The sequence below is a fragment of the Varanus komodoensis genome, unplaced genomic scaffold, assembly GCF_004798865.1.
Source record: "Varanus komodoensis strain SLA01 unplaced genomic scaffold, ASM479886v1 scaffold33, whole genome shotgun sequence".
Lineage (NCBI taxonomy): Eukaryota > Metazoa > Chordata > Lepidosauria > Squamata > Varanidae > Varanus > Varanus komodoensis.
The window spans coordinates 292,761-432,454 of record NW_025335817.1 but is presented as its reverse complement, the minus strand read 5'-3'; the positions used below and the strand labels follow the sequence as shown (position 1 = coordinate 432,454).

At 48.0% G+C, this 139,694-nt stretch overlaps 7 protein-coding genes across 19 annotated transcripts in view; 3 read left to right on the top strand and 4 right to left on the bottom strand.

Moving 5' to 3' along the window:
• Nucleotides 1–3,545, bottom strand: part of CIB2 (calcium and integrin binding family member 2) — a 21,409-nt gene extending 17,864 nt beyond the window's left edge. The window contains exon 1 of the mRNA XM_044438866.1: nt 3,444–3,545. Coding sequence (XP_044294801.1) covers nt 3,444–3,494 — 51 coding nt within the window. The 5' untranslated portion in view covers nt 3,495–3,545. The remainder of the gene's footprint in view (nt 1–3,443) is intronic.
• Nucleotides 3,546–6,773: 3,228 nt separating this feature from the next.
• IDH3A (isocitrate dehydrogenase (NAD(+)) 3 catalytic subunit alpha) lies at nt 6,774–19,792 on the top strand. Of its 4 annotated transcripts, none has more exons than XM_044438926.1 (11): nt 6,774–6,832; nt 9,117–9,179; nt 10,193–10,276; nt 12,769–12,883; nt 13,856–14,043; nt 14,268–14,401; nt 15,579–15,681; nt 15,769–15,833; nt 16,005–16,089; nt 17,051–17,203; nt 17,873–19,792. In XM_044438926.1, exons 1-11 carry the CDS (start codon nt 6,806–6,808, stop codon nt 17,954–17,956), a joined length of 1,101 nt encoding a protein of 366 aa, XP_044294861.1. In that variant the 5' UTR covers nt 6,774–6,805; the 3' UTR covers nt 17,957–19,792. The 4 variants fall into 4 exon arrangements, with proteins under 4 accessions (XP_044294861.1, XP_044294863.1, XP_044294860.1 ...); XM_044438928.1 differs by having other exon boundaries at nt 6,791–6,832; nt 9,117–9,155; XM_044438925.1 differs by lacking the exon at nt 6,774–6,832 and having other exon boundaries at nt 8,955–9,155.
• Nucleotides 19,793–20,594: 802 nt separating this feature from the next.
• On the bottom strand, nt 20,595–36,800 carry ACSBG1 (acyl-CoA synthetase bubblegum family member 1). Of its 3 annotated transcripts, none has more exons than XM_044439000.1 (13): nt 36,553–36,800; nt 34,710–35,355; nt 34,107–34,195; nt 33,547–33,667; nt 32,155–32,235; nt 29,356–29,505; nt 26,212–26,388; nt 25,643–25,824; nt 24,422–24,652; nt 23,271–23,488; nt 22,469–22,611; nt 21,801–22,047; nt 20,595–20,981 (listed from the first exon to the last, which is right to left on the bottom strand). In XM_044439000.1, the coding sequence occupies exons 2-13, from the start codon at nt 35,145–35,147 to the stop codon at nt 20,905–20,907; spliced, it is 2,154 nt and encodes a 717-aa protein (XP_044294935.1). In that variant the 5' UTR covers nt 35,148–35,355; nt 36,553–36,800; the 3' UTR covers nt 20,595–20,904. The 3 variants fall into 3 exon arrangements, with proteins under 3 accessions (XP_044294935.1, XP_044294936.1, XP_044294937.1); XM_044439001.1 differs by having other exon boundaries at nt 34,710–34,927; nt 36,553–36,597; XM_044439002.1 differs by lacking the exons at nt 20,595–20,981; nt 21,801–22,047; nt 22,469–22,611 and having other exon boundaries at nt 23,412–23,861.
• Nucleotides 36,801–43,975: 7,175 nt separating this feature from the next.
• On the top strand, nt 43,976–55,502 carry DNAJA4 (DnaJ heat shock protein family (Hsp40) member A4). Of its 3 annotated transcripts, none has more exons than XM_044438790.1 (8): nt 43,976–44,114; nt 46,126–46,263; nt 49,985–50,165; nt 51,338–51,442; nt 52,295–52,522; nt 53,257–53,487; nt 54,123–54,223; nt 54,936–55,502. In XM_044438790.1, the coding sequence occupies exons 2-8, from the start codon at nt 46,132–46,134 to the stop codon at nt 55,149–55,151; spliced, it is 1,194 nt and encodes a 397-aa protein (XP_044294725.1). In that variant the 5' UTR covers nt 43,976–44,114; nt 46,126–46,131; the 3' UTR covers nt 55,152–55,502. The 3 variants fall into 3 exon arrangements, with proteins under 3 accessions (XP_044294725.1, XP_044294727.1, XP_044294724.1); XM_044438792.1 differs by lacking the exon at nt 43,976–44,114 and adding an exon at nt 44,309–45,152; XM_044438789.1 differs by lacking the exon at nt 43,976–44,114 and having other exon boundaries at nt 44,309–46,263.
• Nucleotides 55,503–56,760: 1,258 nt separating this feature from the next.
• WDR61 (WD repeat domain 61) lies at nt 56,761–62,066 on the bottom strand. Of its 2 annotated transcripts, XM_044438793.1 has the most exons (11): nt 61,974–62,066; nt 61,637–61,697; nt 61,522–61,549; nt 60,878–60,983; nt 60,081–60,253; nt 59,586–59,734; nt 58,656–58,749; nt 58,335–58,428; nt 58,143–58,235; nt 57,153–57,231; nt 56,761–57,060 (listed from the first exon to the last, which is right to left on the bottom strand). In XM_044438793.1, exons 2-11 carry the CDS (start codon nt 61,646–61,648, stop codon nt 56,971–56,973), a joined length of 918 nt encoding a protein of 305 aa, XP_044294728.1. In that variant the 5' UTR covers nt 61,649–61,697; nt 61,974–62,066; the 3' UTR covers nt 56,761–56,970. The 2 variants fall into 2 exon arrangements, with proteins under 2 accessions (XP_044294728.1, XP_044294729.1); XM_044438794.1 differs by lacking the exon at nt 58,143–58,235.
• A 12,117-nt stretch (nt 62,067–74,183) lies between these two features.
• On the top strand, nt 74,184–81,465 carry CRABP1 (cellular retinoic acid binding protein 1). The gene is made up of 4 exons (XM_044438874.1): nt 74,184–74,253; nt 75,032–75,210; nt 79,821–79,934; nt 81,345–81,465. Exons 1-4 carry the CDS (start codon nt 74,184–74,186, stop codon nt 81,393–81,395), a joined length of 414 nt encoding a protein of 137 aa, XP_044294809.1. The 3' UTR covers nt 81,396–81,465.
• A 6,371-nt stretch (nt 81,466–87,836) lies between these two features.
• On the bottom strand, nt 87,837–128,495 carry SIN3A (SIN3 transcription regulator family member A). 5 transcript variants are annotated; one of them, XM_044438716.1, is made up of 22 exons: nt 128,139–128,495; nt 125,295–125,346; nt 115,239–115,460; nt 113,954–114,130; nt 111,227–111,333; nt 109,326–109,608; nt 107,732–107,980; nt 107,098–107,250; nt 106,174–106,332; nt 104,787–104,870; nt 103,499–103,617; nt 102,869–103,079; nt 101,521–101,637; nt 100,764–101,002; nt 100,237–100,420; nt 99,128–99,689; nt 97,196–97,365; nt 96,068–96,241; nt 94,589–94,681; nt 93,238–93,332; nt 91,443–91,668; nt 87,837–90,885 (listed from the first exon to the last, which is right to left on the bottom strand). In XM_044438716.1, exons 3-22 carry the CDS (start codon nt 115,425–115,427, stop codon nt 90,655–90,657), a joined length of 3,822 nt encoding a protein of 1,273 aa, XP_044294651.1. In that variant the 5' UTR covers nt 115,428–115,460; nt 125,295–125,346; nt 128,139–128,495; the 3' UTR covers nt 87,837–90,654. The 5 variants fall into 5 exon arrangements, with proteins under 5 accessions (XP_044294651.1, XP_044294649.1, XP_044294654.1 ...); XM_044438714.1 differs by lacking the exon at nt 125,295–125,346; XM_044438719.1 differs by lacking the exon at nt 125,295–125,346 and having other exon boundaries at nt 91,443–91,650.
• Nucleotides 128,496–139,694: the final 11,199 nt, after the last annotated feature.

The window sequence follows — 139,694 nt, the reverse complement described above, 5'->3', positions numbered from 1 at the left end:
TAAGGGCAGGGAAGGGTGTGGAGGCCAGCCTGCAGAAGGCCGCTGCATGTTGCTGAGACAGTGATTCATCCCAGGCCTGTTTTCCCCATGTTCTGTCCAGGGTCCTGAAAGGCCCAGAGGAAGTGCCTCCCCTAACCAAACGTGACCACCTCCCTGGACCTTGCCCCAGAGGTGATCCAGCCCACAGCACCGCAGCTTCCCAGCCTCCCCTGGGAGCTCCATGTCGAACCTGGGCAGGACACCCACCAAAAAGGTCCTAAGCCAGGACCAGCCCTACTTAAATTGTGAACCCCAAGGGCTGGTCCATCGGAACCGGTTTGGGTTTCAAGTCCTCTGCCATGCCTACTTAAGCATCAATTATTAAGCCCTCTTCCTTCTCCACCTACGAAGTGATGGGAGTGAGGCGCTTCTCCTTGGGCGTATTGTGTGGCCGAATAGGATTACAGAGGCGCGATGGGAGGGGAGACCGGGAGACGTGGCCATGATGTCACATTGCCTGAACCTGCACAAAGGGAAATAGGAGCCAGGCGGTTGAGCCTGCATTCATTCCCGAACGAGCAAACACCTCACTTTTTGAAGCTATCACTTCAGGGTGCTCTGTTTACCAGCAAGAGCCCGGTGTGGGGCAACAAAGAGAAGTGGGTTAACGCTTGCCGTGTAACTATACCAGCCCGGAGAAGCAGCCAATTCGAAAGCTGATGACACAGCCTGGGAGGAAGATGTACTCAAACTTCCAAGTTAGGGTTGTCAGAAAAGCAGACCGTCTAGCCCAGTGTTTTGCTTCCAATGGTGGTCAGCCGGATGCCTCTGAGCCTTCATGGACAAGGCATGGAACAAAGGGCTGGTCTGAAGGAGCTACAGTGCCTCTGAAGAAGGAAGCTGATTTGAGCAACTTTCTTTAAAAGCAAGGCCCAAATAGCTAAATAAATGTTGTTGGTGGTGGTATTATTATTATTACACTGCATTTGTGTCCTGCCATTTTCCTCTTGTGAAGAACCCGAGGTGCCTCACTTAGCTCTATTTTATCCTCTCCACAACCCTGCGAGGTTGGTTGGGCTGGGAGTGAGCCACTGGCCCAAAGTCACCCAGGAGGTTCATGGCTAAGTGGGGACCAGAGCCCAGATCTCCTGGGTCCCCAATAAAACACTCTCGCCCCCACTCCACTCAAGGCCATCTATCGTGGGCTGATACTTCTAGAGCAGGGGGTTGAATCCCTCTCAGTGGGAGGACCCCGTTCAGCTTGGGAGAAGCTCTCAGGGGGCTACAGACCCATGGTGAGCAGGGCCCAATGCAAAAGAGGGGGCCAGAATACTGAAGAGGCCTCCATGCTGTCTCTTGGAGTTGTTCCCCCCACCCCCCAGCAGTACTTCCTTCTTGTGTGGGGTGAAAGTATTGTGGTTCACAGCCAAGGGTATTCACCGTAGGGACCGCAGAAAGAGAGGGACAGGTAGCTAGAAACGGGTGCGGAAACTCCTTCAGTCAGGGGCCAAATTCCAGTTCAGTCAAGAGGATCCTTAAGGAACAGGAACAGGGAAATAGTCTTCTGCTCAAGACCTTCGTGTGCCCATACCAGTCAAAGTGGGACACAGTGGGGAACACGGAATGATGGTTAGCTCAGGAAGCAGCGGGACCGCGTGGTCAGAAATAACAAATTTGTCCTTTAGGAGGGTCACAGGTTCCATTCCTGACATCTCTGGACAAAGGGACTCCAAGAACTGGACTGAAAGACATCAAGAAGTCTGGTGGTGCTCGGCACAGAGTCTGGTGTCCTCCAGGTGTGTTTTACTACAACCCCCATCATCCACAGCCAGCAGGGTCAATTGCCATGAACAGCCCTTACCAGTTTGTTCTCCTGTGCTGCAGTATCCACAGCTATGCTATTCCTGAACAGGGAGGTTCCACCGACCCCTTGTGGCCACCGGACATCCTTGAGCGGGGGGGGGGGGGGCATTCCAGCACTGGGTGGGGCTGAAGGTTGCTGGGGACGGAGTCTGAAAACCACCCAAAATGCCACCATAACTAAGCCTTAGAAGTGGCAATTCAAGCTTTTAAAATGTGGGGAAGCTGCACGAAGTTGGAGGTTGGGGGAAAGGAAGAGTGGTCAGGGAAAGGGGGCAGGGTGAGATGAGGGTACCAGGCAGGCCAGGTTTGGCCCCTGGTGCTGAGATTCTGCCTTCCCCAGCAGGAACATCTGCACCGGCAGGAGAAGCTTTCTGCCAGGCCAGGGTCCATCGCACCCAGTTTACAGCCTCCAAGAGTGGATGGCCGGTTCTGGAACAATAGCCCCACACCCCAGGACACTTTGACAGCCTAGTTACAAATTAAGATCCCTGCTCTCCCCCAGGGCCTCCGGGGGAGATGTTTCCCCATTGGCAGGAAAGGGATGAAACACAGACACTTGCCTCCAAACCGATGAGGTCTAAAATGGCAAAGATCTTTTTATTCTTACTTGCTTAGCAATCCCAGGATGGAGCAGCTTTAGGCAGCTGCTTCGCCATCCTTTTGGGTTGGGTCAGCCCTACCAAGCACAGTTACGGCCATATAAATCCGACTGATCTTGGAGAAATTCTTCTACGCGCTCCCAAGTCTTTTGCCTACTTTTCCCATTAAGTCGTTCTGTTTCTGGTTTGGTTGCTGGTTTCCACTGAAGATACGCTAGAATCATCTCTTTTCGAAAGCTGGGAGTCTTTCTGCTCACTCAGCTGGAATCCTTCCCATATATTCCCTTTCCCTAGGGAGTTAATCTCAGACACGTCTCTCTTCTTTGAAAAAAGTGGGTGGCCGTGGTTTGATGGGAGGGAGAGTTTGGGAATGGCTGGAACAGGACTGGATGAATTAAATGAACCACCCCCCCCCCGACTATCCGGACCTCATTCCAAGAAAGGGGCGGTTCTGCTCACCCCGAGCTGATGGATGCGGGAAGTGGTCATAAAAAGTGTCTGCAGTGGATTCATCCCTCCGGACCAGACCCATATTCAACTCCCGAAATGCAGCCTCTCCCATCAAGCACCCTCCAGATGCACTGGGCTACCAGCCCCGCTGGGGATGATGGGGGCTGTAATCCACCCCTCTGCAAAGCACTGGAGGTGGGGGAGGCTGCCTCAGGCTCAGGCAGGGGTCTTTCCTAGGGTTTCCTAGGGCGTGAAACAGCCACGGCTCGGGCCTCCTGAGGAACCAGTGGCTCTCTTGACTCGCAGGGTTTTAAAGGATCCCCCGAACCTAATGCCAGCTCCTTCGGAAGCAGGACGAGGGCTTCCGGGGCTGGGGTCTTCCGTGAAATGGCACCAACTGGTAAAATCCCCTGGTTTGCTTCCTCCACCCGGAGGAAGGGGTGGCCTGCCTGCCTCTGCCACTCCGCTGCCGCAGGCCACATGGGCCCGGCGGCACGACTGCCCCCGTTGGCCTGCCCGGCCCTCACCTTCCCCTCTCCCCCTCCCACTCACCTGGTAGGCGTCGAGCTGCTCATCTGTAAATATCGTCTGCTTATTCCCCATCTTAAGCGAGGGATCCTCCCGGGGAGCAAAGGCATCCCATGGCAAGCTTCAGGAGTTCTCCATCCGCAGGCACCGGGAGCAGGCATGCGACCTGGCCGAGCCGCAGGGCGAGCGCATCGGGAGCGGCCGCCGCTGCCCCGCTGCAGCCGAGCCGCGGGGCCGGATCCCCGCACGAAGCCCGAGCCAGGAACCGGCGCCTTTTACCTCCCGGCGTGTCCCTTGCATGTGCCGGCGGGGTCCCTCGGAAAGCAGGAAATCTGGCGAGAGGCTCACGGAGCGCACATACCCATCTTCTCTCTCGTGACCCTCCTCTTTGCGCCGTCCGCGATGCGACGGCGGGCCGCAGCCGCGAGGGGGCGCTGCGCTTTCATTTCCCTTTTCCAGCGGATGGGGAAGAATCTTAGCCGTATATTAAACTTTTCTTTACTGGGACAAACTGTGATCAAACAGCAAGCTCACCATCCAGCAATAGCTTTTGGGAAATGCACCAAATTCTTTTTTTTTTTTAATTTAAAGTTAGCAAAAGAAAAGCGCGTGGGGGGGGGGGAGGAGAAATGGAGGAAAAATGTCGCCTTAACGGACATGGTGTTTGGTGTCCTATGAGAATGCAGGAAGCTTTCTGCATTCTCGATGAAGCTAGTTTATGCCCTGCACGAAATATTAATCTGACATTCCTCCATTCTGCTATTTTAGCTGACGTGCGTGTGACACTAAGAGAACAAACAAGGCCTTTAAGCTAATTTGGTAGCAGTGTGAAGTTTGTTTCGAGCTTCCTTCCTGCCTCCCACAAGTTCAGATAACAGAAAAACAATGACGGAAGTTTACAAAAGCAAATCCATTCCTTCTGTACATTCTTAGTCTACAGAATTATGTTCTAGGGCATTGGATTCCTTTCAGCTTCTGATTACCTGTCAGATAAAAAGCTTGTGTCATTGAAAATAATGTCATGTCCTCATTTGCTCCTATGATTAAACACGGAAACAGTCCAGCCTAGACAGTCAGGGCTTCCTGGTTCCTTACGAATGCCAAAGGAAGTACAAGGATCGTTGTGTGATATCAAGGTGGGTGATGAATATTTCCAAAAATAAGATAGTCTGCCTCAGACCCAGGCTCAAATTCAGCCCAATGGTCTTGACCCCTTCCTCTGGCCCCTTTTCCTTCTGCCCTCCTGTCGTATGATGGCTTCCTAGCTTTTCTGCAACTTCCTTCCCATTCAAAAGGCACAATCCTATTCATGTTTAATCAGGAAAATAGTCCTAGTGTATCCAAACCAGCCATGTTTCCTTCTCCTCTGAAAGTCCAATCCTAGACATTTTATTCAGAAGCAAGTCCCACTAATCGCACCCTTATTCCCAGGTAGGTGCATCAAAGGCTACAGCTAGAGAGGACCAAAGGCTATTCAACTGGCCATTCTGACAGTTCTCCGTTATGTTTTTGAAACAACATAAATTATCTGTATTAAGCCAGCCAAATTATGGGTGCAGAGGTTCCGGTCAGCCACAGCTTATCAGTCTGGCCCTTTCATCCCATGTGCCATTTCACCTCACTGCATTTTGAATTGTTTGCAGAAGCTCCAATCGATTGCCTGTACCTTGTTTGTAGATTACATGGCCAGATAAAAAGAGTGCCAATGGGAAATCAAACCTCTTTTTCACAAATAATGTCTTGGAGAAGCATTGCTGAAACATACAGAAATGACAACCCATCTGGTCTGCTGGGTGTACTGTCCGTATTCCTTTGTTTACATATTGCTATGGTGTGGAGGTGAAGAGCATGGAATTGGGACTCAGAGGATCCAGGTTCGAGTCCCCGCTCAGCCATGGAGCCAACTGGGTGACTTTGGGCCAGTCACAGACTCTCGGTCCAACCTACCTCACAGGGTTGTTGCTGTGGGGAGAAGATGGAGGAGGAGAATGATGTCAGCTGCCTTGAGCCCTCTGTGGGAAAAAGGCAGGATATAAATCGGGAAATAAATAAATAAATGGTGCTCCCCCCAGATGTCTATGAAAAAAAACTACCCGTGCAGGTTACCTGGGATACTACCTGGCCAACTGGCCTCTTAGGACACAGCAAATCAACTGAAATCCTGGCAATATGTTACCACTTGAGAACTAAACAGCCCATTGCAGGATCTTTGAAAAAAAAGCCTTGCATTTCTTTCCAGTACCTCCACAGAGAGGAAAGCAGAGGCCTCAAGGGTGCGCCTGTGTGCTAGGCTGATATGCTTGCAGATACCTGGCTTGGTGCCCACTAAATGTCCTGTCCCTCCCAATTTTATTGAAGATTTTCCAAGATTTGTTTTCGAACTGTGAAGCGGGCATGCCCTCTCTCATGCCGTTTAACCGGGGTTCAGGAGAGTGGCTTTGTTTATTCTAGCCTGTATTTTCCCTTCAAGGAACCTGAGGTGGCTTACAGAATCCTGCTCCTCGCCAGTTTGTCCTCACGACAACCCTGAAAGGTAGGCTAGGCTGAGAGCCCATGGCTGCCCAAAGTCACCTAGTGAGCTTAGCACCTGGATCTCCTTCTCCCCGTGCGACGTGTTAAGCTGCACGTCCCGGCAGTCCTGTGCTCGGAGCTCAAACGCCGCATCGGCGCTGCACTTCGGGGCTTGAGCGAGTTATTTTCCTGCCGGCCTCGCTCGCTTGCCTTCGCGGCTGGCCGTGCCCACGACGGCGGTCATTTCCTGAATGGGCAAGCGCCCGTTCTCACGGCAACCATTTCGCAGGAGCGAGGCGCTTGCCCACGATGCCAGATGCGTCCGGCCACCCACACTGCTGGCAAGCCCAGGGCGAGCTGCCTGCGGCGGAAGCGCCTCGGGGCGCGTGGAAGGGCCTCGCATCCGACGCCCGGGGACGATTCCCGGCGCCCTCGGTCTCCCGCAGCCGGGCTCTGTCACGCGCTTCAGCGGCTGAGGCTCTCGGCGGGCAGCCGGGCGCCCCGCTTCCTCCGGGGTCGCGCAGGCCGCCTGCAGACGCGCAGGATCGCGCCCCTCCGTTGCGCGCCGCGCAGGATCCCCGGGGTGGCGCTCCCTCGTCGGCCCCGCCCGGAGCCGGCTGTCACCGGGGGGGGCGTGGCCCGCGGCTCCCGCCAATCCGCTCCCGGTGCGGGTCGAGCCGCCCGCTCCGATTGGCCGAGGCGGGGCCAGCGCCAGCGCTGCAGGCGGAGGCGGTGGCAGCGAGGAGGCCGCGGCCTGTCCCAGCGGGCCATCCATCCAGCCGGTCGCCGGTCGCCGGTCGCCCCGCCCGCCAGCCCGCCAGCGCCCGCCGCCGGGAGGGAAGGAGCGAGCGGCGCGCGAGGCGCCGCGCCCCGCCATGGCTTCGTCTCGGTGGGCGCCCAAGGTGAGCGCTGAGGTGACCTTGGCCGCGGCGGCCTCGCCCTCGCCGTCTCCCCGCGCGGGCTCCCTTAGGAGGGCTCAGCCCGCGCCCGCGCCGCCGAGGTCTCGCGAGGGTTCGCTCCGCTCGGCCAGCCTGGCCCCCCTCCCCCCCGCGCTCATGACCGCCCTGCGAGGTGGGCCACGCGCGTGGGGCGGGGCGGGGCGCTCGCGGAGGATGCGCCCGCTCGCCGCCGCTCCCTGGCGCCGGAGCCCCCGGGCCCCTCCAGCGCCGCCTGACCCGCACAACCGCCCTGCGAGGTCAGCCGCGCCGGGGGGCGCCACGGCACCCCGCAGCAGGGCTTACCGGGCGGAGTCGCCGCGTGGCCGGGGCCGCAGGGCGCCGTTCTGGCCCCCGCGCGCTGCGGCATCCGCAGGAAGCGGCTGGAGAGGTCCTCGGGGGGGGGGGCGGCCGCCCCCCACCTTGCACCCAGGCCGGCTGCGGCGGCGGCGGGGCTGAACCAGCGCCTGAGCGTGGCGACGGGCGGACGAGGGCCAGCAAGCCAGAGCCGAATCCAGGCAGGGCAGAGGTGCTGCTGATGCGTCGCCGGCTCCCCTGTCCCGGTGGGGTATCGCCCCGTCCTGGACGGGGCTGCACTCCCCCTCCTGCTTGGGGTGCTTCCGAGCCGCCCCTGGAGCACCGGGTGGGCTCTGGGCCAGGAGAGCCTTCGATCCGCTCCGGTGAATTCGGCAGCTTTGACCTTGCCTTGCCAACAGAACCTGGCAGCAGGAATCCCTGCCCTGGCAGCCCCTCGGCTGGACTACTCTAATGCGCTTTATATGGGGCTGCCCCTGAGAACTTCAGCTGATGAAAAGTAGAGCAGCCAGATTGCCACCAAGGAGTAGGGGCAGTAAACAAAGAGCAGCAGTTGTATGCAGTCAGCTGAGTGCAGCCTGCGAAAATAACTACTGTGTAGTTAAACAACAAACAAACAAACAAACTCCATTGTGTCCCTCGCAGGTCCTATGGTTGATCTCTATCTTTTATACATTTACAGAGTTAGCCAGTTGGAAGCATATTAGAACAGCGAATATTCTACTTTGCTGACTATATAAGAGCCTGGCATATGCAAGATCCAAACCCTTTAAAAGCAAGCATGGAAAATAGCTAAACTGCAAAATGCCTTTCTAATACCTTTCATTGGGTTCTAAGTTACCTTCCACGTGGCAGACAGAATTTTCAGGCATTGTTTGGAGCAGTGTTTGATTTCTTAAGGTGATATGTTGTTATGAAACAACAATATATTTATATATTGCTGTCTGACGCTAACCCAGCAATAACATATAGTGTCGCTAAATTCTTTGCGGCCACGATGGGTGTCCGAAGACAGATCATGGGGGATTGTGGCTCTGCCTAGCTGGACAAGGAAAAAGTCTGGGATCATTACCGATTTAAGATGACTGATGTTGTGTTGAAGTATTTATTAATCCACGTGGGGTTTTAATATAGATAATGTTTTATATATTTACTTTTTAAAATCTATATATTTATTGAATGGAGCTGGGCTTTGACCGCAATAAAGCTTATCTATCTGTCTAAGGTGATATGGCAAGCACACTAGCTTAGGATAATTAAAACTCTAGTACGATACTTTATCATTTTAGTTGCAAGGACATTAATGGTTAAAAGATGAGTGTCGAAATACAACTGCTATGAGGCAAGGGGCTGTTGCAGGCCTGGGCCCAATCTCACTCCGGCTTGGTGCCGTTATGCTAATTTGGCCGAGGTATGCTCCCGGGCCTACGCAAAATCAAACCTACCTTATAGTGCAAGATTCCCTGTGGAGAATCTGCCCCAGGATAAGGAGGAGGCCCACTGATCGCAGCCCAGTTCGCTTCTGCCAATAATGAGGCTGTCAGAAGTCCATAGACACATCCTGAAAGACAAAATACTTCAGTTGATAAACATTATAAACATGGCAGCATCAAGCCAGGAAAACCTTGTACATGCACACAAGGGATCCTAAAGAAACAGTTCTCCCATTTTAATTCCAAACCTCTTGTTAAAACTCTGAGTTTTAAATAGCAGGTTATAGTTCTTCTCATTTCACCTTCCTGTGACTTCATTCGTAGGCCATAACACAATTGATACTTTGAAAATATGTATGTACACAACACAAACATGTTTTGGAAAGTGTGAGCTGTTGCATATACAGACTTGGCAGGAGTCTTTAGTAGACAGGAGTCTTCCTTTCCTATTGTTCTGGTTGTCTAAAAAAAATCATATTTCTGTGTTTGTTACCTTTCCACAGGTCTTTCGTTTACTAGGGGGGTTCAAAAGCCAAAAACAGGTGACCAGAAGTTTTGGTAGTGCTGTGAGTATACTAGTATAATTTTTTCTTTAAGAAGCTTCTCAAGAAAGTGCTGCCTTTACCCTTGTTTAGCATAATTGTGCTGAAAATAATCTGTTACGTTACCACACACTAAAAGATGACCTACTAGTGTCATTCATAAACTTCAGTAGAAAGATCTCTGTGTGGTTGCAGTCTTGGGGAAAATTCTATTCACCCCTGTTTAAAGTAGGCAATAAAAGCTTTTGGAGGCACTTTTTTCTATTTCTTTTCAAAACCTAATTCTACGGAAAAAAAATTCTCTGATCATATTTGCACATCATTTGAATAGTTTGCATTAGCCAGTTGATGGTTGGAAAATTTCAAAGGGAAAAAATGTTGAGAACCTTCTTATCTTCTACACCAATGTTTTGGATGCTTCCTTTTACATAATAGCATTATTTTTGCTATTTAGAATAGATTCCTCCGCTTCTTAGATCCGATCCTTGATTTATTTTAGTTCGTTTTTTTAGAGCTATCCATCAACAGCCATTTTGAGTACTGAAGTACTCCACACATGGTCTTCTTAGCACAGCTAGCATTGTATTCCTTGACATGTTTTGGGTTATAGCTCCTGTTGGCTCCAGCCAGCGTAGGCCCTCTGAAATGGAGCATGGTTTACCCCTTCGGAAGGGAAAACCATCCTAAAATGTAGGATGGATCATGGATCCAACCCAGCTTCTAAACACTGCACCACATGAGCTCTTGTCCTTACTGGGACTACTTTAGACTGTGGGGTAGAGGACCATATGTTTAAATGTTCCCCCTGCTTAAACGATTCCCTGTATACAGAACCTGCTTCTTTAGAGGGGGTGCAAGTTACTCATCCTGAAAAGGCAGACTCCATTATTACAGTGCTTGCTGATGGCATGTTTGTTTTCATTTAATTTCTGGGCAACGGTCACCATAAAGTACCTGTTCACCATGCCAGTGACCTGCAAATTTCTGTAAATCTTTGTGTAATCCTTGTATCTGGTGGACTATTATTTTACATCTAGAATCAGACGGTAACTTTGATCCCAGGAGATGGCATTGGACCAGAAATTTCTGCTGCTGTCGTGGAGATTTTTGGAGCTGCTAAGGTAAGCTGCTCTGATGGATGCGTGTGTTGCTTTAGTTCCTTCTGACTCTGTTGGATTTGTTCGTTTATGGGACAAGTTAGCGATCGGTCTCTCTTCACTTTGAGGAAGAGCCAGTGTGTGAAGGAACAGTTTACTCCTTATTAGGGGAAAGCAGTGGCTTTTGGGGCTCAAGATACCTTGACTATGACAGTGCATAATCTTCAGGTGATGTGTTAAAAGTCCTGAACTTTGTGTCAGAGCTTTGGCAATTAATGGCATTGTACTGTGCATTTTGTCTGTGCATTGATCATCAGGGAAAAATGCCCCGCAGGTGCTTAGATGTAATACATGTTTGTCGTTGCTGCTGCATGTTTTTTGGTGTTCTGTGCTGCAGGATGTTGGGGATGTGGGAAAAAGACCGTGATGTATAGAGAGCCTTGGATTTGGGTACTTTCTGCCCTCTTCCTCCCAATATTTTATAACCACTAAGGTCGGAAGCCTATAGCTGTTCCATAAAACGAGCCAAACGACTGGCGTGTCCAGAATTGTTGTTCAGGGCATTTGTCTTCCACGCCTCCATCATTATGAAACATAGCCTCACCACAAACCTTTTGACACATCTCAGTCTCGTCTTGATAATCAAGAAGGAATGGAATGGACCAGTGTACAGTGTAGCCCCTGAGAGTGCACTGATTTCAGGTTTGGTGTCGATTCAGTGGTTCAGTAAGTAACGGTATGTGCTTGACATGAATGCGATCCTTTAACTTCATAGCATTACTTACGTGCATGGCACTTCACAGCACTTACTAGATGCAGAAGAGGCCCGTACAATGAAGGGATTTCTGCGGATTGATATTTAAATTTATCTGCAGGATTCATGGGAGATCACCTGGGCACTCTGGCTAGGTGCTGACAGACCCAAACAGGCTGTGCTTGGGCTAGGTTTCTGGCTTGTGAGTTTCCACACAGTTGCCCTTCCCCCTAAATTTAGATATGGGGTGCAACCGAGGCAGCAAAAAGGCAGAGATAGCTAAATACGGATGTGGGCAATATGTCAGCATCTTTGCAATCCTTCCCAGGGTGAAAGCCCAGCTACACGAGCTGTTTTAAAAAGGGATATTCCCCAGGTGACTCTCTGTGAAGGAAGCTGGGAAAGACCTGCCAACTGGGTTACTTTTAAATTTAGAGAAGGGGTGCAAGTGAATCTGCTCCTCTCCATCAGGAGTCTTGGATCAATTCCAAACCCCTGTGAATATTGCAGGAAAAAGTCTCCTTAGGAGAGTTTCACAGCAGACCTGGAACGATTTCTGTTGACTTCAATCTATAGAGATCCGATTTGGCATGTTTACTTGAGTTGTACTTAGTTAAACAGAAGTAAAGGAAAGCATACTACATGCAGTATTATCTCGTAATTTTTTTCCATCAGGCAAAGTAGTTGAACTAAAACATTTGATTAATCAAATGTACTTGATGTGGTATCAGTGTTATAATCAACTTCAAAGCTTTACTTAGGCCTTTTTTTTTCTGGAATTCAAGTAAACTGTTAACATACTAATTTTAGCATGACTCCTAGGGATAGTCCCCTGAAAAAACTGAGTTGCAACCTTAATTTTAATCTTGCTAGTATTGTATCAGTTCCAGTTACACAACTGTTTTAATTCATCCTAGTACTATTGTGAAAAAATGCATTCTAGAAAATGGAAACTCTTCCACCTCAGGGCACTGGTTCTGAGATGAACCTGCTTTAGCCAGACGGGCATTTTATCATGCTTTGTTGTTGTGAGTCGCGAAGTCGTGTCCGACCCCTCGCGACCCCATGGACAACATTCCTCCAGGCCCTCCTGTCCTCCACCGTCCCCCGGAGTCCACCCAAGCCCACCCCCACTGCTGCACTGGCCCCATCCAGCCACCTCATCCTCTGCCGTCCCCTTCTTCTTTTGCCATCTATTGTTCCCAGCATTGGGCTCTTCTCCAGGGAGTCCTTCCTTCTCATTAGGTGGCCAAAGTCATGCTAAGCGGTAGCATTTAAAGCTTTCTGGTTACACCTTGCATTACTTTTTCCGGCTTTCCATAGCTACCCCTCCTAATTTGTGACAGGGCTCACAAAGTCAAGGGAGGTAAAGAAGCCATTCTAGCTTATTTTCCTGCCTCATGAAAGCCATTTACCCTTGCCGTGCAAACCCGTTCTGTGAACTTAGAACATGCCCTGGAGGTCATTTGTAAACCCACTGGCCCCAACTCTTATCAGGTTCAGATGACATAACCAACCACGCCTGGTAAGAATTACCGTAGTTGGCAACATACAGTCGGCACAGATGGGACACGAAAATAAGCCACGGTGGCTAATTTTCCTTCCCTGATCCTACAGAGCACCCTCCGTTTCTGTGTAACATCACCCATTAGTCTTCCAACGCAAGGTAAGGGATTCCAAGGCCGTGGACAAAATGCCTTCGACCATCACTTGTCGTTTTTCCAAACTAGCTCAGAAGATAATTTGAATCCATTATGTTTAGGCACCTGTTCAGTTCGAAGAGAGAAATGTGACGGCAATCCAAGGGCCAGGAGGAAAGTGGACAATCCCCCACGATGCCAAAGAATCTATGGACAAGAACAAGATCGGGCTGAAAGGTAGACGCTTCATCTTCTCGTGCATATAGCAGTTTTGCGTTGCTTGGTAGCTGCGTTGAGCCTGCAAAACAGCCTGAACGTCCCAGGTTTACAAGTCACCTTAGAGTCTGTTCCATTCTGCTTTTACACCCACATTTTAGAAATGCAGGGTGGGCAGAGGGGAGAGCAGGAAATCCTAACTGAACCCGCTGCCCATTCCCTCTTGCTTCTCCACAACAAACAGACATTCTTATCCACTTCCCCCCGACATTGTTTCTCCCTAGACTCAACTGCGGTGGTGGATTTGCCTAGCCTAGTCTTCCCCATCCTGCTCTGATGAGCTGGAGAGACAACAGCTCAGAAACGGAGCACCTGTTGTAGCTGCAGAGGGTTGTGGACTCGGTCTTTGGCAGCACTGGTAGGAAAGATCGAGTCACATGTGATGGGAAAGCCCTCCTCCTGAACCCCCGGAGACCTACTGCAGTCAGAGTAGCCATACGCTATGTAAGACGGGCAAGTAGTGGGAGCTTGTGTAAGGCAGCTTCCTGCATTCCTAGTCCGTCCCAGCTTGTCGGCTTCTCTTGCACACTTCCTCTTTTACTAGCTTCCAGAAACCACTGACAAAGATCCCAGAGTGGAAAAAGTCTGAACACCACAGGGAATAAATATAAGCCAATGAGCCTTTCCACAGAACTATTCTAAACCTTCCTCTCCTGTTAAAATGCTACAGTCGAGGTTGGGGAACATTTTCCCAGAATGAATCCCCATTGTAAGATAACTTCACAGTGCAAGCCGTACTCCGCAGGAAGTTGCAACAATCTCCTTAGAACTGAACCAGTATCAATAAGGCATGAGAACGGCCTTTTCTCCAGCTTCAGACCCAAAGATTTAACTTGGGAGTGGCAGAAAAAAATGCTTTTGCTATGACATAAGAAGGATCTAACGTTTGTGCTCTGAACTGGAATTTGCCCACCTGTTCTGAATCTGTTTCAGGTCCTTTGAAAACTCCCATAGCAGCTGGCCACCCGTCAATGAATCTGCTGCTTCGTAAAACATTTGACCTTTACGCCAATGTCCGCCCTTGTGTGTCGATCGAAGGCTACAAAACCCCTTACACAGATGTTGACATTGTCACAATACGAGAGAACACGGAAGGCGAATACAGCGGAATTGAGCATGTGGTACGTTCAGAGAGCAGAAGCAGATCTCACCCTTCCAGATAACACAAATGGCCTGAAGTAGGAAGTACTTAAACAAATTAACTCTTAATCACAGCAGATACATTTAACTTTGAATAATACAGTGTCCTGCAGGCTTGATGATTCATCAAACCCTTCTGGAGCTATCCAGAGTCTTTTAATAACTTGGCTTTTTACTACCCACATAACTCTTGTATGTCTTTCAGATTGTTGATGGCGTCGTGCAGAGTATCAAACTCATCACAGAAGATGCAAGCAAACGTATTGCTGACTTTGCTTTTGAGTATGCCAGAAACAATCAAAGAAGCAAAGTTACGGCTGTGCATAAAGCAAACATTATGTACGTGATTTTAACAGAGTAACCTAGTGCTAATGTTTGCAATCCTTACTTCTCTGGCTGTTTAATGGAGAAACGTGTACTGATCCGCTGCCACATTGCACTGCCAGCAGTGGAAGCAATATATTTCATGCACCCTACTTTTCATCACTGGACTTTGCTTGAAGCTTAAACTCTGTGCCTTAAAGAAGTTTAAGACAGTTCGACATGTTAATGGTGCAAGGGCTGGCTGGGGCATGCCGGTTGTGGCAGGACGTTTTTTTCTGTCCAGATCTGTCACTAAAACATGATTGCTCTCAGCTGTATGAAGTTAACATTTCTGTTTGGAAACTTTGGAGAGTTAGTTGGCTAGGTAGGTGGTTATCTTGCGTCAGTTTTAGGGCAGTACTCTGCTCTCAAAAGTGTCCTGGAAGGTCAGAGCCCTTCCATGGGAGCATTTGAACTCCATTGCACACTCCTTCTGGCTTGTCCTTGCTTTTACTTTATTATTCCATTTATATCCCACCTTTCTTCCTCTTACAGGGAATCCAAGGCAGCTTACATAATCCTCTTCCTCTCCATTTTATCCTCATAACAACCCTGTGAGGTAGGTTAGGCTGAGAGCCGGTGACTGGCCCAAAGTCACCCAGTCAGTTTCCTAGCTGTGTGGAGATCAAAACCAACTTCCCAAAGCCCCCAGCACTCTAAGCACGATGCCACTCTGGCTGTCATGAATGCTAAGAGACCAGCTTCTGATGTAACCTGGAAACCTTTTCTCCTGTGATCAGATCTCTTTTGACTTTTAATTGCCTTCACTGGCCTTTTTACTGCAAAATGTTTTGAGCAGAGGCTGTAGGAATTAGATGCGAGGAATTCTGGCCATGCAGGATTCTGAGCTCTCTGTGTGTGATTTTTATTTTAAATATACTTCACAGCTTGGAAGAACAGTATGGAAAAACTGACACTATATTACTGGTAAGACCACTTGTCCCTAAGGGTAGAAAGCACAAAAATATCTTGATTTGTCTGCACCCTGTTCCTTTAGATGACTACTATAAAGGTTAATACCTTGCTTAATATAAAGGCTATATTTGAGGTACAGAAGTACCCTAAAGTGGAAGCATTCCTGGAGGAAGTATTAATCCAGGAGGTTCATCCAGGTGGCTCCTAACCTGTTGCTATCTTTCTTGTTAATCTGCAGGCGAATGTCTGACGGACTGTTCCTGAAAAAATGCAGGGAAGCAGCAGAAAACTGTAAAGATATCAAGTTTAACGAAATGTATCTCGACACTGTGTGTCTGAATGTGAGTATGCAGCAAACTTTGTGGTCGGGTTTAATAGTTGCGGTTTCAAGTCATCTTAAAACCAGAGGCCTCTCTGTTATCCCTTAGATGGTGCAGGATCCGTCACAGTTCGATGTCCTTGTCATGCCAAACTTGTACGGCGACATCCTTAGGTAAGTCGGCTGGAGCCGGAGCAAGTCTCCGGCCCAGTCCATTTCCCCTCAGCGATGCTTGTTGGCTCATCCTTTCAGAGCCCCTGCCACCCTCGCTGGCACGCCGGTTTTTGGGAATACTGAAGGGCCTAACGCATGGGCCTGTTTCTGATCTTTGCATTTGCCTTCCAGTGATCTGTGTGCAGGGTTGATTGGGGGCCTCGGAGTAACGCCAAGCGGGAACATTGGCGCTAACGGAGTGGCGATCTTTGAATCGGTAAGGTCTCTCCTGTGAAATGAAATTCTGGAGCAAGGCCCTTACTGGAGCCTCCCAGCCCTGTGAATCCGCTATAATTCGCTGCTCTTGCAGGTGCCTCCAGCCTTCAGGGTTTAATCCGTGCATTTCAGGGCTGTTCAAATCCCTGTAATCAATGGATGTACATATTGCTGAAAGTAGCTCATTATCAAGGGCAGGATTGTCAAGGGCACCTTTAGTCTCCTAAATGGGATATATTTTCATTTTTGAAAGAAACTTACCATTAGCAGATTACTAGCTCTTCTTGTATAGAAAGACTCTACAGGACATTGCTAAGCATATTATTCATGTGAACAAGAGCCTTATTATTTTATTATTATTCCATTGCATTTATATCCCACTTTTTTTTTCTCTCTTGTGAGAAGCCCAGGGAAGGTTACGTAACTCCATTTTATCCTAACATCCCTATGATGTAGCTCAGGCTGGCCCTAAGTCTCACTGCATGGCCAAATGGGGACAAACCCGCATCTCCCAGGTCCCCAGCCCAACACTGTCTGCCACAGCACACTCGCTCTCGATAGCTTTGTGCTGGCATCTTCCGTCCTTGGAAAGAGTATCTTGGTCACACTTGGCATGACCAAGAGATGGGGTAGGTGAAGGCTTCTCACTTTCTCAGCCGGTCTTGCAGCCCTCCCTCGTTTCTTCAGCAGCAGGGGAGTAGCCATCACGCACAGCGTCTTACCGCCTTCGGGAAGCCTGCTCAGAAGGAAAACCCCACCTCTTGTTGCACGTGAAGCCTTTTGGCTGACACTTAGTAGGCTTTGAAGGAAAGCGAAAAAGGATGCATCGACCCCCAGAGCTGAACCGCTGGTGCCGGATGAACAGCTCTTTATCGAGAGAAACACATCATTGCGCTTCAGCCTTTTGACTAAGATCAAGGGCACAGATTAGTCAGCGTGACAGACATTCCTCCTTTTCGTAGGTTCACGGGACAGCTCCGGACATAGCTGGGAAAGACTTGGCGAATCCAACGGCGCTTCTCTTGAGTGCGGTGATGATGCTGCGTCACATGGGGATGCAGGAATATGCCACCAAAATAGAAGATGCATGCTTCGCCACGATCAAAGATGGGAAGGTATACCTTGTGATGTGATTCCTGCAGTAGGTGTGATCCCGATAGAACCAGAGCACGCACAGTAACCTTTGTGGAGAATTCCTTGGAAGGCTTCTTGTTGTCCAGCGCCCTTTGCTTTGGACTTGTTTCCAACTTCTTCTAGGTCTAAACCCCCAGACCCTCCCCTTAAATTAACTGGGTTGTGGCAAGTCTCCAATGTTCGTTGTTTTTGGCAGTTTCTAGTATGCAATTTTGCTGCTAGCAAGATCTGTTAATTGGGAGGTTACCAGGGCAGTAAGGCAGATAAAATCCATGTTTTGAGGTCAAGACACAAAGACCTCCAATTTTTCATGGGTGCCCTTCAAGGGACGGGGGCAGAATAAGGTTTTACCTCTTGCAGAAGGCGTCAAACTCCAGACAAGTGGGTTTTGTGGCCACACAGTGGACTGATGCATGGATCCAGATTTAGCCAACATTAGAGTAGCCCCACTGAAATCAACCTGAAGTGATCCATGACTAATCTAAATCGGGTTGCTTTGAATGGGTCCGTCTAAAGATGGCCGAGCCTGGTTCCAGTGTTCTGAATTCAAGTCGGGACGTGGCTGTGGGGTTGTAGCAAGGCAGTTCAGCTCTTCAGTTTAATGATGTGCAATTTCTCCTTTTCCCCACTCTGTATCTCTGCTATTTTAGGTCTTGACCAAGGATTTGGGAGGCAATGCAAAGTGCTCGGAGTTCACAGCAGAAATCTGCCGCAGAGTGAGGGACACGCAATAAGGTGTCTTCCTATCTTACTGGTTTCGGTTGTTCCTGATGGATGCTGTTAAAGTGCTTTAGCCGTCTGCAGTTTTTATCCATTCCCTAGAGGAAAGCAAACTTTTAGGCAGGGGGCATCCTGGTTAATAAATCCAGCGCAAATGGATGCAATTATTCCTGTGCCTGCTTTTGGTGGACTTTTTCCAAGTGCTTGCTCTGTTTATTTATTACATTGCACAATTTTTTGCAGAAATAAATTCCTTTTAACAGATGATGGTCAACCATCATCCATTATGAGCCATCCTACTTTCTGGAAACATTTGATTTTAACTTTCCCAGATGTATGGTTTTTATCACAACAACTTTAAAAAGGAGGCTCTCTATTCTAGCTTTCTGTTACCTATAAGGAACGCAGAAGCTTTTCTACGTTCAGAAAGCACAAGATATTTTTGTAAAGCAAAAAGACTTCTATTAAACTGGCTAGACAATTTGCCACAAGGAAGTTCTTTTCCTCTGCTCCTGGCACCTGAAACTTGTCCTTCAAAAGCTTGAATAAATACTTGAAACTGTGGAAAAACTTTAAAAAGTTTCAATTATTGTCTATAAATTGCAAGATGTACTATCTTTGGGGGTTGAAGGGACACTATTAAAACTTGGCCACACATCCGAATAAACCACGGTTTGTCTACACATCACCTTTCACCTCCTCTGGCTTCTTCAATGAAAGTTAGTTGATGCAAATTGATTTTTGTCTTCTGCAGATTTGGACGCAGCTTATCTGTTTATTAGATAGACATCAAATATATAATTTGCCATTACTGCTGTATCGGAAGGCCTTTTCTATTATGCTCAAGTTTATGTAATATAATAATCTTTAGTTTCTGTTTAAATATTGCTATTCGGTAATTAATGGATCTCCAGCCATTCAAATGGAAGGTGAATGAGATTGTGTTGGCAACTCAGGCCAGATGTGATGAGAGGCTCTCGACTCCCGCTGAAACCAGCAGTCTTGCGTCTCTTTCTCTCCCAGTGACCTTGTGTAATACCAAACACAAACCTTGTGTAATACTTGTTTGTGTATTACACAAACCTTGTGTAAAACCAAACACCATCCATCTGCTACTCCTCAAGCAGCACTGGATGAAGCAGAAGCAGGGACAGGGTAGTACACAACACACCCTGTGCGTTGTGTTAGTTGGTGTCACTGGGTAGGAACGGAGGGAAGCGAGAGATGCTGTTGGAGGCACCGGAATATCCCCCATCCTGTCTACTTGCAGCCCTTAATAACAGGAAATGTTGGGATGTCGAGGCTTTACCAGAAAGGCGCTGAAAGCCACGATTTTTCCCCACTCTGATGTTTTAGGCATACGAGGCACAAGCTTCCTGAACTTCTTGGGAAAATTCCACACCTAGATTCTCTCCATGGCGAGGGATAAACTCCTGACCCACACGCAAGGGCCGATAGGAGCAGCATGCCTGGCCCTGCCCGTCTCGCTTACCGTTTCAGACACAGCAAGTCTAAGTCTTTCGGGAGAGCTTCGACTTGCCCCTACGGTTCCCCATTCATTGTGCAAGCCACTAGAAGCAGTGGCGCGGCAACGACATTTGGGCAGCTAAGTCTTTTGTTTGTGTTCGCTTCTGCACTCAGAGGCATTTCGTACTGTAAGGGTAACTCTCATATGCCAAAATAGGGGCTTCTTGGCGAACTTGGGAACAGTGCTCTCGCTTAACGTAACGTTTTGGTTTTTGTTTTATTTACTGCTGCTGCTGCTTCTGTCTGTGTCTTGGATTGTACTTAAGCAAACAGAGGTACCGTTTGTGCAAAAAGCAAGGACGAATAAAGATCTGCCAAAGGCACTCGGCTTTCGTTTTTGTGCTTACAGCAGAATGCTAGGCCTGATCCAGCTTATAAGGGGAGTCCTACAGCCAAGGCGGAGCCTGGGTCTAGCGTGCTTTCCTGCAGGCAGATTTGGCCTGGAAAACGCAGCTAAGGCCTGGAAGCCTAACCGTTCTCCTGGTTGAGCTTTGCTAGAAACATGCCACCTTTGCTCATCTGAAAATCCTGCACTTAAATAGTGCTGGGAAGGGGGAAATATATTGCATTATCCTACAGCGTTAAGGAATACAGGCACCCTGGCCCAGTTACACTGCGTAAAATATATGGACAACCTGCTCTTGGCCCCAGGTTCTGCAATCAAACCATCCCGAACTCAAAAGTATACCTTGCATCATGAAGCAAGGCTTTATTTTTCCGGGGAGGCCCACGGTTCAGGGATGGAACAACACGCTTTGCATCTGGAACACCTCAGGTTAAAATCTGCAGCTAAAAGAACCTTGGATAGCAGGACTAGAAAGGAGCTTAACATGCAGCCTGCTGCAGGCTGGAATAATAAACATGGGCCTGGAAGGCCCCATGCGTTCAACTCCGTTTATGGCAGCTGTTTTTCATCCCACACCTGGTTTTCATCCTGCCTGCCCTACAAAATTTGAGTCGTCTTCCCATGGCGTGATTCACCTTTTTCATTTGTTGGTTACTGCCTAAAAGCAGCCTGTATCTATGGCATAAAAACCCCCTGTATATTTGGTACAAATAAATACGTTTGGTTTCATTTGCCAGAAGAGAGAAGCTTTTAAACCTTGTAACAAGTGCTACTTCCCGCAGAGTTAAGACTATTTTCATTCTGTTTCCAGCATTTATGCACCAAATGAGCATCAACATTGACTAGAAAGCGTATTGGGGCTGGCAGCAGCTCTCTCGAGCGGCAAACGTCAAATTGACCACATTCAGAAGAAAGGCACTTAAGTGAGGTGAACGACATCCTTCTAGCCTGTTAAAACATGGCAGTATCTAATGCTTCTCTTCCAAATGACAGTTGCGTAAACAAGCGAAGGAAGCTCTTGCATAGCACACAGTGGAGGTTTATTAGATGCTGCAGCGGAGTCTGGGCAGCTGTCCTGTGCTGCCAACTTCAGTTTTTGTAAAAGGAATCGATTTCATCTTTGTACTTCTCAACAACAGCTTGCCGCTTTAATTTCATGGTTGGACCTAAAAAGGAAGGGAACTACCATCAGCAGGTTGATGTAGGGGAGATGTTTATGGAATGGGTGGATTTAAAAAAATCTTCCGCTTGGACCATCACCTTCCAGACCTGCTTCTAAGAGATGCTTGTAGCACCTCTCTGCTGGACTCCATCCCAGAATGTGTCCTTCCACTTTATTGGATGCATATATCAGAGCAGAAAGCTTCCAGAGACATGTTTCTGCTATTTTGCAAGCACGACAACAGGTAATTTCCTGTTCCCTTGTCTCTTTTTTCAAGTTAAAGCAAGTGTAAATGAAAAGAAACATACAAAATGCAAAAATCCCCACATGATTTCTTGTTTGTTCTGTTGTGCAAATTTACTACTGTTTTCCTAAAGATGGAAATAGAGGGATATTTTTATTCCCCCTCAACAAGAAAAGGTAATCTGCAATCTGATCCAGACGTATATTACGACAGCCTTTACCAGCAGATGCTCTCAGATTCCGTTTGCCACGTGTGAGTCCAGCTTTTTGGCAACAGTCCCTGGCAATTCCATATTGGGTGGAGGGGGAGAGACCCCTCCTGAACTCCGAGCGCCTCTGCTGGCCAGTAGTCAGCAGTTCTGGACTCGATGGGCGAGTGGTCCACACAGTATGAGGAAGCTTGCTAGGTCCCTCAATGGAGTAAATGCCCAATGCAGATTCATAGAATCCTCCAAGAGGAGCTTGGCTTAAGCCACCACTGGCTCATGGCCATTCCGTGACATGCAACCTCAGCCAAAGACGGCAAGCTATTCTCTTCCTGCACAAATCTGGAGGGTCGCCCAGCAATAGGAAGACTTACCGAATTCTCCACCGGAAATGGAAAAATCCTTTCCGAGGACTGCCCACTTCTGGATGCGCTGAACATTGGCGACTGCGCGCGCATTAACGCGGTCTAGGCCATTCTGGATGGCCTGGTAGACAGCGCGATCTTTCAGCCGTATAATTTCGGACACTTGAGTGGCTTTGCTGCCAACTTTCTGGCAAAAGTCTCTGGCTTCTTGGGTCAGGCAGTCCGTCGGCTCCGATGTATCAGGATCCAGCGTGCACTGGAAGAAAACGCAGAGCCTTTTCGTATTTACGAGCCTGATGGGATAAATGAAGTTTGCACGTGTATTCGTGCTACAACAGCCTTCCACAACCTGGTGCCTTCCAGATGTGTTGGACTGCAAAGCCCATCATCCCCAAGGAGGAAATGCACTATGGACGCATGCACTGGCCAAAGCAATGAGAGTTACCAATTGCTTGGGAAGCAAAAACTCCAAGAAGTAACAATTGTTCTGACCGAAACAGATTGCAAATGCCCAACTGTAGTCATTGTTCTGTTTCTGTTCTGGCCCTGAACAGCTGATCTCCGCTGCCTTTCCTTTGTTGATCCTGCTGTCAGTTACTTTGGGGGACTACTCTTAACTAAAATGCTGCAAATGTACAAGCCAGTTTTATAAATACAAGCATGTTTGTTCCCTGTACCTTTAAAGTCAGCAACATGGACAAGAACTTCTTGTGGTCTCCAATCAGCATCGCATTGCTAATAAGTGCCGGCAGCTCCTTCTTCACGGCATCTTCGAGGGGGACCGGAGGGATATTCTCCCCCCCGGCGGTAATGATGAGCTCTAGGAACATGAACCAACTTACTGCAGACCACACACAAAGAAGAAGCAGTTCTCCAAAAGGGCCAAGCCGGAGCATGTTCTGTTGTTACGCGCAGAAAACAGGCTAAGCAGCCTGCGAGACAAACTAGACCGGAGGTTAGAAGGATCTCTGCAATTGCTGTGGAAATGAGCCTATTGGCAGCGGGAGCTATTCATGATCAAGCACCACAGCCAGTCGCACTGGGGAGTCAGACCTTGTCCTGGCAAGACGTGGACATTCGTCTGTCTAACGGCTCTGCCTAGTCCGGCCTTGGCAGTCCAAGACCTTAGGCGAAGGAGCATCTGCCTCGCCACCTGCCAAGTGGTCTTTTTATCTGGCAGTGCCCAGGGCTGAACTGGGGAGAGTGGGACTACGGACGAAGCGGCCCTCTGCTGGCTGAGGAAGGCCGCTTCCCCACACGGCGGGCGAGTTGGTCTCACGAACGTTGCACGGATTTCTGTAGCGAAGTGCCATCTGCAAAACCACCAAAAGGGGTCAGGCCAGGACAATCCAAAGGACAATTTGGCAAGGGTGGCCGAGGAGCTGACCGCCAAACAGAAAAGCAAAGAAGGGCCACAAGGAGAGGAAATTAGCATAAAACAAATGCCTCATGTAGAAGCATAATGAAGTAGTATATCACCTTTAATTCTTCCAGTAACATAAACAAACCCATCCTGATCGATCTTTCCAAGGTCTCCGGAATGCAGCCAGCCGTGCTCGTCGATCGCTTCTCGGGTCTTGTCCTCCATGTTCAAATAACCCATGAACACGGTCCGTCCCCAGAAGCAAATCTCCCCATTACCATCTTCATCCTCATTGACTAGCTTCACTTTGCAACCAGGGACTGCCTTCCCACAACTGAAAAGGAAAGGATCAAGAGAGGAGAATCCCACTGCAGCAGCACCAACAGCATCAAAAATCCAAAGAGCAGGCATTGGCATCAATGCAGTGCCTACACGCATCCCGGAGCCAAGTCTGCATCACCCCAAGGTATGTCTAGGGCCCAAACAGCCTTGCTATCCCCCATTTTAAGGAATTTAAAAATAATTCTGTTAAATTATAAAATAAAATAAAAGGGTTCTTGACACCAGTGTGGACGTGCCCCAGTATCCTCGAAGCTTTAGAGCATTGCGGGGAAGGGGCTTGAAGAAAGATGAGTCCTGCCAGATAGAAAACAGTAGCCAGCTGTTTTTCGTGCGCCATGCTCCAGAATTTCTCAGCTTCCAGGGCACTGGAGAGGAAAGTCAACATAGCAAGAAAACCTTTGAAGGTACACAATTGGTATTTTCAAATGTTAAAAGTTAATATATTGGATGGGCTCTACCAAAAGAACAAAAGCTCAACAAATAGAATAGTGAACTTTGTACTCTCCAAAGGAAGGAGCTTTATGAGTCGTGCCAAGGCATTAGAGCCTTCAGCCTGCTAGGAAGAGCACCAGAAATAATAGCCTTAGACAAGTGCTGCTTTTGCTGTGAGAACCCAAACTTTGCTTTACTGAAGCAGCTTCACCCCCTTGCCTTCCAGAAAAATGGGTGAGGGAGAGCTAACCTGCGGCTTACTGACAGCCTCTGCAACAGGAGGAAAAATAGACTTCTATCAAATCCTTCAGGGAATGGCACGTGTGAGCCTATGGGGGTGTCAGGGGGTGAGTTGGAACCCAAGAATGCTGACCTTTGGCACCAGCCCTGGAATACTATGTTAGCAACTCTGCCATGCAGTGGCTTGTTTGCCAGCCTTCACAGCAAGATCGTTTTGGCCACCCTGCTGGAACAAACCTTGCTAAGCTTTTACCTGTAATGTCGGTAAACGTGTGGCCCAGACATGCAATGGGGACCGGTGGTCTCGCTCATCCCGTAAGCTTCATACAGGGGGATGTTCAGGCCAAGGAAGAACTGCAGCACTTCCGTAGAAAGAGGTGCAGCCCCACAGAAGTGCTTCTGACAGTGGGAAAAGCCCAAGGCATGCCGTATTTTAGCAAGGACCAAGGCATCCGCCAGTCTCATTCGAAAGGGCTTGAGATCACTGAGGAACACAGGAGAGAAGGACGCACCAAGGAAGGAATGCAGAGGGAATAAGAGCAGTTTCTAAGATACAGAAAAAGAGGCAGGAAGGGCTACAATATGGATGGAGATGGCAAAAAGAGCGTGGTGCATAACCAGCACCAAGTTTCAGTGGAATCTGCCTGGAAAACTATTTGTCATCTAGCTCAGTGTTGTCAGCGATGACTGGCAGCAGCACTCCGGCAAGGGCCTTTCTCATCCCCTGCTGCTTGATCCCTCCATGTTGGCATGTTCCCCAGTCTCAATTCCACCCCCCTGTGGCTCACAGAGATGGAGAGAAGGCTTCATGCAGCAGTTCATCACCTGCTCTTCCAGGACCTTCCACACTGGACAGTATGGCTGTAACAGACCCTTCCGACCCCGAGGGTATTCCTCAGATTCCATGCCACAGCAGCCAATGGCTGAAGACCTGGACAATGGCTCTTGCCTACTTCTCAGACAGCTCCTCAGAGAGGGTGGAGTTACCAGCAGCTTCAGGCCTCTGTCTGTTACTGAGACAACGGCTCTTTGTGGTCAGTGATCTGTCCAGGATCCTGACAGGCCTGGCCTGACCTATGGAAACAGACTGCCTACCTAGATCTTGTTTCATCAAGCGTGGGCTTGCTGCACTGGACAAGATGCGCCCTTTCCAGCCAGTCTCCCCGTGACTTCTGTGCCAAGCTATGTCAGGACCACGCTAGCCCAGGTTCATCTGCCTACAGAGCAGGTGCTCCACCACTGAGTTCTGGCTGCTTCCTAACCCCAGCTTAACCCAACCGTGTTAAATGCACAGAGTCTGCTCCTGCTCACAGCTCCCCTTGGGTGGAGGAGGAGCCAGGGAATAATTCCCTGAAACTCCAATCAGGCCCAGTTTGGCTCACAGGAACAGAGAACATAATTCTGTTGCCCACGAGATTGCTTTGGAGGAGGGGTAACCTGGAAAAACCTTGCTTTTCCATCTGGCAACGCATACCTGTTTGAGCTGCTCAGGTTTTGCTCCAAGCTGACTGACATCGCCCAGGAGAGCATCTTCTTTTTCACATAACCGGACTGAGAAGAGACATCCTTGATCTTCTCCATGATCTTCTCCCACACCCGGGGGACTCCCATGTGTGAAGTGGGTAGGGCCTCTTTCAGGATGTCCACCAGGCCTCCCTACAAAGGCAAAGGAGGATCTGGGTTAGGCAAAATTCGGGTTAGGACTTCTTTGCATAGTGGCCAAATGGAACTTGCTGTCTCATGATGTGCTCTCAGCCACCAGCTTAGAGTATGGCGAAATGGGAACAGATACAGTCACAGAGGATACTGATATTAATCAGGCTAAATGGCTATTCATCGTGATAGCAATATCTTGCAAATTGGAGGCAAAACTCCTCCGAATAGGTGGAAAGAAGAGCTCTCACTGAGGATGGAGTAAGGGCCAATGCCAGGTTCTCATTTTCCCCGCTTTAAAACGGCTTCATCCCATTTCCACATCCACTTGAGACTGTGTTTGAAAAGCCTGCACCAAAATTGCTATGAATTCCAGCACGCATTTTGTACCTTCAAGGCATCCGGTTCTGCAAAATAAACCTTCTCTCCCCACTTGATTCCGGTCCAGAGATCGTATATTTGGGCAGCAATGTGGCTGAGCGGAAGGTAACTGACGATGGTCTCCTGCTGGATTTCGGCTGGCTGCATGTCCCCGGCTTGGCTGGCATGTGCTGATGTCCAAGTTATCTGCCCAAAGAAGCACAAACAAGTTAGGGACGACTTAGGTATTTTATTTTTGTTTCTAAGGTGTAATGTGTTATGGTTTTTATTATGTTTTATTGTGTTTTTCCAAGGGACTGCAGGTGGCGCAGTGGTTTAAACCGCTGTGCTGCTGGGCTGGTGGATCGAAAGGTCGCCGGTTCGAATCTGCACAACGGGGTGAGTTCCCGTTGCTCCGTCCCAGCTCCTGCCAACCTTGCAGTTCAAAGCATGCAAATGCAAGTAGATGAAAAGGTACCACTTCGGTGGGCAGGTCACAGCGTTCCGTGCATTTCGGTGTTTAGCCATGCCGGCCACGTGGCCACGGAGACTGTCTGGGGACAAATGCTGGCTCCCTCGGCCAGGAAACGGAGATGAGCACCACCCCCTAGAGTCAGGCATGACTGGATGTCACGTCAAGGGGAAACCTTTACCTTTACCTTTTATTGTGTTTTTATCTCATGTTGTGAGCCACTCAGAGCCGCTGTGGCACAACTGGGTGGCATACAAATGTTTTCAATCAATCAATCATATACATCTAATAAATATTCAAATCAGTATCCCTTTGGAGGCAGCATCTACATGCCCCCATCCAAATGTTGTAAGGCCCTCCATCCATTGCATTACAGAAGGGAAGCCTTTATCCTTCCAATAGCAGACTTTTATTATTTATTTATTTGTTTGTTTATTTAAAGCGTTTTTATGCCGCCCCCTTTGCAAAAAGCCTTGAGAGGTTCCCCAAATCCATTTACACTCAGTTGTTAATTTCCATGAAGCAGGTAAGTAATACCAAAAAGCATGTATGTCAGTAAATATCAAAGACGGTTCCAGTACAGACTTTATCTGTATACTATCCACTTCCCAAAGATAACTAATGGGTTGACATTGCTAAATCATATGCTTAAAAGCCTATTAGCTGCACTGCATTGCCAACAATAAACTGACTTAGACAATCCTTTCTTAAACAACAGACACAAAACAAGACTCCGGTTGCAGTGTTAAAGCAGCAAAGAAGCAAATTTAGAAGCCATTGTAAGGAGGATGGAATTTTCCCCGGCGTAGGAAGGACGGTGCCAAGTCCAGTGTGGTCAGAGGCTCTGTCACAGCCATCTCATCTGGCACCAGAACTCGTGTGTTTATACAACAAACATCAACCTGAACTCCTGTGATGTAAAGTACTGGGGAGCTCTGGACGTGTAATTAGATCCCAAGAATCGAGGGTGGTATATTAAGCTGCAGGTTTTGGCACTTTTGAAGTAAATGGACTTGGATGATCAAAACTAACCCGGGGGAGGGGCCTTGTGCTAAATTTGAAGAAGACCTGAAGCAGTCTGAATAATTCCAGAGCGGACCACTAATTAAAATGACTAGTAACCTATTTTCTGTTGATAGGCTGGTCTCTGTTGCCTGTGTAGGAGGACGTTGGCCATTTTTTCCTCTTCCTTTAATTTTTTTTTTTTTACATCAGTGCAGAAAGGTAAACGACATGAATAGGGATGATGTGAAAATGGGAAGCGTCGTGGTGTGTGAGACATGAAAGAATAGTCAGAAGTCGAGGTTAAGTGGGGAGAAGTGTCCGTGGAATGACGCTTCCTGCTAAACCTGAAACTTCCGTGTCTGCTGAGCATCTAAATATGATTCCATGCATCATCTGTCAAGCAGAGGGGTGGTTAAGAGCTGGGACGGATCAGAATTTGATCAGACAGAGGAGAACATCTTTTACTAAAGAGGGCCTTGATACAGATATGGGCAAAGGATATTTTCCAGGGTGAGGATGGAGTTAAAAATAGCCTCTTTGCAAACAGTAGTTGGGAAGAACTTGGCCAACCAGAACAGAAAGTACGCAAAGAAAGAGGCGTCACTAACGCTGCATCCATCTTCCATTATTAAGGAGACAGGAAGCGGTTTTCCTCTAGGGCAGATGGTCTGTCCATTTAGCCCAATATTGCCTGCTCTGGGCGGCAGATTCTCCCCCAGGGTCTCAGGCAGAGAAGGGTTTCCAACGTGGGCTATCCAGTCCTTCGAATTAGAAATACCAGAGACTGAATCTAGGACCCTCTGTGTATTACTGGCTTACTTGGCCTTAAATCCAGTATCTTTGAAGAAGCTTGGTGTGCAGGACTAGGGAATGTCTGAAATGTCTGGCCCAAAGTCACCAACTGGGTGACTCTGGGCCAGTCACAGACTCTCAGCCCAGCTGACCTCACAGGGTTGTTGTTGTGGGGAGAAGATGGAGGAGGAGAAGGATGTCAGCTGCCTTGAGCTCTTGCAGGAAAAAGGCAGGCTATAAATCAATCAATCAATCAATCAATCAATCAATCAATGTCTGAAATGGCAAACCTGGATGGTCCCCTCCCCTCTCCAACACATGTGCACACATGTATGCACTCATTACTGGCACGTCACTTCTCGGTAAATAAATATGAATAAATATAAAGACATTGATAAATAAATAGATACGTTTATGATCTGCTCCACCAACAATCCAGCAGAATTTGCAGCGCACATGTAAACAAACGAGCAGTGGCAATAAAAATAATAGAGGCAACATAATAATCAACCAGTGATAAACAAACACCATCATAAACACAAACCAAGCCAGTATATAATTTGACGTGCTGTGCCGTCTCCGAAGGATATTGAAGGCTGGAAGAGGAGCACCCAAAGGGGCAACCAAAATGATGAAGGGGCTAGAACAGAACCTCCACCTGGACCCAAACCCGTTGCCTTTGGTTCTGCCCACCAATGGAAGGGAGCCTGCAGGGTGGCTCCGAAACAGTTTCACTCCTGGCCAGAAAGAGGTGCAACGCCTCCCACCAATCCAAGACGGTCATCTCACGCCCTTGTTATAACTGTATACACCTTTTCACTAACACACACACAGGCACAGACGAAGTGGGCTGCACTGTGACTTCGTGGCACGTGCGTCCGGAAGGGCACGCCTAAAATACGTACGTTGTCGTGGCTCAGCATCACGCCTTTCGGCTTTCCAGTCGTCCCGGACGTGTATATCAGGACACAACACTGATTCGGCTCTTGGGCATTGATGACCGCATCCAGCTCTTCGTCCTGGACCGTGTTGCCCAGCTCCATAAAGTCATCCATCTACAGAGCAAAGGTGCACAGGAGAAACCTCCAGCTGACATCACGGACTTGGATGACATGCGAGGGAAAGAAGCCAAACCGGTCTCTTTTCCCCAGCCCACTCACGCACCACCTCCTTTCCAGAATCACCCCCACCAGGCGCAGCTTGTTGCTTTGTCTGAACCCAGCAAGGGTGGGCAGTGAGCAGGGCTTCCAAACCACCCCGAAACCCTAGAACAAGCCACGGTCTGGAACGCGATGGTGCAGTACTGGGATTCTCTTCATTCCCCTACTATGCCAGCCTGAACCTTGTAGAGTAACCTAGAGGAAGGCTGACTGGCAGTCCTCTTTGGAGGCGAGCGTGAACTGCACCACTTCCCTGCACTTCCTACTCATAAAAACAAAACAACGAATTATAATCCGCCAATGAAAAAAGACGAAAAACCGCTAAAGAGGCAGTACTATCCAGCAAATAGACCACAGGGCAAAAAATCACAAAAGCTTGCTAGAAGAAAACCAGGCAGTGACTGTCTTAAAAGAGGCAACGGAAGGACTAGATACAGCGAGGTGTTTCCAGGTGTTTATTCATTTATTGATTAAATTTGTATAAAAGCCGCCCGTGTTCTGGATGGATGCTCCCAGTGCAGGTGATCAGAGGGCACGGAGCAGGTGGAAGGGGCAGTAAGAACACACAGGAGGGTGGTCACAAGTAGAAGAGGACTGTACCAGCCCTCCTGTAAATACTGATGGAGAAGGAATCAAAAAAGTCCCACCTGGAAGCAACCCCGTTGCAGATTTGGAGTGTGATGACTCAAAGGGCCCAGTTTCTGGGACTCCCCGGCTAAATTTCTGAAGATGGAGGGTGCTGAAGGAGCCTGCAGAGGTGGCTCATTGCTTTCGCTTCCTCTGCCTTCCGTTGTGCAAACCAGACCACTGACCTAGCGCTGATGATCTAGTGCTCAGAAGCAGGTACCACTCGTTTCAATTGGTCTGATGCACTAATAAGTGTGAACCGCATTTCAGCCTCAGAGGGTTTAACTCATTGATTAATCAGATTAGTCAGCCAAAATGCTGATTCCTCGATCAACTTGGCCCTATAGCAATCAGAACTAGCACCTTTTGGCCTGGAAAGGGTCACTGTGATGCTGACTTAATCCACACCGTTTTAAAGTATTCTGGGGAGCTAGGTTTAAGGAAATTTGCACTAAGGATTCTCAAACGGTGTTCATTTTGAGGGTGGACGATATTGGTCTGCATAAGCTGGTGTCCTTCTCTGCTCACCGGAGACAGTTTCTCTGGTCATGCGTAAAGGATTTGCCCTCCAGTACGTTGACACTTTATACTGTATCACCCTGACCAAACCTCTCTGCCATTCTATGACGTGTTAATCCGTTTGCTCCCAGTTGCCTGGTTGCTGCTCTCTCGGCCAGCTTCTGCAGCAGAAGAAAGCTTCCAGTTCCCCTGACATGGAATGCCTCTATTCGAAAAGGCTGGCGCATGTCCAAAGAGCCAAGAGCGAAAGGAAAATATGACAGTGCTCTTCTGCAGAGGATTCCATGAAGAAGAGCCAGAGGCATGTATCCTTTTGCTGCTCTTGCACTTCCACGTAGCCAAGAGGCTACAGAAGCAGCAAAAAGCCACTGGATTTCACATCACTTTTTCCCGTGTAAAATTCCAGCACGGGGTGTTGAGTTTCTTTCCCCTGAGAGGTGAATTCCGGTTGAGAGAGGCTCTCAGGACCACGTTCCCAGGAGCAGGCCCCGAAATCGCAAAAATACCCACTCCTTTTGCTCAATGGTCCTGTTGCCAATAATTCAGCCTTAAGAGAAATGATTCGACTTGCTAGGAAGGGAAACCGCACACGGGCTGAGAAACCACCAAGTGAACGAGGCGGAGAGAAAGGGGCGCGCCAGGTTGTCCCCCACACCTGAGCCCGACCAGAGGTTCCTTGTTCCGCTGCGAAGTGTGAAGCGGCGCTCCCTGCGAAACATGTGGTTGCCAGTTTCATCCTGGTTTTACTCTGCACTGTTTTTATGTTGTGTTTTAATGTTTGCCTGTTTGATGCATCATGCGCCACCCAGAAAACTTCAGCTTTGGGGCACTCTTTTATTTATTTATACATGTTTTTATAGGTCACCTATAATGGCTGAGGCCTAATTTAAGCAGCTCTTTCTTTCTCCGGAGGGTTGGGGGGTCTTGTAATTGTTCAACATTTGGAAAGTAGAACATAAGACAATGCACTAGAAACCAGTGGGATCTTGACCAGCCTTCGGTTAGGTCCTGATGGAACGCATAGCTTCTTGTTTCTTAGATACCGTAAAAGTTCAACAAAAACAGAAAGTAGCTGGCTAGCATAAAAACTGTATCTACTGTAAGCCACTAAAACTTCCCACCTCGCTGTCTCCCTCTAGTCTCTCTCTCACTCACCCACTTTCTCCCTCAGCTTGTTTCTTTTTAATTGCCTCCCCTTGAAACTACTTTTATTTGCTTTCAGATGGTGAAAAGGGAATAGGAAGAAATGGATCAAATCAATAGCAACTGAAATAATTTGCATGGCTTTTGATTCCATTAATTCCTTGGCTTTTGTGTTGTAAGCTGCCCCGAGGCTTCGGCAAGGGGCGGCATAGAAATGTTCTAATAATAATAATAATAATAATTCCGGGTACATACCGTATACAAATTGGGACATTTCAAAAGCACAGGACCCTTGTACATCACAACCGCCTTCAAGTGTGGCAGGCGATCCCAGATCTGCATCATGTGTATGAAAAACAAACACACAAACACACTAACTCACTTTGAGATGCAGATAAAATACTTTACAAATCCAGTCGGTGTGGTTAACTGAGTGTCAGTAAGACTTTGGGTTTCCTGCCTATAAGCCTGGCAGGTGGGAGCAAAACATGAGACATTCATCTGGGGAACAAACGACTCCAGAAAGACAAAGCAAACTTGGGGAGCGAGACGATGACCTTTAGTGCTTTTAAGGCCCAGTTTGCACTACAAAATCTCCTGGGTATTATGTTACTGCCATATTCAGGTGTGAAAAGAAGACTCGGGGGAGATAGGATACCACCCTACAAGTTCTTGAAAGGGAATCACAAAGAGGAAGGCCATGATCTCTTTCAGATCATCCCAGAGAGCAGGACATGGGCTGAAGTCCCAGGAAGCCAAATTCCGGCGGAACATCAGAAGAAATTCCTGGCTGTGAGAGCAGTATGACAATGGAATTTTATTTTCCCATTATTTATTTTATTACTTCCCATTATTCCCATTCCCTTTTTATGTTCCCATTATTATTATGTTTAATAGGTTTTAATGTGGGTTTTATTATACTGGACACATTGGATGCTGTGTTCCATGCCATTTGTGTTGCTTTTATTGTAAAACCGTCCTGAGACGCTAGTAGTTGGATGGGATATAAAAGCTTTAAATAATAAACAAATAAATGGAATCAGTGACCCAGGGAAGTTGAGGGTTCTCCAACACTAGAGGCATTCCTGATGCAACTGGGCAGCCACCTGAGTGGGATGGTGTGGCTTGGTGTCCTGCAACAGCAGCGGGGTGGACTTGATGGCCTTCATGGCCCCTTCCAGCTCTTCTCTTCTAGAATTCTGCGAAAATTACACCAGCCCCATTTAAGAGGGAGCTCTTAGGAGGCCTGGGGAAGCCCTAAACCTTGGGGTTTTCCATCCAAAACTGTGATTGCTGCAATGGGATGGAAAATGGGGTGGGGGGAGGGAGAGAGGGGGAGGGGACTGCAGAACCCCAGAAGAGGGCACGGCGACCTGACTGGGACCACGGACAGGTGCCGGGAGCAACATCAGCAGCACGGGTGCTTCTGCACAGGGATCCGGGAGAGGCTGGTTGGAGAACATTGTGAACTTTCCCATCTGGCCCTCCTTATCAGATCTGGAGGCTGGGCAGAGCAGCGGCAGAGGAAGCAGCGGGACAACATGGGAGGGCGCCAAGTGGAAGCCCACATCTGGATCGCCTTACACTAGACCAGGCAGGGCAGCTGCACGAGCAAAGGTTCTTCCGGAAGAAGGCGGCCTCTCCTACCTGCATAATTTTGTCCAGTTGTCGCTGGTTCTCGACTACAATGATATTGGCTCTGCAGTCCTGGGCAATGTAGTGGCAGGCCTCTGGGGAACTGGTCGTGTAGATCCCAGTAACGATGCCACTGAGGGAAAGCAATGCTTCTTTTTTAGAAAGGAAAGCCAGGCGTTATAGGAGTGTTGCATGGTTCATCTCGTCAGGTCCACGCTTGCTAATGACTCTCAGCTCCAAGCAGTTGTTATGACAATGATAATTGCTCTCTCGATGTCTCTAATTATGGGGCCCTGCAAACTTCTGCACATTTACTCAGAAGTCATTCCTGATACATTCAGTGCTGCTTGCTCACGAGTAAATGTGTGTATACTAGATGTGCCACTTCCATTTAGCCCCCACATGCAAATGAAGTGGCTCACCAAAATCCAAGTCACAACCATCGAAATGGAAAAAGTGAATAATATATAATAAAAGGATATGTATATCCACTGTTGCAAAGAGGGCCAGGTAGATCCCTCAACAAACAACAGCTCTGGAAATATATGCTGCTCACGTCTTCAACACCTTACCCGGCAAAAACTGCTCCGACAGCCGAGATGAACCATTCCGCGGAATTGAACCCAAGGATCGCAACGCTGTGCAATCGTTCAAGGCCCAGCTTTAAAAAAAACAGATAAAAGAAATAGTTGTCTGAATGCAAAGGCGCCTTTCAACAATCAAGAGCAGACCTGGGGTTTCCTGCTGGGAGATGGACTCCGCTACCCACCCCACCATTGCCAAGGTGGACACATCACCGCCAGAAGGCACCCCCCCCCACCCCCCAAGTTTCAGACTGGATATTTGCTCGGGGGCTGGAGATGTTCCTGGAGCAGCATTGATGTTTGTCTGCTCAACGCTGATTGGATCCCCCTTGGGTGTTGGGTGTGTGTGCGTGTTACACCTTTCTTTGAACTTTGGGGTGGTGGGCAAACATATTAAGGAGCAGGGGGTCTCTACGCCTATTTATTTATTTCTCTTTCAATTCATATGCCCCCAAATCTGTCTCTAGATAGCTCAGCCCATTTCCCCAAGACGCAGCCTTTGCAAGCTTATTGGAAATGAACGGGAGCTGCATCATAAAAGAGCATTTAGGATTCCCCATCATCGGCACCCGGCCTTTGCCCCGCTTTAACCTTCAAAAAGCTTTTGGCTGCTTTGCGAGAGAGTTGGTAATACTCAGAAAAGGAGATCTTCTCCCATTTCCCATCTTTTTTGCTGGCCATTGCTTCGAGAGATGCATATTTCTCTAAAGATTCTTGGAACATCTGATGAACAGTCACGGGAGTCTGCAAGCACGTGGTGTCCATTCTCAGTTTAACCAGCCCATTGGAAGCCGTGGTCCAGAGAGATGCTGCAAATGAAGAAACGATGGTGGAGCATTTGGACCTCATCCACACCTGTGCGACGCTCAGATTGCCAAGGGGCCCGTCTCCTTCCGCAACCTTTTCCCACAGTGACCAACCCATCTGCAGGGATGCCTCAGCCAGGTGGGCATCCCCCCAGGTCCCACCGACATCCTCCAGCAGCAACGATTCAGGAACATGCAGGGTTAATAGACCCCGAAGCATCATTTTTGGGGTTATTCTAAAGAAACAGGCTTACAAATGGGGCAGTTTGGATGACCCCAGTGGCTTGGTGGAAAGGAGGGTGCTCACCCATTTGCACAAGACTTGCACCCACCGCAAATTCATGTTTGGTATTTAAAACTCTAGATTTCAAACTCTTTGGATCTTTGTCCTCTGTTTGAGATGGTGGATCTTCTGTATTTAATCTGGGTTCCTAATCTCAAAAAAAATTCAAACATCAATTATTTTATTTATTAAATTTCTGTAACACTGGGAATCTCCGGAGCCAAGCCCAGGGAATCTGAGGGAGGGAGGGAGGGAGGGGTGAACGGAGAAGTAGATGTATAAACATTCAGAAAAGTCCAAGACATCCAGTTGCTTGGACTTGCACAGAAATTGTGAGCATTTTATGGGATAAAACTGAGGAGGGGTTTCCTTTCTCCTCCCTGTCCCTTTTTCCTTTGGAATATCTTTCTGGACATCTGCGCCCAGGAGCTGAGAACTTCTTGTTTCTTGCTGACCAGCAAGCCACTCTGGGAGCTCTTCTGCCTGGCCAGTGCGTTATCAAGGCTTCAAGCAAGGAAGTCATGGTAAGTAGTACTCCAAAAAGTAGAAATTGCTTTCATTCCAACCCACAAAGGAAAGAAAAGGCCTGCTTGCACATCGGTCACGAGGTAAGGCCAAATTAGTCGGGAATGCTTTGCAAGCCAGTGAAGGGAACTGAGGCAAAGGTCAGTTCTCTGGCACCAAGAGAAAAAGCAAACAAACAAAGAAATCCCCCGAAGAAAGAAAGGCAGTGTTTGAATTTTGCTAGTAAGGAAAGGAGGTGGGGTGGGAGAAAGAGGTCAGTACGACTTTCCCCTGGCAGGCTGGTGCAGTTGTACTTCCAGCCCTTTCTGTCTTGCCCCCTGGAGGACAAACTGCCCTGCCAGAACTCGCTTTTCTGCATGACCCTGGAAGATACAGAAGCACCTGGTCTCCCTTCCACCTGGACACTACCTGTGAGAGCAACCCAAGCCCCCTTCTGCCATCCTAATGGAGAAGCGAACCCTGGCAGAATTCGCCTTCTCTGCGCACCGGCAGAAATACCTGACCTAAGGAAACGAAGCTAAATACTGTGCCCCCGAACAGGTTTTGGGTGCTGGACACTTGCTTGGTGACGACAAAGTAGGGATCGGGGGAAATGAGATGAGCAGAGCCTAGGCAAGGGATTTCCTTTTGCATTCTGACTTTGGCCACTTTGAGGACGCAGGGTTGGGCCACCTGTGGGACTGAAAAGAGGGCTTGGCATTTGCTCGCTCCGTCCTTCCCAGGCCCAGAATTTGGCCCCCCTCCATTTTCCCTGATTCCGCATCGCGGGGAAGCCCAAAGGAAGAAAAGCGCGCCGGGGCCCTTCCTGGCCTTTGCTCACCCAAGGAGTCCTCTGGAGCCGTTCCAGAGGCAGTCAAGATGCTCTGTGTCCCAGCTGAGTTTCTGTGGAAAGGAAGCAGTGTCTTTAAGAGCCTACAGAGAGTTCATTGTACAGAGACGGATTTCTCAAAGGAGGTGCAAGCGGGAGACAATTCGACACCAGAGAAAGAACAGCCATCAGCACCACCAATTTAATCATGGAGCCTGATTCCATCGGAAAATGCCACCTCTCCTCAATGTCAAGCTCCAGCGGTCAGGTGTGCCATCCTCTCTCTCTGCCTTTACTAGCGACACCCAGCCAACATCTGAGGCAGAGGCAGAGGCAGAGGCAGAGGCAGAGGCAGGGCCACAGTTATCCAAACAGCCTATGAGCCTTCGCTTAACCTCTTTGGGAAAAGACACCCAAGGGGGGGGGGATGAACTGCCCATTGCAAGGTGTTGTGCTGCTCCGGGGCAAGCCCTGAACAGGCCCTGCCTCTTGCAGAACCAGGCCCTGGGCGCTTTGCCCACCCCCAGATTTGGAGCTGGTCCTGAGGGCAGCCCCAGGAGAGGGGCATTGCGAAGGCTGACGCTGCAAGCCCCCAGCGCATGAACGACGGTTCTCACTGCCCCGGGGTGAACAGGTATGAAGGTGAGGGCTGATGCCAGAACGGGTGGGAGTCACTTTGAGGATGGGACTTAGATTCGCCCGTGCGCTCTCTTCATGCAGGTAGACACCATCAAGTGAGGACCAGTTGACTCAGGGGAACCAAAGGAGCAACCTCGTAAGGCATGCAAGGGGTTCGTTGCAAAGCCAAGTGGAAGGGAAATGATTAAAGTCAGGGACTTTCATCCCGTTTCTAGACTGCTCAATAGCTGAAGCTCTCTCAGAGGCTTACAGCAAGTCAAACCTTAAGAAAAGGCACACGGATACAAACAGCCACAAACAGAGGACACACGTCTTTCTAAAACAATTGTAAACAGTCCCCTAGAAGAAAAATCCATCACAAAAATCCACTGTGGGGGCCCATAGTTGAGAAAGGTGTAAGAGCAAAGCGGGGGCACTTTGGAAGAAACCCTGACCGCTGCCTGCCTCGGAGACCACGAAAAAGCCCCTCTGACATTTCTGAAGACTCCCTGCCATGTTTGTTTGTTTGTTTATTTATTTATTTATTTATTTTATTAAAACATTTCTATGCCGTCCCATTCGCCGAAGCCTCGGGGTGGCTCACAACATAAAATTAAAATACAAGAAATAAGAATATAAAATAAGTCACCCTGGCCAGATAAAATAAGCAAATAATATTAACAATTAAAATGACGCTTAAATAAACAGGTCTTCGCCTGTTCGTTTATGTACCTAAACCACTGATCGCCTGTCTTTCCTTTTTAAGAAACGCCCAAGTGGGTTACAAAGCCAGTCCGGCGCAAACACACACTGCACACAAAGAGTAACGGCTCCAACGCTTCAGCAGGGCTTTGCAGATGAAAATTGTGAGTGCACCCATGGCGCGCCATCTCTTCTTACCTGCATTTACTCGAAAACTTCTGTTCGAGTTCGTAAAGGTGAGACTGGCGTTACTGCGATGGCCAGCGTGGATGACCAGCAGTAGACAATCAATTCTGTATTTCGATTCTTCTCATTTGATCCACAGCCACGATAATGACCACAGCAGCGGGTCGTCATGTTGGGAGCAGTTTCCTTCCCTTTCCTTCCCTCCTTCATCCTTTTCTCCCGTTTGCTGCCGTGATTTTGGCTGCGCTCTTGACAAAGCTGCACTTGTTCCCCAAGTTCATATTCAGGTTCCCTCCCCCACCTTCTGCTCTCTGCCGCTTAAATTCCTGCATTTACTGGGCTGGAGTTGCATGCAGAAAAACTATGCTAGTAAATCCAGTGATTAAATTTTAGAAATGACAGCCACCAGGCACCGAGGAGACATTTTCAAAGGGCAAAATCTCCTTTTCCAAGTCAGTGTCAGCAAGGAAGACATGGTTCACTCTGAGAAGCAACTCGCTGCCCATTTCAGTGTGCTATATACAAAGGCCCATTTTAAAAGAGGCTGCGATTCGGACTGTGAGGGCGGACAAGAATGCGCCATTACTCAATGCTATTTACTTTTAAGTAAAAGTTTTCAGGAACAGTGTGTCAAGCACTCATTTTCCAGAGCAGAAACACAACCAGGTCTGTAGGCTCAGCAGAGCAAACCGGGGGATCTTATTCCTAGGCAATTATTATTAATTTACATTTTTATCTTGCTATTTTCAACTCACAGGTTACATGGTCTTCTATTTCACCTTCACAAGAATGCTGTGCTGGCCCTAAATCAGCTCGTAAGCTTCATAAACGAGTGAGGTCAGACCACCACAGTTTCTGAAACTACAGATTTCTCCAGAAATTATTTTACCTGGATTCCTTGTTTTCAGTCATCTTCTCCCTGCTTTGGGATGGAACAGACATCGGTTCTTTGGCAAACGAGCCAATGCAGTCTGGGTTGAACTATGCTTAAAAGTTGTGCAGTTGGGCATAAATAAGCTGGAGATCTGGCTTAAGAAGCTAAGGGCAAATGGACATTGGCTTTAGACCACGACGTAATCCAAGAGGTGGAGACTCCGAAAAGAGCTTTCTCACAGTGTTCAGCTCTGCTCAGAAAGCTTCAATGGCTGGATGGGGTTCAACAGCTAAAACTTTTCTTTCATTCAGCTTTCTTTAATTATCCATGGGAAGAATGTCAATGAGACCAAAACCCATTATGATGCAAATTCCCTTCTCTCTTTTTTGCTAGAATATGTGCTCCCACACCCACCTAATCTTCTGTTCAAATAATCTTACTTCTTTATTTAAATGCACAGCATTTGTAGGAAAGTCCATATAGGATTTCAGTCACTGTTCTGAGTGAGAGAGTACCTACATGCTTAAGGTACATCTGAAGCTGACAGTAAACTAAATTATTTTTATATTTATATCCTGTCATTCTTCCTCTTTAAGGAAGAACACTGCAATGTTTTCTCACAGGTTCCCTCGTAATGTTGATTGGAATTAATTTTTCCTCATATTGTTTACTCATTTTGCATTATGTCTTAAATTACTCATCTGTGTGTACAAGAGGGAAAATGAAAGAGAATTCAATTGTTCCCCTGCAGACTCTTACATGCGAGTCAAAGCTTTTCCACAGGATGTTTTGATTATGTACCTGTCATTCCTACTCATTATTATTGACAAGATTTTAAAATAAAATGATAATGCTCCAGTGATGCTTCCATTTCCAAACAGCAAAATTTAATTTTAAAGGCAGAGAAAACGGAGTATCGCTTATGAAAATGAGAGAAAAGGTATTTTCCACTTGTTTAATTGTGTTATTCCACTGTAGCACAACGCTACCTAGGGGTTATATAGTGGGAAAACAGGAAAGGAAACACACTTTGTGTAATGCACAAAGCTCAACACTGTGATGAAACTAAGTGTAGGAAAACATTCAGTGCCATAAATTGGCAGCTTCCCAAGCTTGACTTTGCAGCTTCTTGCACACTTCCAAGTTGTATCTCCCTTTCTGTAGCCCAAACTCTCTCTCCCTCTCTTGTGGGTGAAGCAGTTTAATAAATTGTGAACTGCTGTGTAAAATAAACTCCACTCTTTCAAAAGTTACATATGGGGATGCCTAGCCGAATTATTCAGGTTTTTTGCAAACTTTTATGAAGATGAGAAGAGGAAGGGGAGAGCAACTGTTCCTAGGCAACCGTGGAGATCAAAGGCAGAAACATTCCATTCACCCCATGTGACAGTTGGCCCGAGAAAAGGTGGGCAATTCTATCGGTCCACTTTCCCTGGAAGGCCGAGCTGTTTTCAGCTCCGCTTCTCCTGAAGCGCTCTGTACTATGCTCCTCCCGCTACTAAATCTTTCAAGTACATTTCTGGCCGAGATGTCTTGTCGCATCTCATCATTTAGATGAATTTGCATAGCAAGCACAGGTAAGTCTCGTGTACCCCTCCCTAATACTAGACAATAATTGCCATAATACCTATTATTCAATTAATATCATTAAACATTCGTCTTTTTAAAGACTTATTGAACTTTCCCACATATAATCCTGGCACAACTGCCGGCCTGAGTGCCCATAATGCCCCTCACATGGCGTCACTCTGGTGCATTGTGGGAAAGGTAAACGGCAGCTCTCCGGATCTAATCGCCCAGGAGAAATTAAAAAAAAAAAATCTAGGTCAAGTGTTAGCATTAGAAGTAATTCCCACTAAATCATGGGCTTTATACCCCAATAACTATGCACAGAATGTCAGATGTACAGCGTGATTTTGTGTATGTGGCCCAACAGCCATGCTCGCTTGGTTCAGTGGGATTTACCCTGAGATCGGACATAGGTTCACAGTCTTTCAGCATGGTTGCCTCTCATATGTACATTTCTTTGCATTTCATGGCATGAACTCAACTCTCTAGCAAATACCACCCAAGCATGTTTACTCAGAGAAGGTCCTTACCCAGCTCAAGGGACCTAACACCCGGGAAAGTCACACATACACATTTAACATGTGTAAGACCCTCTTATGGGATTCTGAATCCCTACTTGCCTTGGATTAATGGATCCGGGGTGGATTAATGGAGCCAGGGTGGAGATGGATTTTATCTGTATTATGTTTTATTTATGTAAGCCCTCCCGAGGCTATGCGATGGGACGCCATACAAATGCTCTAAATAAATAAATAAATAAATAAATAAATAAATAAATAAATAAATAAATATCTGAGCCAGAGGACAATTCCCAGTATACTCATATACCCCTAACCCAGAACCATCTACTCCTCCTCTTGAAATCACACTGGTCCAGTTACAACAGCTGCAGCCAAGTTCAAGTAACAAGGAGACTTGATCTTCCTTGTCTCTTTGCCCCCTTCTGCAAGATCTACATCCAAAATTGGATTGACTTAGAAAATAAGATTTTTCTATATTTTTCCTGAAGTGGATGGACTTATTTTTGAGCAATTTTCGGTGCTACACGAAGTGCCCTTTAATAACAGTACTACTTTGCCTTGTGTCTGATCATTTTTGAGTGTTTTCCTTGCTTTTATTCCGGAAACCTTAACAGAGATACCAGAAATGGAATCCAAAGACCAAAAAGTCAATGGGAAGCCCACAGAGGATAAAAAATCTAGTGGGAATTCCACAGAAGACAAAAAATCAAGCGGGAATTCCACAGAGGACAAACAGGCTGGGGGACAATCTACCGAGAACAAGCAGACCGACAGCAATGCGGTAAGCAGAGTTTGATTTATTTTGTGTATCTTGTCCTCTTTAATGTGAAAGGACCTCGAGGACCAGTCCTCTATCTGAAGGTCTCCTCTCTTCCTGTCCAAGCCCAGTTTAAAACATCAAGGGCCTTCAGAAGGAAGAGCTGGGCCCATCAATTGCATCAATCCTTATAAATGAACACAGGAACGTTTTATGCAAGCCTGCATCTCATTCTGTCTGCTCCTTGGGTGATGCAAACTGGTGCCCATTTTGAATCCAATATGGCGGCGCTATGACAGGGTGTTACTGGATATACAAATCATTACACAGGGAGAGTGTGTACCAGTTAAACTCCTTCCCAGCCTCATTTCCTTGATCTGCTTTAGCCTTTCCTTTTCTAAGCTTGCTATTTCATAAGGGGTTTCCAAGGAACAGGGAGAGAAAGGCAGTCTGGCTGAAGCCAAGCTGAACTCATCCTGATATATACACCCTATTCTTCTGTTCCAAAACACACCTTTAAATATATTTAAGCACTCCTCCGATATGTATAAATGTCGCCAGATGAATAGATGCCTGCAACCGAATTGCTAAAGGATCCCCCTGGAAATTCCACACTCCTTGCACAAGAGCTTGGGGGAAGAAACCTTCCATTGGCACATCAGTGGGGGGAAAATGCAAGCTGAACTGTCACGTGAGGGCAGGGGAAGTCTCAACATGGGGAGAGGGAGTTAACCTTTCTCTCCCCAGTTGCAATCTTCTTTGGAAGTCGCTTCCTACATGGCCATTAAACCGAGGAAAAGAAAACTCTCTCGTGGTACCAGTGGAGACTCAGGGCTCGGAGGAGCAGGTTCAGGGTCATGGGAAATGGATCCAGGACTGAGAGCAAACAGCCTGGGAGGCAGGGATGCTTGGCAAATCACATCTCCTCCCCTGGGATGCTCCCGGCAGTTTTCTTCTTCAGCACGAGTGCAGCCGCAAAGCCGCTCAGGTCCTTCTCTGCATGCAGGTATCGGCATCGCTGTGGCAAGCTGAGCCGCCCATGGAAGGAAGGGCGCATCACCGAGGGCGGGTGAGGTAGCACATGACGGAGGATTCCTGGAAGCAGTTCGTGCGCGGGTAGGCCGGCCAGGGCATGCTGCTAGCAGTGGGGCTTTTTCTGTCCACACATGCACCCTGGAAGCTGCATTTGTTCTGTGCCATGCCCGGATGTCCCTTGCTGAAAGGCAGGAGCCGAGTAGCCCCGTTTCAATAAAATGCTTACAAGGGCATGGTTGCGCAGCAGTAGTGAGGGATCCACGTTCTTGATTAAGAATTGGTTTCATGTGTGTTCCACCTTCACTTCCAAGTGCATCCCTGGTCGACTGGCCCCATTTTAGGCTCTCAGCAAGCCCTGGGTTGGGAGAATGCCCCAGTCCGGGTTAAATGCTGCATGTGAATCCCGTCCCACAGCTTGAGCCCAAGCAAGGTTATTCAAGAGGAGCTTATAGAACTGCATCGCGGGTTTAATGCCAAGGAGCCAAAGTGCACGTGGCCCAAAATCGTCTCCCACAAGGAAGGAAAGGAGGGAAAGAACAGTGTGCACGTCAAAGTAGGTGGCCCAGCAAGCTTTGTGGCCACGCCGCTTTCATGAGTATAACCACAGATTCACAAGATGCGTGTCTTGGAACTGGAGGGAGGGGCGGGGGAGGCGGCCTCCTCCGCAATTTTTTCAGCCCCGTGATTAGTTGTCTTGCGAAAAAACCGTATGCAGATTTGTTTTTAAGAGCCTGCACAACAGGTGAGGCTTCTCTCTCCCGGCACCCGCGCCCACGCTTTCAGACCGCAAGGCGGGCAGCTGAACTGCGAGCGTCGCAGGCCGTCCTCCGTCGGCGGCAGTTGCACGGGTTGCCTGGCAACCCGCGACAGCGGGCACGGGCCAGGAGGCGGCCGGCAACCCCCGCGGGAGCGGAGGAGGAGCCTCCCCAGCCCCGCCTTCGCCTCCCGTCGCGCGCGCCCATTGGCCGCGCCACCACGCCGTCCCCGTCGCCGGCCGGCCCGGGTGCGGAGCCGCCGTGACGTCACGGCGGTGGCGGTCCAGAACGTTCGCGGCGGCGTTCCAGAACGTTCGCGGCGGCCGCTATAAAAGGCGCCGCGCGGGTGGGCGGCGCGCTAAAGCGAGCGGGCGAGCGAGCGGGCGGGTGGCAGAGGCAGAGGCGCGTCTCCGCTCGCGGCCGAGGCGCTTCCGTTGGCGCGTCGCAGCCGGCTGGGCAGCAGGGTTCCCGGGGCGCGAGCGGGCCGCCCTCGCTAGTGAGGGCGCGCTGCCGCCGAAAGCCCCTCGGCAGAGTCGCCGGCGCCGCCGGGCCCGCAGGTGAGCGGGCGGGAGGCACGCGCGCCAGCAGGGCAAGTGCGGCGAGGCGGCGGCCGCCTCGGAGGAAGCGTCCCCGGCCAGCCGCGGGGCGCCGATCCGCCTCCCGCGTCCTCCGCGCGGGGCGGCAGGATGGTGGCCGCGGGGGCGCACGTCCCGCCCGGCGCTGGGTAAAGCGGCGAGGTCGATCCCTTGTCGGGCAGGAAATCGCGGCTGCTCGCAGCCATCAGCGAGCGGCTCATGGGACACGTGTGAATGGGGCCGCGAGCTCAGTTCCGTGTCGTAGGTGACCTTAGCGGCACAAGTGCCCATCAGGAGGGGCGTCTCCTTCCGAAGAGGGAAACCTCGGTTAGCGAGTTGCTTGACAGTGTTGAGAGCACCGGGGGCAGTTCAAGGCAGCTCTTGAAAGGTGGGCCGGAAAGGTGCGCGGCCGCAAGCGCCACCTCGGAGAACAGGTACAGGCGGGCATCGCGCGGCGTGGAGAGCGGACCTGTCAGCACGCGGTGCGTCCGCGTATCCTGGCAGCGCTCCTGCCCCCCATCCGGAGCCGGGCCGCCCAGATCTGCGGGGTGGGAAGAGCCGAGCTGTAACAGGTCCTTCCCTGCACCTCCTGACGCCTTGCCTGGGATCCCGGTGGGAAGCAGGGGCTTGAAAGAAGCACAGTCCAGGTTGGGTCGCTGCATTGGTTAACTTGGCGGCCACAAGGTCCATTAACTGTTTGGTCCATAGGCTGAGATGGATGGGTCTATTTCAAAGTCTTCCATTTGTTCCTTTGCAGTTTTTAGCTTGCAAGGTCATGTCCAAGGTACCAAGCGAGCCTTTGACTAGCTTGTTTAAGGCTGGTTCCAGGGCAGGCTGAGGCCTGGAGCGTAGGTGACTTTCATCCATCGCTGGTCCATCCAGCCACTGGAAGGTGCAGTCCTGAAACTGGTTAGACTGAAAAGGGCATATGACCCAGTATGACTAGCTGGGAATTATAGGCCTTTATTCTGTTGCAATGTGTACAGGACTGTGCCCTTCAATACTTGACTCAACAAACAGGTAATTCACATAAGGAAAGATGATCCTTCGTTTCATTAAGCAACGTCTTAAACACGTTTAAGGTGTTTATTTGCTCATTGTACATGTCAGTTTAATTAGCATGTGCCTTTCTTAGCTCATTTAGATTTTAAGAAGGGGCAGATATGAAGGGACCGAAATGTTTGTGAACGTGGAAAGATTTTCACAGAAAAAGGTAGCAATAGAAACATTTTTGCCCTGCATAATAGTAATAATATATAGATTATAGATGCTAATTGCATTGGAAGCAAAGACCATTCGAGCACCTCTGCCTTCTCACATCTCCATCATCTCTCTGGGTGCTGATCAAGTTCAGTTGAGCGCGGCTGCTACCTGAGAAGGTGAACAAATTGTTCACCTGACGTGATGAGAGCTGTCCAGGTCACTTTTTATGCCTGCTCTGTGTCATGAGGTGCACTCAGTAAAAGAAATGCTTGAATTTAAAATCATTCAGGGCTGTTTCTTGATTGACTAAAACTTCCTGCACTTGCATAACTGGAATAAAGCAGTAATTTGGAAGGAGAGAAAAAAGTTTTATATTTAGATAATGGAAGTAGGCATCAGGAAAGCACCGTGCTGGAGGCGTATGTGAGAGAGATGAAGGGGATGCCTCATCTCCTCTGCAGTTTTTACAATTATTTTATTCAAAATAATTTTAGAAATTATCTGACATTGGAGGTTATGTCTTCCATGAAAAGGTTTGGTTGGCTGAATGTTGCAACCTTGGGGATTTTAGTATGCGAAACTTAATTTCAGTATATATTTGGTAGGAAACTTCCAGCATGAGAGGGTAAGTTCTTTAGTTGCTGAAGGGGGTGGAAGGAGAAACATAGAAACAGAGCAAGTCAGAAGGGGTCTCCTGGGCCATCTAGTCTGACCCCCAAAGTATGATGAAGAAAAAGGTTGGTGTTATCCTCCGATCCATTTTGCTTTATTGCTCTTCTTATCCTTTCAGGCCACCATGGTGAAGGAAACGGCCTATTACGACACCCTGGGGGTGAAGCCCACAGCTTCCTCTGATGAAATCAAACGTGCCTACCGCAAGTTGGCTCTGAAGTACCACCCTGACAAGAACCCCAGCGAGGGCGAACGGGTATGGGCTGAGATGGGGGTGGCTGTCCGGGGGGACAACTGCATGTGAGGAGGGTACTGTGGGTCAGAGTGGGACCAGCAAAGAGCCACTGCTGGCCAGTTGTGCAAGCCTTCTGTCACTGTACACTTCTGGAAGTTGAGCAGTACACTGTCCCCCAAACCATGTGTTCTTTCAAGTGTATGTCCACAATGGCATTTATCAGACAAACCAGTCTAGGTGTGAATCAGACACACAACCCTAAGCACTTGTAGCTTAATATACATACTCATCTTTTGTTATATCTTTGACTGTACAGATGCCCAAAGTCAGCCTCCGAGTTAGAAGTTTTCCAAAGTGTAAGTTGCAGCGGCATTGCTATAACGGCAGGTGTAGTTTGTGTGAGTTTGGTTACTTTCCAGCACAGGCCAATGCGTAAGGAAGAACAGCATTTTGTAGAGCTGCATCATCCCAAACCTGGGGAATGAGCAATTAATGTTCTTGCTACACCCACAGCTTTCATCAGTCACCAACGCCTTTTTGAAAAGTTAGCTTGGTGTCAGGCAGGTGTAACCAATGAATATTATAGGTTTGTGTCTAGTGAGTAGTATAAAATGAGCAATAGATTATCCACTTCGTTTTAGAAGGGAGAATGATTTTGTGAAGCTTAACTGATACCGAGGTCTCTCCTGCTTTGGCATACCCATGAGGCCAACTAGCTATAAAGGGATTAATAGAAAAGCAGTACATAAATTTTGAGATGTAAATATAAAAGTCACAGTGTTTGTGCTTCACCAAAATGAAACCTGTAAAGTTCTGAATTCAAAGTTATGCACGAATCTGGCTTTTCTTTTTATAATTTAGGAGGCAGGCGTTCTGTTTGAGATGCTGAAGTAAAAGTCCAAAGCGCAACTTCCGTTAACAAAAACTGCATTTCCAACATTAGTTCACATCTGAATGAATGCCTTCAATTTTAAGTGCAGTAAAACCTGTGATAGTTTCATTTTAACACTGATTAAGGACAGATATTTCTCGTGCTACATTTATAGAATAGTTGGTCCATCCATGGTATTTTAGAAAGTGGTTTTGTCATTTGTCTTGGCTGTACTAATGACACAGGCAGAAAGACTTAATTTGACTCGGTTTGAGCACACCTTAAGTGGCTGCTTTTACGCTCCCGAACCTGAAAGGTCACAGGCATCCAATGCCTCCTCCACTCCCTTCGCCCTCAAAGATTCAGAGAGCCATTTTTGGCCACCCTAGTGTTTTTCCTCCTTTCATGAGGCGTAGCCCTAGCCCCAGCACCTGCCCCAAAGACAATCTTCTGCTTTCGGGGCCTCAGCCGGCATGGAAAGGATGTGCCGGCTGAGAGCTGTGGCAGTCCAAGGGCCCGGGCCCGCCGCAAGCCCAGAAGACGTGGTTGTGTGTGTGCACTGGCAAGAGCATCGTGCCCGCGTGTGCTCCTGCTCCAGTGTTGCAAACCGGAGAAGGGTGAATTTAACATGCCCAGATCTGTGGACAAAGGCAGAAGGCAGAGCTGTGGTATGGCGAAACAGATGGCCCCATCTACAGCAGTAGCTCCGGATTCAGTTATCAAGAAGGTCAGGCCCTGATTGCATTCAGTTTTAATGCCGATCCCCTGCTCCACTTCACCCAGGGGAATGTCATAGTTTTGAGTCTTTTTTTAATCCTCGGTTATTGCAACACCTCTGTGGTCCATATATTATTACACAGTGCAGGTAGTTGAATTTTTATTGCTTTTGCAAAATTAGTGATTCCAGATGTTTAGTGAGCACCCTTTGAACGGTTCATTTTCTCTGCCTCTTCCCTCAAATATTACTGAAGTAACCTGTGCTGCTCCTTTAGGAAAATTAGGTGTGGGGCGGTGTACACTTCCGTACATGAGTTTCTTTGTGTGCTTAATTTCTGAGACTCAAATTATACACACCAAAAATGAGGTCGCATTTGGATTTGTTCATACTAGGCAAGGTGTCAAAATTAACAGAATATTGTGTGATATCCTTACATGAGTTAAGGTAAATTAGTTAATGGAGAGCTTAAAATAGGCAGGCCCAAAGGTTCTGAGGGAACTGGATCAAAAAGAATGTTTTAAAGGAATGTGTGTAGATACAGATAAGCACGGTAAAAACACACCAAATCAAACTTGAGAGTAAAGCTGGGCCTAAAAAAGAAACATGCAAATAATGCCAGCTTTGGTTCTGGAAAGGGAAATGCCCATTTTCAGGACCACAACCAGTTCCTTAGATTTTCACATATACTTTACTTTGCTGGTTATTCTAACAACCCACAGGTTGCATTACCCACAGGTTGGCCTGAGGAGTCTTCAGTGGATCATATATTAAAAATCGGTTTTCGTCTTAAACGTATTAGGCCAATTGCAAATTTTTAGTGCGGTACATCATGTACTTGAAGGTTAGTTGTTTGCCTAATTGGAATCAGTAGGGTATTTTCGCTAGTCTGTTTGGTGTACTGTGTTCTGGGGGTCTCTAGTCATGTTGCACATCAGCTGTAGGAGCCCAGCTCTAGAGGAGATGCTATGAATGACAGAAGATCTAAAAGCACTGGCCAGTTTCACCAAGTCTGCTTAGTACTTGGGTATTTAAGATTATGGGCTGGAAAAGCAATTGGAAGTTTAAACATGAACAGATCACGGTTCTAAAATCACATAGGCTAAAAAGCAGTATTGTTCTATTCTGCATATCAATTCTCTAGAAAACTAGGAGAGAAAATAAGGCTTTTATGGTCTGTCAGTTGTAGAATGAAATCCCTTGTTTCTGCAAGAAATGACATGTTAAAAAAAAATGTGCTTCTAATGCAGTTACAAAGTTCAGTTTCTGGGTTTGTTTTATAAATGTGATGTGTTACATTATTGGGGGTAGAGAGAAAAATTGCCCTGGACATTCAAATCAGCAGATGCAGGAGGCAGGATTAGCTCTCGCCACCATGCCTGTGTATTTTTTCCCAAGTGGCTGCTCTCGTGGGTAGAAATAAAACGCTGTCTTCAAATACTGTTGCATTAGGGGCCCAGTCTTCCAAAATGTCTCAACACTTAGCTAAGAAATGTGTTTTGACTGCTTTTGCTACGACAGAGTGTGTGTCCACATGGCATACGCATGCATGAACATGGCACCTCCAAGATTTCCCTGCAAGATAGATGACTCTCCCACTTGCCAATCCTAATGCTTGATATTTTGTTAGTCCAGTCCTAGATTCCATCTCCTTAAAATCACCAGAAAGTGGTTACCCAGAAAGGGAAAATGCCAGGTCCTTTGTGGTTCCCACTCGGCTGTCAAGTTGGCAAGAGCTGTCAGGGGACAAGACAATCAGTTCTATTCCAAAGAAACCGAGACCCACAAAGAGCCAGCTAAATTTTCCACATTCAGTGTGAAATACTGAGCAAGCACCTTTATTTTGTCTCCCACAAGCAAACAGAAAAGGAAACTCCTTGCATTTGAAGGTAATCCCATGTAAGGCACCCTTGGTGGGTTGGCCTGTGTGAAAAGGGCCCTTACATGGACACATATTTTATGTTGCTGGTCACAGATACTATTCTGCAAAAGGCAAAACAAAATGAATTCTGCTGAGAGAAAGATACTGTTTGTTTTGTTGTAGTCCTGCACACATGGGTTTCTTAACTCAGGTTCAAAAGGTTTTGTAGCTGCTTATTTGAAACTTAATTATTACTTGCTAGAAAGTTATTTAGAGGGTCTCTTTCTTTTCTTAGTTTAAGCTCATATCCCAGGCTTATGAAGTTCTGTCAGACCCCAAGAAAAGGGACCTCTATGACCAGGGTGGGGAGCAAGCTATTAAAGAAGGAGGCTTAAGTGGCGGCAGTTTCTCTTCACCCATGGACATCTTTGACATGTTCTTTGGTGGTGGAGGCCGAATGAATAGAGAGAGAAGAGGTAGGCACGTGTCTTTTTTAAAATGTCGCAGCAATTAATTCTAGTGTTTGAGCTCAGAATGTGGAGTGGTATAATGCAGTGTTCAAAGCATGAAGTTTCTAGTCACCTGTAGAAGCTGAAATGAAAGACTTCAATCTAGTGTGGATTGAACTCTGCTTACTGCATGACCTCTTTCTTGGCCCTCATTTCCGTTGTGTTGCATGTACCCCTTCCATTGTGGGATTAGTATGGCAACAGTGTCACAAAACAATTACATAGTGGGACTCTTCACTAATGCTAAGATTCAGAAGTCAGATTGGGAGCCAAAAATAAACAATGAGGGCAGATAACAAATTAACAATGTTTATTTGAATGTGTATATCCTGAATTGTGGTACACTCCTGGCATCTTGCAACATGTAAAATTCCATAAAAAGCCACTATATTAAATAGTACTCCAGTTTCATTCAAATCTGATATCTTACTTTGAGAGTTGCTGGGGGGGAGGGGTTGGGTGTTTGTTTTTTTGAAGGGGGTGTAAAGTGTTTTCTAGTTAGATTAGAATTGTTTTTGAACTCTAGACACTAAATATGAATTTGAAAACTGGCTGGTCTTGGAGATCCTTTTAATTTCTGTATTGTACAGGATATTGGGGCTCACCATGTGAATGGATACAGAATAAGTTATTCAGGGTGCTAACCCATTCTAGCCCATAGCTTAACCTTAGGCTAATAAATCTGATTTGTGTATTAACTGGTTTACACAAGAAGGGGGCTATAATCAGGTCTCAAAAATAGCCTCACTCCACTATAAGCAAGTTGCTGCCCCCTGGTGAGCAAGAGCTGGGCTTGACCATGCTGGACTAAGGGGACTAGTGCTCTGACACAGAGCTTTCTGCATTTCTAATTGCCGTGCCACGCTGCTCTGCTCAGGAAATCATTACAGAATAAAATGAAATATGTCCCAAGTTTGTCATTTCCTCTGGGTCTGACATTGTAAGATTGGTAGCTGGAAAATTATCCATATTAAAGAAACTAAAGAGTTGCATTTCAGAAGCTGTTTTCTCTGAAAAACAATCACACACTAATCCAGGATGGAGTGTGGCTTGTTTGGTATAAAAGTAGGTAGAATTAAAAACTTCTAATGGCACTTGGAAGCTGCAGTCTTGTATTAAGCATCTTCCTTTTTATTAAGGTAAAAATGTGGTCCATCAGTTGAGCGTAACCCTCGAAGACCTGTACAACGGAGCCACAAGGAAGCTGGCCCTCCAGAAGAATGTGATTTGTGACAAGTGCAAAGGTAATTTGATCCTGAGCAGGACTCGACCGTAAGAGCTGGGTAGTGTTAAAGTCTTCTGTGGCCCACTTCTGCCACCTCTAGTGAAAATGCTGAGCATTTTATGCAAGGGTATTTTAAGGTACCAGCTGTCTTTTAATACATTAGTCAAGCAGATTAATTTTGTTGGTGTGACTCATCAGGAAGCATTCGCGCTGCTCACGGACCCATTCTTAAACTGACCTCAGGCAAAAGGCACAACTGTGCACCGTGCTACATTCGATTCCATCTGTGTTACCTGATACTGCATTGTGTACCAGAGGTTGTGGTGTCCTATGACTGACCTGGTTAAAGATGTTGTTCTCGTTCTGAGAGCTTTGCATAAAATACAATAGCCAAGAGCCAGCTTTAAAAGTTATTAACATAAACAATTTATTATAAATCCATCCTGGAAGTAGTTCATGATCCTTGTTTATTCTTGAAATCAGTGAAGTATTTCAACAGTGAATTGGTAATATTTTTACCTCACAGTCCTCTCATGAGAGGTTTCCCACTAATCGCCCACTCCAGGCACATGAAAAGCAAAGTTAAAAGATTATTTCTGTCTCTTTACAAATCCTGGAGTGAATGAGTTGGTACCTGAGAGGGTTTAAGCGAAGATCCTGCTCTTGGTCTTTCCCAAACTCACAACCTGACAAACAGTAAAGTTTGGCCCCTGATTGACGGATCAGAATGCTCATCACATGCTGCATTCTGAGGTGGCAGCCACACACGGACTGACGTTGGGATTAGTAATCGGCGCTTGGTGAGCTACTGTCCACCAACAGCAAGCATTATGAATTGACATATGTGCTTCTCTATGTGCTTCCTTCCAAGGCTATGGTGGAAAGAAAGGGGCTGTGGAAAAGTGCCCCTCATGCAAAGGACGAGGAGTTCAGGTGCTTGTCCAACAGATTGGGCCTGGCATGGTGCAGCAGATTCAGACTGTCTGTCCAGAATGTAAAGGCCAGGGTGAACGGATCAATCCCAAGGACAGGTGTCCCACTTGCAGTGGCAATAAGGTGATTCGAGAGAAGAAGATCATAGAAATCCACATCGACAAAGGTAAGAATTCCAGCCAGCTTGCTTACAATCCTCAGGCTGTGGGGGAATTGTCTTTCCCCAGACGATGCTCCTGGCAGGTCTTCATTGCCACAAGACACTTAAAAGTTTTTCCAATGATCCTCCAAGGCTGCTAATTGTTCTTCTGCTTAACTACATACCATTTTTATTTGGCTGTTGGCTATTCAGAGCACTTAGCCACTCTACAGTAAAGACATGTGAAATAAAGCTTCCAGGTTTGTCCAGATCTGGATTTTGGTTTGACACAGGATGTCCTGACCTGTGATGATCTAGAGAACTTCTAAAATGAATTCCGAGGCTAAAACGTGCCCAGTTGGCTACAACTTCCAGTTAGTTTGTAACTATCCTTGAAGCAACAGTAAGGTGCACTCTATACTTAATTCAGAAAATTCAGGGGAGTACTCTTAATGCATCAACTTGGCAACAGCACTAGAAAATTTAGAAAAGCAAAAGCAGGGAAAAGATTTTGGCCGAGGATTTTGGAACCATCCCCACTAAATATCCTAGGCTCAGAGTTACAAGATGTCTTTTGATTGGTGTTTGTCCCTTGCAATTTATGAGTATTAATTAGTTGCCTTTGACCAGGTTTTGGCACCAATAGTAACTTCAAGAGTTTTGTGTACAATACAGTGTGTGGCTCATGGGGTGCAATAATTGCAAGATACTCTCTCAATTTTGCCTGATCTATTTGGTCCTATAACTTACTGTCTTCATAGGCATGAAAGATGGTCAGAAATTAGTGTTTCATGGAGAAGGTGACCAAGAACCTGACTTAGAACCTGGAGATGTCATTATTGTGCTGGATCAGAAGGACCACCCAGTGTTTCAAAGAAGAGGCCATGACTTAATTATGAAAATGAAAATTCAGCTGACAGAGGCATTATGTGGGTTCAAAAAGACCATTGATACATTGGACGACAGAGTCCTTGTAATAACTTCAAAAACAGGTAGGTTTAGCACTGTTTGCCATTACAGTGGCAGAAGAAATGGAATGAATATGGTGGGGAAATGGGTTAGTTCATCATGCATTTGTTTACCAGTCTAACGCTGAAACATTACAGTGGCTGTGAGCCAGCCTCTGAAGTAAGTTTGATGGAATGCTTGTGGTGAATTTTGATGAGCAAAAGATACTGTGCCATCTCTTTTGGCTTCGAATGGGTATCAAAAGTCAGGAAACCAGTTTTAGTAACTAGCTCAAGAACAGGGAGCAGAGAATAGGAATTAATTTTTAAATGATAGACATTTATAAAAGCATGCATTGTGAATAAAAAAAAGCATTTTCCTTGCATAATATTATAACTTGGGATCTTTCAGATCTCTTATGTAGCAAGAGATTTAGGGAAGACAAACAACAGCAGAGGCTATGGGATTTGCTACCAAAAGTCACTGGCTTAGATGGCTTTAAAAAGGGATTAGGCATTCCTGGTAGAGAAAGCATAACAGTGGTTCTTATACTACTTTACGCTAGCTAGGGACCTCAGGCGTCACTTGCCGTCAAATAGGAGTTGCTGGGAATCGGCAGGAAAGGGGGTTAAGTTGCCATGAAGCACCCTCAAAGTGTGTGCAATCCCTTTTCAAACAGGTGAAGTGCTAAAGCATGGAGACATCAAGTGTGTCTTGAATGAAGGAATGCCAGTCTATAGATCTCCACTGGAAAAAGGGTCCTTAATCATACAGTTCTTGGTAAGTAAGCCGGTTACGCCGACAGCTTACGCCTGCAAGGAGTGCCTGATGTGCATCAATGCTCTTCAGAGTCCTGCCCAAGCATCTTGCAGTTGTGGGACCAGGTGGTGTTACTGCGTTTTGTGCTGACAACCCACACGAAGGAATGTGGCCTTCCCCAGGCCCGTTTGCCTGGTACACTTGACTGTTTAGAGTGCTAAGCAAGTTCAGCTTTTTCTTTCAGATTCATAAGGGATACCAAGATGCTTTTAGATTGGCTTGTCATTGGTTTCACCTGATGCCTCTGCATAGAATGTGCTGTCATACTGTGTGTGTGGCAGAAAGTATTTATTGTATGGCAACCTGAGGCGGTCTAGATTTTGGCCTTTATCTCCCATTCGCCACGGCCAGTGGTGACAGATGGCGAGAGCTGCAGGCAGAAACGCTTGGGCGGGCCACAGGTTGTCCTCTGCAGTTCTGTGCGGCAGGCCATCCTACTGGAAGGAAGACTCTGTGTGTCAGCTTGGAGGAATGTGGCTAAGGCACAAAACTGTACAAGAAAGCCAGATACTCTTGCGTGTGAATGCTGTGTTTGGCTCCTGCGCCTGTCAGCCCCTTACTCTTCATGTAAATTAAACCCTTGTGAAAGCGGAGAGAAAACAAGTGTGATAGACGCAACATTCAGCTGCGTTTCAGATGTGAGCTTGCCTGAGTTTGTGCCTTGCTCTCCCAGGTTGCATTCCCAGAGCACCACTGGCTGCCCAAGGACCAGCTCCCTCTCCTAGAAGCTCTGCTTCCACCACGGCAACAAGTCACCGTCACGGAAGACATGGATCAAGTCGACCTAGTTGAGTTCGATCCACGAGAGCGATCTTACCGTAATCAAGGGGAGGCCTATGAAGAGGACGACGAAGGGCCCAGAACTGGTGTGCAATGCCAGACATCTTGATCTCTCAGTTGCAATGGACTCGCACTATGACAACTTCAAGAATTATCTGCAAAGCGTTTAAAGCCACTTGCCATGTTGAGCACACTGAGTTGCTGTATTTTCAGTTTTGTAACTACTTCATATGTATCTATTTATGTAAACTTAGATCGCTGTACCTTAACTCAAGTGTGCTGTCGCTGAAGTGACAACACACGTTCAGTTACTTTTGAGACACAACTTTGAAGAAAGTAGAGAATGACTTTCTAGCCCTCATTACATGAAACAGCAGTACCATTTCAGCTTAATGAGGTGTTCTCTAAGCTTCTCATACTATGTAAAGAGGTGTTTCTTCGAATAAAGTAAGGACCATTCTGTGTAGTGTGAAGCTTTTCTAGTTAAAATAAGTCTGAAATTTTATTTAGTTATTTAATCCTAGAATGAAGTGGGGAACATGATGTTTTAAATCAAGGTCTTCGTATTGACTCAAAGGGGCTGTTGAACAGTAAAGCGAGGAACGTGTATTTGGGAATTAATTGCATAAGCTTTGGCTTGTGTAGGGCAATCCTGCTTCTGAAAAGCCAAACTGTCAAGATCTAAAAATTACATGTAGCTCACCTTTAAGAACAAGAATGAAGGGGGGGAAAAAAGGAAGATTCTGACTTTTTCCCACACCTGTTTAAATTTTGTTGGGAAAATACTCTCAAATAGCAAGCTGATGTTTCAGAAGAATGTTGCAGTGCCTAGATAGCAGCTTAAACCATCCCTCTAATAGCTCAAGGTGGTAGGGAAGGTTTGAATGTCTCAGGCTACGCCTAGCTGTCTCTGCCAGTTACAAGTCCTGGCAGAATTACAAGGAATCTTCAAAAAGTCCCTGCACTTTTTCAACTCTATTAAGAATTTCAAAAACAAATTACACAACTTTTCTGCATAGTCTCCTTCCTTTGCGATGCCTTTTACCCAGCATTGCACCGACCTTTTACTGCCATCAGCAAAAGATATATACAATATATTTATAAAATATAAAAGTGTGGAAACTTTCTAAGATCCCTCATATGTTTCCTTAATTTTTGGCAGGTATGGGGAACTGCAGGAGTATCTAATGCTATTGTACTAGTTGCGCCAGAATCCTTGCAAAGGGCTTTGTCACCCACGCTACAGAACAGTGGTGCGCCGTACTCCCTTTCAATGCTTCGGAGGGAGGGAGGGACGGAAAAATCCTGGAGCTTCTCCCATTATCCAAATGGACATGCTTGGGAGAAAGTGGGGGCTAGCCCTTTTCTTATATCTTTATGAATATTAAGGCCAATACCTAAGGGTGCAACTCTCACCATTTATATACAGGCTTATGAAGAATGATGGGGACTGCAAAATGGCCCCAGGGGGTTGGAAACGCATGAACTGGGTGTCAACTGAGCACAACACGGCCTTTCCCCATTGCAAGTTGCCCTGAAGACTTCCAAGCGTGACCCGTCACCTCTAAGCTTTCCCATTTCAATGTTCCTTAGCCGCCTTTCAGGGGGCAGCTTAACATGGACTGTATCTTGACAAATCTCACAGCTTCCCCACAGACACCTTCCTTCTTGGTAGTCATTTGCCAGCATTCCCCCGACATCACTCAAGGGAAAGGTACTCTACTGCCAAAGTAATTTATTCCATTTTAAAACACACATCTAGAAACATAAAATGGCAGAATATATATAAACGAAGGTACCATTCGATGATTCTGTTTTGTCAAAGCCTGAAGACCTCCTGACACAAAACTAATATCAAAGTGTAGAAACCTTTCGTGACAAGCTACGCGCATAGCCTTCCAAAGCAAAGCACGCTGAAGGAGAAGCATTTAAATGGGACAGTCATAAATATGGATTTCTTGGTCATCACCTACTGAGACAATTTTTGACCCATTTCCATTGTATTGCACACCCCAGACCTGCGGAAAACAAGAAAAACCCCAAGATAAAAATTAGAAGAACAGGAAGAGAGGTGTGCGCTGGAAAAACAGCCTCACAATCCTCACCCTACCTGGTCTTGATGATCAAAGAAGGTGTGAGCACAAGTCCTCGAAGGCACATCCCAAACTTTCACAGTTTTGTCTGATGAACTGGAGAACATGTTCAAACAGTATTACTATTTTTGTTCCATTCCTGAGAATGCCAAGGATACAGCAATATAAAGCAGTCTATGCGAAAAAAAAACCAGTGGCTTCTGCAAGTGGCCCCCTAACTCGGGCAGGGTAAACAGCAAATGACCGACTGGAACGCAGCCGCCCCCACTTGAGAAAATGAAACGAACAGGTTATGCCCCTTGGTGGTCTGACTATCCTGTCACAATTCATGGTTTGTGCACCTGCATTCAGTTCCCACAGGACCTCACCCAGACAGACCTGCTTTGTGTGTTATCACTAACCATGATTAAACCATGTTAAACCATGGCACAAACGGCACGATTTCCCCCCTTCTCCCCGCAACACAAACCTTTTACAAAGAAACTGTGCAGACTAAATTTGCAGACCTCTACAATGCTGAGCTGCATGGGCATTAAACAAAGATCGCCAGGGAAAATTTTCGGTAAAGCAAGGCAAACATGAAGAAAGAGCATACGCAAAAAATACGTATAGTTTAACACAGGAACTTCTGTCATATACCGAAATACTCAGACTCAGGCCAAGACTAATGTCCACCTGCTAAAGCCACTTAAAATATACAAAGTTTAAAGTCTGGCAGTCATACACGGTTATTCCACAAAGCTTGATTTATAAACTGCCTTCCTTCCTTTCCCCGATACTCATTCCAATAATAATACGGTAATACATCAACCAGTATAACGTAACGGTCAGATAAAAATCAGAAGTGCCAATTTCACACCGGGCCATCAGTAGCCAACGTAACTTACAGGGGAGTTATGGGAGTCAATGCTGGGGGTGGCATTGAAGAGAATAATCAATATACCTCGGAGAAGATGGGCTAAAAATGTTATATGAACAAAACCAGAGAATGTTAACATTCTACACACCTGGAAACGAAATGGGTGTCGTCGGGGCAAAATGCTACGTTTAACACCCAAGACGCATGGCCGCTGAGGGTGCCGGCCAGGTTTGCATGCTGTCTGTGGAATTCAAGAACAGGGCCGGTTTAGAAAAATGCCTGACTGCAGTCAGAGATCATGTTCTCTTTTTCGTTTTACAGAGAAAAGATTTGGACTCACACGTCATAGATCTTGATATAGCCATCATCAGAAGCCGTGACAAGCAGCTGGGAGTCCGGGGAAAATGTCAAGGACCGGATAGGCATGGCATGGCCTGAAAATTAAGAGATCACTGTTAACCTCGACTTCCACAATATAATCACGTTTCTATCGCCCCATACCTCCGCCAACCTGTTTGGCCGCTTTGCTCCGGAACTGTTTTGCTTGTGTGGATGAGCAAGACTCGCCTCGCTCTCTTCCACCTGAGGGAGCTGAGGGCCAGGCGAGCAGACAGAGTGGAGACAGGCCACAACATATCACAAACCCTCTGCGCCGTATTACCTTCCAACGTGTGGAGAAGTTTTCCCGTCGCAATGTCAAAAATGTTGATAATGCCATCTATAGCTCCGCTGGCTAGATACTTTCCATCTGGGCTCTGCAAACAGCACAAACAGGCCCTTAAAATCGCTCTCTTCCAGCACATGCCAAAGTACACGCTGTGGCAAAGAGGCCTCTGCATGAAGAAGGCAGCTCCAGACCTCTGGCCTGTGGGCTGCCTCCATTACCGGGGTGGTGTGCCTGCACACACCAGTTGCTGGGGAGCTTGGGTAGGTAGGACTCTGGCACCCATCCTGCTTAAAGGAGCCTGTGGGCCTCTGGTTTGCCACGGTGTGAACAGACGGCTGGCCTGGATGGCCCTCGGGTGGGATCCAGCATGACTTTTCCTGTGTTCTTATGATGGCAGGGGAGAATCCAGAAAACTTTTAATTATAGCTAAGGTCTTTGTGCATCAGCAGGCTTCCTTCTGGGAAGAGGAGAAAGCCGGCTGTCCTTGCATCCTGCATGGCTTTACTGCACAGGTGGGCAACCAAGGACCTTCCAGGTGTTTTGACCCACAACTCCCATAATCCCTCACCAGCGAATGCTGCTGGCTAGGGCCAACGGGATTTGTTGGCCAAAATGTCTGGAGGGCTACAAGCTGCCCATCCCTGCTAGGAGAGAAGCAAATCCACTGATGGAAATGCCCATAAATCCCATGAAAACATTTACTTTGAACTTCACTGTATCTGAAAGCCTCCTGACCTCCCTGCCGTTTACTTCCTCCACTCATGCCGCAGCGGAGTGGAAGTCTCAGGCCTGGCCAATGTTTCCCTTGGTGCGCATGCAAAAACCCAACGAACAAGCAAGCAGTTGTTACAATTCAGGGCAGAGTGGCTGGTGGCAGTGCTGGAAGAGACTGCACCAGGCATGTATTAAATACAGGAGACTTACATATGCAATACTCAGGATGAATTTGCCTCTAGTGTCCAGAGAATACTCTTTTTTGCCAGTCTCAACACCAAAAATGTTGACTTTCCCTATGTGACTTCCTGTTGCAACATACTGAGAATCTGGTGAAAAAGCCAGTGACCAGGCATCAACTGTGTGACAGGAAAGATGATAAAAATGTGAGATACCAATATACATTCACTTATTCATACAGTGCAATAGTAACGCATGGGAACTGTGCAAGATAGCAAATGAAGACTTGAACATATATCCTATCCAGAGCAACAAAATGTCCATAAGTTATTCACATTCAGACACAGCTTACTTTTTCAGAGTCCTCGTTCAGACTTGATCATCTAAGTTTTAATTCATCTCATGAATTAAACTCTTAGTGGAATAACACTGAAGTCATAGAGTTGTATTCAGTTAGTCTACTGATGAAGCCCCACATTCCAAAAATAAAGGCAGCATAATAAACAGAGAAATTTAAGATTTTACCTGGCCCTGCATCTATTGACTTGATCTGTTTGCCTGTGTCTAAGTCCCAGATTCGTATATGAGCATCTAAAGAACTGGATGCTGCAACAGTACCAGTGTGACTAATATCCACAGACACCACACCCAGCTGATGACCTTCTAAAGTCCACTTGAGGTCTAGCTTTTCCTCATTCCTTTGAAAAGTAAAAGGATAATATATTAATATTAAGAAGCATCCTCCACCTGCGATACCTATCACACAGAAATTCAGTTTCCTGTCTTTCTCCAGCTCTGGATTTTGCCCTCTCCTACATGAAAAGTTGCAGCAAAAACAGCTGAGATAATTACACACCAGCACATCCCACAAAGGACAGTGGGAAGGGCCTTTACTCAGCGGTTAAGACCTCGGGTTCAGGCCCTAGAATATCCAGGTAAGGCTAGAAAAGAACTCTGTCTGAGACCCAGGAGAAATGGGTATGATCCCCTCACTCAGTGTAAGATAGAAGTAATAGGGATGTCGAAAACTAAGCATATAATTGTCATCAGGACTGCCTTTAAAACCACAAGTCACCAACTAAGCCACGGAAATGAACATCTGCAACGGCTGCTTGGGTTAAAACCAAGCGATTAGCTATATCAGAGTTATGTTTATACAGTATACTCATACAATAAACCAAAACATATCATAACTTTTTAAAAGAGGATCAACTACTAGCTGTGGGGCCAAACAAACTGATACAAGTTTATTCTGCATTTCTGGAAAGTGCAGAATTCAAGCTAACCAAAATAAATTATATTTTTCTCCCCAAGGAACATACCATTTCCAGACTTTCACCAAGTCATCCAGAGATCCTGAGATTACGGTCTCTGAGCCATCATTTCTATTTTTCCCCCAAGCAACTGACCAGATGGCATCATCATGGGCTGAGAAAGAAAAGAAGTAAATTGGCAGTATCATCCCATACAGGCATACCCAGCAGGAAGTCCCATTGAGTTCAGTGGGGCTTCCACCCAGTCTGAAAAACACAGGTGCAGTTGTTGCTAATTGAGTCTTCCTGGGTTAAAACAAAACGTGCTCACCATGGTGTGCTTGGTGTCATAAGGCATACATTGTTTGTCTCCCAGACCAAAATAAACCCCACACAATTCCTAGAGGGAGGCATTTTTCCCTGTGTTTCAGCTAGCGGGCACAAGAGAGTCTGTCTAAATTGCATTAATGCAGAGTGCCGGGCTGTACATGTATGTGCGATTGGAAATTATGGCAAGTGAAGGAAGAAGAATTCACCCCTTCTTCACCCACATGTATGCTCTGACATGTTACCGTCTATGGCCATAGTTTCCCCTCTTGCTCTCCAAATATGCACACTGGAATTCACAGAGTTGCATTACAATCCTATCTAACACTTTTACACGCGATTTACTCACATAAAACACGCAGACTTAAGTAGTTCCAACTCCTTACCTTGTTCTTGCTTAAAGAGAATACTGTACTGAAAAGGAAAATAAACGACCACTTGTTAGAAAAGAGGAAAAACTGCAGCAGCAGCAAACTAAGTGGCAACGACTCCTGCGCTTACCTGAGTAGTCATTTCTTCACGCAAGCGGGACGCGGCAGCGCCGGGTCGGGGCTCGCATCGGCTGGGGAAGGAAGCGCGAGGGCTAAGCGACCGGCGGGGCGGGGCGGGGCGGGGCGCCTCCGCCGCTTGCCCGCGTCTCGCCGCCTCCTGCGCCGGGCCCAGGCCTGGCGCCGGGCAGGCAGGGGAGCCCCGGAGGGAGGCGCTGTTGCCACGGAAACGAGGCCTAGCGAGCTGGCCGAGCCTCCGCCCGCGCGGGTGGGCAGGAGGGCCGGACTCCCCCTCCCCTCCCCACCCCACCCCACCCCACCCCACGGCCGGGGAGCCGCCCCGCACCAACCTCTCCGGCGCGCCCCGCGTTCCCCGCTCAGCTCTCCGCCGGCGCCCACACTCGCTCCCGCCGCGCTTCCGGCCCTTCCCGATGACGACGCGCCCCACCACCGAGGCGGAGGCCAGAGCGCCCCCGCGGCGCTCCGGCGGGCGGAGGAAGGCGCGCTCGGGGCAGCGGCCGCGCGAGCGCCCCCGGCGGCGAGGAGGGGGACTGCAGGCGGCGCCGCCTCGCCCGCCGGGCCTCTACGCGGCGCGCCGCCGGCCCGCATAGCAACGCGGCGGCGCTGCTCCGGAGGCGGGTGTTTACTCTCGATGTCGCCTCCGGGCAAGCCGCTCTCGAGGGTGCACGGGCGCCTCCGCGCTGCGCTCCCCGGCGCCCCACGGATCGGGGTCCGTGCGCGCAGAGGGGCTCCCGCGCCTCCCCCGGGGCGGCGCACATGCCCCCGGCAGCAGCTCCGGCAGCAGCACCGGGCAGGACTCGGCCCGGTGCTGGCCAGGCCCGGGGTTCCAGTGCGCCGGCGGGACGGAGCGGGCCGGGCGGGCCTGCAGAGCCCCGTGGGTGGCGGCCGGGCTGCTCCAGCCGCTCCGAGCCGAAGGGCCTGCGCAACATGCGCCGCCGCGGGGGTCCGACGTGTTGGCCCGCCCTGAGCAGCGGCCCGACCGGCAGGCGCAAGCGACGGAGCCTTCTTGGTAGCGGCCCCTGCCGCCGTGCACTCCCTCCTGGGGATACACGTTCGCCCAGCTGGGGTCCTCTTTTGAGCGACCCCTTAAGGCCTTTGTCAAGTTCAGGCTGCCTGCGGTTAGGAGAGTGGCTGTTCCTTCCTGCAGCTATTTCGCCTTCGAACGTGCTTGCTTTTGAGCTGCTGCTTGAAAAGGTGGTTGTCTGGGAATGTCCTCATGGGAATGTCAGAGCTGCGCTGTTGCATGCTTTCAGTTCTGTAAGGAACTTGCAGGGGTGAGGATCCATCAGCAGCATCACTGAAAAATTAAAAACAACCATAATAAAATTAGGTTGAAGCAGATTCTGTTACATTATGCCCACTGGAGTCAACTGGGCATCAATAAAGCGGTAAATGGGGGGATCCACGAGAGGCAGAGGACCGAGAAGCCTATCTCCTGTTTCGGATTGCAGCTGGAGCTCTCTTTGTGGCAGTTGAGGCCGCGTGCCGCTGACATGTTCGAAGCGTGACCCAGTTTTCTCCGCTGCAGCTTTGCAGAGGCTGCAGATGCCAAGAAGTCACGCCAAGCTGCCTCCCTGCAGGAACACCTGGGGATTCCAAAAAGGCCCCCGCACGCACCCGGCAAGCATCTTCCAGCGTGGAAAAACACAAAGACACAACAGACGCCCTCTGCGTCATCAGCAGTGAACTTCAAACAGCCTTCCCCAAAGCACACGACATTTATCCTCAAAGCGAAGGAATGACTTTATAGGACTTCCACTGTTGCGACTTCCTAATGATTTTATTCCCTCAAGAGATGGTCCAACGTTCTCAGAGGAGCTCGGGGTGATGTGGGTGGCCCTCCTTCCCTCCCAGCCTCTCATGCTGGGATCCTTTACCTGCTCACCTGGGGCAGCCCCCACGGAATTCAGTGGCCCCCAAACCCCATAATCCCCAGACAGACAGACAGACAGCAATGAAAGATGTTCAAGTCCCAAAACTTCGGAATGATCTTGGCTTCTGCAGCTGTGATGCCCACTTAGCTGAGGGGAAGGACCATTGAACTGAATGGGAGTTACTTCTGAGCAGAAAGGCCCAAGGTTGTGCTATGAACTGTTCTTTAATCTGGGTTTTATTTGTTGGCTTCGGCGAATGGGGCGGCATAAAATGTTTTAATAAATAAATAAATATTTGCTGCCCTTATTCTGCCGTCCTTTACTGCCTTTTTAAAAAATGCGCTTTTATATGCTGAATTGTTTTTACGTATAATCCACGCTGAGGCTATCACAAAAGAGTTTGTATGTAGACTGCTAAACAAAGAAAATCAATTTTGCCTCTTTCAGTTAATCTTCGTATCAAACGCATTTAATCCTCTTTAATATATTTTAAATGTTACATGAAATGCACTTGATATATATTTAATTATACTTTATATTTAATTGAATTTCCCATAGTTTTTATGAGCCATCTTGAGGCTACTGCAAAAGATGCTGAATAGATTCTGAAGAAATCACTTGATTTTGCCTGTCTTGGTGACTCTTCCAGTCATTTTTTTTTTAACACTCTTCTGTTTCAACTGTCAGAACAGGTTTTCGGAGGGAGGGAATGAGGGACTGGGCAGCTTTCCCTCCAAGTCATGTCATCCGATGTGGTGGCAGTCCAACCGTACAAGACAGCTCACAGAGCTGCTTCATGCTACACCGGAGTGGAGCTGAAATCCCCCTCGGGGGTATGCAGTCATCTGGAAAATTCATACCTGCTTCTTTCAAAACTGTCTCAATCCCTGATTTTTCAGCAAATTGCCAGAAAAATTGCCGGGGTAGCTTTGCCTTCATTCCTGGCCGCATTTTATCCCATTGAGCTAATGTGTCAGTGTGGCTATCAAGTGGAAGCCATTGCTTCCCGTGCCAACGAGGGCTCACTCACCTCCCCCGATTCATCTTTTTGCACGCTCAAAGAAGAGACAAACCAGTCTGCTTTGGAACGAACTACTCTTCCCTGCTGACAAATCAAGCTTCGATATCCTGGTTTGTTAGCTAATCGCAGTTTAAACAAACTCTAGTTCTTCCAGGTTGGATGCAAGGGGGAACTATTCCGACCCCCAGGAAAGCCGCTGCCAGCTAGAGGAAACACTCCGGTTGTGTCGGGCATCGACCAGAACGTCCTCCTGCCTGATTTTGCATGCTGTGCTTCAGCCAGTGTCTAAGCAACTGGGCGGCTTGCGCAAGTAAGTCCGAATGCTGCCTCCTCGGCTTACTAATTTTGAGGTCTAAGACCAGGCCGAGGCTGGCGGCTCAGAGGCACTTTGCTGTGTTCCTAGGAGCCCGGGAAGCCTCAATCTGCAGTGGTGCTTTTCCATCAGCAGGGACTTCGATGTCATCTGCCGTCCACATCGAGTCTCCATGCTCCTGCTCAGCCCTCACAGCGACCGATCGCAGAGAGAAAAGTAAACCAGCTGGCTTTTCCTGCCGCTGCCCAGCCTCCCTTCCAAGGATTCCCTCAATTCCAGGGTTTTTGCGGGAGGACATGACACCCGTCCCCACACCTCTGCCCTGAAAAGATTCACGGTTTGACACTCAGAAGGAGGCTTCTCCAATCTTAATGCCAACTAAATGCAGAGGGCAGTTTTCTCCAAACTGGTTCACTTGAGACATGGACTACAACTCCCATGATCCCCCCAGCCAACAAGGCCAGGGAGTTTCTTTTATCATTGTCCGACACATCTACATGCACCAGGTTGGGGGTGGCCGAGGTAGAGCTTGGGCGTATACAAGTAAATTGTCGCTGTAGTTTGGTTTTGATTTGGAGGGAAAGATACAGTTTGGAAAATTAATAATCCTCACGCAGACCGTCCGTGGGATCGGCTTACCATCAATCCTCTTGCTTTGATTTGCTAAAATCCTGCTTTGCTTCATCTCGAAGAGCCACATCCTCTTTGCACCACTTCCAGGCCAAGCAGCTTCAAAGCCCCCAGGGCAGCTTCCCCGTGCCAGGAAGGACCCCGGCCAGCAAGTCCGCACCGTCCCTTCTCTGCATTTCTCTTTTGCCCTGCCCGTCTGCTGAGATTTCCAGTGGCTAATTGTAGCCCTTCACAGTAACAGAGGGGCTGCCTCAAGAAAAATGAGCATTAACGATCCATTTTTCGTTAAGTGCCATCGAAAGAGTCTGGCAAGGCCCTTGCAAAGCAGAGGAATCAAAGGAAAACGTTTTTCTGGGCCTTTCTGAAATTGCAGCTGAAGGACAGCCGTGTTCTTCATCCACCTGGGGACATCTGTGCCGGTCTTGTTGTCCTTCTTTGTCCACATGAGATGCCTGTTTTCTGTTCCTTGGGAGTGGCGATGCATATTTTCCTTGGAGGATGAACTCGCGGGAGGGCCCTGCTAAACCTTCAGGACCTCCCCATGATTCAAAAGTGGCCATGTCCCAACTCAGGGACCCATACTTCCATGGGGCCAATGGTACTTATGGGGCAGTGTGACAGGTGGGAAAGACTGCTTTACTGTGAAAGTAAAGGGAGACTTTTTTTTTTTACAGTATTGGGCATAATTCAAAGTTCTGGTAATCATCCATAATGCTCTAGATGGCTTGAAGCCAGGCAGTTTGAAAAACTACATCCTCCAATCTGAGAGTGCCTGATTTTTTATATCCTTTGGAGAGGTCCTTACTGTGGTTCGTACCAAAGAGGACACAAGGAAAAGTCTTCTTGGTGGACTGAGAGCCCACAGACATCTCTGGCTAGCTCCATCTCCATTGTTCTGCCAGCAGGCCAGGACAAGTCTGTTCAAGTTTTTAGCATCACCCTAAACGGATTCATTTACCAAGCTGTGCTCTTAATCTGGTGAATGTTCTTTACTCTTTCTGATTGGCGCTCATGTATTTGTCCTTCTGATGAGTTCGATGGAATGATTTTGACTGATGAGCATCAATGCTTTAATTTGGAAGTCATTTCTGCCTTTCTTGGATTTTTTAAGAACTGTTCCTGAATGTATTTGCTTGCGGCGATGTGCTTTGATCCTTGTATTTCAGGCTGCAGATTGCTGTTCAGGGTCTCCATGGGGGAATCAGCCCGAGGTGTACATAATAAATGTATTGATGGGTTGATTGATTGAAAAATGGAGTGGGGGGCAGATGGATTAAGAAGCAATTTGTGTACCAAAAGCCTGTCGGTTGTACTCCACCCCTTCATCTAGACTGCCATCCGAAATTGCACCTGAGCATCTGAGTCTTGGTGCTGAACTCAGTCTTATTTCTCTGAGTAGAGACGATGCATTATTGTCAGGTGATCTCCTTGCCTTTCTATCTCTGCTTCACTCTCCATCTTTCTCTCCTTGGAAACTACCCAACACTTCAAGTCTTTCTCTAATGCCAGTGAGGAAGGGGCATTCTGCCAAAAGCTTTCTTCCTCAAGATGCTCCTGACCTGTTTTACTGTCCAGCATCTTGTTTTGAATTAGGAATCAACACCTTGGCACTGTGTCCCTCATACCATTGCCGAGATCCATTTTAGATTTGTTTTGCTGGACTCGGAGTGAGCCAGTTCCAGCTGTCTGGAAGCAGCCCCGTGCAAAGGTTTTCGCCCAGTTGGATGCTACGCCAAGACAGTTCTTGGCTTCTTTTTCCATCCCAAACAATGGCTGTGTAATCCATCACTGCCACCTTCTCCCCGTGACACACACAGATGACAAAGACTCTGTCAAAGAGACAAGTGGCACGTCACTAACCCCTCCCCTCTCTGTGGCTGTGGGCAAGGGACAACTTCCCCAGCCTGGATGGCTTTCAGTCTGATCCCCCAGGGCTCTTCTTATCTTCTGTTTTGCACCTGGGACTTGGAAAGAACAGCTAGCACCACAGCATTGTGTGGAAGGAAGAATTCCCACAAGGAACACGAAAGGTGTGCGTGCCGAAAGCCAAGCCCATTCAATGAGATATTATATGCACACATCAGCAGGGGCAGCCCAAGAGGCTACGCTGCCCAAGGTGGGGTGGCCACATGCCAGCTTCCACTGAGAACTGTCCTCTATTTGAAGGTGTTCTCTATTTCGTCCACGTTGGGTTGGTCTGAAAGGTAAAGAGCCGTAGGGAGCGAGAGCGAATGCCCTGAAATGAGGACCTAGGAAAGTTAACGCAATGCAGAAAGGGAGTCACATTACTACACCTTACATCACGGTACTACGATTCGTATCCATCGGGGTGGTACTCATCACATCAGTGCCTTTAGGATCTAGGAAGAGGATCGGTCAGTCTCTGCTACTGGGAAATTGTATCTCTGTTTAAATTAGAATGATGATTTCCAACATACGTGCAAACCAACGTATGGGCATTTAATGTGAATTCAGGGCCTCCTTCTCATTAGCAGCCGTGCTGGCCTGAGGCAAAGGACAAATCAGCAGCCCCTCCCATTCTAGGCAGACAGGTCTGGCATCTTGAGCTGCCTGCCGTCCAGTTTCCCATTTCCCCACAGTGCTCAAGCAAACATGGCCAGGCAACCCGCATGTGGGGCAGTTTCAGTGCCTTTCCCGCTGTTCTGCTACAGAGTCTCTAGGTGGCACTGTGGTAGGACAGAGAAGTGCAATTGTACAAGTAGAAAAGGTAGCCTCTTTCTCTTTCAAATAAATACTACATTTCCCCTGCTCAAAAAAGAGACCGCAATGTTTAAAAACAGAAGCCTAAATGGAAAATGACAGCTTTGTCCAAATGTCCTTAAGCATCCACAAGTAAGGAATGAGGGACACCCTATGAACGACTTGAGTGGGGACGGTCTGGGTATATGAGACCGGTTCTGCCGTTCCTCTGCCTTTCATAATCAAGACAGTCCATGGCTGCTCGCTTAGATGGCCGTGCTCCAAAAACAGATCAAAAGAGAAAGGTATAAGCCAGGGAAAAGAGCCCGTTTGGTGGAAACAAGCCCATTGTTACCACCCCACGCAGCATATTTCTAACACAACGGCCTGCATCCAATCGAGCGGTCACAGACTTTGCAACAAAAATGCAGAAAGTGCTCCGAAGTTAGTGAAGAGAAAGTAATTGGCTTCGTCACCGCTCAGGTCGGATTATGCATTGAACGCAGAGGGTTGCATCTGCATAACTCAAATATGCTTGTAGTAACACATCTCATGTCCGGTAGTGCGTGCGTGCTATAAAAGACATTCCTGCTCCCTCTGGGGTGCATCGGATCTTTCCTAATGTGCAATAATTGAGATAATTGGCTGATGTGGTTTCTAATTAGGATGGGAGGATCAGCTAACCTTTCACTGGCAAACCTTGTTTGCAGAGCTTGGATGAGAAGGACTCTTGGCACTGGAGCCCCGTAAGAGGGAAGCGAATCCCGCTTGGCCTCCACACACGGGTCTCCTTTTTCAGAACTCTTCTTAATGTTCAGGCTGCAAAGAAACCGTTCACGGCTCCAACCACTACCCCATTCTGCCTGCCATTGGGAGCTTCCTGGGCAGAGAGGGGGGAAAGCGGCACGTTTGACAGCATTGGACGGCCATTTAGAGGGACCCCCATGTGTTTGTTGATAAGACCTTCCTTCTGCAAGGAGGATGCAACACAGTTACCATCACTTACTGTTTGGCTTTGTTCCCCCCCAACCCAGATACAAATGTGTATATTCTGAGCCTCTTGCCGACAAGCCATTAATATCAGCTGCCTCTGAGTCAGCTCCAGTCAGGCCTGAGAGAGGATTTCATCCATTCCTATCAGTAAGAGAGCCAGAAAACAAATCACAGGAGAAGAGGTTCCGGGTGGCTTGTGTCTTGCATCTCTCAAGCATTTGGTCCTATTGCACACACTGGCAAAAAAAGCATCGGTCCTACAGAACCAGATACAGAAAGCCACAAATGCCTTTCGGAAAGACGCTGATACCTCTGTCTCTCCAGCACGGAGCAAACTCCTCCCAGGTTGGCCTGGCATCTTTAGAGCCACCGAACATTTGGGCCAAAGACTTGGCCAGAGCTCACAAATGGCCACCATTTTTCCCGCCGAGTCTGCATGCAAACGGGAGAATATTTTGTTGGTCTGGATACCTTGGGATTTCTCCTCTTGCTTGCTTTCGGTGGGCGTGACCCCCATGCCTTTTTAGCGAAATCATCAGTTTAAAACAACAGCCCATCCTATGAAGTCACCAGATGAGGGACTGAACTGCTTCAGAATGTTCGCAGGAGAGCAATTCACGATACGAAACGGGAAGGCCAGCGGCAGCAGCGAGAGCTGAAACGACAAAAGCGAGAATATCACAAAAGCGGGGAAAGGAGCATTTGGGTCGCATCTGATCCTGGCTCTGCTTCATGACCCATGGACCAGAGGATGCTAGGAAAGCGGGGGGGGAGGGGGATAAGAACAGCCCCCCTCCACTCCCTCCCTGCACGCAACCCTGCAGTCAATTTTGGCAAGTCTCAAGGCACAGCATTATGGGTTGTAAATTGTGTTTAAATGTAGACAGAATTACAGAGGTCCCCACCGGAGAAGGGGGCAGGTGAACGGAGCAGGTGGCCCCTTTTCATCAGGGTTTTGCTCTGGGAGTACCAGGGGTCCCTTCCTTCCGTGCTGAGAGAGGAAATGGGAAGGCTGCACTGATCATATTTGGGATTATCGGAGCCCAGAGGAGGCTGGCGTGTCCCTCGAGCTTCCCCGCATTCGGCAGAGGCGCTCTTTGCCCTCCTGCTAGCAGCGGGTGGCTCCTGATGCGTAAAAATGCACACACTCACAAAGCGGTTGTGTTGCCGCTCGTTAAGGAAGCCTCATGAGCATCTTCGTAGACAGCGGCGGTGGGGGGGGCGAGAGGGGTCTCTCCTATCTTTTAGCGCAAGGGGCCTGAACTGGCTGGTCTCCCAAATGCAAAACCTAATGATGCAGCGACATTTTAATGAGTGTCTAATAGACAATGCAAGGCGAGGGCGTGGAAACGTCCTGCTTCCGCACCCGTCGGGTTACATTTCACCCACCGCCACATTGGGAGACCCGCTGTCAATTTAATTTGGCAGCGAAATTTACGGCAGCCATTTGCCTTCCAGATCTATAATTTATTTGTGTCACAGGCCATTTATTAAACTCTCCTCCAGAGCGATCTTTGTCTGCGTCTCCCCGCACCCCCCCCCTTTCGCCAGCACCTCCGAAACTCACAGGCATTGTTTGCATCTCATCTCTGCACCCTCAACAAACAGTCAGTCAATAAACACGCAGAGGGGGATACTTTGGGTCCCATTATGGGTTCGCTGATTTGGATGGATGAATAGCAGCCCGGGCCCCATCTGCACACGTATTCCTTTCCTTTGTCTTCGAGACACTTTTGAAAAGATGGATGGGATCCATTTGCAGAGAGAAAGGACGGCCCAGCCGTGGGGGATTCAGGTAAATCAAAGATGGAACTGTGCTAGGGGGAATGTTTCTGGAAAGCTGAGCATCTGTAGGGAAAGTGAAAGGAAGCCCTGGACCTAACCCATCCGCTGCAGTGAGACCAAGCGCTTGCTTCTAACGTGAGCGGATTGATCCTAGCAGCAGATATCTGGAAGGGAAAGGTTGGCCTCTCTCGCTTCCCCCAAATTAAACAGCAGTCTTGAAGAAGGTGTCTCTGGGCCAAGGCTAAAGCGAGGGCTTCGACATTTGGGCCAGAGAGGCAAATCCGGGCCTCCTAGTTTCTAAGCCCAGCCCCTTCCTCCGGAGCACCCAATGCTGGTGGTGTCCCAGTTTCTGCTCCATTTTTCTCCACTCCGAAAGAGTCCAAATGCCTCTTCAAGGCTTTGCTGGGGCAGCCACAGAGCGGAAGCCCGCTGCTGCCGTGGGCCTGTTCATTGCCTGCCCGAATGTGGTCCCTCCAGTGTGGAGCTCAGCGGTTGTGTTGGAAGACGGTGGACACTCCTGCCCCACAGAACTGATAGTCTAGCGGGGGACTCGGAGCACAGACCTGAAGCCAGTAGAAGTGTACCGTTGGGAACCACAGGAGTTGCTGGGAGCAGCAACGTGTGGAGTTCCTGCTTTGCGTGTAAGATGCCTGGAGGCATCTGGTCTGCTGTGATGGCAAGCTGGTGGTGGGACAGGATGAAGCTGGGGTCCCGATCCAGCTACCGTCCTCGTGTTCTTGTGGAAGAGTCCGCTTCAGATGGAGCTATCTCTGGGTAATAGTCATGCTGGCTAAATGGGGCATCCATGGTCAAAGACAGTCTATCTTGAATACCGGTGGAGGGGTTACAAAGGTGGGAAAGGGTCCCTCCCTGCAGGCCCGGCATGTGGCCATCCCAGGGGCACCAGGGGCGGGGGTTGTGGAGTGGGCAAAGCTGGCCCTGTCCCTTTGAATGGAGGGTCTATCCTCAAAGCCGTTTACTGGCAGCTCCCTCCTTATTTTTTAAGAAGTAATTTCCTTTAAAATTTCTGCCACCGGGGGTATTAGAGTGCAGGTGTGCATGAGAACAGTTCTTCCCATGTCCTGCAGCTTTTTTGACCCACACCAAGGAATTCCTCCTAGCAGGTCTTTTGGCATGCTAACACCTCTTCGCTGCCCGCTGAGGACCAGGCCACCCCCAAATATTCTGGAAGCTTTTGATTCTGGGAGGATTCCTTTCCCCCTGCTGCACTTCCAACCTCCACTCAGCTCAGAGGGAAGAGGGAATCCCCAGAAGGCGATGGCAGACAACGCCAGCATCTCTGCTGATCAGTAAGTTCTAGCAGAGCCTTGCTGGGAGATCAAATCATCTCAGACAGGTGTCACTGCACTGGTCTGGAGAAAGGGACGTAACACGGTGGATGAGATTCGGCTGGGGCATGCCAATCGGCTGGGGCATGACAATTCGGCTGGGGCATGACAATCTCGGTGCATGAGATTCGGCTGGGGCCGACGAGCGCACAGCCCGAATGACACATGTCCACGTTCCCCGCTGCCGACTTCATTAGTGCCCGTTCCTGTTAATTGCCCTGTCCTTCCCAGCCATCATCTCCATCATTTCAGCTCATCTTCTGGCTTGCAGGAGCTGTCCTCCTTAATTAATGGCGGGCCTGCCGTCACAGGGGCTTTTGACGTTCTGCATGAGCAGGGACAAGAGTTAGCGGGCCCAACAAAAATCTCTTTAATTGCGGCCAACAGGAACCTCTGCTCGTTCTGGAATCATGATCCCATGATCAGCTGCTGGAGGTGGGATGCTTGAGCGATATTGAGTGCAGCACACCCCTCTTCTGAGCAATTCATTTCCCTGCTTTTTCTTCTCCATGATGGCTGGCTGTCTGCTTAAAAGCTTGGGGAAAACATCCTTGCCCAGGAAGCATTTGAGGTCTTAAAGATGAGCTGTTCTCAGGTTGCTTCGCTCCTGATTAATTTGGTTTATACTGGGTTTTGTTTGTGTGCTCTTGCTTCTGCTTCATTTTCAGCCTCAATGTGTGTGTGTGAAATATATGTGTCAATGCACTAAAGATCCTATCCTCACCTCTCCAGTACCTTTTCCCGCGCTCCAGGGATGTGTTTTCCAAACCCGAAGGCCGGCCAGCGTGGTCTTTTTCCGAGCCAGCAGTGAGGGGGTCTCCGACTCCCCCTTGCAAGGTTGGAGTGCTGTCTCCGAGCTTGGATGGGGGGATCCCGATATCTAGGGACCAAAGGATTGCTCCTTGAGGGCCGCTCTTACCCTGCACTTGCCCACCTGCAGGGCACAAGGGGGCACCCGCCTTCTCCCGCTGTTGCTTCTCCCCTGTTTTTTGTCTCTGATCCTGGGGGACAGCCTATTACCATCAGAACTGGTGGTAACCATGGATAACTTTGTCCTGCAAGGCAGCTCAGTCTGGGGGGAGGCAACCATCACCTCCCACCCCCCCACCCCCAGTGTGGCCACCACGGAGGTTGCTGGGGAATGCAGTCTGACTGGGCATGATGGCCCTTAGAGTCTGGGACTGAGATGGGTAGGAGCTGTACTCCGACACCACTGGAAGGCTACTGGGGAAGGGTGACTGCATGATCGCGTAAATCCCCCCCCCCCCCGCTACCCTGTTGAAGCCGTCCAGCGGGGTTGCCGTCCCCGCAGCCCAGGAGGGCAGGAGAAAGGGGGCGCGAGCTCCCCCCACGCCGGCGCCCACGAACCTGCCCCGAACGGCCTCCCAGCTGCAAGGCGAGCTAGCATCGCGCCGGGGCGGGGGGGGGGGGGGGAGGGCGGCTCCCCCCGGGGGCCTGGGGGGGGGGGACCCGTGGATGGACGGCAGCTGCAGGCGGAGATGGAGGGGGGGCTGGCTCTGGACTGAAGGGCGAGGGACGTGCGCGGCCGGTGATGGATGCGAGGGTCGTGGCGGGGGGGCGCGCCTGGGACGGGGAGGCAGATGGACGGATGGGTGGATGGATGGCCGGGTGGCTGGGGGGAGCCCGCGGAGGCCCGGGGGGGGGGAGGGGAGGGGGAGGAGGCGGCGGCGAGGGGAGGGGGCGCGCGTTCCTGCTCGGGCAGCTGGCAAGGTGCGCGGCAGAAGGCGGAGAGACGCTCCCGCGTGGCCGCTCCGTCCGCGCGCTCGTGCCTCGGCCGCCTGCCAGCTCTCCGGTCGGGCTGCCGGTCGCCTCGCCTGCCTCGCCAGCCTCGCCCCGCCGCCCAGGCCGCCGCCATGCCCAACTTCGCCGGGACCTGGAAGATGAAGAGCAGCGAGAATTTCGACGAGCTGCTCAAAGTGCTGGGTGAGGCGCGCCGGCGGGCGGGCGGCTGGGGTTGGCGGGCGGCGCAAGGCGCTGGGCGGCGTGAGGCAGCCCGCCGCGGGGCGATCGGCGCGCGGAGCCCCTGCCGACCCTCCCGGGCGCGCCGGCGGCGCCTTGGCCCGAGGCACGTCCGCCCGGGAGCGCCTCGGGGCGCGCTCTTCCGCGGACGCTGCTCGCCCGGCTCCGGGCGCGTCCGTGCCCGGCGCGTCCCGGGACAGCCTAGTCTCGGCTGCCCGCGCGGGGCGCGCCCCGGTGCGGCGCGCGGGCTGCTCCGGAGCGGGCTCGGCCGCGTCCGGCGGCGCCTCCTCCGGGGAAACGGGGGCGAGGCGCGCTTCGTCGCGGGCAGGCGCTGCGGAGCGCTGAAGCACGAGCTGCCCCGCGCCCGGCGCGACACGGGCGAGCCCCGTCTCCTGCCCAGGACGGCGGGACGCCGCGCGTGGACTGGGACCCGCGCGACGGGGAGGCGGGGGGCCGGCCGGGGGCTTTGGCGCGCGCGGGGGGCTGCCCCTGGGCACCTGCAGCTCTACCTGGCAGCCCCAGGCGCGGAAGCCCGCCCAGCCCCTCTGGCCGCTGCAGTGCAGATACGCTGGCGGCCCGGACGGGGCCTGGCGCAAAGGCGGAGGGGGCCGCCCGCCGGCGGGGTCCCCGAGGCGGGCGCGCCCGTGCCCGGCCGCTCCGTGCAGCCCGAGCGGGTCCGGGCCTGCCGGCTCGCATCGCATCGCAGGCCGGCGTCACGGGGCCCCACTCCTCTCGCCTGCAGGGGTCAACGCCATGCTCCGGAAGGTGGCCGTGGCGGCCGCCTCGAAGCCGCACGTGGAGATCCGCCAAGACGGAGACCAGTTCTACATTAAGACCTCCACCACGGTGCGCACCACTGAGATCAACTTCAAAGTTGGGGAGAGCTTTGAGGAGGAAACCGTGGATGGCCGGAAATGCCGGGTAAGAAACAGTGGCTTTTTCGGGGGAACATCTGGCAGGCAAAGCAAGATTGTTCTGGCACAGAAGCTGCCCGTGCAAAGCTTGGTAGCAAAATGGTTCATTGGGTTCCCAAGTGCCTCTTGTTCACACGGAGATCCTTTCCTGTGGAACAAGAGAGTTTTCTCGAACGCAGCGGAGTTCCCATTTAGCAGATCCTCCGAGTTCCCTAGAAGTGAGAGCCAGTGTGGCACGGAAGCTCAAGTCTCCAATTTGGAAAGGGGAGACCGGAGTTCTAGTCCCCACCTGGGCTGGCTTTCAACCAGACCTTGGCTCGCAGCCTGACCTACCCCACTGAGCTGCCGTAAGGGTAAGAGGGCAAGAGGATTGTGTGAGCCACACTGGAAGGAGGAGGTGGAACAGAAGCATAGCCAATAAATGAAATCGCTCTGCTGAGAAAAACTCCTCTTGCAAATTGAGTGAATGCGTTGCCCTCCGAGGACCGTGCTGGCTGGGAAAGATGTGAATTGTACGCGGAGGGCCTCCGGGTTCGGCCTGTCCCACGGCTTGTCTCTGAAAGTCAGAAAACACATTGCAAGCACCTTGAAGGCAGCGTTGCGAACTGTGCTGGGGGAATTGTTTGCACCCTTAACAGATAGTGCCGGCCATTGCTTTGCTGTGGCACCTGGCCTAAAGTCCAGGCACGGCTTCCACAGAGGGCAAAGAACGAGTTCCAGCAGGCTAGCAGGGCAAATTAATCTCTTGTGGCTGTGTACCACATGCCATGCATATTCTGAAGCTTGCTCTTGCCAGGGGACCAGAAATACGGTCCAGATGTTTCTTTGTCTTCCTGGCTTGGGAAGGATTTGATTCCCCTCTTCTTCGTTTTGATTCTGGAGCAGATAAAGGGCTGCAAAGCTCTTACTGGCCTGGGCCTTTCTAATCTGGGTCCTCCGTGCAAGATCTCCTCCTCCTGCCAGCGTCTGATGTTTTCACCTGCCGTTTCTCTGCGGGGAGGGCTGAGTCCTGGTTGCCAGAGTCAGGGTTTGCAACCCGGAATTAGCAAGTCCCGGACTTCATCACATCCGTTTCTGGGCTAGCTTCCCCCAGGGCGCCCCACCCGATGGCGACGTGTCCGAGTGAATCAGGACGATGCCATCTCCCCACCCCATCCGTGGACCTGACCGTCTCCGCTTCATCCATCATGTCGCCAGCCTCCCTCGCTCACGCGCCCAAAATCCCCTCCCATCTGGCAGTTTGCTTTCTGTCAAGTCAAGATAGGAAATTAAGAGAGAAAACCCGAGGAAGAATGTCGCCATGCCCACCGGGCCGCCGTTGGCTACCGTTTTCTTTCTTCTGGATTTGTGCAAAGACATTTCACTTACCCTGTGGGGGCCTCATTCACCCCCCCCCACCAGTTTTGTGTTTAGCTACTTGACAGGGGTGCCACAAACATTGTGTGTTCTATGGCAACCTCATTTGGGCATTGGTGTGTGTGCGGCACGGGAATTGTCGCACAAGGCTGTGTGTGCGCTCAGACGTTAGCCTCAGTGAGTTTACAGGGCCATATTTGCAGGCAAATGGGTATTGTAGTTGTACCCCTCATGAAAGCAGCTTTGTTGCAGTGTGGCTGGCCCCTTCCAAGAAAGGAACAAAACCCAAATCCCCGGATTTATTTATTAGATTTCTATCCCTCTTCTTTAGCCAGAAAGCAAATTGAAATGATCTAGTACCCTGATAAGCACCCCCTCCAACCAAGCTCCATGCAAGCGAGAGTTAGTATAATTGCTTACAGCAAACAAAGTTTCCTTTTTTGAAGCTAACAATAGGGAAACCCTTATTTTCGTTCATGAACGAAAACTGTTGGATCGTGACCATTGCACAGGAATGAGTCTCCTCTGACTTCACCAAGAGTTCTTTTCATGTTCTGCGATTATTAACAGATGGGTCCCAAGCATGTTTATTCAAAAATTAAGTACCACCAGATTCAATGGGACGTATTTCCTCATATGCTCACTCAGCTTTCTACTTACATCTGCGCAATAAACCACATTCTTGGTTTTGACAGAAACCAGATTAGGGATTTATCTCAATTTGAATGAAACTGAAAGCAAATGACTGAGGAATCCAGCTGAAAATAGCATCAGGTTTAGTTACCAAAAAGTTATTTTACTCTAGTCTGGCTTCAAATCCTACAAAAGCTCATCGGAGTGTGCCTGGAAGAAAGATGTATCGTTGGATCTCAGGTGGAGAGAACAGTGGAGAGAAGAGTTACCGTGACAAATGTGCGTTGTTAATGCACCGTGAAGGAGATGGCAAAGGGACACCCACTGCAGGAAGGCACTGTGCAGAGGGGGGGGGGGTTTATCCCTTCCTCCAGCTCCTGACACCTACGAAATCCCCCATGTTTATGAAGCAAACACGTTAGGAATTTTCCCGTTGGCTTTGCAAAGCATTTCATTCTGCGTTGCATTTTGCTTGCAAGAGATCCTTGAAGGAAGCGGTTCAGAGGCTTTGGCACCTTGCATTCGTGTTCAGAGCTTTGGAAAGGACTGTCGCTTCCATTGCTTGCCACCTATTTTCTCTGCAAACAGAAAATATTTAGCCTTCCGCTCGGCAGCCGAAGACAGTGTCGGTGTTGCTCCGATCACATCATCACTTTCAAGTCCCTCAATTTAGGACTGGGAATGCATCATACTCCAAATACTACTGGATTCCAGCTCCCATCAAGCCTGGCCAGTGGTCTGGGTGATGGGGACTGTAGTTCAGCATCATTCAGAAGGCCACAGCTGTTACAGCTTCCCCAGCCCTGAATTAAGGAATAAATCTTGTCAAACGCAGCAGGAGATTCTTATAAACAGGCGAATGGAGGGCACATGCAGCCCATCGCTCGCTGATGGGGGGGTGTGGTTTCTGAAGCACCGTCCCTGCCTTCCCTTCCCTGGCTCCCTCCAGAGGTGTTGGAATACAGCTCCCAGAATGCCCCACCCATTAGGCCAACCACTGACAGATCTGGAGTATAACCCTCTGCCCCTCACTGCATGGAGCTTGTAGGCGAAGAAGCTTCTGGCACAGAGTGGCCGAATAAAAGGGATGCTGGTGAAGATTCGGAGGCATCAGGACTGTTGTGGAGAGCAAAGAGCAGCAGAGGGGCTGTTGTGAAGGGGGCGGAATCCCGTTCACCTGGCAGGGATGAATGTCACCCAAGCTACAGGGGAAATGATGGGCTTGCACAATCGCTGGAGAAGGGAAACTGCAGCAGCCGCTCTTCCCATCTCTCACATGCTGGTTGTATGCTGTGGATTTGCTCGATTACCCTCCTGAAAGGTGGGCTCCTCCTGCCCCAACAGCAGGGGGCAGCATCCACACCTCTCCAGAAAATACGACAACCCGCAGGTTCTGAGATGCTATGAGAGATCCCGCTGCCCACAGTTTGCCAGGTTTGGATGGCTGTGAGGGGTGTGACCAGAAAGCACAAGGTGGGGAAAAGAAGCCATAGCAAGCATTGTGACCAGGAGCCAGCGCAAAACCAGTCGACGCCTGGGAAGGTGGAAGAGAAGACCATCAAGATAGCTAGAAAGCACACCAAAAACAGGTTGCTGGGTTGTCAGGAAGAGTGGTGGATTGCAGGCTGATGGGGGAATCGGAGGGTTGCGCAGGGGGAGGCCGCGAGAATTGCAGAACTGAAGAAAGGATGTGGTGCGAAACGGACCTAGGGGCAAGAAGCAGTGGTGTCTGGGGAGACGATCTTCCCTTAAGCGCAACTACGCTGGCGTGGGCAGAAGGCGAACATCTCCAGATGTTTGGGACATCAGCTCCCGGGAGCTTCTCCCAACGTGGCCAATGGTCCGGAATGGCAAGAGCTGAACTGCAAACCTCCTGGAGACCTCCTTCCTGCCATGCAGCATTGACTGTGCTTCATTTGTTTTGATGGCAGGTTTGCAATTAAAAGTAGGAGCGAATGTCTTCCGGTGTTTCTCGAAAGCATTGCAAAAGCTGGCAGACACCCACCCAGCCTTGTCTGAAGGCCTCCAGTACGGCAGAAATGTTCTCTCTTCAGGGCCTGTTTACCAAACCTGCCTGCATACAAATTGGCATTAAGCACATTGAAAGTACAAGATGCCGTGGCGGGATCTCAAGGGAGACGGTGCACTCAGAGAAATCGGAAACATTTCCCAGGAATGTGAGAAGGCCGTCTGCACGATTCGCAGCAGCTCCCTGGGGTCTGGGACTAGAGCTTTTCACCTCGGGGCAGAGCAGGTGACCTGCATGGCACAGAGCCCAGACCTCTCCCTTGGAGATTATTCCACTGAGGGAAATGGAAGTTTTTCATCAGAAACGACAGGGAGAAATTCAGTTTGGTTATTTCATGCATTGAGCCTTCCCATACTTTGATTCGGAGACGTACGCCTTTCCTAAAACACTCGAGGGCATGAAAGTATCATTTGGCAGCATGTTGTACTTTAAATACCTTTGTTTTTTTCTCTCTCATAGAATCCCAAATTAAACATCATCATTAAAGTAATACCCTAAACAAACCCAATCTAGCCAGAATAACACTGAGTTTAAAAAATGCTTTTAAGCAAAAAAGCTAGAAGTAAGGTTTGGGCTGGGGGACTGCTCTTTGCTTGCAGAGTTTAGCCACTTGGGAGAATGAAAACAAGATCCACTGCAAGCAAACTCTTCTGGAAGGTGAGGGACCCAAAACATACTGGACAAGAGAACTGGCTGGAGACGAGCTGATTTTGGTGAGCATGTTTAATTTTTCCGTCATTTGAATTGTAATGACCGGGTCCTTTGCCCTTCGACAGGGACTCCCCCTGTCTTCCATTATAACATGCAAACATTTCCACTCTAAAGCTACAAGCCACTGGGACAGTTCCTTAGCCTTCCTCTGCTATTGAGGAGCTCAGATGTGCAGGAGGAGTTTCCACACACACCCTGATGAAAGCAGAGCTATTGTTCTTAAAAGACGGCCTCAAACCGAATCACAGATCACGCTGGGGCTGAGGGACAGGGTGAGGACCCAATTCCGTTATCGCTCAGTCAAGGAAGTTCCGGAAAACTCACGAGTTCTTTCGTCTCCCCAGAAGGAAAAGAAAAAAAAAATAATAATAATCGCACCACACCTGATTAAAGCTGGTGAGCTGCAGGGTGGGGATGAAGGAGAGAACATTTGTATAAATGGCACCGTTGGATGGTAAGACTGAACAAGGCAGGCCAGAGAATGCAGAGATACAGTCCAGAAGTTTCCACGTGGCTTTGATCTCACGCAGCTGCGTCTTGTAAGACATTTTGCATGAACTTTAGACTGTGGCATATATTTCTTTCCCTAAGCCAGACTGGAAAATAATATAGTCCTGATGTAAATTTCCTGGTTATTTTTCAGTGTAAATATATCTATATATGCATGGAAAGTTGTCTCGCAAGCCCAGTTTAGATTCATTTACATCACATCAAGAATGTAATGTAAATGACATTGACAGGGTAAATCAGGAAAATGGAATCTCTCCAGGTTGCCTGAACATTGCTTAAAACCACTTCAAGTGAACTTTCCATGATAAAAACAAGATGGAATAAGCAGGAGTTAAAATTCTATGCAGTTTAGCAGCATTTTCCAACAAGCATCTTTTTCAGGGTCTCTGCCAGCCATGCCCTTTACCAATGGATTCCATTCCACAAATACCAGATTTTCAATGTTCTCCTCCAACTCCAGCTCCATCTGGCTATTAAGTGTGCACAGACTCAAAGCAGTTCTGTCTTCCTTTTATCCTTCTGTAAATTGTCAGGGGCCAATTTCTCCCGCTTGTTCTGCAGCTTTTCTGCATTTTAGCTACCCAGCTTTTGGCCCTCAATGCCTGAGTTAAGCATTAAGAGGACTCAGGAGCAAAAGCAAAACCAACGGAAGAGGCTATCAGCTTGGTTAATGAGAAAGCTGAAAGGAGGTATGAAAAGCGAGGTCGCCTTCTTCCAATGCAAAGAGAGAGGAGAAAAGGGGTGGGGGGGGAAGTGGCAACCATGTCGGCAAAAAGGCAATTACAGCAGACAGAATGCAGCCATCTGAGCACAAACTTCATCCCCTGTGACATGAGGAGAACCTTGCATTGCGTCTGGTGCCTGATTTTGTCCGGTTTGTCTCCCCCTCTTTTTCCTTCCAGACCTTTGGTGCCGACGACGTTGTATGCACAAGAATTTACATAAGAGAATGAGAAATACCAGCCAGCACTGCACGGGTGGGGGATGAAGGGGTGGATTAACAAGCAGATGTTGTGAAAAAGGAAAAACAACCCCCCCTGCATAGTAAACATCCATGTGGGTTGCCTTTAGGGCAGCCTGGTACGTGACTGCACACGCCACCGCTACTCCCTGCTGGCCGGCCCGCTCCGTGGGGTGTTTGCTTTGATGACAAACCCTGGTCCCATTAGAATTGTGTGTGCAGCTTCCTCTCCTCTCGCCCTTTCCCTCCCCTTGTTTACTTTGTATTTTGTAGTTTCAAATGTGTATGATTTGAGCAGTAATTAAATTTATTAGCTACGATTCCCATGGGTTCTCGATCGGATTTTTTTTCTCTTTTTTTACACGCAGAAGAGTGTGGGGCGAGCAGCTCCGGTAGCCGGTGCAGCACAGGGGTTGTGAGAGGCTTGGGCCGTCCAACACACCTGATGGTGCGGCCTTGAGCGAGGGGATGGGGCTATCTAGGCCGGTGTGGCAAAAGACTTGGGAGATCCAGTTCTAGTCCCCGTGCGGCCATTAAGTTCACCGGGTGCCTTTGGGCCAATCCCAGACATTCGGCCCAAGCGGCATCAAGAGCTGCTGTGCGGATCTCCCTGAGCAGCCCCAGATTTCCCCGTTCCACTTCGAGTGCTGAAGCATTCTGGAGGCAAAAACTACATGAATTAATTTCTTGTGGATCATAGAACACTGGAGAGTTGGGGCAAATTTACAGAATTTGCTTCATTTACTAGTGTAACCAGTGGAGCCTTAGGTACCTCGTAGTGTGGAGAATGGATTGCCCATCCAAGCCCCCAGAAAATGCGCTTGGATCAGAACATTCTTTACCTTCTGTCAGCTCATACCTCTTGATCTGCTATCTTTGCTCCTCCTCCTCCTTGTATCCAAACACTGGCTCCAGAATATTGTCTTCCCTCACCTGCTAGCTGAGAAAAACACATGGCCACCTCCCCAAGCACCATAGGAAGCTCCCTTTAATGGGTGGCCCTCGCAATGCTTGTGGAAGTGAGTTCCACAGTTTCTCTCTCTGCAGCAGGCAAAGAGCTTCCTTTGATGTGCTTTGCATTTCCCAGTGATCAGCTTCATGGAATGAGACCACTGGGTTGTACTCTTAGGAGGGAGGGAGGGAGGGAGAAAAATGTTTTGGTTCAGCAAGGTCTGGGAAACTACAGCTACGAAGCAGGAATTATGAACCAGGTTGCTATTATGAGAGATTTAGACACTGCTCACCATTCCTCTGGTGGATGTCACATTCCAAAAGCTGGTGAGAGATTTTCCAGCTCTCTGGGAAAAAACCCAACCCTCCCACTGTTCCTAGAGTCTTTCTAGAAGGTATTAAAACTGTTCGTCCCTGACCAAACTTCTCTAATCTTGCACCATCTGGATTTATCAGACTAAAACTCCCACCCACGGTGGCCAGCTCTCCAGAGATGATGGCAGCCGAGAACATCTGTGTGGGGAAGGGTTGGTCTAAGAACAGATCTTTGGCATCATATTAACGGTCGGCCTAATTCAGCATGCTATAATCAACCAGAGACTTCCAGGAGACCCAAAAGCAACAGTCAAAGACTTTAAGAACAGCCTTTCCCTATTCAGTAGCTGCTCCAACAGAAGGAGTACACCTTTTCTGAACCACCGAGTAGCTCGAAACAGCTCTTGGCCCAAACCTGTTGTCCTAAAGAGTTGGGCAAGATCCTCCATCATCCTTAAACATCTGGTGAGACAAGGCCAGAGAAGGTAGGCAGGCCGTCCCCAGCCCAACTTTCTATGGGGCTTCCCAAGGGAAGATGCCGTCCCCAGCCCAACTTTCTATGGGGCTTCCCAAGGGAAGATGCAACAGGAGAAATACAGGCCAGGGAGAACAGATGCCGTCAGTCGAGAGTACCCTCTTCGATTCCTTGCAACCTTTTAGTGGTCCAGTTCTGCAAACCGGCCTGGCACCCTTTTCAGGAAAGGGGCTTGCCGGCCCATGAAAAACAAACAGTCTAGCTGACAGACTAATCACCAGTCAGCCTCCTTACCTGTCTCATCATGAATGAACACGAGAAATGCCCCGAGGCTGTTCCCCCTCCTGGGGGCGGCCACATTCTACAAGCCCAATGTTGCCCTTGCAGCATTTGAAGAGGGTCTTTCTCAAAGTTCATGCGCAGCTCACACATGAGGAGGCCTGACAATGACGCACGGAAAGCCCTTCCCGCCCCACACACACAGGGACGGGGCTGGTCCTGGCAGACCTGTACACCTGATCTCACTCCCTTTCCCACCTACTTTCAAGACATAAAAGGCAGCTCCACCCCAAATCCTGTGGCGGAAAATTCCACGATCAGAATGCTTTCCATCCAGTGGCAAGTTCGTCACCCAAGCCATAATCAGGTCGAAGAGCCTCGCTGAAATCCTACGGTCCCCACAGACAAGCTTTGTTCACCCCTGTTCCCTAGCAGATTAGATCCCAGCATTTAGGCCTTTGGAGCATCTGAGGTTAAAGCGCATGGCTCGTCCAATCGCATGCAGCTCTCTGCACAGCTGCAGGAGGCGAGCTTTCTGCTTCACCATTTCCAGGGGAAGTGGGAAGAGCCACTCACTCTGTTCATGGACTGCAGAGCGCATAGCTGTTGAAGAAGCGCCACAGGCTGGGTCTTCCGGAGGCGAATGAGCTAGACCCATCTTCTGGAAACATGCGGGGGCTCCAGTGATGGAATGCTTCTCTGTACAGAAAAATCACCCCTTTCCCCCACTGAGAAAACCAGTAAATCAAGCTGCTTTGCCACAGCTTTTCTTACATGCGCAGCTTTCTCAGCGCTGGGGCACGGGTATGGCAGAACATTTCATTAATCAAAGATTTAATTGGATGCCAGCACTACTAAAGTTTCTATGGAGATGGGAACTTATTTCAGTATCTAAAAATCACAGCAGGAAGATCCTAGCACCCTAACTTAGCTCTACAGACAGAAAAAAGATTTAAATGCCTCCCGAAATTTGTACCTCAACATTAAAGCATGGGAATTGTTTTCTCGTATCATGTTTGAAGTTCATTATCTGCATGGAAGTTTTTTTGGACAGTACTGTAAGTTGTTTGACATTTTCTCTTGTTAGGGCAAACGGCTGCTTCATCTCCTTTTGACTGCTCCACCATCCTTTATGAAAGGGGAAGTTCTTCTCTATTAATTTCAAACAATGTTTTATGTGAAACACTAACAACAGATGCAGTGGCCTGTTAAATTAAGCTTGAATTCATTTAGAGTATGTTAATTTTATGAATACTTTATACTGAGCATTTTTTTTTTTTTTGGAGAGGGGGTGTTGCCATTAGGATGTTGACCTAATTAGGGGGCTATTTAGCCAGATTTTATATTATCTCAAGCACGAAAATGTCCCCAAAAAACCAACAGAGAGATTTGCAGAAGAGATAGAAAATGGTGCAAAAGGAGAACAGGGGCCAACGATGGATTTGGAAATGCGTCCAAAAGGGCAAGCTGTGAATAGATAGGGAGGGTCTCCTCTGATTAAAAAGCAGCAGGGGTAAGCAAAGACAGCAAGCGTCTTGGGCACCTGTTGTACGCAACACACACGGGTTGACAAACTGCAGTGCAGAGGAGCCGATGCATTCACATGGAATGAAGCCATGAAGCGTTCATTACAATCCTTCCTTGGCAGCCCGCTCTGTCTCTGGTAAAGGCGCTGCACCCTCTTTATCAACTGATGAGCTCAGCTTTACACCTAAAGAGAAGTGCAGGAACTCGCAGTCTTAGTCCTTTGATTTGGTGCCTGTTGAACAGACTCCAGACACATGGATGATCCAAGCTGGTGGATGCACAGGGGAAAGAACTTGGAAGCGTACCATGGATGAGAAGTCTACAGTTCATTTGCATGTTTTATGCACACTTCATTAGCATAATGTCCAGAGCATATTTCTGAACTGACCGGATATTGTGCCATTGTTTGCAGAAATGGGGAGAAGGAACAATACGGCTAGAGGAAGGGCTGATCTTCAGGAATTCCAGGAACAGCTTAAGGAACTGATCTTTCAGTTGGCGATTATGAAAGTTCACATGCGACGATGTTGTGTAGCCAATTAATAATAGACAGCATTCAGTTCTCACGGTAGCACACCACATAAGAACTCTTGGGAGTTTGAGGTCTTGGGTATTTGTGCAGAGTAAGTGCTGGTAATTCACCCTCGATCAGGCAGGTCGAGCTGTTCTGAGCATGGGCAGGATGTATGGAGACCTGAAGGTAGCTTCATCGAGACAGGTAGTCAGGTATGGTCAAGCTAGAGGTACATGCTTCATTTGGTACAGGCTACCACCAGCCAACAGCTTGCACCTGGGGTCCCAATTCTGCTCCTGGGAGGGTTCTCTCTACTGCTCCCATCCGCCCAACCACGATTAGTTTGCTGCTCTCCCGGCGTTTGTGCCATCGCCCCCCCGCCCCTCATGCTAGAAGGGTGAGCCACCTCTTCTAAGATCCAGTTCCTAGCAGTAACAGCTTTCAGCTACGGTGTACAGTGTTGGTACTCCAACCCGCCCACCCTGGGGGTTCACCCTCGAGAGATTCCGCCTTTGGCCTGGAAGAGGTTCTGCAGCCCTGCTGAGAGATCCAGTTGAGGCCTTTGTTCCTCTGGAAGCAAGGCGTCTCCTCCAGGGCTCCGCTCATTTATGGACAGTGGAGAGCCTTAAAGGCATAGTCAGCTGGCCTGGATCTCAGTGCTCCGTCGTTGTGTATTTCTTGCTTTCACATACAAGTACCGGGAAGGGCTGGGCCCCTGCTGTGAAAGGTGCCCTCTCTGCTAGCACAACTGTGGAGCACTGTGCTCACGGTACACAATTACGCTCAGGGTCTGCATCATTACAGCATCGTGTGAGGCTGGAAGAGGAAGCAAGAAAAGACAAAATACTGACTACCAAGATCGTTGCAATTTTCAAGTTGTCCAGTTCTCCAAATTATATTCCGAGGAAGATGGCAGCAAATAGAAGCACAGGGAAGAGCCGACTTACATGCTCAGCATTTCAAACAAAGTCACTAAAGGGACTTTGGGAAAGGAAGGCCCATCTTGCTAAGATCCTGTGGCTGGGGGAGGGGGGGGCGCTGCTGAAAACCTGCACAACATTGTCCTTGCTCCCTTTTCCCTAGCTTTTGGGTGCCCTCTGCTGGCAACCGGAGAATCTACAACAATGAGCATCTCCCAACTTTCGGCTTGCACGCAATCATCCACATTGGTGCCAAGAACGGAGTCATCGCAATAGACTTGGGATAGCCAGGAAACTATGTCTACTTCAGGGAAGAGAAACACCTGCTACTCGAACAGGAGCATCAACAGTGGTTCCAATCATGCTCCATCAAGAAACTTCCTGCAGGCGCCTCTGTGAAAGACGAAACAGATGAGGGCCGTTTGTTCAGTCTGGCGAGCAAAACAGCCAGTATTTGATTTAGTGATCAGTGTTATACGGCCCTTGGGCTTTAACTGCCCAATTGTGCAAGGCACCGCCTTTCGTGCCATTCACTGGGACAAAGGGAATGAAGCGACTTCCTCTACTGGCACCATGGAGCATCTGTAGGCAGGATGCTGCAGGGTAACCTTTGGAGGACTGGTCTCAGTACAGCCCCATCTCAGATCCAAGTTGGATCAGGAAATCTTTTAGCCTAGTCGAGTCCAACAACAAGCTTATGGAGTGGTACATTTCCCCAGAAGTCATCAATGTCATTGGGCCAAATGAACTGCCAGTGGAATCTTGATGCCTGCATTCTGCCTCCACTGGCTGGCTGGGCAACTCCCACACAAAGGGCAAAGTTGTTGACCATGCAGGCTAATGCATTCCACTTGTGTGCAAAAATACAGCCCCAGATTACTGGGAAGTAGACAGGAAGGTGTGGAATTGAATCAAGATTTTTTAAAGTATCAAAGGTTATAAAGAAGGTCCACTGCATGCCATTTTTACACCTCTGGTTACAGATTATGTCTCCTGGGACAGGACAAGGGGTATCTGCATGGATAGGCCTTTGGCTATACCTTTAGAAAGGAATGCTGCTTTCTAGTTCTTAGAAATCTGCACACACAGAAAGCAAGCAGGTAAAGACCCCAAAAGCAGAAAGGGGTCTGGGCAAGACTTTCAAGTAGGCAACAGCCCAGCGGTGAAGGAGCGGAACCTCCCCCTGAACATGGTACAGTCAGAATCAAATATACAAATAAATTTATATTACTTAGGACAGTAGCAGTTAAACATCTCAACAACTGGGAAATCAATGCTTTTGTCCTGTTACACTGGTGCATTGCTGAGAACTGCTGTTTGTAGAAATTCCACACGCTGGAGACCAATGCACAAGTTGCAAGATTCTCGCCCCGGATGTTCAACAAGCTCCCTCTTTTCAGACGGCACCCATCCTTTCGGCTGACCGAGTGCGATCAGGAAGGACGACACAAGTAGCCCTGGTATTTTAATGGAAATACTGCACTACAGTCAAGTTTACAACATCTGTATAGAAATCATCACATGAATAGGTGGCAAAAAGGATCACATTACAGAATACAAAAAGCAATTTAAAATAAGGAAAACCTTTGCTATTTGTACAGGCCAGAAACAGAGCTTAGAGCTCAGACGCTGGATGTCAGGACTGGGGGGAAGAGAGAGAGAAAAGCTCCACTATGAACCCCGCTACAGGAGGGAAGTGATCTCCTCTGTGGGGTGTGCCTTTTCTTTCCCCCAAACACACCGGGCAGTGAAAAATCCCCCCTGGTCTTCCCATCCTGAAGATCACAACTGGGCAAACATGCTTGGCAAAGCGGCAGGATCTGCTGCTTTGCAACTTGGTAAAAAAGAAGAAGTCTAAACCGATTTTTAAAGACTCACCAATGAGAAAACAGCTGGAGGGATGCTGAGAGTGGGGAGTGGGGAAAGCATATAAGCAAAACGGAACAGGAGGCGCGGCGCTGTCCTCCTGCCCCCATGACCCCTCTTTCAACAGAGCGAGGGAAGCAGACGTGGAGTTAGCTTAGCTTATTGCTGGCATACTGTTACAAACCCCCCAGGTGGGCTTCTGCTCACTGTTTCCATCGGCACCGCCCTGTCGCCCCTGCGGGTACCCACTTTCTGCTAGGGGCCTATCCTTCCACCTGCCTTCTGCTCCATCTCTCCTGAACTGCAGGAAAGGTCATGTTTCCTCCTCTTCGCCTCTTTGCCTTGGACCGCGACAACACTGTTCTGAGAGGAGGGGAGAGCTACTTGCCTGCACAGGGTTACATTCACAGGCCTGGGGAAACCACAAAAGCCCGCAAGCCATGCTGGTCAAGGCTTCGTGGCTTTGTCGCTTTGCACAAGGGAACCACACCTCCTTGAAGACAGACGCACACGCTGCCAGGTTTGTGCTGCTTATCTGTATTATCTGCTTTCAAAATGACTCCCTTATCGTCTGTTTACATGTCTGCCATCGCTGAGCTTTCCATAAAAAAGGAAAGAAAAAAAAGAAAGGTATCCCTGCTTGTATGTCACTAGAGAAATGGCAAAAACCCACCCTCTAAGTTTTCATGCTCCTGCTTCTACAGTTACGTCTCTCGATCTCTTTCTCTCTCACACACACACAGACAGTAAAGCAGCTCTGTTAAATACTGGTTTGGTATTTAGGATATTTTCTTCAATACTGAGAAGAAGCACACATAAAAGCACTATCAACCCCAAATAGGTAGCTCAGCAACACTTCCCGAAAGTGCTGATTCCCCGAGCTGGAAGACCAGGTGGATGAAAAGGCTAGCCACCAAAGACGAAATGAAAAAGAAAATATATTTATATATATATTTATATATATATAGTATATTCGTATATCAAACAGGCTGCTTAAAATACAGTCGTGTTAAACCACAACACACTCACTGCTCTCTCGCTCGCTCTCACACTAGCACACACACCCTTTTTCATCCTATACTGTGAAGCCGAGACCTATCGGTGGGTCTGATGTCCCCCTGCCCAAATCTGTAGCAATGCACCTCTCAGAACAGGGTGAGGGTTCTGGCAAGCACACATCTTTCTCTCGTAAGAACCAAGATGCACTATTATTGTTGCTGCTGTTATTGTTACTTTTTGAGGGTTCTGATTGTTTTTTGTTTTTGTTTTTTTACAAAACGGTGAAACAAGTTTCCACACAAAGCACTATAATGATAACTCCCTTTGGTAGAAAGTGTAATAAAATGTATCCACCGCTCTTGTCTGTAGGTACTAAAACCTGAAGCCACCCTGGTACTAAGGTACACAAGAAGCTAGTACAGTTATACTAGCACATCAAGCATACTTTTTCTTTAATAAAAAACAAAAAATTGACAAATATGTACATTTATTTACAAAAAAGAAGGGAAAACAGTTTAAAATTGCTTGGTGCTATCGTGAGAGTGCGTGTCTGTATAGTACTGTACGTCTGTGTGATGGTGTGAGTGTGGGGAAAGAGGGGTTTGTGTGAAAAGCTGCTGCATGGCACTAAGAAAGACTAGTAAACAAGCAGGTCCAAAAATAAAACAAATCAAAACGAAACGAAACAAAATAAAAACAATAGTTCCACTGGCACTAAAAACAACAGACTGATCTTAATTGGTTTATGAAAGTCAGAAGTCCGGGTCACTGGAAGGAAACTGGTGAGGAAGAACAGGAAGAAGAGTTGAGGGGTCGGATTCATGAGCTGCTGTTCCCAACATCTGGATGTTGAGCCCAGCAAGTGGATGGAAGATTCTAGAAAGTCTGCTGGCTGGTCCTGTCGATTCAGGTGACCAGGTATTTCTGGGATTCCTAGGATATTGTGGCCGTAAGACTTTTTCTTTCTTTTTTTGGGGGGGGGGGGAGAAGGTGGGCCTAGGAGAGGAGGGGGAGTTAAATGCACCAAATCTGGAAAAGCACCCCAATGTCCTTGATGCCCACGTTGTTGGAGAACGCTGGTGTGTACAGGCAAGGTGGGTTTCTCTACAGCTACTCGGACATCCCCACGCCCCTCGCGCCACGGTGCATGCACAGCAATCTCAGCCCCTTGGCAACAGTTCCAGCTTCCGTCCTCAGGATTTACAGTTCCCAAAGCGACCCCACTGGGGCGATAGGATGCTCCAGCTATGCATTAGTCAAGAAGTGGCTGTCGTTACGGAGATACACGGCAAGGGGGGAGGGGAGGAAGGCATCTTCCTTGCTTTTCTCGGTGCGTGCGCACACGGCACGCACAGACGGACGGGCGCCCTCACACACGCCGACATTTCCACCTCCCTACGGGAGTTTAGGGTGTCTTGAATATTGTGCCATACGTGACGCGGTACTTGTTAATGCTCACAAAGTGCAGGTCCTCCGTATCACAGGTAGTTGTGCAAGGCACCAGGCCCTCCAGGCCTTCCCCCATGAGCCACTTGCTCGTTTCAGCTGCCATCTCGCGGGTCACGTGCTCCTTGGTCCACCTGTCCACCCAGGCCTGGAATCGCTGGTGCAGCCTCTTGCTCACTCTTTCGTGGGACTGCAGGGGAGCAAAGGGAAAGGGGGTCACAGTCACCCGCATCGAATGCACACACACACCAGAATGAGGCCTGCGCTTGGATGCCGACTGCCCATCTGCCCGCTTTCCTCCAGGAAACACAGGGAAAGGCTTTCGGACTTTCCTCCATCCAGACACTGGCTGCAGCGAGCATGCGAAGCCGCATGCTCTCGCAGCGGCAAAGAACGGCCCTCTGTTCCTTCTTCCTTGCCAGCTGGCGAGCGACTTGGAGGACCAACTGCGGGCAAGCAGTGGCCACATGTGAGCCCGAGTGGGGAGGGCCAGAGCAGTTCTTGGCCCAAGCACAGCACTCGGAAGGGAACCTGCCGTTCTCCTAACAGAGGCAAGGGCCATCGGCCAGGGCACTCTCCATCCGCAGGTCACAGGGGTGCGAGCAGAGAACGCCAAGGGCATTGAGATCAAGAGCTCGCGATGTTTTGGCTGTCCACGGCTCCCCTTGGGGGAGCGGGACAGCGGCTCATCACAGTCCAGCTACCCTCTGGACAGCGGCTCATCACATCTCCGTGTCTCGAACCTACCTGATGGGCACGTAGCAGAGCGGTCCTCCTGTACATGTAATCCTCCGATTTGATCACATAGACCATTTTATAGGAGTTCAGCTTGAATTTACACTCCAGCTTGTTCAAGCTGTCCATATTCTCCGGGGTTTTCTTACTGAGCCCCTCTTTCCCATCCTTCTCCTGCTGCTCCCGACCCCGCTGACACTTCCGGATCCTTCTCAGATTCCTGTAAAGCAGAGAGCCCCTGCTGGAATTAGTGCCTACCTCCCTCTCAAGGCTGCTGTGGATCACGGGGCCTGCTCCTCTAAACTCATCACACTGTCTGTGCTGGAGAAATCGGAGTGTAAGGGCTGGTGTGCACATTACAATCCTCGTGGTTCCCTGCATCCTCTCTCTGCCTGTCGGCGGATGCTGGAGAGCAGAACCGAGCTCTTTCCACCAGAGCTGAGCCTGGGATGAAAGCAGAGGCTTCTCAAGCACTGCCTAATCTGACGCTCGCCTCGCACTGAGGAGGAGGAGAAGCTGCTATTTCAGATGCCCGCCCTGGCCTGGCCTGGCCAAAAAAATGAGCCTTCTCGCCTTCCTGTTGGCCACTGTGGAAACAGAATGTAGGCCTCGATGGACCAGTGGTCCAATATAGTGTGGCTTTTCTGATGTTCTCATTCCATCCTTCAAGCAGAGGACCCAAAAGCTCGCTGCACAACAAGCATTCAGTTAGCCAGCCCTCTCTGCACGCCACGCTTCGCTTGTGCCGAACCCCGAGTGGACGAGTCTCTGCCTGCCCCTACAGGCAAGTGGGAGGCAATGCCGACTGCCCTGAGAAGATCCGATCGGGCCTTGGCAACTCATGCCTCCGTTACTGCCAAGCTGGATGGCTGCAATGAACCCTGCAGGTAGGTTCTTCGACTCTACCTTTGAAGAATCTTGGGAAGCTCCAGTTGGACAGGAATACTGTGCCAAAGACCTAGGTGGGATCTGATCACATCTGTTCTGCAAGTGCTCTGGCTGCCAGTTTGCTTCTGGGCTGGCAATTACCTTTAAAATGCTAAATGGCTCACACTGGAGTTACTCATTAGGACTGCCTCTGTCGGTACCCTCCTGCCTATTTCTATCTCCCTCTACTGAAGAAGCCCTCTTCTGCGTCCCATCTGTGGCATGGGAACAATTGGTTGGGACACCAAGATTTACCAGACCCCAACCCAATTATAAGAGATCTGTCAGATCTTCTCTCCTCCAATTATTCACCAACTAGTGAAAACTTTCCTGCCTTGCTGGGCAGATGGTTTTTATGTAGTAGATGCTGATTTCAGAATGCTTCAATCTGCTGAGCTCATTTCTATTTTTATGCATTTTTATTTCTTTAATGGGATGAAGTTGCTTCACCACAGCAGGGCATACCTTTTCAGAACAAACAACCAACAAATTCTGGCCATTTTACTCTGTCTGAGGGATTCCAAGTTGTTCACAAAATGGTGACCTTTTTAATAGTAGCGATGGTGGAAGCAAGTTATTGGTGTGAAAAACATTTGGCATCCAACACGTTTAACATAAATGCCAAAGCTAATCTGGCCAAGCTCACGCTAGCAACAATGACCTTTCTTCTTTCTGTAGATTTTTTGGGGCATCTCACAATATGGCACCTACCAGGAGCTTGCAGGTCATTATCAGCAGCATAATACTGGTGCAATGTGCTGTCAAGTTGACCGTTCCTCTACAGTGATCCCATGTCATAGGGCCCAGATCTCCAGAGGAAAGGCACATTTCAAACTGGCCAATTACAGTGAACTGTGGTGCACGATCTCAGTCCACTCACCTTGGCAGAAAAACAGGCTTTTGGGCCAACTGTTCCCGCAACTGGGGAGAGGTAGAATCAGCGATGACGTACCGATCCACATAGTCAGGCCAACGCTGCAGTGGGATGCAGAACAAAGAGGGAAGGATGAGGAGCTCTCCCCAAATGAAAAAACAGCATGCCTGTACCATTCGCCATTTATTTATTGTACAGAGTACAGCAGAATTGTATGCAACTAGGATTTTAAAGGAGTGAAAGAAACATCTACCATGCCTGGTCACCCGACATCCGCTGCCAAACACATACGAGTCCGAACTATGCTCTCTGGCCTTTTCATTACAAACAAAATTTAAAAATACAATGGTTAAAATGAATGCAATTTTAACAGAGCAGCTTTACAATATTTGTAAGTGTTGGGCTGTTGCTTTTAGAAAGTCATGCCTTTATACACTTTTAATCCCAGGGAAAATCTGCAACTTCCTGGACCACATTTGTAAACTCCAGAAGCCTCTTCCAGAATGCCATCACCCTCTTCCCTACTGGGCAGACACCAAGCAGCCTTAACAAGTTCACATTAAGTTCAGTAAGCACATCTGGCCCTCTGTGTGTCGCTGTTTGTACTATATTAATGAAAAGACCGCATTACTCATCCAGAGGCACGATTACAATGCATGTATTACAGTGCATTTACTCGTGTGTCCCGCCTTTTTACACTCTTGTGAGGAACACAAGGCGGCTCACACAGCTCCGGAAAAGGAACGGAGGGGATTTGAACTCACAGATTCCGGCTCTATAGCCAGGTGCCTTTCCTCACTGTGCTATACCAGCTACACCATAAGCCGCCGCAAAATGAAATAACAGTGGCATCAGACCCCATCAGCTTTGGCAGTGATTCTGGGCAGCACAAAACAGTCACTTCTGTCATTAGACTTGATGCTAAAATGCCATGTTGTGCATAAACAAAAATGCTACCAAACATTTAGCTTTTTTTTTTTTAAAGAACAAAAACAAATGTCAGAAACAGCAAGTAGCATCTTGTAGTTCACTCCCTTGTAAACTTTTCAAAGAACAAAATCTGGAATTTGTTATCTCAAGTGGCAAGCAATCTCACCCTCATTATTTATTTAAAAAGGTCACACTCTCATTACCAAGCTGAAAACACTAAACCAGGTAAATGTCTGGCTCTACACACAACTGTAACTCGCATTCAAGTGCTGTATTTGTCCGTCATTTCAAGGTATGCGATGGATTTCATAAAGCCGCATGCTTGCATCTTCTCCAGGAGAATCAAGGCCTAAATAGGGAATCTAAGCCCACCTGAACACTGCCATAAAGATTGCATAAAGGACCTGCAGCCGCAGCCCCGTCTTACCTCTGCCTCAACAGGATCATCAGAATTCTCCTCTTCTGTGTCAAGCAGCTCAATGGTTAGCTGAACGTGGCCTCTGCTCTGAATGAACAACAACTGCACAACAGAATACAAGGATTCAGCAAGCTCACAGACTCTCCCAGTAGTTTTTCTAGGTGCCCAGATACACTATTCAGTTTGCACTTGGCACAGTGATATCAAGCTAGCTTCCTAGAAGGCGAGGAAGGGTCGAAACAGCAAAAAAACTGGCCCGAAAGCCCCTTTCTTTCTACAATTAAGACTTGCTGAGTGACCATAAATTTAATTTTAAAGAGCAGCTTAAGAAGAGACCTTCAGCTGTTGGACAGTGTAGACATGAAATAAATAAGTTGCTATATAAAAAAGGAGGATGCAATCGGTAACATACATGAAGTCCTGCGCAGGAGTGTGGGATTATCTGTGCAAAGGCACGGGAGAGTTGTGTGGACAGAGAGGTGGAGGAAAGGAAACATATGTTGTATTGGCGTTAAAAAACGCACACACAAAGGGGAGAAAGAAGTCTGTGTACTCTGGTTGTGGAGAGAACACAAGCATTCATTTCTAAAAAGAGAACTGTAAGGACCCAGGCCCGTGGGAAGCCATGCTGTCTATCCTGTAAGCATTTCATTTTCATGAGGACAGTGGGTAAAAGAGGCCCAACGAAAAAAGAAAAGCACTCGAATTGTGCTGACAGGCCCTAACAGCAGAAACCATCACAGGCTTCTAATCTGTTGAACCAAGCTGCCTGCTTGCATGTGAGAAACAAGAGTTTGCTCAAAGCATACGCTTAGAAAGAAGTTTCCACAAAAGATGCAGGCTTCCTCTTTTTGTGCTTGCCCAAAACAGGGAGAGCGGAAAATAATTTGCTGGGATTTGACCAGAAGACATTACTTTCAACTTGAATGATGTGCAATACAAACCATTTGGGGAAAAAACACTCAGATAAATTTCCACTAGTTCAAAAACAATACTACATTCCAAAACTAGGCACCGATCTGTACACTTCTGCATGCTGCAGTAATGATGGAAGAGATCAGACTGGGAGAGGCCAGAAATGACAGGCAACAAATATACCCTCCCTACACACAGACACCGTTTTATGTAGGCCTTTAGTTTAATGAAGCATGCCAGTTTACCTATATGATATTACAGCGCTAGTTGTCCTAAGAGGGATCTGTCTGGAGGCATTGCCGCATGAGTAAGAAGCCCACAGTATGTTCTTGATTTATTTACATTGCATGGAAACTGGTAGATTACGGCCTTAATGCCACTGACTTGACACTATCATATAAGGCTTGTAAAATAGAGAGCTGCTCAATAAAATTTAATGTACCTTGGAAACGCAGGTGTTTCCTTGGGCATTTGGATTAGTAAAACTGAAGAAGTACCCCAAGCCTTACCGTCAGAAAGCACATCAGGCTCACCCTACCTAGTCTGGTAAAACCTCCAGGTCAATCTTTTTACCTTAAAGCAGTTCTCGTCTTGCATAAGCTGCTCAGCTTTGCGCTGGTATGCGGTTTCCATGAGGGACCGAGACGACTGAGAGGACAACAGGCCTCCAGTAGCTCCATTGTTGCTTTCAGACAGATAGAGCTCTGTTACCTGCACACAGATTTCGTCGCTCACTATGTGCTGAAGCTGGCAATTTCGGAACAAAAAGGGAGAAGGAACATTAAGATACTTTTTGAAAGAAAGCTTGGAGAATCGTCTGCTACCGATTAACTTCTCCTCCTAAGTAGCCACATCCATCTTCCATGAGGCTGTTGATTTTTTCCAAAAGCAGCCACTATTGCCTAGTCAACAAAGTTTTAAATAAATACATTGACAGCCAAGGTCAACAGCTGCTGGAGCAAGTAAGGAAAGGCTCTTTAAAAAATAAATTCCAACTGCTGAAGACTGTAGGTCAGTAATGACAGTTCATCCTCCTCCCTCTCCAAGAAGCTGCAGAACAGTAAACTTGCCGGAGTTCAATTAATGCTATTCTGGAATTCTAGTCAGAAGAATCTTATCCACACAATGGCAAACGTGTGTTATGAACTGAGCCTTTGCATGGTTTTCCAGTGGCTACATTTTTAAAAGCTGGCCTGACAATATTTATCATGAGCCACTGGAAAGTGGTTTACAGATGTTTCCACATCTTTTCCCAACTAGGCTGCATTAACAGGTAGTACAGCTAATGCTTCCCAAAGATATACAATTTTATCTTTTTTAAAAGTCTATTCAACATAGGCATCCATTAGGATAAATTAAATCTGAAAAGAAGGGGGGAGAGCTTTGGCTAATGGGAGGTATAGACAATAAATACATAAATCCCACAGGAATGCATTCTAAATAGACAAACTGTATCCTTTCAGAATGAAGGTGGAAGAGTGTACGGTTTGACGCTCCTGCCTATGAATTTCTTACTCTATATATGCCACCCATAATTACATTTTCAGATCTCATTAAAGGCAATTCTTGCCTCAGCTCTTAGGTATTTCAATCAAATTAAACTCAGATATTTAGTCTTTTATCATTTCCTTTGGGGACAGGAAACATACGTGGCTTTCTCCAGCACTTCTGCCCTTGCCACAAATACACTGGGAGAATCACCTGTCTCACGATGCTCTGAATCAGCTTGTCCATGGTAAAGGCAATGTAGGCATGAATGGTAAACATCTCCCGAAGAGAATCTTCATACTGGGAAGAGTCCATGTTACCATCCAGCAAGTTCCGCACCATATCTAAGAAAGCGGGGTAATAGTCTTCCACATCAATGTCCACTAAAATGGGAAAGAAAATAAGGAAGCACACTGTGAAATGCAACACCAAGATGGAGAAGAGAGTGCATCAGTGCCAGAGGCCTGTCTCTTGCTCTTGTCTGGCACTTAAATGTTGATATAGGGGGAGATACACTGCTCTGTTAAAATGAGAGATAAACAACTGCAAGCGTTTGAAGAGTTGCCACAATAAAGAGATCTGAACAGACAAGGGCAAAAGGAAAAGTTTGATGGCCAATCAATGTTCCCAAGGTTAGACCCTTAGAACCACTTCCTGGGAGAAGTATCCACTGAATTTACTGGGGTTTACTTCTGAGGATCATATACGGGATAGCACTATAGCTCTCAAAAATGGTTGGAGCTGGTATCACTGGTAGGGCATAAAATAAGTCTGTCTCTCTATACATTCAGGTATGGTTTTACTGTCTGAGAAACTTGGAACAGGGAAGGTTGCAGTTTATAAAATAGCCGAAATACTTTCATTACAAGGAAAAACCACCCTGGAACAAGATAGTCAAAAAGCATAAAAATGTGATTCTATTCTACATACTTCTGGATATATCTAATAGAAAGGCTACCCTACTCCATTTCAACCATCACTTCTTTCTGCCACCCAAAAGCTAGAAATGTTAGGCAAGGAAATGCAACAGCCTCTTTTTCTCATAGATTCATTCACCCAACCGTGCTTAACTCTTGGCTCATTGCTCTTAGCTTTGTGGAAGTGTTTCAGCCCGGGAATGCTGCATGCAGCTTCAGTGCTGAGTCCCAGAAATCTGGAGAGCCTGATACTCTAGGAAACAGTCCAATCTATGCCCTTGGCATAAGGGAAAAAAATACAAGCCAAAGAAGCAGCAACATGGTGAGATATAAAGGATCATGACACAGCAGTGCCTGATCCACCATACTGCTGGATCAGTGGGACCTGATTCCACTTTTTAGTCAGCTGGAGTTTACACCTTCGATATTCATATATTTCTGCGATGGAGAATATGCACATCAAGAACCAGTACAGCTGTTGGCTCATACGGCTGTTTGCTTTACAAAGCAGGGTCTTCTATTGGGCTCAACGATCTTTCTCTCACGTGACTTACCACTCAAGGTCAAAAGGACAAATCTGTTGGCAGCAAGCAGCCTGAATTCACAGAAAAAGCTTAGTCTTTGGGTTACTTAAATAAAACTGTTTTGGATGCTAGTAGCAGAAATTTACTGCTTGCATGTATGTCATAAAGTCATCTAAGGTCTGGAGAATACATGCTTCAGCCAAGACGTACAAGCAACACAGCAAAGAGGGAACAAAGGGCTGGTAGCTGGATCCGAACAGCAGCCAAGCTGAATCCAAGAAAAATATCCGTCAGTCCAAATTTCCATTTCCGCCAAGGGCCCATTGCAAGATTTGGGAAAACTTACTGCCAGGGCACAAAGGACAGACTAGCCCAGCCCTTTCCTCTTCTTTATCCCTCAGTATCCAGTATCAGAGCTTCACTGCACCAGAGCTGATGTCCCACTTAATTAAAAATGATCATGGTGACACCCAGCTTCTGCAAATTTGCCCAGCATCCCATTTTAGAGTCACATAAGCTATTGCCCACCACCGACCCAGGGACTCCTGGCTGTTGCAAAAGGGGGAAACAACGGCAGTTGCTGATGGGAAGGAGGAGACCTCTTGCAACAGGCAGCAACGCCCCCCCGCATGGTCTGGAGAACAGCCCCGAGTGCCCAGCACCACCCTCCTCTCCCTCCCACGACCAGTCCAACGTGCACTTACTGGGCTCCTTCAGCCGCAACTGGATGGCAGGACTGTCACTCTTGTCTCGCTTTACGCCCAGCACTTCCCGCTCCCATTCCCTTTCCCGGTTTTCCTCTTCTATCTGCCGCTCAGCCTGGGTATATATTCGCAGCAAGCGCAAGCACAGGATCTGGTGCAGGCGGAGGAAGATGTACCAGTTGTTGTTCACGTAGAAGAGGTTGTAGACCTCATCCATGCTGCGCAGCTTCTGGGCTGCCGTGTTGCTGAACAGCAGCTTGGCTTTGGGGGGGCTGCTCCCGACACCGTTGTGTTTTTTCACGGCCCCGGAGCCTTCGTCCACATCCATCTCCTCCTCCTCCTCCTCCTCCACGTCGGAGAGCTCCCCCCTCTGAGCAAAGAGCAGGTCAGGGATGAAGTGGTACATAATTTGCTTGATTTTGTACTTGTCCTCTTTCTGGATGCCGGTCTGGCGCTTCACGTGGTGAATGATGAGAGAGGACGCATCGTCCAGGATCTGCTTGTCCTCGTAGGCCAACGACAGGTGAGGACCGGCATTCTCTTCAGAGGTCTGTTCTTGCCTCTGGAAACCAAGAAGCAAAGAGTGAAACCCACCCGCACACTGCTTCTTCTCTTGTCACTTAAAAAGGACCACCTGTGAAGGTAAGGATGACATCCTGTACCTGAGAAAAATTAACTTCTGTGCCAGTATTGATGTAACGGTTTTGTACAAAGCTCCTCTAAAATGTGTGTGTTTTTACAATTTTCTTAGTACTACCAAATTTATATGGCCACCTACTCAACACATGCTTCCTGGATGAGTTACAAAACAGAAAGTAAAATGCGGTTATGTTCTTTTCAGTCACCAAAACCAAAAACCACCCAGAAAGGCAGCATTAAACAATTATCTTTCTAGTATTACTCCTGTATTGGGAACTGCTTTCAGTGTAGCAGTTTAAATGGGATTTTAATATGTGTACGTGAACTGCTAGGGATTTTATTATACTAAGCAATCGACACCACAAATAAATTCACAATATTCTTCTGACTAGCAACCAATCGAGACAAAGCGAAGTTGAAATCAAGGGAGTACAGTGAGCAAGTAACTAAGAAAGGAGCCCGCAACCTACCTCATCATAAATAGTCTCTATTTCACTGAGAAGACTCTTGGACCTTAAGACCTTGGTGTCATTCTGTTTGAAGTTGATCCCTTGGTGGTCGAGGGACTTCAAGTAGTATTTCTCATTCTGCTCCCGCCACACTTTATTGAATCCTCTCTGGGCTTCTCTCCATTCTTCTTCTTTCATTTTTAACCTTAGCAGTAAGAAAGGCAGCAGGGTTAGACAAAAGCCTATGGCAGCAAGGACAAAAAAACAAAAGCGGAGTTCACAGGTAACGTCTTCTGCCCAAATGAATCCTATCTGAACAATCAAGGATTAAGAGAAATCTATTTATTTTGCCACTAGCAGCACGGAGAACGAGAGTGGGAGACTATGGTAACAGCAGACGGTGCTACTGATGCTCTGCCGCTCTCTCTATTCATGTTGGAATTCATGGCCACGTAACCGCATTGACAAGCAACATTGGATGGGAATTGTAGAATGCCATTACCAACGCCGAAGCAAACGCTTTACTGTCTGTTCGGTGTGTCAGTTACCTTTTCAACACAATCGGAACTGCAACAGCAGGATTCTTCCTAAGCCCGTCGATGATATCAGTTGCCTTGTCCGCGTATATCCTTTGCAAAGCCTTGCGGTGGATAACTTCGGAGGAGCCACCTAATGTATTGTCCAGTCGGTATTTGGCTTGCTCTTCAGCTGATAAGCGGGACAGTTTCTTTTGTATTGTTTCCAGGACTCTGATGGTTGCTAGATTGGTCTCCAAGACAACATCCAGCTGAAATGGAAAGAAGTCGTGAGTTGTGGCTTGTAGTTACAACCAAAATGATTTTAAAACAGTTTCTGGCAGACCTGGGCAAGTAAACTGGAGTTCTCACAGTTGGCATAAGGAGCTTTGTAGTGTGTCTGTGCAGAACAGCAAGAAGTGAGGCTAAAAGGGCAGAACAAATAATTTCCAAGCTGAACTTTTAAGAAGTGTTGATTCAGACTGAAGGATTGCTTAAATGCAATTTTCAATGTGTGGAGGGTATTATCACAATAGGAAAATCAACTTCTAGGTGAAGCAAAGCAACACATCAAGCGTATGAATGGAAGAATTTTACTTTCAGGACAGACACAGGAGCAAGCAGTTTTTCTGAGGATTACAGAAGGACAAGTTGGGAAGGTCCAGCTTATGTCATTCTCATATTACTACCAAGACTTGAGTCACAGCATGTCATTTGCCAAGGTCACCACCGGGCCAACTAACTCCCAGTTCCCCGAGCTTCCCAAGAGATTAAATCCTGCTGCAGCTACCTCAAATCGTTCATCCTCACACCGGTAGATGTGCTCTTCATACTGAGTCTTCTTGGAGCTCACAAATGTAGAATCTTCAGACCATGATGGAAAGGAGACCCAAGTGTCATTCAAAACCTTAGAGGAGTGGAGAAGGGAGGAATATCTCATTTATGATTGGGTAACTTTCATTCCAGCTTCCAGATAAGAGCACATTCTTATCATTTGCAAGAACATCCACAAATATATAAGGAAGGACAGTAACAAAAGAGTTTTTTTGTTGGTAACTGTGTCTCTAAAAGAAATATTTCTAGAGCAGAAGAGAGGACCTCTTCCAGCGCAAGGATTTGATTTAATTCAGAACACACCCTTGGGAGCTGCATTCCAGTAGAAAATGTGGTCGAAGGCACGTTTGGCCACATAAGGACAAAAACCAAAACGAAACATACCAAGATGCTTTAGCTGAACGTTCTGCCATACTCCTTACGAAAGGCATTTTAACCTGTTAGAGAAGCTGCACCCTCACCACAAAAAGGGGGGGGGGGGCAGGAAACCACCAAATAATCCGTGGTTGGGGGACATGGGGCCTATCAGGGAGAAGGAGGCATGGTTGTCTGGGGAACAATGAAAGGCTACTCTGGGACCTCAGCAGGGTAAATTTTAGCCTCTAGGCCTGAGGTTGTCCACCCTGTTCTATTTACAGATCTCGTGTCTATTTTACCTAATAGCTGAGGCTCCCTGGGCAGTTTGCAACATTCTTAAAACAGAGCTAAAATACAATGAAACAACCATAAAAATATTCCAAAGTACAAATTTTAAAAGCACAACAGTTCAAAACTGTAATGGAGAGTGTCAGGATGCTCTGAGCACAACTGAATAGGACCGTGTGAGCATTTTACGGCAGGACCCAAGAACTAGTCTCATCTACATCAGCCTAAAGCAATGGTTAGGAGGTAAGTCTATGATTTCAGGAATATCACAGTGCCTTCTAATTCAAAGACAAAATCACTTCAAAATACTTCAAAATGGTTCTTTCCACAGTTTACACAGCGGTTGTGGTTGCTGTGTACAGCATACTAGCAAGAACTTTGGTATTTCTCAGAATAAAAACATACAGCAACTTCCCCCCTACCAGCCTGGAAGATGCCAGATGGAGGAAGGCATGGATGATGCATGCAGCTGCCTTAAAAACCTGCCATATGTGCATACGCACAGCTTATGTACATACTGGGAAAAAACACAGACAGAACACCAATGTATAAAAGCCACTAACCAGAGCAGGTAATATGGGGCTGAACGGAACAAAACTCTGGCCCCAGCTGCATTCCACCAGCATCCATTTCCTCCTGCACAAAGAGCACTGCCTTACCTCCTTACACAGCGGGGTCCGACCTGTGCACTTTGGCTGCTGGTAGCTCTTTGGCAAGGCTCTGTAGCTAGAGCCCAGCCTCTTACAGGAAGCATAGTCTATCTCCATTGCTATGCCCTCTGTAGCCCGTTCCTTGGGAAAGGTCTCCATGTGTGCGGACTCTTTATAGCCTAGAAAGTTTTTAAACCAAGTGAAAAGCTCTGGGAATTTTCTGAAAGAAAGGAAAGGCAGGGGAGAAGAAAAAAGAGAACATGTTACAAAGCAGGCTGCAGAGAGATGTTTAAAGGGTTGACACATTTAAAATGTGATTAATAGCGAGTCTTTTGAAGCCTTTTTGTTTTTAATCCTGGTTTAAAATAAACCATAGTTTGTGATGCAGGCAGCACATTGTAACTGTGGTTTGCCACTAACTGAAATAGAAGTATCTCACTCCCTTGTGCTTGGGAGAAGGGGAAAAGGGAAGGAGTAAATGAGTGCTGTTCTCACAGGTGCCCATTTATAGTCCTCCAAACCATATCGGTTGGAGTGCAGCGAAGGAGTTCATCATCTACTTAGTCAAATGCCCAACCAGAGATGGAAATAAGTCATGCAGGTGCAAACCAAAAGGATCTATTTACTTATTTTACTTACCCCAAAAATGGAGAAACTAGCTGCACAAGCTCAGCTCGCGAGATAACCTCCTGATTAAAAATAACCAGGCAACGGAGGAAATTCTCATATGCTTCTGTGCTGCGAAGAGCCTTGCGAACCTTTACAAACAATTCAGAAAGGGTGCGGGGAGAGAGTTAGTCAAGAGAAAAAGGGACTGGCTTCTCCTGCATAATGTCAGTGATCATGACTCTCCAGCTATCATTCCATAACAGCCAACTGGCAATTATTATGACAGTCGGCTGCAAGTAGGTGAATGTAGTCAGGACACCTGAATGACGAAGAAACCAACACAAGGCACCTTGGAATGCCATTGGTGAGGTAAGTGACATATGTTTTAAATAAATGAATAAACTGAAGCACCAGCGAGAAATAGGCTATTACTGGAGACCAGGCGGCTCATACAAATGAAGGGCTGTCACTCAGGACTCATGCCTCAGGGTCAACGTGCAGGTGAGGTGGCAGCGGGGCTGCCCACTCTGGTTCAGTTTCTTGAGCTGTGAGGCACAGAATGCCCTCAGCCTTGGTCAGGTGTGCTCCTTCATGATCCACTACTTGACAAAAACCAGGGAAATCCTCACCTGGAATGGGCTAAACTTTAGCTCCTTTAGCCGCTAAAGTAACCAGACTTGGCCCCTGCAACCAATCACTCAAGAGAAAGAAGGAAAACAGACTCTAGGGAAAAAATGGGAGAGGCCTCCCAATTCCAGCCCATGGCCAGCTCATTCTTCTAAAAGAACTTGCTTCATAGTGAAGATGTCACTTCAGTGTCAGAATCAGCAGTGGCAAAAATTCAGGAAAATGCAGTGATCAGAACTGGACAGCTATTGTAATAAACTGATACTTCTGCTTGTGCCAAGTCATTTCTGTATCCTCTAAAAAGATGACTCTTGGTCATATAGTAGTTTCGAAAAGTATGATCTCCAGATGTCAGTTTCAGTGGATGACACACAAATAGCAGAGGACAAAAACTGCACAACGATGCAAAGTTTGGGGGCAGAGATTAAAAACCCACCCATATGAGATGCTAAGATTGAGGGACCATGTCTGGGAAGTAAAAAGGCAGCAAGGTAACAAACCCAGCTTAAGGCAGCAAACCTATGCACACTTACATAGGATTACACCCTACCCAACAAAATGGGACTTACTTCCAAGGAAATATACTCAGAACTGCATTGTAGTCTGACTGAGAGTCAATGCTGTGGGGTTTTTTTGTAGCCAATACAAGATTTAAGTCATCCAAAGCTACCTTTTCATAATACCACCTCACCTTGTCAAAGAACAGAGATTCTGTTCCATGTTTACCAGCTTCTACCACTGATGGGTCCTTCAAATTAAGGAGCTTTGGTTTCTTCTGTAGAGAGAGCACAAACCACAAGAAAGTTGTTTGCTTTTTAAGTTGAAAAGCTAATCCCACGACTGTTATCTACATCAACACATTTTGGTTTCACTAGACCACTGTGCAGGTAAACAGGAGTGGAACAGGTACATAATTTTGGTGTCATTTTGATAGGGTGCAAACTGCCACTGCAGATGCATAAAGGAAGTCACGAGAAAGATTTCTTTGAATTGTAAGAAAACCAGCCAATAAATAAAAGTTACTAATTTCTCCCTTTGCTGCCTTCATTAGCTTGAGAAGGCACAGCCTATTTAGGTACACAATCCCAGCAACAAAAGCTACACTGTCCATACTCTTCCCTACTAAATAGTGAACAAGGAATTGCAAACAGAATTTAATCTGAAACATGTCCGGACATCAGCAGTAGATCATCAACCTTGTACTAGAAGCACTTATTTGTTGATGTCCCGTCCATGTATTACAAGGGAGACAAAGTTTGTGTTTTCCGCTGACCCCCACCTCCTTGCAAATCCCACAGAAGAGCTAGCAGGGACATCTGCCTCGACTGCTTCCTCCCATCAAGGCCACCTCGCTCTTTAAAACTCTCTTCTCTCCTACATGGAGCAGCACAGTCCCGCCACTATTTTTGCATTCCTGAAGCATCATGAAATTATAGGACCGAGTCCTCACCTGGAAACATCCACCAGCCTTACATTTGCCATAACACGGTGCTAGGTGGCTTTTCTAGCGTACCCACCCCCAAACACCTGCAACTTACCTCACCACTCCTTTTATATGACCCTTGATATAGAAATACACTAATCCTGCATCGTGGACCTTAATAAATTAAAGCATTAAGCATGTCTACAAAAGGAACTGTCCCAACAAACGCTGTTTCAAGCGAAAATCCACCAACTTGTACATTAAGCAAAAAGTGAAGCAAACTGCTGGCTGCTGTCGTGGATGAGCTCTTGCTGGTCGCTTCATATACAGCTGGGCTTTATGTAGAAATGCGACAACTCTTCCGCTGCCCCCTTTCTGCGGCTATTTTCCTGGCTGTTGGCAGCCATGTAAAAAATGCCAACTATGGATAGTCCAGAAAGGTAACTATCAATATTTCAAGAAAAGCATCAGGTGTCCAAAGGGGGTGCTTGAGTCCATGGAAACACACTTCAGCCTCTGATAAAGTGCCACAGAGCAACAGTTAACTCTCTACACCTTTTTAGATTAGTTACCAAACTATAAAATGCAGGATTTGTTTATACATGGGGGAAGTACTTGGTACTAGCCTACTGATGAAAAGAGGGTATCTTCTTACCTTCACGGGAGGAGTTGTCCCAGCTGAGGTGTGCCTCCGGATCTGACAACCGTTCTGGTTAGGTCTTTGCTGCTTGCTGTTAAGCTGCGGTTTTTTGACTGTGCCTCCATGGTCATTCCTCACAGACTCCACTTTCTCGGCAGTTGTCTTGCTTAACAGCTTATTTAGAAGAACCACATGCAAGCCAGTTATTCATCCCAATATTGCAAACTGTACAATAATGTGTAACTGCCTAGAGGAGGGACTGTATGTTTCAGAATCCTAATGTAAAACTGGTTGGGGCATGGATGTTCATGGGCTTGCTGTGGGAGGGTGAGACTGGACTTGCATCTCTCCAAATTATACATTCTATATATTAAAACGGAGCTAAATTGTCTGAGTATAGGCCTGCCATAACTAAGACAGCAACATTCTCACACGAGAGAGAGGAATCAGCAGGGTTTTTTCTAAATATTGTATTATCAGCAGGCACAGCATCTTCAGGAAAAATCCTAATGGGTCCAAGATCCCAATGATGGCTATACATGTTAAGCAGGCAGGGAAAGCTAACCAATTTGGGGAACAGAATGGTCTTTTCCAGGGGATGCCATGACTCAACAACAGCATGCCACTCTGCAAGATTTTGTTGGAAGTTCCTATGTCGATTCCTTCCCAGAAAGCTCTAGAAGCCTCTGGTTTTCCCCTACCAAAAAATGTTAACCACCCAAAAAGAAAAAAAAAGGATTATGATGTTATAGAAACTCAATGCTTCCCTCACCCCCACTTAGCCTCCTTTCTGGTGCATGCACACATCAACACTCCAGTCAATTAATAAAGAATCCCGTATACAAGTAAACAAGTTGTGCCATACAGGACATGAAAGCCAAGTTAACACCCTGTCAGAGACTTCCTGCAAGTAAGTGATAGTATTAAAAATAAACTCACAACAGAACTATTTGCATCAGGCAGGAACTGCCCAAATTCTGAGAGTAGGTCCTCCTGGTTCTTAAAGAGCCGGGCCACCTGAGCGTAGACCTCCTGCTCAGTTAGTGCTGGTGTGTAATTGCCGCCTGCTTCCTTGGCGTTCCGCTGTTCTTTCTAGCAAGAGACAGAAGAGGATGTCCAGTAAAAGCCACTGAGCTCTCATTGGCTGTTCAACAGCTTCTGTTAACCTATGGCATCTAATTCAAATGCTTAGAAGTGCATCAAAAGATAAGAATGGAAAGGATACTGGAGAAGTTTTGATACCCGTTTCTGAAAAGATTCTACCAAAGCCCAGACACTGAAGAGGAGCATCTGGCTGTTCTACAAGTGTGACACCTTCTGTATGTGCTGCACCTATAACATACTATTTTCAAATATCTCTGCTGTATTGCCCTGCAGGCATTTTCCGCTACTGCAACAGGTCGGCTGAAGCAAAAACAATGCCAAACACAGCTTGTTTACTGCCGATTATACCAGACCAGCTAATAACCACCCTCTTCCTTTCCCTCCACAAATCATCCTTCCCTTTATTATAAAACTAAATACAATAGAACAGGAATAAAATGCCTGCATATTTATACAGCCGCCCACTCACCTGATAGGTATGAAGTATTTCCAAGAAAGCTTTGTAAATGTCCGGCTGTCCCTGAAAACGATTCTTGATCTTGTTCACATAGTTGATGGCATGATTGAACTCAACGGGCTGGTTATTCTGGAGGGACGGCGTGGTTCCCAGGGAGATTGTCACAGGCGTGTGGGGCTGCACTGGTGGGGAACGAGGGGAAGCGTAGGGGATTGGGGGCGTCTGTTGGCTGGCTGGCGTATGTGTCTGCAGTTGGGAAGGCTGAGAAAGAGGAAGCGGAGACTGGCTTACACAGCTGCACTAAGAGAAAGTATATCTAGGCTCTGTCTCGGTAAGGGGCCGGAACATTACAGATCAGCACGGAGTCTGTTCCTGCCAACAGCAGGAGCCAGGGCATTGTTCATTCAGCGACTTACTTTGCAGCTTGATCCTGAGATGTTTACTCAACTGTAAATCCCACTATGTTCAATGGGACTTGCTCCCTAGTAAGTGTGTGTACAATTAAAGCTCTGAACAAAGCAGCAGAAGGTTAAATAAGAATATCCGAACAACCCATTTCAACGCAGCAATACCACAGAGCCATGAATAGCTCTTCCTATTAATCTGCTGCATGGTGACTGGGGTGCAGGGGGGGAAAGGGGAACCAGATGTGTGCACAATTTACCCATAAACACAAGGAAATTATCTTTATGGACTGCTATACCAATAGCACACATTATTATCACATTAGAAAACGGACTCCCCTTCCACTAGAGTTTGCCCGGCCATTTCTATAGAGGCCTTAAAAACTTTTTAAAACTGTCTGCTTCTATTATTTTTTAGAGCCAACAGTTTTATTGTGACTCCCTGTCACTGAGCTGTTATTGCTAACAGTGGGTGGGAGCCCAAGAACCCTCATACACCACTGCATTTTGGGTTCCCCCCAGTATGTGTAGGCCTTGCGCAGGCACACAAGACCACGTGTGTGATGCACAGAGACCGGAAGGAACAACAGGGCCAACTCAGAAAATGCATGCCCAGGACCACCGTCCAGAATGATCAGACCAGGGGAGGGGAACCAGTGGCCCTGCAGATGTGGTTGGACTCCAGCCACCAGAAGCTTCAAACAGCAAGGCCGATCATCAGAACTGACGAGAGCTACAACCCAGCATTTGGACGAGGACAGGTTCTCCATCCTTGATTCGGATCCTGCGCAGCTCAGCACACGAATTATGGAATAATGCAGAACTGGTGCAGCTTCTTCCCCAAAACCAATGCCCTTCCCTGACAAGCCCACCCCCATGGCTGCCCGCCATGAAGATGAGAAATATTTCAGTGCAAACAGCTCCAAAAGCAGGGCTGCCCCCATGAGGTTTTAGTGCCTGGGGAGGAACATTCAAACTGGAGTGATGCTCATGCACAGCTCCCGTTCATTTGCCAGTGGGTTGTGCCTCATGACTCAGCTGCTTGCCACAGAACCTGCGTTTAGGCAAGTCTATCTTTAAAGGCACCCAAAATCAACGTCCCCGTTACCTCCAGGGGACCTTCTCTGTACAGTCCATCAAAGTCAAGCCAGATGGAGTCCGGCTGCAAGGTAAGGACTACCCATTTCACACCTTGCTTTTACCTTGCTGATCTTGGCAGGTGGAGGCTGCGGGGCTGGCTGCGCTGGGGTCGGGGCAGACTGTGCCGATGGCTGAGACGGGTGCTGCGGCTGGGGCTGGGGCTGGGGCTGGAGGCCATGGGCTGGGATCTGGTGAACCTGTCCCGGTGTTGTTACATTCACCATATCATTAGTCTGCACTTCAATTTTGTAGCCGGGGGGTAGGAAGGTGTTGAAGCCCATGATCAAATCAGGGTGGCCTTTGAACAACTGAGACACGCGGCTTATCACTCCTGGAGTATCAATGCTGTACCAAAAGAAAAAAGAAGAAGAAAAGGATCAAGTCTTCTCTATAGGGTTTTTCAAAAACTCTTTTCAGACAGATCACAGCACTACTTTTGATGGTTATTATTCAAACACACCACGGATGGCTACTAGCAAAAAGCAAGAGGCAGCAGGTTCTGTAACAATCTGCTGGAGCAAATAGAAGTGCTTAAATAAACACAGACATGGGCCTTTCACACATTTGCAGAATGTGGTGAAATTTAGGTTATAGCACAATCTGGCTGACAATCTGTTTTCCAAAACTCAGGTTTCTAGTGCTAATGGTGGGAAGAGAGTTCCATGCAATGGTGGGGAGTTCACCATCTTTGCCTCCAAGAAATCGCTACTTCTCCCCTTCTTCCAACAGCTAATCCTTGTACAAGCAGAAAACCTCCAATACCACAAGGTTAAATTTCTATCATGTGCTGCAACTGTAGATCTAGGCTTATCTATGTTTCCCCAAATCCATGGGTAATAACTTTACTGGGACCATCCAAATGTGTTTTTTTTTTTCTTTTCCTCAAGGGCTGATAAGTGTCTTTGATTTATATTTATCGTTGTCATATTTATATCTGGCAGATTTCAAGAAAGATCTTTGATTAAGATTTGAAGCTTAACACAAACTGTTTATGACAATCGTTCTGCTGCAGTACACCTGAACAGACTAATTTGCTCCAAGTAGTTTTTTTATTATAATTAAGAAGCATAAGAAGGTTTTCCTTGACAAAAAAGGCTTCTTTAGAAACTAGTGGGAACCTTCCCTGCGTGGGCAGTCATCTTTCTCTGCAGCTGCAACTGACCCTCTTTTTGCGCTCTTATCCAGGTGCTAAACGTGCTCGGACTGGCTCCGGTTTGGCCAAGTTCCCATATCATGTCCCTTTGGATCAGGGGTGTGTAACATCCACTCCACCAGCCTCATCTGACCCATGGAAGCCCCACCTCTGACCTGGCAAGCCTCTGTGGGTTCCATACAAGGACAGGGCTTCCTCTGTTCTCTCTGATTTGAGATCGGAGGGATTCTCCCAGCGTTCCACTACCCTGGCCAACTGGAAAGAGTCCAAAATAATCTCAGATCAGAGTGAAGGAGAACACAGGTGTCGGTGGATTTGAGAGTTTTGTGTTCCGGGCGTTATCTCCAGTATGAGAACCTCAACCTGTCTGGGACTGGAGACAGCAGCAGGAATGCATGTGCTGCAAGACCCAGCCAAGAAGCACATATGCTGCTCAAGCGCCTTCCGTACAGCACACTGTCCCCACAGCTCGTTTGCACAAAGCCAGGGATTTGGCTGGCACTGGGAGGAGCAGACGGGGCTTGGTATGGGCCAACACGGACCCCACCCCAGTTCCCACACTTCAGACCATGCTCAGGGACTTGAATTGATGCATCCCTGGGTGCAGAATTCGGCTTTGTGAAAGCAGTGCCTTTTCAGGACTAATCTGGAGCATGTTGGATCAGGGATCAAAAAGGGGACTGGGCAAGCACACAAGGAACAAGCGGGCAGGACTGGGATGGAACTGGCTGAATTTAGGGTACAAAGAGGGAAAACTTCCAAACGCGGTACCTCCAGAGATTTAACCTTGGTAATAAAACTCAATTATACCTTTGTGATTTGAACTCTTTCATTATGTCCAAGAAGTCATTGTACACTTGAGGCTGGCTACCAAACTGCAGCTTCACTTGGTCAAGGTAAGACAGCGCATCTTCCACCTAAGGCCAAAATAAGCAAGTTAGGCACCTCTTCCCCAGCAATATTTTTATCTCCATTTTCCTTGCATGAAGTGACACTGGCGGCATCCTGAAAACAGGACATCAGCCAGCAAGCTAGATCACCTTGGAGCTTATCCATTAAGCCCACAAACTCTGATCTGACATTGCATATGTAGCTCCCTGGCAGAAGTTAGGGCACCCCCGGAGGAAGCAATGGCTACTGGTGCTGCTGCAGCCCCTGACACAGAAACACACAAAGGCAGGGCAGAGGTCTTGGCTCCTTGTTTTGTGACAGGTGTGCAACTTCTGTGTTGTGCATTTCACGGCTGCTGGCCTCCTCATGTAAGCTACATGTCACAGGGGAGAAGGGTGCCCATCTCCACAACATCGAAAGAGCTGTACACCAAGTGCTTCTATGCAGGCAGTTCAACTATCAGGTGGAATGTATACTTTCACAAGGGAGCTGCGGTGCGCATGAAAATATGCTGGGCTACAAACATGATTCTTGGCCCCTCGAAGTTGTCAGGGTGTATTGTAGTTAAGCCAAGCGAAAAACTACTTTTGAGTTTCCACTTCAGCAGCAGTAGTGGGAGGGAGGTTTCTTCTTATGACTTATAGCTGGGTTACACAACATTTTTCCTAAGTTCTTCAGTGGAAACTTTTGTTCAACTCTAAGGCCAAAGCAGTGAGGAAAATGCCATGCGTTATGCTATGCCAAATGACAATGTGCTTAAATGCCACTTTCTAACCAGAAGTGTCAGTCTGGATCCTACAAGGAATAACTGTAGTGATGTCACAGTATCTTAAGTGAAAAGCAGCAGTTACTAAAATGTTTTCAGGCCAAGAAAATACGCACACACTGAGCAGTGAGTGTTCTGAGATTTTTTCCGGCCCTCGAAATAGATGATGTACCATCAGTACCATAAAAGCACGACTGTGACTTTTAAAAGCAGTGATATTAAATATTACCTCTCAAGGTATCTTGCTCATGCAGCCTCCCATTTCACACCATTTAAAGCAGCTTTCCAAGAACAGGCCTACATCTGTACACTACACTTCCAACATACTTTCCACAAGTGAAGAATGCTCCAGTAACAGGGTGCATTCTGTTATTTTGTAACAGAGCTGACCTCATTTTCAACACCTTCCTGCTTTTGCAGTTGGACAAAGAATTTATAAAAATTATTAGACGTTTGGATGTCTTAAATATAGTGATATAGTGCTGCATAAGTAATCCATCTCTTCCAAAGTTGCTAACAGCAAGCATGTAGCAATTCACTTTGTTGCACTATGGGAAGAAAATACTATCTGGAATTTTTCATTCTGTTTTCCTAAATGGAAGTATTAAGAGGGGGTCAAAAAAAATTTGAAAGGTCAAGACACCTTCAAAAAATCATGCTTGCAGTGCCTGACTCTTAAAACCACACACCTTGCAGCAGAAAGTGTGTACAGGCCTAATAGTCAATGGAGAACTATCCCAACACACACATATATTCCATGTTTTTATGACCATAGGACATCAAAATTCACACACGCAGGTGTTCACAAATCCACTCACCAGGGATTAGAGATTCTGGCAAGGAACACACCCGGCAGCCACCCACAACTTTTCTTTCCGCTACTGTCTGGAGCAGCTAACCTGTTCCTAGCGTTCTATGAGGTGCAACATAAATAAGAAAAAATGTCTACTTCTCTCCTGGATGCGTCCCAGAAGGAACAAGGATGAGACTGAGTTCTCTCATTTGCACTGACTTCCTGAACAGGTCAGAGCAAAATGATGAAGAGCTACTGCTGGTGAGGACAAGTATATCCTGCTAAGGAAAACGAGCTAATGTGCCCTGTACCTGTATTGAAGATACGGTTTTCTGAACAATGCACATATGATTGTGATATGCGCTCAATGAGTGCTCAGTAACTCCGTCATACACAAACTCAGGAAAAGCTTCTTGGCTGAACACAGAAAATTAGCAGGGCTGGAAATGAGCTAAGTGCTGCTGGGTTGTGGACGACCTTCACTGTGACTGATACATACCTACATCTCTAGACCTACTTTATGTGTGCATTTATGTATCTATGTGTATACTGAAGGACAGAGAACCTTTGATCAGCCAAACAATGAGATTCCTACATTACCAAAGCCAAAGCTGAGATGGCCAAGGCAGGCGGTGCTGACAAACAGCACCCTGAAACAACAAGGAGGAAAACCCTAACATGACTCAAACTCTTTTGCTCCGACAAAGAAGGAATAAAACAGTGCTCAACTCGCTTCTGTTACTCCCCACAGAGTGCTCCAGCTTATCTAGTCACCATAGCCCATGCTCCAGAACAGTCTTACAGGGTGATATAAAATAAACCTTCAGAAGTTACTTCAAAATCTTCTCACAAATAGGTTCATATTAAACAATGCTAAGGTATCGCTGCCGAGTTCCAGCAATATTATTGTAATTAATGTTGCAGAACATGACAAAATAATCTGCATCAAATTGTGCAAGGGGAGAAAGGAGACGTGTTTACCTGCGCCAACAGCAGAGTTTCCCACTACCCTAAGGGAGTCTGCACTATGCTGAAGTGCAGGTCAGGAAATTTAGAAGTAACCAAACCAATCTCTTGGGTACCTTACCTTAAGTCTCTGGAACTGCTGCCCGCCCTGCACTGGTGCTGCTGGGGGTGTTGGGTGAGCATGGCTCTGCACCACCTGGCTTCCATGAGGCTGGACTGGAGTGGGGTGGTGATGCCCACTGTGGACAGTGGCCAGAGTAGGCCCATGACTGCTGGAGCTCTGTGGTACAGTTGACACCTGGGAAGGAGGGCAGAGATATGCACAGGGTGAATCTTTAGGGGACCATGGGACTTTCCAAACAGGTGAGTCACTTGGGAATTATGATTCAAAATTGTCTCTAGGACAGCAGCATCTGTGGCAATGTGGTCTCCATAGTTTATACTCTGGTAATCCTCAAATTGCACTCTACTAAGGTTTCTCTGTGAAGATGGTTTGGAAGTTGCAGCACATGCAAAATAAAGCAATAGGGACTAGCGGGTCTGAATATATAGCACCAATGGCGACTAATTTACACTGCCTGCATTTTCAAAGTACTGGTTTTGACCTATGAAACCTTTTATAAGGTTGGAACCAAAAGACCTGATGGAGTGCGTCTCCTGGTATGACTCTACCTGGACTGTACCTGTCTCCTGAGGCCTCCCCTTTTCATGGTGGCTCTCTGAATATGGAATACTCACTCCAGTGACGTCTGCCTAGCAGCAAAATTTCTTCCATTCAAGTGCATTTGACAGTGTCCGCAATGGCTTTTATTCATGTAGTTTTAACCAGTCCAAGTCTTTTTACTGCTGATTGATTTCAACTGTTTCTGAATGTAAATGTTTTTACATTATCTTTTTTGTTGCATTCCTAGTTTTGATTCTTTGCAACCACCTAAAAGCTTAGGTACTGGGTGGAATACAATGTAATAAATAAAATAAAAACAATCATTGCAAAGTTTTAAGAAGGCCTGATGATTTCCCTATCTTCTCTGGATTTTTCCCTGGGCATATTTTATTTGACCATTCTTCAGCATTATCTGCAAATCTGTTATGGATTTTAGTGCAGTCTGGGCTGGATGTTTTATTCTTGGGGTTTGTTGATTTAATTAATTTATGCTGATTTTATCGTGGGATGGGATTTTATGATGTAAGCTGCAGAAAGAGAGCTTTTGCATTGAAAGATGGCCCAGAAATACTTTAAATAAGTAAATACATGTGCTTCATGTATTTTTGAGTGCAAAGATGCTTATTCCCACATACAGAAAAATTTGAGCATGCCTCATACTGAGATGCTGCTGAATGTTCACAGAGAAAGTGGGTCATTAAATTCCTTGGAGACTGCAATTCAAACAACTGAGTGATTCTACCTGGTAGCTAGGAGTTACAGAGTACTGGATTCCAGTAGCAGATTGCATGGTCTCTGAAACAGACTCATATACGGGAGGTGCTGGAGCAAGCACACGATGCTGGTGTTGAAAAGGTTCTGTGTTGCTAGCAATACGTCTCTGCTGTGACGCATAGACAGGTGACTCCTGTTCCTCCAATCGCCGCTTCATTCTGAATTCATGCTCAGGAAAGCACTACAAAATCTGTTATGAAGAACACACAAACAGAGGCAATCAATCACTACCCTTCTATCTTTGTAATCAGAGTTATCACCTGAGGTCAAGGGGATGAAGCAAGGGCTAAAGGTTCTGGTTATCTATGTTAAGAAACAGTTTAGAGGGTAAAATATGGCCAGAATGAAGATTTACAGGTCTTGGCTCTACCTTAACTGTACTAAGACAAGCTTAACAAAAAGCGATTATTTTAGAAAAAAGCTGTATCAAAATATCACAGCACGTGAAATGTACATATCATTTTTGCTTGTGTAAACCCTAAAGCCCCACAACGGAATGACCAGTTCAAATCTTCGCTGTTCAGTTAATGAAGTTCATTTGTGTGGCCTTTGATCAATCACTCTTTTTTAGCCTTCTCTATTTCAACTTAATCTAGTTCTCATTTTAACCTTTTATAGCGGTGTCCTACAAGGCAGAATCTGCATCATCCTTCAGTATTTGTACGTGCAACATTAATCTAATTCATGTACCTGATGTAAAAACAAGCTAAAGCAAGTGCACCCCAGCATAAGCTGGCTTACGGAACTATACCCTAACTTGCCCGTCCATGTGAGTCATGAATGGACTAAAAAAAATTGAAGCCTTTGCCAAGCTTCCCTAGCTGAAAGCTTTAAAAAAAGACTCCCACTTACCAAAGGCTACCTGAAAAGTGGCAATTCACAGCCTCAAGTTAACACAGCTATGCAAAGGAAATTTTCTAAAATGTGAGCTTTGAATTTCATAGTACTATTAAACAACACTTAGTTTCAGAGTGTAGAAATCTATTCCTTGAAATACTCTCTAGCACTGATGGAGAAATTAAGCAGTTTAAGCTAGGTTGGTAAAGAATAAGCATTCATATACACAGTTTCAAAGCACTAAATGCATGGAACTATGCTTATCCTTACAACAGTAAAGTAGACCACTGTTACCATCACATGCTGAATTTGTGGAGATCAGAAAAAGAGAGTTGTTGTTTGCCTGTATTCTTGACTGATTTGAACTGGGAATATTTCAGCTAGGAATTTTAACAACTGGGCTACTCAAACTGGTCACCTGTGATAAGAACTGGCTGCAGGTGACTAGACAAACACAATTTTATGAATGCTGAAGGATGTTTCTTTGTCTTTAAAGCCACTTATGACAAATAAGTAAAACACAGTGGGCTATAATTTTTGTATTTGACATACCTGGCACTTTCATGGCATTTCAGAAAGTTAACAAAGAGACTGAGTCATGTTCTCAGGGTCCTTACAACCATATCAAGTGGTGTAGAGAGCCAGGGTGGTGTAGTGGTTAAGAGCATGGGACTGGGACTCAGAGGACCTGGGTTCTAGTCCCCGCTCAGCCACAGAGCCAACTGGGTTACTTTGGGCCAGTCACAGACTCTCAGCCCAACCTACCTCACAGGGTTGTTGTTGTGGGGAGAAGATGGAGGAGAATGATATAAACTGCCTTGAGCCCTTTGTAGGAAAAAAGGGAGGATATAAATCAATCAATCAATCAATCAATAAATAAATATCAATACCATTTATAATACTTGAGGATAATGTGGCAAGCACACACCATCTCTTCATGCCAAGCTTCGTGTGTACTGCGTTTGCTCATACACATTTTTAATTTAGTTAGGCAAAGCTAAAGACAGAGCAGTCCTCCAGTTTCTTTCTCACTGGAAGTCATTAATCATTGATTAAGCTTTATTAAATGAAATACTCTTCTTTTTAAAAAAAGAAATCTCATAAATGCCTCCAACTAGTTGTATTTCCAGAACTACTCTATTCTCCATAGTAATGATGTGTCCTTCATTTTCCACCTATTTAAACCCATTATCTAACAATGGTGAGATACATCAACATATCTAGAGATACTATGCACCTTGTTATAGAACATGACTTCACTGCGATTCTGTACAGATATCTATTCCACTAGAATGTCTTTCTACTTACTTTGATCAGACTATGAAGTTTGCACAGCTTCTGACTGATGAACAGGTGGGCCTTTCCAGAAACTCTTTACATGTTTTCATTACTTTCTGTGCTGACCATCACTGTTAAGGTTGAAAAAATGCTACCATCTCAGCTCAACTTAGGTTGATTAAGAAAGAACAAATACTGAATTCTGACAAAACCAGGTGTTTTGTACTGATCCAGATTTTCCAACCTGCTCCCCACAGATGTAGCGCACTTCAGCCTGCTAGCCACAGTGGCATAGTGATTTGTGTTGGACTGGGGATCTGGTTCTAATCCTGCTCTGCCATGGGTGACTCTGGGCCAGTCACAGACTCTCAGCCTAACCTACCTCACAGGGCTGTACTTACGAGGATAAACTTGAGAGAAGGAGCATTATGCAAGTCACCTTGAGTTTCTTGAAAGGAAAAGAGGCAGGATATAAATGTAATAAATAAATAAACAAATTCTCACCTGCCCCAGCCAGCATGGACAATACTCAGGAATCCTAAGAATCATAGTCCAAAACATCTCAAGGGTCTCACACTTATTAAAGGTCTTTAAACAGAGTTTCTCAAGTAGGTCAGTGACTCTATACCAGCACTAGGCAATGCGTCTAACCTAAAATCTCAACAACTACACAGCAAAGTTTTGCATATTCTACATAGTCCTCTCTCACTTTAGCTTCCTACAACAAGTTGAAACAACTCCGGCCTAAGCTTCATGATCTAAACTCATAGTTTTAAAAAACTAAAGACTAAGGTATATCCACCATCTGGCACATTAACTCTGAAAAGACATACATGCCAGAGAACACTGCTAATTTGATTTGTTTACAGTAGCACAAAAGTACTGGCATGACTTCTAAATAACACTCCTATGTTTTGTTTTTCAAGTTACAGACACACACCCCTCCTTCCACATCTTTTAGAATACATTCTGCTGCGTTACCCAAAGGTTAGGCAAGGTTGGACAGCTGGTGTAAGAGATACCACTGAAAAGGATTACAAAGTCATTTCTCCTCTCTTTCAGAATGATGAGCAAAAGACTTTTCAAATCAGCATTTAAAATAGTTCTTACAGCTAATATAACAGACTTCTGTGTGTTTTCTGGGGAACACAGCCTGGCCCTTGGGCAAGGCAGGATACCCAAGCCAGCACAGACAGCCCCCGCCCTCCACCACAGTTTTCAATGAAATGTAGCTAACTCTTGAGAGCTGTTTTATTTTGTTCTGGGCTTTAAGGTGGGCAGAAGGTTCTGCATGTTAAAGCACAGTAACATCTCCAGTTTTCTGTCATGAAATGGACCTACGTTGCTTTGACTTAGTGAGCTTTGGCACTAAGAGAAGCAGCATGAGAGATTTACATGGTGCCTGTCGGCTCCATTGCCCAGGACCACCCATCCTTCCTTCCCTCAGCACGCACAGAAGACTTGGGAAGGAAGGGAGAAGGACGGTTACTGACCAGTACTGGAAAAGACTGAATGCTCGGCCGGATCCAAATCTGTATAACCCAACCATTTTTACACCACTGCAAATATCTCAAGACACAAAATTAGTCATATTAGCAGAATAGCATTATGATGTAATAGCACATTTCAGCAACCGATCCCGATCAGAAACTTCTTATAATAGCATGTTCAAGAATATCTCATTTATAGGGATGGGGCAAAAAAGGGACGGAGTTATGGTAGCTACTTGTAGATAAAAGCATCACTACACTTGATGCCTACTTGACCGGCTTGCTTAGAAACGCCTTCCATAATGCTTGGCTCTAAGGCCCCCTCAAGCCAGACATTTTAGGCCTCACTGTATCTCCATTATTGTTCAACAAAACCAGAAATCTGGTAGCACGTGACTTTTCCCACTTCGAATGGCATCAATTCTTCCAAAAATGGGATGCCAGTCAGTTAACTACCTGTGATATTTCCCTGGAGTCAAAACACTCCAGTAAGTCAAGAATACCTTTGGGTGACCCGTTTTCTCTTTTTAATAGTATCACAATGGCAGGAGTGAAGCCCTCTTGCTCCTCAGTTCTGCAGCAGCCACAGACATGTAAACACCATTCATTTCAGACGGGCAAAGGCAACCTGATTTCAACCTGTTTCAAAGTAAACTCCCAGCAGCCTCAGTCAACAAAAGCCTAAGGTTTTGTTGATTTTCAAGAACACAAAGAAGAATGCTGTTTTAACTTATCAGCAATCTAGTGGCTTTCATTTTCTAAATACTGCCTGACTTTTCTGACAATCATCATTAAAACAATCTGTACTGTTGACAATTATTCTTAAAAGCCAAAACTTGCAGCAGAAGCACCTTGAGAGCTGTGATTGCTAAATCTAACAGACACTGAAAAAGCATCCACCAGCACTACATGGGGATCCTTGAGGCTCACGTGCAAGTCTCTGCCCCTCCAAGATACTGAAATATGACACACCTTGGCAACTTTGGCATGGCAGGTGTGTGTAACACAGAAGCACATTCCAAGTGCCGTCACTTGTCCAGCCATCATTCTCTTTGATGGGAGCACAATCCCCAACGCTAATAAAATATCAGCTGCAAAGACGGGATGGCCCAGACAATGAAAAATAACCAAACCCTGCTGTGCCGTTGATAAGAGGGGATGTGGGCTTGGGGCGGGGTGGGGGGGGGGGAATCCAATGAAGCAAATATGGAAAACTGCCTCAGAAATGGGTTGGGATGAGCAAGGCCGTAATTTTCTCATGTTTCCTCTGGCTTTCTTGGACGATCAGTCCTACTGTCAGTTGGCTTGATCCTTCAGCAGAGGTCCTGAAAAAAATGCTCAGAATCACTCTTTCTCGGAGTCAACCCGAAGACCAAAAGGAACTGCGCAGCTTTGCTTCTTTCTAGCAGTCCAAGCAAAGCATCGGTATTTCCTGTCTCCCCAACCCACCTCTTGGAGTGATCCAGTGCAGAACTAGGATTTTACATTTCTAAAAGTCTGAAATGATGGAAAAAGCAAGTTCCTTTCCTTTTCCCACTCACTTCTATTGTTTGTTTAATCCCACTGCATAATTATCAATGTGTAATTTCTGTGTATGACTACTGAAATGTCCTTATGATTCATAGCTTAAATATTTATTTGAAAATGTTGCTACATTTAGTGTAATTTTTTTGGATGTTACTGTAAGCCATCTTGAGTAGGGGTTTACCATTGAAAAGCAGCATATGATTAAACATACGATAATCTTTATTCAGAACAAGGTCCAGCTCAATGGAATATAGATACTAACTGGTAAAACACAGTATGTGGCCAATAAAATTACACAGCCACACACTCTGTGACTAGACTCTATTCCTGTGACAAATCAGTTAACATCCCAGAGCATTTAGTTGAGCTTTCTTCCATAGTTAACTATTTGTCTTCATTATATATCTGTATCTAGGTAAATACGTTTTCCCCAGATGTGTGTAGATATGAATATGTAAGATGTCTTGAGACCTGGATTTCTCCTGGCCAGTAAGTTTCAGTGAAAACTCAGGATTCTAAGAGTTTCAGCTTCTGTACATTGAATTATGTGGAATAATCAAAAGTCTGCAGAAAGCAACTAACTGGTTAAGAAGAGCCAGCTTGTACAGGGATCACCTTCCAATTTTATGGCCCTCCAGAACAGCAAGCTCCACACAGGATGAAACATTTCTGGGAGAAAATTTGACAGACAGCCCTGAGAAGCTGTTCTTTATTGATTTAACACACATCCCTGTGAAAAGCATATATTATACAGCGAGAGCATATGAAAGGCTTTCTTAAAAAAGGAAAAACCACCACAACCTCACTGTATCACAGAAGGTTTCTTTAAGAATCTGCACTTCTCCTCCATGTAGAGCTCTGACAACTATTTCAAGTCTCTGCTAAACCATCTAGCGTATTTTAAGCCTCCTCTGTGTCATTTGTTTGACAGGAAGGTGCACAAATAAGCAGATGAAGATGAGTCCCTAAACACAGACTAGAACTTGCATCGGTGTTGCTAAGACAAGAGGTAACCAAAGCTCTAAAAGCTTCAGAAAGGTTTTAGAACATTCGCTTTTGTATATAAAATAGAGTAGCCAAATACTTGCATTGTGATGTTCAGTGTGTGTGCAAGGAAGAAAGGTAGGGACTTTACAAAGAATCCTTGGGGTTAGACGAAATGTAATCTTACTGCAAGGTCCCTGTTTGTGAGGACCGGATTATCCTGTGCTAGGATGCTTCAGAATGCTCTTGTAACGTATTTTCCCTACATCTATCAGGCTCTCAAATCCAAGCTATACTTTCACAAACTGCATTTCATTGTTAACCTCTATCCTCTCTTTTTGGACTAGAAAAGATACTTTAGCTTACCCATGTCAAACAGTTTCCACCATGCTAAGCAAGTGCAGGAATCTGCTTTCTGAAAATTCATACGTGCAAGGTTTTCCCTATCAAAAAACGTCCCGGGGAGATTCATCACTGAGGGTACATAAACAGTACCCTGGATCTAAAAATCTCTCCTGTTCCCACCCAAACGCACTGCAAAAATAGTGCATTCCAAACACGGAACACAGTTTTAAAGCATTACTGGAACAGTAAAAGCAAAGTTAAGTTTAAAAAACAGAACTGTATTTGCGGGGAGACGGGACATGAAGTTTTACCACTTGTTGATCTAAATACTGAAACAAGACACAAAAATACAAAATAAAATAAGGTAGAGCCAACTTTGCCTGCAGTACAACCTAGATCAACCTTTGTATGGAAAAGAGGTATCAATAGCCAGAATCTGTAATTAGCATTCAGCAATGCTGTGTCACATGGTAACACAAATCAAATCTCTGCATCGTGCAAAAGCAAACCTTTTCATTCCCCCACAACAGCTTATTTACCTGCTTGAGGCAAGGGGGAGGCAAACAGGCAGAAATACTCAAGCAGAATTCAAACTGCAACTTCGGAAGAACAGTATGGAGGGACTGAAAGAAAAGAAGGGCCTAGGAAAGCATGCCAGTCTGTTGGAGAAACCAACAAAGAATCAAAAGTGTCATTTTCTGCTTCCCAGTGCTGGATTAAATCAGAGCAGTGATCAAGATAGAAAACTGTTCACAAATCCTGGACAGCACAAGAGTTTCAACCATCAGATTCCAAATCACACTTCGCATGTTTTATGAAGCCCATCAAACCATGTTTAAAAAGCATTACCCTTAGAATCATGCCCCCCTCTAGATTACCCCAGAAAGAAAAGCTTTCAAGATATACATGATAATTTGAACTCTTAGTGACTGTATTTGCACATGAACATGAAACAAGAGAAAGCTCTCATTTGCCAGAGAATGCTATAGGGGAGAGAAAGACTGTTCTCAATAGCATTTACAGTGAAGAATGTTGGACTAGGGCTTGGAAGACCCAAGTTCAAACCATGCAGCCACTATGTCCTCAGCTAATCTACATCAAAGTGCTTTTGAGAAAATAAAATACTAGTGGGAAAAGAATACTGTCCACAACCCCGACCTCCTTGGAGGAAAGATGCAACGTAAAAGGAATAAAAGTATCTCCCTCAAATAATGTTTTATGTGGGTTAGGTTCAGGAAAACATTCTCTCTCTTGCTTTACTGGAAACCACTCAAGAGATACCTGCTGTTTATGGGTAGCACCAAAACGAAGTGCCAGCAAGGAAATAACCACGGAATCCCCCTCAGCTGAAAGCACAGTATGGAGGTGAAAAGCCTCTTACTCACTTTTGCACTGGGTGTTAAACAGGAGCACAAGATGCTCTTGCTGTCTTTGAGCATTCCTTGCACAAGGGATGAACAGAACAATCCCATGCCCTTTGCACATACCACAGCTTTAATCAAGAGAGAATTGCCGCTTTATGTAGGTGGCAGGCATAAATATTGATACTTACTCCTATGGAGTTTATTAACCCACCTGGGCACTAATGTTGAATAACAGCTACATTGCCGAGTTGGATGCAGAAGAGTCAAAGTAGAGCTAAACTTAAGAAGAAAAATAAGTGCCACTGAAGATTCATGCAATCCTTCATCCCACCTCCCACAAGTAAAATTTAGTACAATGTATTATATGTTCTAACATACTTGATAATATGGAGTGAAAAACAGAAAGACACAACATGGTCAAAAACAGAGAGGCAGCTCTACCACATAGGCCAGGGAGAGAGGACAATAGAAAAGAATTTGAAAGAAAGATGCTGGCTTTGGCTGTGCTGCCACATTTGTTATCATTTTAGGTTCAGATGCGATGCTCACCGGGAAGCCTAAGGCAACAGCAAGTCCATTAATAAAACACTACTTTGGAAACCTTGCTGGTAGAACAGGAAACAGGATATCCATGTTAGTAGTTTCAAAACATTGTTTAAACATTTTTCCATCGTATATGACACCTGTCACCCTGAATTCTGAATGGACAGTCTGTCTTCGAAACTGTAGTAATTAGTATTCCAATCAATTATGCAATCCTATACATGCTCAACTGAGAGTAAGACCAACTGAAAACCATGGGATTTATGCCAGAGCAAGCAGGCATGGTGCAGCAGTCCGTGTTGAAATGGGGGGATTTGAACCCACATCCTCCCATTCCATGTTGCTGATCCCTAACTCTCAGCTTAACCTATGCTAAGGAAATGCTGTGGGTATAAAAAAAGGAGAAGGGACATATAGGCAGCCTTGGACTCCATGGCAGAAAAGGGAAGATATAAATCTAACAAATAAAACAATGACCTTGTCTTAATAGAGGGGAGCAACCTTACATAAAAGATGCACACTATTAAAGAGGATACTGGCTGTCATCCTGTCACATAATAAAGTTCTCACAACAAATACTAGCTCTTGGCACAGGCCTTATCATTATGGGAGCACTTGCAAACTGAACATTAATCAGAAGTTAGAGAACTTTGGTTATTTGGAGATGTAAAAAAGTAATAATCAATAACTGCCTTAAAAACTGCACTTATTTCTGTTTATCTATTTCATTTCTATGCTATCCAATAACTAAAGCTGATTACTAGGGAGGAAGCAAGTCCCACTGAATTCAATGGGAATTGATTCCTGTGTTAACATAAAGCCATCCCTCAAAGACAGGTAGCAACATACCAATATTTTATGAAATATTTTTCAAGTGTTTATAACTATAAACTTTATTTATTTATTTATTAAAACATTTTTATGCCGCCCCATTCGCCAAAGCCTTGGAGCGGCTTACAACAATAAGCTAAAAAATAATTATAACATTAAACTGTATAACTATAAAATACTGTACTACAATCTACTGCTTTTCTAAAATAACCCATTCATTTTGAATTAGGCCTTTTAATTGTACAGTTAACTGACTCAGAAACTAATGTAAATTAAAGAGTCCAAACTTTCCAAATGATAAACAGTTTCAAGGTCTGTTTGTAATGACAGATATTGAGAGGCCTAAATCTCTTGTACAAACAAACAAAAACCAGTAAATTTGTATCTAAATCAGACAGCCATCTATATTAATTGCTTAGCATAAATGTGCTTACATTCAACTCAGCTCTAAAGAAAACCCGACACCCTGAGTCTTCATCTTTTTATTCCACTGAATCGTTTTGTACAGTTCTCTAGTTTTGTTTTACTCTGAATCCAGTGGCATCCAAACAATGCCTTGTTTTCCTGAGATTCTTTTGAGGTATTATAACACATTTATGTTAACGAGTGCCTACAAATGTGAGGACCACTAGTAATTTTACAAATGTTTCCTATTTTACACTATCTGTAACAGCACGGTCCTGTGAGTGTGTGTGGCTCTAAGACAGGATTGTATTCTTTCAAAATGTTAAACTTTATGAGCCCACAGGGCATCCACAGACATGTGTGGAGCATTATGGAAATTGTGATTTGGAACTTTTGTGCAAACTGTGATGTATAACTTACCTCAAAACGTAACCATGAGGGCCTGCTGCCTAACATCTCAAAGTCTGCAATCCTAGAGACAATTAGTGAAAGCATGAACTCAACATGAATTAATTCGAAATACCCCACTTTAAGCTTGGACTTAAAAATCTAATACCCAGAAACACCAGCAGTGGGGAACCTCAGGCTTGGGGACCAGCTCAAGTGCTTCTTGGTTCTCCAGACCATCATGCAATCCCCAGTTGTTTGGGGGTTCCCAGTTTTTTGTAGAGCTGTTTTTCCATCCTAAACAATTGAAATTTCTCTCCTAAGAATTAGCTACTGGTAGCAAGAATGTTAATTAAAACATGCTGCCATTTGGGGAGTTTTATGCCCACCCTTTTTGTCTTGGTCCATCACTAGAAAGCAGCCCCTTGGGCTTTAAGATATTCTCCAGTTCTGTCTATGCAGATTCCCTCCTGCTGCTCCCACCCTCAAGAATGGCTAAAAATAAGATTCTCTTGTGATATTTCCCGTATCACAAAGCAACACAACATGACAGCAGCACAACGCCATTCCTGCTCTGTATCCAAGCAGTATGGAACAATAAAACAAAACTTTAAAGTGACCAGTAACATCTCCTTCTATAATTGCATTTTAGTTGGTGAGATATGCTTGTATCCATGACAGCAAACTGAGTATTTAAATTAAAATTCACTACATTGTGTAGGCTATTTAACTACCAAGGCCTGAAGAAATCTGGAAAACTATGCAGTAGGTTTCTCAAAGAAAAGATGCCAAATCAGAAAATCACCTTTTAATAACAATAAAATGGTCTTTATGTTTAGCTATTCTACTAAAGACACCCAGTGCAGCATGGGTACTTTTAGCATAATCATCCAAACAAAACTTCCTAGTATATTTCTTGACAATTGGGACTAATCAAGACTGGCATTCCTAAAATAGGACATAAACAGAGGAAAACACCTACCAGCTGCCTGCCCTTCAAATTTCACACCACAAACACCACTGTATTTAAACAGTCACTTTACGAGCTGTGTACAGAATCATTCCATTAAGTGCATGCAGAAACAGACTCAATAACAGTAAAGCCCATTTCAGCAAGCCCCAGTGTCTGCACAAACATCACTTGCTGCCACTATTCTCAACGCGGACGGAGCATCTGAGGACAGAAAACAGCAGTGAAAGCAGCAGGTGATTAAGGCAGGATTCAAGGAAATTGGTTGCAGGAAGGAGCCACCAAGGATTCTTGTCACCCTCCACTGGTAATAGCCCCGCTCCAACCAGACAGCCTCAAATAACATCCCCGCCTAGCTTTTACAGCTGCCTGAGCCCCCAGCAAACTCTTGCCTAGATTGGAGGCAGTGTAGGAGCAGCCAGCCAGGAGTTCCCCCAGCTGCCTCTCAGTCACATGGAAGGGAGGTTGTCCCTGAACCAGCATGCTTGCTGCAAGCCAAGTTTCCCACCAACCAGATGCTCAGAACTCTGTGCCCACACTGGCAAGAAGAAAGCAAAGACTTCTTCCCCTCTAGCTACCCTCTCTCGGCCACTCAAGGTTTCTCAGCCACCTTCCATCAGAGGGGCATTTGAGCAAAAGGGAACGAAGACCCACTGGCATGCAAATACTTTTGAAGAGCCCAGGATGCAGCTAAAGCAGTAGCATGAATGGAAAGAGAGAGCCAAGTGCTTAGAAAAAAAAAGGGGGGGGAGATCAAGGGGACAGGAGAAAACAGGCTGTCTACCAGTGATATGAGAGAAGCCTATCAGAGGAGCCTCAAAGCAACCGGGGTGAGTTCAGGCACAGATTCTTTCCTCCACCGTATGCATTGCTGTGGTGATGTGGTGATGAGACAAGGCAGATTTCCAATCTGGCCCCATAACGCTTATCCTCGAAGCCCCACGAAATTCAATGGGGCTAGACTCTCCACATTTTTCAACAAGGCACGCATAAGCAGCGAGCGCCGACTACAATCCCGAAGCGTGCCACCGCCTGGAAAGAGAGTGAGCTCCCGCTGCATTCCACAAGGCCTTCCCAGCCCACCCCCACAAAGGCTTAGCCGGCCCGAGTCCCCGTGAAGTTGGGAGGGGGGTAACTCTCCAACCAAAGCCGCTCAGTGCACCCATGGGCGCTTTTATCAGCAGCGCTCAAGATCCGTGGAAGCCAGAAGGATGCGGATGCGGGAGCGGATTCCCTTCGGGTGAGGAACGTGCACGGGATCGGGGCGGGCAGGCTCGCGGCTAAGTTGCTCGCCTCCCCGGCCGACGTCACGGCAGAACGGGGGAGGGGGTGGGATGAGCTACCAGAGCTCAATGCGCTGCACACACAGCCCGCCCCCTCCCTACGAGCAGGAGGAGCAGGAGGAGGAGCAGCCGCGCATCACCCGGGCGGAAACAACCGGAGGGAGGGAAGCAGCCCGTCGCAGCAGCGGAGCCTGCATGGAAGCGTTACCGGAGAGGGGCGGAGCCGGGGACGCCCCGCCCACCGAGCTCCCCTCCCCTCCAAAGCCAGCCGGGAAAGAAAAAGGGGGCGGGGTCAGAACACACCGTGGAGAGAAAGCGGAGCGGGCGGGGGAGGCGGCAGAAGGGGGGACTAAATGGAGAGCCGGCTGGGGGGAGGGGGCGGGGCCTGCAGCCAGGACGCCCGGGATTGGCAGCGCGGGAAGAAGCCGCCTTCGTCGCGGCGGCGGCGGCCGGACCACCGCCCCCCCCTCGCCACACGCACACTCGCGCGCGCGCGCGCATAACACCCGGGCGCGCAGCTCCCACACACACGCCCCGCCCCCTTCACACGCCGCGCGCGCGCCCCCTCCGCCCGCCCGCCCGCCACGGGTTCTGTCAGCGCGCGCGCGCGCGCCTTCTCCTCACCTCAGCGCCGCCGCCTCTGCTCCTTCGTCCACCTCAGGGGTTCGCTTCACCTCAGGGTCGGCGCGCCCAGGCGCTGGTGAGTGGCGGCGACCGAGTCGCTTCCCGCCGTCGCCGTCGCCTCCTTTAAGCCTTCCTTTTTCTTCTCCTCAGAGCGGTGGGGCAAAACACCTCGGCAGCCAGGGAAGGAGTAGAAGGCCAAGCCAAGCTGGGCTCCCCACACGCAGGCCGGCGGGCGTGAGGGAGCGCGTAACGCTGCTTGGTAGGGAAGCGGGTTGGGGAGTGAGGGGGGAAGCAAAGTAATGCTCACAGACCAACCGTCTCAGGACGGCCGCCGCCGCCGAGCACTGCCCGCTTCTCTGTTCCCTGGGAAATCCCGCCCCTCCCCTGCCCCGGGGAGACCTCCCGCGCGGCGATTGGGTCGCGGTGACGCCGCTCACCCGCCCTGCCAATGGCGGCGCGGCGCCGTCCCGCTCCTGCCGCCCCTATTGGCCGTCTGCTCCCAGGAAGGGGATGCGAAAGGAGGGTTTTGAAGGAGGCGGAGGGAAAGGGAGGAGGGAAGAGAGAAGACTAAAAGGGTAAAATCGTCCGTGAGGGAAGCCAAGGCCCGCCCCCGCGCGTCGCTCATTGGGCGGGACGGCGCAGGGACCGGCTCGCCTTTGGCGGGAACGGCCGTCCGTCGCCCGACGGGGAGGGGAACGTGTCCGGGCTACTGCAAAACTGCTCCAGGCCCCGCCCACTCCGACGGCAGGGAGGCCCCGCCCCTGCTCTGGGGAGCCCTTTTGTGGAATGTTTACATCGCGGCTCCCGCCGGCCCAGCGGAGCTGCCCTTGCAAGGGCGGGGAGGCGCGGAGCCCTGGGCGGCGCAAGCGCCTTCCGCGGGCGGCGCGCCCCTCCGCCGGCCATGGGCGCCTGCGGGCACGCTGCGGCGGCGGCGGCGCTCCTCGGCGCCCGCGCTGGAAATAAATCAGAGCCGCCGCCGCAGTCGCCTCGCTTGCGCGGCGCGCACAGCATCGCCCCCGCTCCCCGCCAGGCGAGCCCGAAAACGGCCGCGCGGGGACGGGGAGCGAGCCGAAGACACAACGTGCGGCGGCGGGCGTGCAACAGGTTCCGGGAGTTCCGGGGAGAGCCCCGCGCGGCCGTGCGCTGCCTGCGCTGGAGGCGCCCCCCCCCCCCCGTTGCAATCGCCGCCGCCGCGTGCCTGCACCGAAGGTCAAGCGGCCGAGGTCTCGAGCATCGAGCCCGGAGCGAGCGAGCCCGGGCTGCCGAGTGCATAGCCTCGGGCAACTTGCAGTCCCTCGGAAGGGAAAACGCGCTCGCCCGAGTCACGCAGTCCGTGATCCTGAGCATTGCCGCCCAGCCTGTAAGACCCTTTCGCTCCTCAGCGTGGTTCTATCTATGTAAAGTGGCACCCCGCTCTCCAGGCATGCGGCTGCTGCAGGACTTTTTTTTTGGTCTAAATACCCCCAGGATTGCACCCTAAGTCGGGGAGGGGGGAAAGCCCACATAAAATTGTATTTCAGGGTAAACGTCACAGTTTGTTACCCCGAAAATACTGTTCCTTGCACAGTTTGGCTCTCCCAGCTGAACAATATTGAAATCTTACATTTCGGGGTTCTGCTGGCAACATTAGGCCATGAATTGTGCCACTTACACAAGAGGCACTTCAGGCTACCTGCATCAGTTCTATGCAAAAATCCAGTCCTGTTGAACAACCATTGTATACATGTGGGCAATAATAAAACTGCTGTACTTATCCACCCACTTTTTAATAAGTATACTAGGGAGTCGTATTCTCTAATAAAACATTTTAGGTATATTACAACTCAGCCATTCAGACAGAACTTTAGATGCACTTCCAAGTGACATGAACGCATTTCACTTGTAAATCTGTTTGATCTTTTAATACCTGTACACTACTTGTTTATTTTTGCGGTGGAGCAGTGAATGGCATGTCCTATCAATCTGGATTTGCACATTTCGGTTCTGGAAACTCCTTAGGTTGTACATCATTTTATCCTGACCCTAAACATGTTCACACACACACACATTCACACCTTAGTACTGAAGCCAAAGTCTCATTTTGTGCATTTCAAGGATAAAACCACAAACTTCCCTCCTGATGTCTGTATACACTCCAGAGCCCTGACTTCGCTTAAATCTGCAGCATAAACATAGAAGTTATTTCAGATCCTCACCCTGAATATCAGATGGTACAGATCTGTAAACTTTCCTCAGTATCAGAATAACTTCCACAAGCGTGCAACATTGCGGAAGAAAATTTGGAAAAGCCGTTACCCCTTAAAAAAACAACAACTAATGTTCCTTTTCAATCAATAATAGACTTAGCTGAATCACACAAACTTTTACTGAATGATGGTACCTTAACTGGAGTCTGGGGGATGATATGGCCACATGTTGAAATGATCTACCACACAGCACTTTTATTAATGTGCACTTATTTATTTAAAACATTTGTAAACTGCCCAACTGTGCCGCAGCACCTCTGGGAGGCTCACAATCACAATTATATGCCACCATTTTCCCCCTTGCGAGCAGCTAAGGCAGGACCCACTCCATTTTACCCTGATAACAACAACCCTGTGAAGTAGGCTAGGCCGAGAGCGAGCAACTGGCCCCAAGTCACCCAGGCTGAGCAAGGACTAGAACCTGGACCTTGCAACTCTGACCACATTAGCATCAGCCCATCTCTCCTAACATCTTGTATTTCCATCTGTAGGAATTTTCAAGCATTCCCCCATCCTCCTAGAATGATACAAATATAGAAGAAAGAAACAAATACATGCAGCTCCCTGAGCTTAAAAATATATTTTTTTTTACAAAATCACACACTCTCCAAATCTCTGCAGGGAATCTTTTGCAGAGCAACAAACAGGCAAAGAACTTCTGGGGGATGCAGTGACTGCAAAGCCAGTGATTTCCATCCACAGTCGGGTTTTGGATGCTGCCAACAACCTAATTTAAAAAACAGAGCAGCGTTGCACGAGATACCGAGTAAAAAGCTGCAACCCGGCATGTGTTTCCTTTATAAAGAGGAAGTGTTGATTAGGTTCCCAGCGTACCTCTGCCTTGATGACACACATGCTACACAACCACTGCAAAAAGAAATGAAACAAAAAGCAGGGTGTCTTACCCGCAGAAATATGAACATTCCCTTGCTTATCCCTGTTCTGTGGCTTCGGCCCTCAGTCTTGAAGCCTTCCCCAGCCAGGTGCCCTCCAGATGTTTTGGACTCCCACTTTCATCAGTCCCAGCCAATCTGGTCAACGGTTAGGACCACTGGGAGCTGTGCTCCAAAAAATCCAGAAGTCACTGGGGTGGAGAACGCTCCCTTGTTGCATATTCCTATCTGTCAATCAAGCAAGTTTTTAGGAAGTAAATTATGTATACAGAGAAAGTCCATCTGCAAGACCCAGCCCAGAGAAAATAGGAAGGGTGTGTTTGAGCCACTGCCAGTCAGTGCCAGCAATACTGGGCTACATGGACCAATGTTCCAACTCAGGGTAAGGTGGCAGACCATGCTCCTTAATCACACCCTGCATGGCTCCTTCAGCAGCCGGAACAGGATCGTGGTGACCCTATTCTGGCTGCTGAAGGAGCCATGCAGGGTGTGATTAAGATCACATGTCCATCAAGCACAGGACAACGGACACTGCCTGACAGCCATCGTCCAGTGTTGGGGCAAAGCTTTTCCAACTCTACATGGAAATGCTGCCAAGTGGAACCTGGGGGCTCTCTCCATTCAAGCAGGTGTTCTGCCCTCCAGCAACTGCCACTCACTGAAGAAGAGCTATTTCGGGCGAAGGAACCTTAAAAGGCTGGGAAGAAGTTCTCAAACAACCCAAGAAGGAGCCAAGATGCTCAGGGACCAGAGAATGCTGGAGCAACGGAACTGTGTAGCCTGGCATGGCTGGCTGGAATGAAACATTTCACTGCAGGACAGTTCTTCCTTCATTTTTAGTGGTAGTTCTATAGTCCGTATGCCACCCACCTCTCACTAGTTCTGTTAAACTTTCCTACTCCTTCCAACAACAGGTGCTTTCGATATCTCAGAGGGAAGGTGATACAGTCTCCACTGCAAACTAAGCTAATTGCAGCAAGGGAGAGAGAACTTGCTCTTCGGGTTTCCGATGCAGGCGACCTTCCTCCCAGAGCGAGCTCCAGCCTCGCACACCATCACCCAGCAAACCCCAAAGTCCTCCAGCAGGCAGCTGTCCTGGCATACACCCTCCCAAAGCCCTGCTCACTTTTACAGACCCACCGACTTCCACAAGGACAAAGGGACTATCCCTCCCAGCCATTAAGCCGTGCCTAGTGCTGGGCAGGCCTCCAGTTTGCAGCAGACACGTGCCTTGGCCTCACTGTTCCAAGAAAAGAAAAGCAAGTGTCTGCCAACATGACTGAGCTTGAATGGCTGAGCTTTGCCCGTCAGGAGGAGGATGCCTACGTTAACAACGTGGAAGGAAAATAGTCGGCTGGAGATGCCTGGCTGAGGAGAGAACGCTCGAATAATTCACGTAACAGCTAAACGGATCTCCCACACCCAGAAGGAGGCTTGTGAATACCCGCTGCTTCGGACACCTCCAGGTTGCACGCACCCCGCCGTCAGAAACAGAAATCTGGTCTAGGTACAGCTTTGATTTTATCCTGCAGGGATCTCCGTATGAACACTGTGATGGAAATGGCTGTGCTCAGGAAAGACTAGACCCGGGATCAACTCCCTACACAGCTGTCAAGTTCTCTTGGTGCTCTTCAGGCAAATGCCATCTCTCAGTCTGTCCTACCTCACAGGATTGTTGCAGAGGGGTAAACATGGGATAAATGTCTCCTATCCTGAAGTTGATGATGGAAGGCAGGATTCATATCCCATCACTATAGCCCTTCTGGAGCTGATTTTATTTTTCTGAGCAATTCAGAGTTTATACTGAAGTATGTAAGTATACAGAAGTATGATTTCTCTGATCGTGGAAATAGTATTTAGCCATCAGGACTAGTATCATGACAATCCCATCCTGCATGAACTTGTCTAATTCCTGTTTAGAGCCATCTAAGATGGTGGCTCCATGGGCACCAATATGACACCTCTCTTGGGAGGGGCAGGGAACTGGGCAGGCCCCAACATTTATAATTCCTTTTAATTTTTAAAAAGCTATTTTTAAACTGAGAGGGTAGAAAGCAGCCTCTTTTTTGAGTTCAAAAGCATACGGGTATTTCGTTTTGGAGCTCTGACCCTAGCATTGCCTTGTCATTCGAGATTATTTTGGCTAGGTTCTGTTTCTTGCCAGAAGAAAAGCAAAGTGTGAATGGAATGGAATAAGTTAAGTCCTACCTGTGGGCCCTATGATGGGAAGGGCCCACCATGGCAGCCCTTTTGTGAGAGTGCCCGGGACACTCATAATTCCAAATATACCCAAGAATCCAAAAGGAGACCCCTGCCATAGGTCTGCCTTAACACACTTTATTAAGAACCACATCCTGTTCATCTATGGTTTTGGTATTAGCAGGGAGAAAAGTTTCCTTCCAGCACTTTGCTTACAGCTCACATAGCTTTATAAGCCGCTCCCATGTCATCCTTGCCCCCATTTACTTGACTGTTTTCTAAACTGAAGAGTTCCAAACACTGCAGCCTTTCCTTATCATGCCAGACACTCCAGGTCTAATGCCCCGATCACTGGGGTTGCTCGTAAGTAGTAGGCCAATCCCACAACTAGCATTGCCAAGAAGTAAAAATAAATCTAAAATTAGACAGGATTTTGTACAGGCAGGTCTTTCAGCAGATACTTTTCAGAAAGTATCCTGTTAAGACACACCTTTGGCAGGCTGAGGGTGAGAAATAAGCCAGAGCTTGTTTTCTAAAGCTTAGAAAGATGGGTCTGAGTTAAGTTGGCTGACAAGGTAAAATTGCCAGCGCCTTCTTTTAATCATACAGTTTAGCAATGCACAGTTGCACGCTCGCTCGCTCGCTCTTCTTTGGAGGAAGATTGTGATATAGATAACCTTTGTATCAGAACACTCTAATTGATGCACGTGCTCTTTAAATTACTTACCTGCTTCCTAGAGTGAATGCCAACATAAAGGGATTCACGACATGCTTTTGAAAAGCCTGATATTACAACACTGGAGGAGAAATGCACACCGAAGAGGCAGACCACCCATTCAATTGTTGACAGCGTTGCAGCTGCCACTTGCAAACAGAAGCAACTCTAGACCTGCAGGGTCTTTCCACAAAGACCCATACGCACTTTGCACAAGCATTGCACAAGCAGTGGGCGCAACGTCAGGCGAACTTCAAAACAGGGATGAGTGACACGTGGTCCTTCGCAAGTAGGCAGGAAGAATACCACTGGCAGCAACAGTCACCCCCATCATCCAGCTGGCGGGAATCGTACTTTTCTCCGCATGGGGACCCATGTTCCCCACCCCTGCTTCAGGGGAAAGCAAGCATCCACATTCCTAAGGCGCAATCCTGTGCATGTTCGGACGCAACGTGCGTAGGGGCAGCGTCCTACATCCCTTCTGTCCCAGTGCCCAATGGGGGAAGGATCCCACCTGTACCCACCAATCTAGCCACTGGCAAGCCCCCTGCTATGCATCGTTACTGTTTGCGCGGGACAAGGCACGGGAGAACACAGAGCCGGGATCGGTGCCCGCCGTCGCGGCCGGACGAGAGGCGGGAAGGGACCGGCTCCTTTTGTCCCCGAAAGCCTTCCCTGCCCCGACTTGCGGAACTCCACTTCCGGGCGGCTTTGCACGGCCGCGCCGCGCCGCGCCCCCAGCAGACGGGAGGCGGCGGCCCCTTGGCGTGGGCGGATCCCAAGCGCGACGACCAAGCGGCAGGAGGAGGCTACGCCACCCTTTTCCGCCCTGCCCCAATCCACTTCGAGGGGAAGCACGCCCCCAATTACGAGCCACATTCTCAAGCGCCGCCCCACAACCGGAAGGGGGGGTGGCAGCCAGTAAGCAGCCCGCTCGCCCGTCCTTCCTCGCCGCCCGCAAAGGAAAGGGGAGGCGGAGAGCGAGCTGCGCGCTCCTCGCAGTTGCCCGGCGGCATGGCGGAGGAGCTGTCGCTCCATCGGCCGGCTGTAAACAGCTTTAGCTGGCGAGCGCTTCTGCTCGCTGGCCCGGGGACTCCCGCCGCATGCACGGCGGTGCGATCTGCTTCCGAGTGGGCACGGGTGGGAGGCGCGGAGTCGCCATGCCGCGCCACTGACGTCCCTAAATCTCTGCGCGCACGGTTCCTCGCTTGCAGGCTCCGCTCCCCCTCCCCTCCAGTCTTCCGGCCATGAACCAAGCTTCCCTGCGAGAGCCAACGAAGCTGGCCCGCAGACGCGCTCCAGCCGTTCGGCCGACTTGCGAATCGGACCTCCCCCGTCCTTGAAAGAAGGGAAGGGCTGCGATGGAAAAACCGGGCGCCTCTCGGGCAGCTCAGGCGAGCCGAGGAGCTGTCGCGTCCCCGTTTCTCCTCTTCCCAACCGCGCCAGGAAGCGGCGTGGAGACTTGCCCCCAGCCCCGTCCAAGGAGAGGTAGCCGGGCGGAACGCCAAAGGGAGGGCTGGATGGATGGATGGATGGAGCGGCGGCAGCCGAGCCCGGCGCGCTCCGCAGCCACGGCCGTTCTGAGACGGAACGCCGGGGGCGCGGGCGGAGCAGGCGGCGGAACGCTCCCCGGGCCAATGGCCACCCGGCGCTCGAAAATGGGACGCGGCGGAAGCCCGCGAAGCGGGCCCCTCCCCCCCCCACACACACCACACACCCCAGGTGTTGCTCTGAGAGTTGCCACGCGGCTCAGCCCCAGCCGCCGCATTCAGCGCTCGAAAATGCACCCCCGTCCAACGCGCGCCCGATTTTGATTGAAAGAAGCGAGGATATGGCGCTTCCTGGGTAGCGACATCCATTCAATCGCACCCAAGTTTCACGCCGGGAGAAGGAGAGGCGGAAAGCGACTACGGCAGCCTTTCCCAGCCTGGAGCCTTGCAGATGTGCTGGACTGCCATTCCCAGCACTCCCTAAGCAGCCCAGTTGCCACGCGCCCGCTCTTTCTCTCCATTTAGGATGGGGAGCGGGCGCCGCTTTTCCTCTCGGTTTTACTTCGCCCCGCTCTGGCTGAGGGATTATGGGAGTCGTAGTCCCGCACATCTGGAGGGCTCCAGGTCGGGGGAGGCTGGTCTATCCGACGGAGGGTAAAATCAGTTGGCCTTGGAACTCCGGCCACGCTCGATCGCGGCGCGTGCAAAGGATCGGGGCCGAAAGCATCTTGCCGTCGCAACTCCACCAACTCCCCCCTCCCGGCTCAGCTTTGTTCAGCTCACGGAAAAAGAAAGGGGAGGCAGGGCGAGCAGAGGGGCAGGGGGTTACGACGACCCCTCCTCCTGTGCCGCCCCCTCTCTAGGCTGCAGCTTTGGAACCGAGCGTAGTCAACAAGACCGCCCCCAGCGCACGGCGCCAGGAAGGAGCCCGCGAGAGGAGGCGCCCGCGGTCTCTCTGCCCCGCTCCATGATGGGGAGGGGGCGCCCCTTCCCCTCCCGCCTCGCCGCTTCGACCCCCCAGTTCCTTTCCCGCCCTCACGGAGAACATCGCAAGCCCGCGCCTCTCCTTCGTCGCCGTCCCACCCCGAAGCGCCCCCGTCCCCAAACCTCCCGAACTCGCACACCCCGCCTCCGAAGGCACAATACATTCGGGGGACTCAATTGGAAGCAGCTGTTACGTACCCTCCCAGCGCCGGCGAGGAATCCTGAATGGGCGGGCACGCCCCCCGGGAGGCGATTGGCCGAGCGAGCGCGCGCGTCGCGAGGGGCGCGGCGCCGGAGCCGCAAGCAGGCCGCGCCCCCCCCCTCCCCCCCCCCCCCCCCCCCCCTCCCGGGCGCCCGGGCTTTCGCGGGCGGAGTGGAGTGTTTGCCCCGCCGATCGGCCATTTGGGCAGCATCCTCCCTCCCTCGCGAGCCGAGGAGCGCGGCGCGTGTGCGCAGCCTTGCCCGCGAAGCGCTCCTCCCGCTTGTCCACGCGCCCTTGCACGGCTTTGCAAGACCCCTTTCTCGGAAGAGCAGGACGCGGGCTTTGCCCCCGGCAGATGGCATTTGAATTGGGCGTGCAGGCAACTGCATTTTCCCGGAAGCACCAGGACACCTTTTACGGCCCTTCTAGGCGCCGCATGGCATGCTTGGGCTTGCCTCCTTGCGTATAATTTCTGGCGGTTTTACGCGGCCCTTCTGGCTCAGGATGGTCAGTATCACTTCTGCTCCCCACTGTATCCTCACGAGAACCTGTGACCCCTTCCGTTCCGGAGTGCATCCCACATCTATGACACTTAAGGGGCGCAAGGTGCTCTGCTCCACGCCTCCACGAAGCAACCTCAAAAGGAGGTGTCCAAACAGGGTGGCCGCCACTTCCTCTTGTGAGGTTCACAGGTGAACTTTGCATCCTGCCAAGAATAGTACCTCTTCATGATATAAGATTGAGCTACAGCAATGGCAAAAGCTGTGGGAAAGAAATATTGAGGTAACATTAGCAACCTCATATAAAGAAAATCTTTATAAAATGTTGTATAGATGGTATCCATCACCAAATAGATGCGCTAAGATGTTTCCGAATATATCAAATGGATGTTGGAAATGCAAACATAAACCGGGTACTTTTTATCCTATGTGGTGGACTTGTGATAAGGCAAAAAAAACAAAAAACAAAAAACACTGGGCTAAAATACATAAATGGCTTGAGGGAATGTTACAAAAACCTTTAATATTTAAACCTGAAGTTTTCTTATTAGGCATTGTACCTGATGATGTTGATAATCAAGCAATGTATTTGATTCTACATGTAATTCCTGCGGCAAGGATTGTAATTGCCCAGCACTGGAGGAGTGAAAAACCACCTACCGACGAACTGATTTTAAAAAAGATCTTGGACTGTGCCGAAATGGACAGGCTGACTTTGTCTCTGAAGGAGAAAGAGGATACATATTTCTATCAAACTTGGAACTCTTTTTATTATTGGCTAGAGAAACAGGACTATGCGTAGATTTAAATATGTTTACGGATTACTATAAAAAAAAGCATGGGGGCTGACCCAGCAGGTCTGATGTTTCTGATGACTGATGTTTCTTAGTTTCTTTTTGTTAGTTGGTAGAAAAATAATAATAAAACTTACTTTTTTTAAAAAAATACCTCTTCATGGTGGTGCTGTGAATACTGGAGCAGGGGCCTGAAAGATCATGGCTGTGGCGATATCCTTGATCACGACGTTCATTACTGTGAGCAAAGCTTGTTCAGTTTATCCTCACGACCAGACTGGCATTAAAACAGTAGCACCAAACTTAAGATTTAAAACCATCAACAAAATAGGGTCTATTTCTGAACAATGTTCATGTTTGAAACATTTAGCCCAGACGGTGATGGAGTAGTAGGAAACACACCCCAAGGACTCCTTTTCAGAGCAAAATTCAAGACATCATCCGTGGGTATGGATTGATGGGACCATCTTGCTATGGTAGGCAATTGAAGAAAAAACGAGTCTTTCTGGTTTTACTCTTTCTGGAAGACTGGCTTGGAGCAGAGGGTGGCCCTCTAGCTAGTGTGGCCATTGGTCAGGGATAATGGGAGTTGTTGTCCAACCTCATCTAGTGTGCCACAGGTTTCCCACACGTGGCATAGAGGAATGAGGAAAATTATTATATGACACTTGTATTCTGCTTTCCCCCTCTTGTAAATAGCTCAAGGCAATTTGCAGAACTCTTCTTTATCCTCACAACCACCCTGCGAGGTAGGTTACACCAATAGGCCCTAAATCATGCAGAGAGTTTCATGGCTGGCTGGAGGCTGGAGCCCAGATCTCCTAGGTCTCCATCCAACACTAACCATGCTGCACCGGCGTACAACCATCCCGTTTAAAAACATTTAACCAGAGATTGGCTGCATCTCCTCCTCTTGGATGGGGTTTCTCCTTCACAGGAACACTTATGGTAACACGTCTTTGCAAGATTGTGTGCAGTTTTAGTTAAAAGCAGAAGCTTGCTCTTCACTAGGCTGAAGATCTGTTAAAACTCAGTGTTCTGCATGTTGAAAGGAGGAGTCAACCGTCCCTAGACTGTAGGGCTGAGAGCCATGCAGGTCCTACTAAATTGGCCACCCTGCTATGTATGGCTACCCTGTATGTGTGAATGAACTTCCATACACAAGCTCCATAACTCCAAGCTGTACCTCCGATACCCTGAAGCCTTTGGACAAGAACTGGATGCGCCAGGTGACCTCATCTAAGCACAGCCATGCACAGGGGCTATGAGGCATCCCTATACCCCGCCCCTGAACGAGGGGCCTGATCCATTCCCCTGCAACGGAGCCGCTCCACAACACGGAGGAGAAAGCACCCAACGCCGCCTCCAGGGGGCTGCTGACCCCCCCCCCTTCAGACTCCAGGATCTACTGAACTCCCTGCTAGTTATGAAACTTTGCCCCCTTGTGGCTGAAGATATTACTGCAGGAATCAAGCCCATGGCTATTTTTATTTCTATTATATTAATATCAACGTGCAGCTGGCTTGTTTAAAT

Excerpts from the sequence above, each read along its gene's own strand:
- IDH3A (XM_044438924.1), top strand. The coding sequence starts at position 8,970 with ATGTACACAACACAAACATGTTTTGGAAAGTGTGAGCTGTTGCATATA. Across the intron at positions 14,044-14,267 it reads ACAGCGGAATTGAGCATGTG|ATTGTTGATGGCGTCGTGCA; the intron begins GTACGTTCAGAG and ends TATGTCTTTCAG. Across the intron at positions 15,682-15,768 it reads TCGACACTGTGTGTCTGAAT|ATGGTGCAGGATCCGTCACA; the intron begins GTGAGTATGCAG and ends GTTATCCCTTAG.
- ACSBG1 (XM_044439000.1), bottom strand. The coding sequence starts at position 35,147 with ATGATGCTTCGGGGTCTATTAACCCTGCATGTTCCTGAATCGTTGCTG. Across the intron at positions 25,825-26,211 it reads CAGAACCGGATGCCTTGAAG|GGAGGCCTGGTGGACATCCT; the intron begins GTACAAAATGCG and ends TTGCCTTTGTAG. Across the intron at positions 22,612-23,270 it reads TGTTACTGGAAGAATTAAAG|AGCTCATCATTACCGCCGGG; the intron begins GTGATATACTAC and ends TCATGTTCCTAG.
- DNAJA4 (XM_044438790.1), top strand. The coding sequence starts at position 46,132 with ATGGTGAAGGAAACGGCCTATTACGACACCCTGGGGGTGAAGCCCACA. Across the intron at positions 50,166-51,337 it reads AATGAATAGAGAGAGAAGAG|GTAAAAATGTGGTCCATCAG; the intron begins GTAGGCACGTGT and ends CTTTTTATTAAG. Across the intron at positions 52,523-53,256 it reads AGAAATCCACATCGACAAAG|GCATGAAAGATGGTCAGAAA; the intron begins GTAAGAATTCCA and ends CTGTCTTCATAG.
- WDR61 (XM_044438793.1), bottom strand. Across the intron at positions 59,735-60,080 it reads GTCAATAGATGCAGGGCCAG|TTGATGCCTGGTCACTGGCT; the intron begins GTAAAATCTTAA and ends CCTGTCACACAG. Across the intron at positions 58,236-58,334 it reads TATATCAAGATCTATGACGT|ACAGCATGCAAACCTGGCCG; the intron begins GTGAGTCCAAAT and ends TGAATTCCACAG.
- CRABP1 (XM_044438874.1), top strand. The coding sequence starts at position 74,184 with ATGCCCAACTTCGCCGGGACCTGGAAGATGAAGAGCAGCGAGAATTTC. Across the intron at positions 74,254-75,031 it reads CGAGCTGCTCAAAGTGCTGG|GGGTCAACGCCATGCTCCGG; the intron begins GTGAGGCGCGCC and ends TCTCGCCTGCAG. Across the intron at positions 79,935-81,344 it reads CTGGAGACGAGCTGATTTTG|ACCTTTGGTGCCGACGACGT; the intron begins GTGAGCATGTTT and ends TTTTCCTTCCAG.
- SIN3A (XM_044438716.1), bottom strand. The coding sequence starts at position 115,427 with ATGAAGCGGCGATTGGAGGAACAGGAGTCACCTGTCTATGCGTCACAG. Across the intron at positions 109,609-111,226 it reads AAAGAGTTCAAATCACAAAG|CATTGATACTCCAGGAGTGA; the intron begins GTATAATTGAGT and ends CTTTTGGTACAG. Across the intron at positions 106,333-107,097 it reads CTGATGCAAATAGTTCTGTT|CTGTTAAGCAAGACAACTGC; the intron begins GTGAGTTTATTT and ends CTTCTAAATAAG.